The sequence below is a fragment of the Thermobia domestica genome, chromosome 3, assembly GCF_964235325.1.
Source record: "Thermobia domestica chromosome 3, izTheDome1.hap1.1, whole genome shotgun sequence".
Taxonomy (NCBI): Eukaryota; Metazoa; Arthropoda; class Insecta; order Zygentoma; family Lepismatidae; genus Thermobia; species Thermobia domestica.
The window spans coordinates 273,947,483-274,091,661 of record NC_137456.1 but is presented as its reverse complement, the minus strand read 5'-3'; the positions used below and the strand labels follow the sequence as shown (position 1 = coordinate 274,091,661).

The following is a 144,179-nucleotide window of genomic DNA, read 5'->3' as shown; positions in this document are numbered from 1 at the left end:
GAGAGAGAGAGAGAGAGAGATAGAGAGAAAGAGAGAAACACTGTATATTTTTATTTCCCAACTTGAAATATTACAAAATTTTCTGGTTTCGGAAAGCTAATTGGAAAAATGATAATTTGTTGCTATCTATCTTCCCTTTACAAGAATTGAATTTTATAGCTGAATGTGCAGTTAAATATAGTGGAAAATTTTCCACCTAACATCACTATACATAATATCCAAAATTGTCCGGATTATGCAAAGTTTTTTCACTTGTTTCTGCATCGTGATGAAAATTTTCCGTTTCATGAAAATTCCTTTCACTTGCATCTACAGAGAAATAAAACTTTCCGATTCACAAAAAGTTGTTTTACTTTTTGCTTCAAAATGAAAATTTTCCGACAAAAAGTTCTTCAATTTTTCCATACAAGACAGAAAATACTTCGATTCATGAAAAATTGTTTCACTTGTTCCTACATAGTACTGAAAATTGTCTGAGCCATGATAAATTTCAGATTCTTTAAACGATTTTTCACTTTTTAACATTTCTATACATGATTTTAATAATTTTTTTGAATACTGAGGAACTGTTACTTGATCACTGATATTTGTTAAGAACGGAATTTTTTCCGGAAAAATATAGAAGAAAATTTTCCACCTCACATCACAGCTAAAGAACGATGTAGGAATAAGTAGAGTACTTTTTTATGAATCGGAAAATTTTCCGGAAAATTTTCATCACTGGTACCAAGAGACGACATGACTTGCTCGGTTAAAATTGCTCTGGCTCTTGTTATTGTTGCGATAACCATATAAATCTTACAGTATGAAACTAAAATATAAAGTTTTCAGGAACACATTTTTTTTCTCTTTAGCATTGCATAAATATACTCATTTTTCAATCCAAAATATAAAAAGTGTTCCTGGGGTGCATGACTTCCGCTACTTGGAAATTATTTATCGTTTACTCGGTTGCAGAATAACGTCGTGTCTGTGTCTGTGTCTTGCAATACTGTACCTCTCCCAACTTTCGACACCCTGCACAAAAATTTCTTAACGCGCGCCTGGTTTATACCTTAAGAATGTAACCACAAACTTCAGTTCATAAATAATAATAATAATAATAATAATAATAATAATAATAATAATAATAATAATAATAAGGAAAAGCAACAAACGATATTTAATAGTAACTTTTGAATGGTTATTACATATACGTATGTAGAAGACACCAATCGCTTGAGTTTAGCAGTTCCAAAATTCTGTTTCTTTCTTTCTTTTCTGTTGTTTTTTAGTGTATCTTAATTTGGTAACTATTCAAACATTACTCTGCTGTAAATAACAAAATAACAATGAGACTGGTTTATCACACATATATAAACAAGAAAAACTTACTACGTCAATAATGTTAATTACTTGAAACAATACAAAAATAATTTACATTAATAAGTATAAAATAAAAAAGTGCATATTGTGCAAGTTGAGAGGTCGCTATACTGCCCACTATCACATTGGTACAGGAATTTTATTACATCCAGACACCAGACCGTATTTTTTTCAAAAAAAAAAAAAAAAAAAAAATCGATGGGTGGACGAGTACAGACACTGTTAAATATGTCTAGAATGGAAGCATCACTAAAATTGAGATAAGTTAATAACATTATTTTCGTCCAGTGGAAAAATTCTGGGGAGGGCCAGCTTTGCTTCTGGGGGATCCGGCCCACCCTAGCCCCCCTCTAGTGCCGCCTATGGCCCCAAGAACTATCAATCTTAAATCCAGGAACTCAGGAGCCACGAATCGCCAATGCGCCTTTAATTATGGTTCTACTCTCACGTAGATTAAATTTATTTTACTTTTCTGTTTCCATTTCTAGTGCTCACTTGCTTCCTTACTTCTCTCTTTCTCAAAAAAAAGAGAGAGAGAGAAAGAAAAAAGAAATGAAATTTTTAAATTTTACGTTCCAAGATTATGCCGGCTAGACTAAAGGAGATGGTGATGATGAGAAATGAACGAAATAGTGGAATGAAGAAAGTGTGAGAAAACGGGAATATCCAAAGAAAACACGCACACGATGTTTGTCCACCATAAGTTCCACTTGGCGCAAACTCGGATCGAACCAGGGACCCCATGCACAAGGGGTGAACGCTCTACCACTGAGCTACCGCGGTTCCTTCTCTTTTTGTAATGTCCCATTCATCACGCAAGAGACCACGGCATGAGATGAAGATTATTGCCCTTTCGTTCTTAAAACAAAAGCGTACAGCTTGCACTGTTGGCACTTGCACGATAGTTTTAGCATTTACTTTAAAAAAAAGTTTAAAATGGTCTTTGTCAATGATCGTATCAAAGAAAACAAAAGAAACTAAATGTTAGCGCCATTTAAGTTTCTTGGAATAAGATACTTGACTTGAAAGAGAGGTCCTTACACTTTTGATGTGTAAAGTTTAGAATTCTATAGAAGAAGTGAGAGTAAAGCTGTCCTACTTTTTCAGTTCTAATGTACTTCACATGCTATAAGATAACTGACTTCAACTTTAAGCTTTTGGTTTGCAGTGTTCTTAAACTAATACAAGTTCCATAATGCTATTCATGAAGGATTACACTGCTCAGATATCATCACTATTTGCGTATAAGGGTAAAAATTTATCACTAATCTTTCAGTAATATATTTTTCTTCAATTTTCGACAGACTGTAATACATGTTTTCAATAACAAATATTTGGTACTACGTATTTTACTGTAATTGGTCCAAGTAAAAGTTTTCTAACATTAACTAGTGGACAAGATATGATGCATATAATAGCGCTCATAAGTAATAATTTATATTTCTATACGATTATACAAAAGAGGAGAAATGGGTGACTTTTCACCACCCAGGGCATACAACTATAGGTATTACTGTGAAATGTTGCGAAAATGTTCCTTTTGTCTCGAAAGTAAGGGATAAGGATAGAGTTTTGGAAATACCTTTCTTAACGGGGTAAAGGGGCTTCAGAATTTTATCCAAGAAGAGTCTATTTCACGAATCCCTAGCGTTTAAGAGATAAAATTCGGCATATGAACTCTTCATTAATAATAAAGGAATACTAGTTTCAGCGTTTTCAAAATTTCCACTGCAAAGAGAAGGAAAGGGGATCATAAACTTTGGTATCTATACTCTTGAATAAAAATAAGGGAATAGTTCTTTCAGCGTTTTCCAAAGAATATTCCTCTTGTAAGGAGGACAAGTTGGGTCATTTCTGTAATATTTAATTACCTTTCTTTACTGAGAAAGTGTTCAATATGAGGATTCACTTAAGTTCAGGACGTGAAATTCGATATATAAACTCTTAAATAATAGCCTAGTAAGAGAATATGTGTTTCAGCATTATCTAAAATTCCGTCCCTAAGGAGAAAGGGAAGATTACTCTGTAAATATTGAAATTTTCCTTTATTTATTCACAAGAAAACATATATGGAGATTAGCTTAAGTAAGAGAATGATATTTGGTACACACACTCATAATTTAAAATTAGGGAAACACATATTTAACTGTTTTCTAAAATTCCGCTTCTAGAAGAGGAAGGATGGCAATATATATATGATTATGTGCAAGAGTGAAAGTCATTCACGGAAAATTCAGGCTATATTAAGATACTATCTATTAACGTCAGATTTGGACACAAAACTCATTTCCCTTTGGCGCGGCAGACTCGGGTTCGATTCCCGGCGGGAGCTCATGTGGTTCGGATTCCACGTTAATCAGTAGCTCCACGTCTCATATAGCCTCGCTGCTGAACGGGACGTAAAACTCAAAATCAATCAATCAATCAACAAAACTCATTTTGTTAAAAAAATAGCAATTATCGAAGAAAGGTATTAAAAAATACGTATGCTGAAAGAGGTAAAAGGGATTCAAAAGTTTTGCCCAGAATAGAGTACCACATAGAGCCTTGCGAAATGGGTAAATTCCAGGGACGTGAATAACTCTATCAAGTTGCTGGAATGAGAACTCATTCGTATTATGTTTTGAGCAGAAAATAATTCCATTCAAACATTCGATTCCAGTGAAATTTTGGACCTCTCAGATTCATCAGAAGAAGTGAATGGATTTTGTGTTCGTTTTTAGTACGAAACAGGATCTATTATAGCTATCTTGCTTCCAAATCTAAAGAACTATCTTCTCCTAGAACTTATATCCTAGAACGAGGGCATTATCCACTGTAGATCTGTGTGTCATGTATGTAGACTGTGGATATTGTGTTGTCGTGTCTGGTTTAGGAAACAGTATATCTTTCTTCAACTTGTCCTGGATTTACTGACCTACATTGAGTTAATCAAGTCCCGGAAAAGCTGCCATGGAAGAGAATCACTAGAATAACATTTGTTATTTAGAACACCTACATAAACCTTAGTCAAGTTTTAATTTTGAGGCGGATTTGCTTTTCTCTCTTCTTTTTTCTTTCTTTTTTTTTTTTTTGCAAATAAAAAACAAAACAATTTATTTCACACAAATTAATTTTCCCACCTGTTTCACAAAACGCAAATATTGTTACGATCTAGTTACACTGACCAGCTAAGAGTTAATCATTAGTTCTTCTCACGTCTTCTCGGGACTGTTTTATTTGTTGGCCACCTGAATAACAACAGCACGATTCACACAGTTTGTGGGTAAAATGTTTCCTCGTAAAGCAACTTTTCTCGTTGTTTCCTTCTACAATGAAATTCTGATTCAAACATATTGAGATAGTGTGAAAGGAAAATAACTAATAAGTGATTTAACGTATAAATTTATATAACTAACTAGCTCTATGGCCTATGCAACCCAGGGGTTCAATACCACGTTCATAAAATCTCATTGATTTTTGTCCTTAGCCAACTGGATCCGGCTTCTACTTTGCATTTCTATTTCTGCGAGATCAATCTTAATATTGTTCTCCCATCTGCGTCTAGGTCTTCGTAATGGTCGTTTTCCGATTGGATTCCCAGTAAAAACTTTGAACATGTTTTTACTTCCTCCATTCTGGCTACATGACTTGACCACCCTGAACCTCCTTGACTTTATGATCCTAATAATGCTTGGTAGATGGTATAAATTGTGTAGTTCCTTGTTATGAAGTTGCCGTCTTTCCTTATTCCAGGTCCTCTTGGGTCTGAATATTTGTCTTAGGATCTTGTTCTCAAATACTTTCAGTCTACGTTCTTTCCTCAAAGTAAGCGACAATGTTTCACAACCATATAGGTCAACAGCCATCATTATCGTTTTGTATATTTTAAGCTTCAAATTCCTCAACAGAATTCGCGACGAAGATAACTGACTTAACATGAGCCTTACTTTAAACTATATAAATTACTCAATAATATATCTATGTTGAAGTTCATACATGGGGCCGCTGAAAGCAAACCAATAATTTTGAATACTTATGGCTATTCTGAATGTCAGTTTCAGTTCTAGCCTCTACCGTAAAACCTACCAGTGATACGTCGGGCCCTGTTGTCTTTTTAGTTAAATTTCTGGAACTAGGCAGAAAACATACGTCTGTGTTACCCCGTCCATTTGCTTCTGAACATCATTCCAATGATTATCCTTTTACAAATTCTTTGAAATTATGCAGTTTCTTTGAATTATCATATGACGCTTGTTTCCAGAAATTGGTTCGGAGTTGCTGCTAGGCAATTGTAATTGACCAATGTTCATGGAATGTACGCCTGCTCATTGCAATTGATTAGCAGTTTAGAGCACTACTATTCAGGCGGTGAAATGTATGATTACTGCGAATTCTGCATAGCGAAAGAAAACTATGAGTTTCTTGATCCCTTGGTTCAAATATATACACAGAGAAAAATCGTTTTTCCGGAAAGCGGTATATTGTACAAATATACGGTATCCTCTTGCTTACTATAGAAATCAGTACGGAGCATACGTTATCCCTATGCTACATAGGCATTGCCCTTAATGTTACATCATGCCGTTGCAGGATATCTGACATCTAACAGTTTTCCGTATATCACATGCATATACTTATGTTACCTCCGTCAGCTATATGTTATATACACCCATTTGTATGTGAGATACTGACCGCCTACATGTTTCATACAGAAAGTACGTATAGATGGAACACTTATACAGAAAGTATTATAAAACATGCGTTTTCAGTTATACGTCTGCTGTACGTTAAGTCCAAAAACTACAGGAATTATGCATGTAACATATCTTTTTAAGTACGCCACCTAGAATTTTTTTTCTCAGAGTACACCGAACCTCAAGTCCACAGGTCTTGTGTATGAGAGACCGCTGAAACTCTGACAATGATTTTGAAATAGTTTTGTATATCCAATAGACTTATTGGTTTCAGGAAAGGCTAAAAGCATTCAATTGCGACATACAATAGTACCGTAAATGTAATTTTACCAAGGGGAAGAAGTTGGTTCAAGCTTCTAGGTTCGTATCGTTTCAGGACTTTTGCATATGTAGCTTAATACTTTTATTTTTTCATATCTTGTTCAAGGAGTGGTTAAACCCGGAATACTCCTTTGCGTACGCCATTGCTCACATAGACAAAAGAGAGTCTAGAGCGTTGTGTCCGGATTGCCTATCACCTATCTTCAAATTCTAGAATTGCTGTAACTGCTTTTCTTTCTTTCATAATGAAAAGTTCGGTTCAGGGACGGAACGGTGGAAATTGCGTCAAATCAATAGAAAGATTGTTGACCCGAAGAGAAGATGTATTTGTAAGACAAACTGACGTTACACATGACAATGAAGAAAAAACTACGGATAGCGAACAGCATCTCTAATTAAAAGGGATTACGCTGAGGTATGATTAGGTATTAGAGACAGAAGAATGTCTCTTTCTATTCTAACATAAATAAAATGAACCGTGCCTCTTTCTGTGATGGTACATGCCTCGAAAAGACTTTCATCGATTCCCGTTGCCGTGAAAATCATCCTACCTGTGAAAGACCTTATCCAAAATAACTGATGCTATACCGTTACAGTGCTAGCAGACATTGTTGATAAATCACATAACAACAACGATTCCATTTTAACAGGACATTTGTGTCAGAGAGGTGAGCTACTGTAGAGTAGCGATCGTGTTATCAGAGGAATGTTAAGCAATTTAAACGGATGTTAATTTGTCTCATTTCCAACAGACTCGTACAGCATTCTTATTCAGGATTCTAGACTGCGCGGGAGAAATAGTAGAAGTCAGAAATTGAAAAAAAATAGATAAGTCATAATTGGAGATCTATGTGCCATGCTCCCCCTCCGGTTAACTTGGTATAACTCAATTCTAAACGTGAGTTGAATAATCACGTCTTGGTAGTGTTAGTATAAGTGATTCATACTTACGTTTGGTAAAATAAAACATCGCCTCCAGAAAACCTTTTTTTTTTTTTTTTTTTTTTTTACTTATACTGTTTCTCCCGCGCAATCTAGAATTGTTACAATGGAAGAAAGCTGAGTTCATTATTTTGAGCTTGATACGCGAGAATAGAACATGACGTGGAAGCATTCTCACCAATATCCAGAATGACTTGTGCCAAGGATGCAAATAACCACTCGCCCACTCGTCCGGGACTAGTGGTTCATTGACGCGGGCGAGTACTTAATATCATACTGAAGGTAACAAAATGATTTCTATTGTGGGATGTGGGCTTAGTAGCTTTTTTCTTGGGCTATTAAAATTTTGTTGCTTATTTACATCCCTTTCTTATGCATAGATCACCACCGGGAAAATGAAGACTTAAGTTTCTGGCGTGTTGAAGATAGTTTGGTAATTATCTACACGTGGTTGTACAGTGATAGACCATATAGTCTTGTTCAAAAATACGTAAACTACAGTATCAAAGAAAATTGAAAACTTTGGAGCAAAACTCCGTTAAGTCCAAAAAGTGAAAGTGTAAAGGAGATAGCTTCACAAGGGTTTCTCTTCATCCAATTTTCTTCAAATTTGGCACATATACATACTAGACCGAAAATAAATCGACATGTATTTTTTGTTTCTTTCAGAATATAAGTTAAAGGGACAAAGAGCCCCTTTTCCAAAATAGGGTCCCCTTGATTAAAAGGGCCACATTAAAGAAACGAAACTCTGCCGATGCAAAGATGACTTCAAATTAGGAAATACGAGTTTTGCCGTTTTTCCGCACAATTCTCATGGAAACTGGAATTCGCTGGAATTGCTTCAAACTGTGATATGTTGTAGATATGGTGTTCTTAAGAAAGAGTCTCAATGAACACAACCACAAATCACTGACCGTTTGGCCACTACACGGCCACTTTTTTGAAAGCAGCTGAAGATAACGGCATTCTGGATTTCGGTGACTGAAACCGTGATATGTTGTAGATATTGTGATCCTGAGAAAAAGTCTTAATGGGCATAACTAGCACTCACTGACCGTTTGGCCACTACAACACCACTTTTTTGAAAGCAACTGAAGATAGTGATGTTTTAGATTTCGCTGAAAATGACTGAAACTATGATGTGTTGTAGATATTGTGATCCTGAGAAAATGGGCACAACACCAATCATTGACTGTTTGGCCACTACGAGGCCATTTTTTTTTTTTGAAACCCGAACCGAAGATAGTGATATGGATTTCGGTGAAAATGACAGAAACCGTAACATGTTGTAGATATTGTCATCCTGAGCAAACGGACTCAATGGACACAAGCACGAATCACTAATCATTTGTTCACTACAGGGCTACTTTCTTGAAAACAGTTGAGTATAACGATGTTCTGTATTTCGGTAAGATTTAGTAAAACTAAGATATGTTGAAGATCTTCTCATCATGGGAAAAAGTCGTAATGGACACAACCATAGAATTATGACCGTTTGGCCACTCCAGGTCCAGTTTTTTTTTTTTTTTTTTTTTTTTTTTTTTAATAAAAGAGCCAAGTTTAACGATATTTTTGATTTCGGTGTAAATGAATGAAACTGTAATATGTTGTACATGTCGTGATCCTGAGAAGAATTGTCTAGGGCTTTGCATAGTTTTCCTTTGTCCCATTAGATGAACATCTGAATGTTCTCTGTGCTTAAATGATGATGGCCGCTACTCTCCCCATTCCTTTTTCCGGGTTGTGGGATAGGGCGTTTCAGGATTTCATACAATTCAACCCAAATTCCAGAGTATCCTTACCTTCTGCTGCTTTCAAAAAAGTGGCCTTGTAGTGGCCAAATGGTCAATGATTGGTGGTTCTTCCAATTAAGACTTTTTCTCAGGACCACGATATCTACAACATATTACGATTTCAGTCATTTTTTCCGATTTTCAGTCATGTCGTTATCTTCGGCTGTTTTCAAAATGCGGGTCTGTAGTGGTCAAATGGTGAGTGATTCGTGGTTATTCCCATTAAGACTTTTTCTCAGGTACACAATATCTACAACATATCACCGTTTTCAATTTCACTGAAGTCCAATTTTCATAAGGATTGTGCGGGGTCCTTTGTCATTTCGAAGGAGGTCATTGCCCCCTCAACCATTTTCTCGCAAAAACGACAAAACCCGTATTTCCTAATTTGAAGTCATCTTTGCATCGGCCTCGTTTCTTTAATGTGGCCCTTTTAATCAAGGGGCCCTTGTTTTGAAAAGGAACCTTTTGCCCCCCTTAACCTATTTTCGGAAAGAATAAAATTACGTGCCGATTTGTTTTCGGTCTAGTATATATGTGCCAAGTTTGAAGAAAATTTGATGAAGAGAAATCTTTGTGAAGGTATCTCCTTTACACTTTCACTTTTTGGACTTAACGGGTTTCTGCCCCAAAGTCTTCAAATGAAAAAAATGACAGGATGTTTTTCTTCTTCCAGCACAACGTCCAAATACACGTTATTATGTAGAGCAAACCTAGGCTGAGTAAATTGAGAAAATAAAGGGACATTCGGTAAACTGGCATAATTTAAGTCCACCTAGGTACAGCTATTGTTATGTGCCAATGAGGAAGAAGTCCCTAACGTTCCAAAATAACCAGCTTTTGTTTATTTAAGCTTATTTCAATTTTAATTTTTATATCATCCCTTATCATTCAACATGAATTGGAATTATGACAGAAACGTGCATTCCTCCCAAGTAAATTGAATAAATTTCATTACTTATTTTATGATTTTAGGAACCACGATTATGAATTCTTGCTTAAATATTCAGTTTATTTAACAAGGAAATCCTGAAATATTTCTAAATCTGCTTTGTATCACACGATCGGTGAGAATGCACTTCATAGCTTTCCTTTGCCTTGAAGGAAGGAACACTAATCTCCACCGTATACATACACTCAAATCGGAGATTCTGAGACCAAATACCAGTGAGATAGGAAACTAGTTCTCTACTTCAACGAAGATGTAGTCAGTAGAATAGGTAGAACGCTAAACTTACAGAACTGTGCGTGTGTGATTTGTAGATAATGTTAAGTTATATAGTGTTATTCAACATCAACGCCGATTTTGTTACATCAAATTGTGAACTTTATTTTCTCAAAACACGCTAAGAAAATTCAAAAACATATTCATCAGACATTCCGATTTCAAGTATGGTGAATGACGTCGGGCATATGACCTCCTCTACTGCGCTGGCATGCCATAACTTTGTTCGTGAAATTCGCTATGGCTGCCTGACAAGTTTCCACTTGGATTTCTCAGACGACTCATCGAATTTCCTCCTTTAATTCAAGGATGGAACGGGGTTTGTTGACATACACCAATGATTTAAGAGCAGCAGCGCAAATCTCTCTTCAACATAGGGGGGGGGGGAACAAATAAGACCGTGTAATTTTTTGTTAGTTTGTTAAGTGATGCTCAAAATATTTGTAAAGTTGAAAAACAATCATGCGGAGAATCAGGAAGCAGATTTGTCTTCAACATTGGGAAGCGGATAGATTTGAGGCTTATTCTGGGGTGACATGAATTTCATCTCACTTTCCTTTGTGGCAATCAGAATAAATCATCACATTTTCCCCCCAAAAACACATTTCAAATCAGATTATTGGGGAGACAGTCCCCCCAGTTCCAAGATTGGAAACGACATGTCCCCCTCATCCCCCGAGATTTGCACCAGTGTTTAAGAGTACCTCAGAGAAAAAGGTCACAAGGAGTTAAATCGCAAGACTTCGGGGGGGGGGGCATTGTTGGTCAGCATTACGTGAAATGAGGCGATCTCTTCTGATAAGTTTTCACAATTAACACAGGTTGCGCTACAGTAAACTGCTTCATGGCTAGACACAGGCTGAACAAATGCGGGAATTCGAACTAAGACAACAATCGGAATGTTTGTGGGTAGAGCAACAATACAAAACAATGTCGAAAACCGAGAAACAAAAGTTTGTCAGACGATTCAAAACTGGTGCGCTCTTTGAATAACCCTTTAGTAAACATGGGAATAATACCCAACAATCAAGTTATAGAGTGTGCAGAAGGTAGATGACTTGACAAACAGGGATTATGTGAAGGGGTAAGGTTTACAAGGATTATCCAAAAAAAAGTACCGTTTTGAAATTTAATGGTTCAGGCCTTTGAACCCCTTGTTGTGTGGCTGAAATAAACTTTGTTTTTCTTCTGTAAATAACATGTTGTCACATATTTCTTTTACTTAGTAATTTGTTTAAAATTATGAAGTGACTATTTCTAGACCTACTAAAACCTAATGACCCATTTGAACTCATAATCCTTCGATATGAACACCTAGTAAAGATGATATAAAAATAAACTAATAAGGACATTACTTATTGAGAGCACATAGTTTCATTAGGATGCAATACTAGGCACAGGAGAAGGTAAAAGAGGAAGCGCAATTGGTAGATAATTAAAAAAATAATGAAATTAATTTTCTAGTTTTAATTATGTCCCAAATTTATGCCCTTTACACTAAGGGAGACAGATTATTAATTAAATTGAATGATTATGAAATAACAGAAGAAATAAGCACGTGAAAGGAAACGGGTGAAACTCAGAGGAAACCCACAGACAAGATGTTTTCCACCAGAAAATCGTGTAGCCGGAACCTTAGCTGCCGTGTCGTGACAAAACGCTGTAACTTTGGCGAAGAAATTTTGCGAAAATGAGCCTTAAAGTTTTCATCCGAAAATGTGATCTGTATCGTGTAGAACCAGTGTAACTAGGCAATAATGGTCAACCAATCAATTTTCACCAAATTTAATCACACAACATGCATTTACGTAACATTACATGTAACCACGTGTTTCCAAAGTCAAGATACACTATTTCTACACGATACAGATCACATTTTCGGATGAAAACTTTAAGGCTCATTTTCGCAAAACTTCTTCGCCAAAGTTACAGCGTTTTGTCACGACACGGCAGTTAGGAGCCCTAGCACCAAAGATACAACTGAGCTATTATGACTCCAAGTAAAAGAAGACAATAATTTTGTCACAATTAAGATATTAGTGTTACTATCTCCTCAACTATGAAGTACACATAAAGGAAAAATAAAATCTTTAAGTTTTACGTCCCATGATTATGTAGGCCAGGCTAAAGGAAGCGGAGATGATGAGAAATGAATGAAATGGTGGAATTAAGTAAGTGGGAGGAAACGAAATAATTCCGAGAAAACCCACGGACACGGTGTTTGTCCACCACAAAGCTCACTCGGAGCGAGTTGGGATCGAACCAAGGATTCCATGCAGCAGAGATGAACGCTCGACCACTGAGCCACCGTGACCCCTAAAGTACACAAAACGAATGGAATCAAATGTTTATCGGAGTAATGAAATACATCCCCACTTTCACCTATTCTTATCATTCTGTCGTATTTTTAAGGGCTACATCTAAGCAATAATAATAGTAATATTCATATAGAATTATGGCAAGTCTATTTATAATGAGTTAGTCGAAGTCAAACCAAATTTATTTGATGCTGATCACGAACGTAAAAGTATTGAGCAACAACACCCATTCAGTATTCCGTTCAACGATAGTTTGTCGTCACAGGAGGAAAACCAATCGAACCTTTTAATTGCCAACACTTCTGCCAGGGGGTCAATAATCGGCGAAAACAACAGCTTTTATTCAATTAAATCGTTCTTAGGTCGTGACAATTTAAATCATGTTCGTTTCGTCAGGAGATGAATACAAAACACAGCAAATTGAACAACTTTCTTTAACAAAGAACTCTGTAGGTTGGTTCGAGAATATTCTAAGGCTAAATGACTTGTTAAACTTTCTTGTTTAATAAATACTTTTTTTTTTTTTTTTTTTTTTTTTTTTTTTTTACAAAGTCCCTACTCTTCTCTGAAGCCATATATAATAAACAAACCATTTCAATCAAATCTCATATTGATATTGGGTTGGCACAATTGAAATACCCATTTTTCAGGGGTGGGAAATCATCTCTCTTCATAACGAATGGCTTCACCGAGCTCATGCGTACGGTTCACAAACTCTATAGATGTTTAGAAAACAGATTTCGGCCTCTGTGCCAAGGTAGTCAAGCTAGTCATCATTGAAGATACTCGTCTGAAAGTGCATAAAGGAGAAGACAATTGCAAATGAATTGTCTTTACGAGTGCAAACTGGACATTATACACATTCAACCCCCAATAAATATCAAAAGAAGTTATTCAAGTCTACGTAGATTAGGAGTGGTGATTAAATAGCACCATAACATCGTTAGTTTACTGGTAACACAACATCGAGAAATGACTCCTGGGGCTACCGACCAACAGCATACTTTGATAAACTCCTCAGGAACACCGTGGAAGTGAACCATCTAAAAGGGTTCCTGCAATTGGAAATGTACCTACACCATACCATTGTCGGTCTGCTGCTCCGTACGATCAGTAAGATGAGAAAGTTGGGTGACACATGACTTGACGTCGACCTACAAAGATCGTTGTGTGGAGATATAAAGTTCAGTGAAAGCACAGAATAACTGGGAAAGTTTTCTACATTGGGTTGTCACTTCTATTTGAAGGTGTTGACTATGATAATCGATAAATGATCAGCACAGTGGCTGAATCGTGATCAACATTCAAAATAGTTTCCCAAACCATCTCTCCATCGACAGAAGGTGTTGCTGATATGATGGTGAGTGATTAATCGTGTCTTTCTCCGACGAGGGAAAGCACAACTGCGGATGGATACACGGCTAAAATCAATGAAGTAGACCGCATGCCCACATGTTGATCGAAGATCAGTGTAGCTTCTCGGCGTTTCTGCTACCGACTACTACCTTTCTTTGATATCTTGATCACTTCTTCGCAAGAAACAATTTTCCCTATGACCGAACGATGCAATATACAGTTGGCCGCTTCTTAACATCGTAAATACATATTTCTTTCGTAATGGAATGCAATCCTTAGCTGAGCTACTTCGGATAAACTACCTTGAATGCTAAACCAGCCTTCAGCATATAGGGAGCTGCGTCATTCAGAAATAGAGCAAAGATTCATATTTCATATCCTCCCTTCAGATCATAGAATAGGAATCGCATAATTGAACTCTTTGGCAATTGTCTTGCTATTACACTTCTTAATTACCTTGCATGCTGAAAGAACAAGTTTACAAGTTCACAATTCATTACATATTAGATCAAGTGGTTTACTTCTACACTGTGCACGCTGTACAGACGTACTGCTGTTGTTCTGCTCAACTTTTGGACCGACACCGCTAGATGCATCCGGGCCGTAGTTCCTCTATCATGGACAATTTGTCCTCGTGTACACAATGTACTGTCAAGATGTGGTCATTTACCTTGATTCAAAAATTTCGAAGTAACCTCTATTCTCTAAGGGAGTGGGACACACTCATTGGACGGCCAGACCGAAGTCCAGAGTACCTACCAGCTAACCAACTGATTGAAGCAACAGTCCTACTAGAGAATCAGATCCCCCATGCTCTTCAGGCATTGTGTTCATTGAATACCACTTTTTCAGTATGGGTACCACTCACACGTCGAGATACTTCCGTATCTTATCCCGGATTCAATTGTATTTGTTAAGTGACCATTTGAGTGCAATGCCAATCTCTATACCAGTCACCGTTCAGTTCCCCTATGGGCAGTAAGCTGACATCCTCCTTCTGGTAGGAAGGTCCAAGTAATACGATACTTCCTCTAATTACGGTAGGCGTACACCGTACAATACGAAAGCAGATGACTGATGAAGATAGTCTGCAAGCAGACAGGTTCATTTACAAGTCGAAGCGCCTTCCCTGGTAGGCTTGTCCAAGCAACACGGGTTACTTATCTTTAACTTGTTTATGTACCACGTACATGCTGCAGCTAAGCTACCTTCCGAACCCAAGGATAAGTGCAGGGTACCATTAGGAGGGACTACCACACTCTCCCTTGATAGGGTCGTTCAAGCAATACGGAAGTTCCTCTATTTACAGAAGAGGTACATCATACATTACCAAACCCTATGGCGAATGTAGGCTGTCTACCTTGGCTTGAAAGATGATGATCATTTGGAAGTGGCAGCTCCAATGGTAGGACCGTGGATCTTCAATGGGAGACTGAAAGACTCTGGGACGAAGGGTTCCTTCCATTATCTCAATTACTCTTGAGGTACGTGTGCGCGCTAAGATAGGAGTATTTCGTTCCGAAACCAAGATTACGCACAATATGCTCTTTGAGGGCTGGATCTACATAAGGGCATTGGGAGGGCATTGGATACGCACCCCTGGCACAGCAACTAGAACTCTTTTATACCTGTTGTTGTATTCTGTAGTCTTATCTCCTGAACCCAAAAGCACTATTTGTTGCCCATTTTGGAGGATAGCCGAAGACTCATCTCCGCCGGTAGGGGTTGCAGTTTTCACTACATATCACGATGAGGCCGTGACGAGATCGCACGTACTCTCCCAGATTCATTTGCACGAGTTAGTTGCCCATTTCGGAAAATACCCGAAGCCTCACATCCACTGGTAGGATGCTGTCCTGGTATGCTCTGGAAACTACAATGCTATGTAGTGCCATTGCGGAGTCAGGAGAACGAGAATAGCGTACACGCGTTCCCGCGTTGTAATCTCCACCTCCATCTCTGAGCTCCTAGAATGCATGCCTCCAGTGGAGAGCGAGGGGGAGTCCTTTACACTTTCTCAGCACGGGCTTGGGACTGGCCATGGCGGGGTTGAACCTATAACGACATTCACTAGTATCCTCATCTCCATAGTTGTACTTTTATCAACTAAAACCCATGTCGACTTTTCTTTGATTTCCTTCCTTATATTAGCCAGCATTTCTTAGTACAGATGTAATGCGTTATTTTTACTTAATGTTGACTGGTCTGGTATACTCTGTGCTGCGTACTGCTCCAAAAACTATTCCAAACGCGGGTTATTCAACTTGTAGAGTAGTATGTATGCACTTATGAGGGCTCGGCATCAGTAACAATACTAGGAGGAGGGAAGGGGACGGGTGCCTTCCGACTGCTCTCAGATGTATTGTAATATAGGTCAAGTAATATATAAGAATTATATCCGGTACACAAAGACTAGTTGCTCCTCAAAAATGTTTCTGCACTTCCGGTGGCCTCCCTTCATAAGAAATTAAAGCTGACGTTATCATTGCTCGTTATAGGTCTAAGACCTTGTTAAATTCATCTCTTTTATTTGGATATATATATACGAGAGGAAAAACTACTTTTTCTTTCTTGTTTTCTTTCTAACTTGCTGATTTGCTGTCTATGTTCCTGCACTAGAAATCAATGAGAACTTGATGCTGTTATCTGATAAACATATTAAAGAAAAAAGTTAGGATTATATATTTGTGCTCAAGGAATATTTATATGTTTGTGGCCAGTTCTTTTGCAATGATATCTCGGAAACCACAAGCTCTAGAAAGATGTCGTTTTCACTGATCGATTGCAAATTTTGTGAAGATTGTTCAGTTCTAATTGAATATTATAAAATGTCCGTTATTTCTTTATTAACTATTTTAGGAGCACATTGGAAGTACTGAAGGTTTAAAATAAAGCATCATATCCTACGAGTTATACAGTTCAACACCACACCTTTGTATATAGGGTTAGTATATCTCTCCGGCGTTTATTTCATGGAGAAATGATAATGAAAACTGAAGGATAACCATTTCTACGGTCTAAGATGAATCATTATTGTTTGGAGTGTCTTGCACAATGAACGCCATATACCACTGACATTATAATTAGCAGTGTGTGTAATGTATTTGATTATTACATACTGCATGCAAGAAGAATGAAAACTGATCATACATGAATTAAACATTCCAATCAGAAATAATCTCAAATCTTGCAAACGGCACTACGTATTGAAACAAATAATGCCAAAAATCTCCTCTTTATAGTACGCCTTCCCGATTTTTATCATGACGTCCTTCACTTGTGTCTGTAAAGGAACATGTACAGATGTTGTGAAGAATGAGGAGATTTATGCTCATATGTGAATGATGTACTATACAGAGAGCGTAGGTTCAGCTGGTATTACCCCCCCCCAAATACAAGTATTTCTACTTTTCCATCTATTGGTCGAATACTCTTATTCGAAAAATCTGTAATAAAAATCTTAATGTCACAAATGTTGATTTACTATATGATGGCATTTTAGCCGTTTTCTTTTCAATAACATCGTCCGAATTAAACTAAAACTGAAATTACAAGCAGTATTCGACTGACATTATCAGTGATTTAATGAAAAATAAAAGAGAAAAAAAAGGAGCCTTTGAACGCTTTATGCCTTGACATTTTTGAGAAACCTCTGTGAAGGGGAGAGTCAACTGCCTTTACCGTTACGTCATGCAATAATAACAACAGCCGCCAGACGATACGATGTGGTGTTTGGTTTCCCTTTGCTATGACCTGCCGCCTATCAGAGTGTCAAAATTTTAACGAAGAAAACAATGTAAATGGAATTACGCGGCAAAGAAGAAAGCACATTTCTTTTATTCGTAATGCTTAAGAACACGTGCCGAGTTCGAGAATTGAAGTGCTCATGGTGTTACATATTTTTTTTCTGAAGAATTTTAAAGCAATAAAATGTGAAAAATGTGTGAGACAGTCTTGTTGATATAAGTAAAATTTTCTTTAAATATGTAAAAATCTGCATTAAAGGTTGAAATATGGAAAATATTGTATAGACAAACAAATGTGTCTTAAATCATTGCAAACATTATTGTCTGTGAAAATATAACAACATTTTTGTGGGAATTTGCTGAACAAAAAATATGTATTTACATATAAATCCAAGGTCTGATAATAACTTTCAAAAATGTGTTTTGATGTACTACCATGAGCAAAATAAATGACGCGTCTCTTTATTTCGAAGTTTTTTGAAAATATCTCCGTTTTCTTTATATGTTCGAAATTTCGGAAGGTTTCCCCAGCAGGACAGGTTAATAACAAACCCGTTTTTAATATTTGTGTTAGATATTAGCTTAAAATAAAGAAATTAGAAGCAAAAAACATTAAATCGACAGAAATCTCGAGAATTACCAACTCTGCTAAAGTGGGAAATTTTCAAGAACACGAGGGAATTCTGCATTTCAACACGAAGCAGCGACATCTATGTCATTGAGAGAAATGTGGATTAAATCTACAAACTAAACTTTTAACGAATATTTCTAGTATGTCTTATTATATGCATTATCTGCAAACTCCAAATATATGAATATATGCTAAGTATTAACATAAAGATAGAGCAAATAGTGGAAATTATCTATGGAAAAGGACGAATTTGGTAGGACGATCGTAATGAAATATCGTCTTTACCGGAACAGGCTCAGTTCACGTAAAAAAACAAATAGCTCAGTTAGTTAAAGCAATGAGTCTGTATGCTGAAGGTAGCGGGTTCGATCCCACGGAAGTGCCGTTGTCATTTTTATCTCTACACTACGGTTATTTTATTTATCTTTTTATGTGGGAAAGAATTAAATTGTAACGTATGTGTAAAACTCATGACGATACCAAAAAAAGAAAAAAATGCCGTTGTCGCACTTGCATTAGCGTCCCTAATTTTGTTTGCAAACAGTTTCGTAATTATTTCCCCTGTGCTCACTGCTCACCATATGCTCGCTGGCGCATAACGAATGTTTCCCAGTAAATGTTAATTCTAATTTGGAGAATTTTATAAAGTTTCACAATATTTCTCACTAGATACTCTTCTATCTACGTGTTTGGATATTTTGATAACAGATGTCCCTATTAAATGTTTAATTTTCCCTAGATGTTTAATTACGGAAAAGTTTTACAATGTATTTGTATTGAATTGAAATTGTTTTGAATTTACTACATAAGGTAAGTAGACCGAAGGAGGAGAACTCAAGTAATTGATATTCTACGTAAAAGCAACCTATTGTAGAATGATGATGCTTCTTACCTTCAACACATAATCTTTACGTTAGAGAGTCAGACAGAGAAAAATCCTGGTTTTTCCTCCTCTATGACCACCTCTACATATCACTGTTCGTCTCACAAAATTTCGGTGCTCCAAAAACATTCAAATAATAATAATAATAATAATAATAATAATAATAATAATAATAATAATAATAATAATAATAATAATAATAATAATAATAATAATAATAATAATAATCCTGAATATGCCATCCTTACATAATGTAAGGATATCTTAGTTTCCTAGTTTAAATCATTCCCGGCGGGAGCTCATGTGGTTCGGATTCCACGTTAATCAGTAGGTCCACGTCTCATATAGCCTCGCTGCTGAAAGGGACGCTAAACTAAAATCAATCAATCCTAGTTTAAATCTTAAATATCTTAGTTTAAAATGCTTTCTTTAGTACTTATTTGAGCAACCATGTAGGAGGGGGTACGACTTTTTATTTTGCCCCTCTCATTTCAGTACCCTTCCAACAGAAAGTAATTTTTGATAAGCAGGACAGACAAAATGAATAAGAAATATATTTACAACATCCTCTCCCCTTTCATGATTGGAATATCACGTAATATTTTTTATTCTACGAAAGATGGCCCTGTGCGGTTAGGGGTAGGTAACTAAAAAAATACCTAATATATAGCGCCCCTTGATTGTAATATTACCGCTTCTTTATTTGTACGAGGGAGCCCCTACACACAAGGGTGACAAAAAGAATAGGAAGAGTGTCTATTGATTCCAGTGGTGGATCCAGCACGAACTCCTGGGGGAGGGGAGTTGAAGTGAAACATTCTTTTGATGATGTGAAGCTGTCACAAATTACCACTTAACTAAACTAAACAATAGTGGGGGGAACCGGAACCCAGTCAGTTTAAATTGATGTAAAAGTTTAATTTTTGGCTTCATATTAAAAGTTATGGTTTCAAATGAGAATTTCAGTCCAAGTGGTCAATCATCAAATCTCGTGGGGCTCTTCAGTGTAGGCTAATACGGCCCCCTTATGAGAAAAGGCAAAATTATTAAAATGTTTATAACTTTCGAATTTTTCGTCTATTTTAAAGAAATATTTTGCTTCGTATTAAAGTGTTGGTTTGAAATGACAAATTCAGTCCGAGTGGACAATGATCAAATCTCCGGGGGGGGGCTCTTCAGTATAGGGGGCTACGGCTCCCTTATAAGAAAAGGCAAAAATATGAAAATGCTTATAACTTCCGAATTTTCCGTCTATTTTAAAGAAATTATTGGCTTCATATTAAAGCCTTGGCTTCAAATGACAATTTCAGTCCGTGTGGACAATGATCAAATCTCGGAGGGCTCTTCGGTGTAGGGGTTTCGGCTTCTTTATGGGACAAGATTCACGTAGTTGATATTGCAAAATTGTTTTGTATATATAAGTGGAAACTTGCACCATTTGGTTAATTTTACCTCGTATGTTTTGCAGATTCATATTCCAAGCAATAGTTACTTCGCAGAGCTAAAAGAAGGCACTTACTAGTTTCATTAAAATGAAATGTCTTTTATGAGAAGTTCTCATGGAGCCGACGAACGAATAGGCACCCAAACGTTGGTTAAGTCGAACGGTTGAAACCCGTTGAGCTCGCTACAATTATTATTATTATTATTATTATTATTATTATTATTATTATTATTATTATTACTATTATTATTATTATTAATAATAATAATAATAATAATAATAATAATAATAATAATAGAGCATTCACCTTTGGTGCATGGGGTCCGTGGCTCGATTCCACTTCGCGCCAAGTGAAATTTGAGGTGGACAAATACCGTGTGCATGGGTATGTGTTTTCTTGAGATTTTCCATTTTCCTCCCACTTTCTTCATTTCACCATTTCATTCATCATCATTCTCCCTTAGCGTAGGTGCATAATCGACCAACGTTAAACTAGATATTGCAATTTCAATAATAATAATAATAAAAATTAATTCAACTGAAAGGACTGTAATTTATGTGGACAGCAATTATCATAAATATGCAACCATTATAAAAACAATGCTTTGAGTAGAAAGATAATCCTTTCCAAGTGTTAACGAATGCGCACGAGATAAGACATGTCTCGAGAAAGAGACAAGACGCGCTTTGTGACATCCAAGATAATACGAGGCAAATGTTTTGGATACGAGATAGCTTGTAAAATGTCTCGTCTTGTCTGGAATGTCTCGAAAACAAAAGTCGAAGTTTTAAAATTATTTTTCAAGATCTATTCTCTCAGAAGTAGTTCTCTGCCTTAAAATTAATAACAACATTTGTGATTTAAAAAAAGATAAACAATGCCTAAAGTTAATACTTAACTTTTCGAAAAGAAGCTTCATTAAGGGTGAACCTGAAATATGTCCACAAACTTCGGGAGGTGATTCGTGACATCAAAAGGAGACAAATGGTCCTCTTGCAGTTTTCGAATTCAGCTTCGTTGTCGAGATACAGGGTTGCTAACTGGTCGTGTTTGAGAAACTCACTGAGAATAAATTCAAGTCCAAGAATAAACTACTACTCATATATTTTTCAGGTCAATTGACTTATACCATGTTGTAAGGTCAAATATTTATTTATGAAGTGTGTACAAAATTCGCCAGGGTCTTTTCTGAGAAAATCGTCGAGAAAAAGTCACCTCCAAGAATAAACTACCCCTTGTAAATTTTTCTAAGAGAAATATCTGATACTGCAATATAGGGTTGTTAATTAAATATTGATTAATGAAAAATAAACAAAATTGTTAAAACCATTTTTGAGAAAATAGCGTTTTTCGATTTTCGGCTGTTTGTAAACCACACTTATTTTAGGTGGTAGGAAAAAATGGAAAAGCTCCTGTAAGAATACTAAGTAAACCCTACGTTTAAAATTTGGTGTAGATAAGTTGAACGGTATGGCCTCTAGGCGAGTGCATATAAAAGTGTGCCGAACGGACGGACCGGAAGGACGGGTGTCAAAAAGTCACATTTTCGGTATGTAGACGCCATGAAACATGTAAATCCGTTGAAATCTGAATTTGATATTATTTTCATAATCACTATATTTTCTTCTCTCTTTTGTCGCTCGAAAAAGAAAAGCCTAAGTTTACCACAAAAAGCTAGGGAGTTTCTCAAAAAATATTCAATTACAGGGCCACCGCACTAAACTTTTTCAATTCAATTTCTTAACTGTGTTAGGCCGCTGTGTTAGCTGTGTTGTTACTGAAGTGTGTATTTGGATAATACGAATAAAATTATCGTATTATTCAAATACATCGAATGTCAGATTATCGAATAAAAAACTTCGATTGAAGAAAATCCACACTACAAAACTAACTCACACTTTGAGCACATTTTCATTAGACATATAATAGACCAATTAATGCAATCATTGTTTATGAAATATGAAAAAAATCAAATGAGTCACTTTGGGAAAGTCGTTCAAAAAGAACACGTGAAGAGTAACCTACCTCTTGTGAATTGTTTCGAACAATGAGTTAAGATATACTTTTGGTTATTAATGAAATATTTATTTGCGAAATTTGAACAAAATCGCCTGTCGTTCGAGAAAATTGTCGGGAAAATAACCTTGACCCCAAAAATAAACTATCCGTTGTAATTGTTTTTCATAGAAATGACTTATACTAAAATATAGGGTTATTAATGAAATACTTATTTATGAATCATCAATAAAATTGTCCGAGTAATTTTTGAGAAAATCGTGAGGGAAAAATAACTCCCCGAATAAACTATCTCTTGAGGATTCTTTCAGGGTAAGCGAGTTATTCCATATTACTAGGTTTTTAATGAAATATTTATTTCTGAGTACGAACAAAATTGCTTGACTCATTTTTGAGAAAACCGTGGAGGAAAAACACCCCCAAGAGTAAACTACCCCTCGCATATTTTTTCAGGACAAACGAGTTTTGCCATATTGTTCGGTTATTAACGAAATATTTATTTTTGAAATATGAATAAACTCTTTTGAGTCGTTTTTGAGAAAATCGCCCAGACAACACTCCACCAAGAATAAACTACCCCTCGCATTTTTTTTTTAGGACAAACGAGTTATGCCATATTGATAAGTTATTAATGAAATCTTTATTTATGAAATATGAACGAAAACATTTGAGTCCATTTTGAGAAAATCACTGAGAAAAAACTCACCCCCTTAGTATAAACTACCCCTTGTAGATTTTTCTCAGATAAATGCCTTATACCACAAAATAGGGTTGCTAATTAAATATTGATTTATAAAAAAAGAAAGAAAACAAGATCGTTAGAGCCAGTTATGAGAAAATATCTTTTTTCTATTTTCATCGTACAGGAAACTACCCTTGTTTTGGGAGTAGGAGGGAAATAAAAAAAAAACTATAGGAAATACTATGAAAATCTTAAACTAAAATTTGGTGCAGATAAGTTGAACGGTATGGTCTCTAGGCGAGTGCACAGAAAAGTGTAGCGAACGGACGGACGAACAGATAGACATGTATCGAAAAATAACTTTTTCGGTGTTAGGGGCTATAATACGTATAAATTCGTTGAAATCTCAAATTTGATTTTTTTTCGAACACCATACTTTCTTCTCTCATTTGTCACTTCTAAGTAAAAGGAACTCAGAACTACAGATAAAAGACACCTACTTTTACACATAGACATTATTTATTGATTTAAAACTGTTTTAGTTTGTGTCATTTCACTTCCAATTGAAAGGTTTTACAATGATTAACGGCATACCAATGACGAGACGGCAGTTTTCAGGAAGTAAATGCATTCAGAAGTCTAGATTGCATTACAGCTATCAGCCTGTTTTTATTTCTGCAATTGTTAACAGCTGTAATTTCGTCCAAACGCTGCATGAAATAATTTTTGGTTGACGTCATTGTGTTACTATTTTAGTATTGTTCTCTTCAAACTTGGTTGAAGTTTTGACTTAACGGTTATACATTTTTTTCTTATTTCATCGTTACACATAAGAATAAAATGTTGTGGTGACTGGATAGATTCGAACCTACGAACATTGAGTTTTTATTCTTCAAACAATTTACCAATGGACCAAGCTTTGTCCTCACGTTAACGTACGGTTACAGGGTTTATTACGATTTAAATAAAATGGCTGGCTGTTAGAGTTTCCTGCCCAAATATTTCGATAAAAAATTTTCATTGCTTCGTACATTGTTTAGATACACATTTTAGGAGAGTGAATTTTGGTGTATATAATAATTTCATCCCAGATAAAAGCTGGATAAGTTTTAATAACATGTTTCATATGTAGTTCTCAATAATAGACTTGTTGTTCGGGATGACGTTCCAAGGTTTAGCATTGACTAGCAGTTTTTGCTATTAATATCCCTTCTAGCAATATTGGCAGTAGACAAAAGTTAGCCCGTGTTAAAGCTTTTTGCTCCTAATTTAGTTATTTTACTTTATTATTTAACGAATATATTGAAAATTGTCAGAGACACGTATGCAGTAATTTATTTCGGGAGGGGTCCGACTTCAATATTAGGATAAATTATAATAAAATTTTAAAAGATAATCCCCAAAATTAGGCTAAATTTACAGAAAAGTTGGGGTTTCAGAGGGGGTCCGGACCCCCTAGACCCACCCATAAATGCGTTCTTGTTTGTCAGTAACATTTCCTCATTTTGAAACCCTCAAAAACTTCGGATAGACTATATAAAGGAAAACGAGTTATTTTCGATGAAATATCACTTCAAGGAGACGCGTCAGTTTTATTGCACAGTGTGGTATCCCACGTTCACAATGGCAAGAGTTTCTTTCCTCTGATTCTCTGTCATTGTGCTCTATCGAAAGGTTAGGTTTGTAACATATTACTCCTACGAACAAGCATGACTGGCAGATAGGAATACTGAACACAACTCCAGAGAAATGCATGCTGGAACTTACGTTTATAGCTACGCTTTGGTGATTTGCCCTCAAGGTCAATCGAGTGGTAATTCAGTTCCGTCTCTGTTCTTAAGCCATGTTCGTATTACTTCGAACAGTTTTGATAATGAAAACCATGCCTCTTAATATAACAGACTTCTCTCACGTAAGAAATCGAAACTCAGTTGGTCAGAGCAACTAGTCTGTACGAATTAGGTTGTTAGTTAGTTAGGAGCCCAGTACGAGTGAGGGTTTTTATTACTATTGTTTTTATCTTTTTTATGTGAGGAAAAATCAAATTGTGACATCGCGATATCAAATGTATTTGGTTAGGTAGCTTTGTCTTAGCTAAACTTTAAACATCAGTAACCGTCGAAATTATTTCACTAACCGATCACTTACTGAACATTTCAAACACGTCAAACCAGTGGCATAACATGAAGGTTAACCTCTCCTCCGCAGTCCTTAGTTATGCGTCCGTACTTTCAAGGGCGGACTAAGGGCCGGGCGACTGCCCGGGGTGCCAGAGAAAGAGGGGCACCAAAACGAGCCTCAAAAAGTAAATTTTACAATGTGCTTTCTACTGACGTTTTTGGTTTATATTCTTGTAAAGTAGTGGCAATTATATGATCTTTTTACATTTCACTATGGAAGAAGAGAGTTTCATAGTACTAAGGGGGCTGTATCGAAAAATTGAGAGATGGCATGTAGAATAAAGAGTGCCAGGAATTAAGTATTGTTTGTTTGTTTGCTTGAGTTTAGCGTTCCACGGTTATGCCTTAATGGGCAAGGGAGATGTGGATACTAATTATAGTGGAATCCGAACCACTTTTATCGTTCAACAGTAATCCACCGGGAATTGGACCCGGTACCACAGAGGGCAGGCGTGCTAGCCACTAGACCAGAGGGGGTGGAGTTGGTATTGTTTATAGCGGGCCATATTCTTTGTGAAGTTTTCCTAGGTAATGGATTTCTTTTTGAAAATGGGTTTAAAACAGGGGCGTCATTTAGGGGGGGCAGGGAGGGGCATTTGCCCCCCCTGAGTTTGAGATGTATATAGATTTTATCATTAGAATAGTAGTAAATCAGTGTAAAACGCGAAATTTTACTTATATCAAGAGGTCTTGCCCCCCCCCCCCAAAGCAAAATCTGAAATGACGCTCCTGGTTTAAACTATTAAAAACACTATGATAAAATGTAAAATATAGGCTACTACTAGGGGAAGGGCGCCAAAAAGTCACTTTGCCCGTGTGAAAATTTGGCCTGCTCCGCCCCGGCGTACTTTCTGTATATTTTTTGGCCTTGCAGCTTGTGCGGTCCCCACGCCACATTGTTGCGGGGGCGCTATTTACGCCTACCTTTCGAACGTAATTCAATAACTGTTTAAGAAATTCTACCATCAGCGTGGAAACGGGAATATATTTTTCTAATAATCCCATAGAACTTTCACTCAGAACGCCAGATGCAATTTTTCAGAGTGGGCTCTGGCTCATATTCAGGAATAATAATAATAATAATAATAATAATAATAATAATAATAATAATAATAATAATAATAATAATAATAATAATAATAATAATAATAAATATGAATGTCTTTGGAGAGCCGAAATTATGTAACACGAATCATTATAGATAGAGCTTTAAGATGAGTGGTCATAGGGGAGGAAAAACAGGATTTTTCTCTCTCTGACTCTCTAACGTTAAGATTATGTGCTGAAGGTAAGAAGCATCATCATTCTACAATAGGTTGCTTTTACATAGAATATCAATTACTTGAGTTCTCCTCCTTCGGGCAAATTTCCTTATGTAGTAAATTCAGAACAATTTCAATTTAAGACAAATATTTATAGAGAAAATTAAACATTTAATAGGGAAATCTGTTATCAAAATATCCAAACTTTTTTTTTTTTGGTATCGTCATGAGTTTTACACATATGTTACATTTTGATTCTTTCCCAAATAAAAAATAAATAAAATAACCTTAGTGATAAAAATGACAACAGTACTTCCACGGGATTCGAACCGTCTACCTTCGGTATACAAAACTCGTTGCTTTATCTAACTGAGCTATTTGCTTTGTTACGTAAGCTGAACCTGTTCTACAGTAAAGACGATTTTTCATTACGATTGGGCTAACAGTTCGTCTTTTTCCATAGGCAATTTCCACTATTTGCACTATCTATACGTTAATACTTAGCATAGATTCATATATTTGGAGTTCGCTGATAATGCATATAATAAGACATACTAGAAATATTTCGTTAAAATTTTCGTTTGTAGATCTAATTCACGCTTCTCTCAATGACATAGATGTCGCTGCTTCGTGTTGAACTGCAGAATTCCCTCGCGTTCTTGAAAATTTCCCACTTTAGCAGAGTTGGTAATTCTCGAGATTTCTGTCGATTTAATGTTTTTTGCTTCTAATTTCTTTATTTTAAGCTAATATCTAACACAAATATTAAAAACGGGTTTGTTATTAACCTGTCCTGCTGGGGAAACCTTCCGAAATTTCGAACATATAAAGAAAACGGAGATACTTTCAAAAAACTTCAAAATAAAGAGACGCGTCATTTATTTTGCTCATAGTAGTACTTCATTTTTTTTCCTTGTAAATGCAGAAGTGACTATAACATTTTAAATTTGTTACATCAACCTTCTGACACTTGAAATTCTCCAGAAGAATGTTCAGTGGTAGGTTCTTGGAAATGTGTGTAAAGATTTTAAGCTTTTTAACGAATCATTATACCACATAAATACTCCCTCTTGTGATTACGGTCTTCAGTCTATATGCGGTTTCCATTTTTTCAATTGCTGAAACACGTTCGGTTTTTGATGATAACGAAATCGAAGCTATAGGATCACTTGTTTTTATCCCGAGGTTTTTTAATACTTCGTACACACACACACACACACACACACACACACACACACATACACATATATATATATATATATATATATATATATATATATTAGGGTGGTCCTTAATTTTTGATTTCCTAATTTCTTTGGACTCACCCCCTAAAATGGTTCCATATGGGACTAAATTAAGGAAGGAGAAAAATTAACTTTATTGAATAATATTAAATGGTGCCCCAAGCGACCTAAAATTTTGAATCCGATTACAGTACATAATATATGGGGAAAATCTGGGATAAAATCTTGTAATTTAGAAACGGCTTAAGAGAACGCAAAAATACCCTGGATAATGGAACTAGAGGAAGAAACACACCTAATGTTGTATAGTATTGTCACAGCGGCCATCTTGAAGTCCGCCATCTAGGATTCAGATCAAAATTTTCAAACAGGAAGAGGGTCATGTGACATATCGTTTTGAGGTGGCGTTTCACCAAAAACACAAATCTGGCACTATTTCAAAGATAGCTTTAGTCGTCTAAGAATTATTACCTGTGAAAATATTTCTCTTTTTCACAAGTAATAACTCTTACACAACTAAATGTAAAGACATGAGTTTGGCTCGAAAAGAACAAGAGGGATATGCGCGGCTTCATTAGAAAGAGGAACGCAAAACAAAAATGCACTTCTGAAAATGATTTGTATGAATTTTACACCAAAATACACGGAGGTAAGCATTTCAAGAAATGAAGAGGAAAACCCAGTTCAGTATGTAAGATAAAATGTAAATATGTGCCTGTGTGCGCCCGGACCCTGCAAGAGATGTAAAAGGGAAAAAAACTAATTTTAAAACTCCAAGACAGGTTGCTGCTCTTGATCGATACAAGTCCACTGATAGAACGAGAATACATATTCTGACAGCGACGGCAGAAACATTAGGCCGTAATGTAAAGGAACTAGTAATAAATATGCATCGATGCTGAGAGAAAATCCGTAGCGAAGTTGCATAAGACCACAAAAACAATTTCGGAGTGCATCAAGTGCATAAGTTGTGCAATGAGACGGAAAACTACTGCCGAATTTTACTGGTAGAGAGACTATCGACGGGTTATCAATATTTACTACAGGAGATGCTCATGAGAGGCTAATTGGTGTTCTCAGTTTGTCATGAAGAGGAGAACGAACATATTATTTCTACTACAGTTCATTAGCTTGAAGAATGGAACTTGGTAAAGTTCGTGCAGGCAGTTTGTTGTCACACTATTCCCTGCAATATGTGTCATGGGAACGGTGCTTTCATTCTGCTAGAGCATATGCTCCAAAATGATCTTCTATACCTTCCTTGTACACACTACATTTATGAATTGGTTTTAAAATGTGTATTTGACAAGTGTTGTGTTTCGTTTGCATCTGGACCGGACGTTCCCCTATTTAAGCATTTTCAGAACGATTGGTCTAAAATAGATTGTACTAACTTTATTCCAGAATTGATTATGATAACGACGTAAGGAACAACATTTCAGATGTAAGAAATGAAGTATTGAATTTTGTTATCAAACTTGTAGAAGCAGGACACCGCAGAGAAGATACAGTAAATTTTTAGAACTAACATTCTTGGATGGCATACCTCCTCGAAGAGTTTTCTTTCGTTTGCCTGGAGCAATTCACCATGCTAGGTAGATGGGAAAAGCAATATACTGTTTAAAAATATTTCTCTTTCGCCAACATTTTCGTTTAACGAAGCAAATAGAAACGGGTCTTCGGAATGCATGAATTTTTCTGATACGACTATATGTCCAAGCTTGATTTAAATGTGATAAAGTATCCCATTCACCATTACAAGACTTGCCAATTTTTGAAAGCTTTGTACAGTTATAGGCAAATAGATAATGAATTATCTGAAGTGGCTCTTTCTAAATTTTCTCGGCATCTCTAATACTTGAAGAAGGAATACGTAGCATTGGAGTTTTTTGATGATGAAGTTAACATAGTGGAAAAACAAAAATTGGTTGAAAGAATTCAAACTGTAAGGAGAGACCGTGAAGCAGCAAAGAGGCTTGACGCAAGGATAATATCATAAAAATTCTTGCGAAAAGAGAAATCAGTGATTTTGATAGCACAAACAAATTTTTCTCGTGAGATTTAAAATACCCAAAGGGTTTCTTGAGTGTGATCCGATTTCATGGTCAGATAACAATGACTATCTCCAAGGAAAGACAATAGTTAAATTCATCTCCGTAATAAACGATGCAGCAGAAAGGGGAGTGAAACTAACAGAAAATTACAACATCGTTTTTACGAAAAATGAATATCAGAAAAAGTTTATTTTGCACACAGTGAATTCTCATAGATAATCTTTTCCTAGATGTGACAAAAGTGAACTGTGTAGTATATAAGATTGAAAACCTATTGAAAACCTACCCCAAAGCTACAGTACTACATAAATAAGGGATATTTCAATTTCTTCCATGTTATATTTTTTTCTTTTTCCTCATAATGGTCTGTGAATCATCTTGATGGAAAAACTTATTGGTACTTCATGGGGAAACCAAGATTTAACTTTCTCTAGCAGTTTGTTTCCAGTTTATGTAAAATACTTCCAAAATTCTTACAAATCTGTGGTCCATAACTACAATAATATAACATTATATCGAAGCATTTCGTTTTCCACACATAATAACTCTTACAAGATTATTGGTAGCTTGAAAATAATACGAGATTTGTGCTTCTGGGAAAACGCCACCTCAAAATGATATGTAACATGACCCTCTTCCTATTTGAAAATTTTGACCTGAATTCAAGATGGCGGACTTCAAGATGGCCGCCATAATAATGCTATACAAAATTAGGTTGATCATTTCCTCTAGTTCCATTATCCAAGATATCTTTCCATTCCCTTAAGCCGTTTCTAAATTACAAGAGTTTATTCCAGCTTTTTCCCATATACTATTTACTAGCAGCGTTCACCCCGCTTCGCTGCGGTCACCCCGGAACGCAATAAACTTTGTTACTTAGATAATTTTTACTTTTTCGCTTTCAAGTGATATGATAAAAACCATAGAAGATTGCAGTAAATCTTAACATTATATCGCCTGTCATTTATGTTAACCCGCCCCGCTTCGCTGCGGTCATCCCGGTGCTGGCATATTGTAAAAGTGTCTGTAAAAATAAGCAAATCAATTAAAAAATTTTAAACAGAAGATTCAAGCTATTTTCCGCTGTATATCGCCTGTCATTTATGTTAACCCGCCGAGTGACACGGTCATGCGGGTTGCATATAAATACGTTTATTTTTACCTATGATGAACTAATAACAAAGGATTTGTGGACACCTGAATGGTCAATTATCTCAAGACACTGGTAATTAAAAATTAAAGTGATATGATAAAAACCATCTAGGGTCCAAATCCTAATAACCCCCCAAAAATGAAAGAAATTGGTTCAGCCGTATTAGCGTGATGAGCGGACAAAGGATTTTGTACGTTCTCTTTTATATACTACTAGCAGCGTTCACCCCGCTTCGCTGCGGTCACCCCGGAACGCAATAAACTTTGTTACTTAGATAATTTTTACTTTTTCGCTTTCAAGTAATTTATAGCGCCTGTCAGTTATGTTAACCCGCCGAGTCACAGGGTCATGCGGGTTGCATATAAATACGTTTATTTTTATACCTATGATGAACTAATAACAAAGGATTTGTACGTATGGACACCTGAATGGTCAATTATCTCAAGACACTGGTAATTGAAAATTAAAGTGATATGATAAAAACCATCGAGGGTCCACATCCTAACAACCCCCCAAAAATGAAAGAAATCGGTTCAGCCGTATTAGCGTGATGAGCGGACAAAGGATTTTTTTTACGTATGGACACCTGATTGGTCAATTATCTCAAGACACTGGTAATTGAAAATTAAAGTGATATGATAAAAACCATCTAGGGTCCAAATCCTAACAACCCCCCCAAAATGAAAGAAATCGGTTCATCCGTATTAGCGTGATGAGCGGACAAAGGATTTTGTGCGTTCTCTTTTATATATATAGATTTATTGTAAACGCATTCAAAATTTTAGGTCGTTTGGGGCACCATTTAAAATTATTCAATGGATCTAATTTTTCTCCTGGCTTAATTTTGTCCCATATGGAACCATTTTACGGGGTGAGTCCAAGGAAATTCATATATATATATATAAGGCGATATGAATGCAAACGCCTCTGTATAACGTAATGACAATCAATTTTACTGACATTTTCCACGCTTCATATTTCACTTTTTTCCCTTCACTTTCATTCAATACTATAATATTCACACTTTATAAGCTGTGAAAGAAAGCTTGGAAAATATGTGCTAATCCTTCAAAGTATTGTGACAACCAGTGGCGTATTTAGAATTTTGTTTCGAGAGGGGCTATGTATAAGACGTGAATAAGCACTTATATTTTTCCTTTGTATGCCGACAAATTTTAATGAAGTTGAACACACAACTAATTGATTTCGGGGGAGGGGGATTGAGCCCGATAGACACCCCCTAAATACGCCACTGGTGACAACTATATTATTTTCGAAAATATAATAAAAGCGAGTATTTATCAAAGAACAAATTGAAAGACAGTTAAGTCAAAGGACAATTCAGTCTTAATCAAGTAGTACATCGTAAGTAGATCAGAAACAGCCGTTTTGTATTTATTTATCCAGAAAATATGTTACTATGTATCGACCGTTAGTGCGTTTGAGCTAATTGTGATCAACGAGTAATCTTTGTGAGTGCAGAAATTGGTCGCATTTATTTTTCCCGCGAGTCGCGAAACTACGAATCGGGAGCTTTGACTGTATTCTACCTACTGAGACAATGGCAATTAAGTCTAGATAAGGTGTGAACAGTTCGATAATTGACTTACACTAATTATGAAATTAACTATGAAATTATTCAGTACGTGACCTAATTAACATACACTTTAAAAAAGGATCATAAAGAAATTTGATATACTTTAATCAACATTTTCCTGAAAGTTGCTATTATCGTAAGAAAAAATTTAATCGCTTTGTACTCATGAAACTAAATGTTTACAAAATTTACTATTATTTTAAAAATGCTCAATATGCTTGGCCTTTTAGTCAAAATTAAATTTAAAAATAATACGTTACGATATAAGGATAAAAATACTAATGTTTTTCGAGTAAATGATGTTCTAATAGACTTAAAAAAAAGCATTTATCCTCAGTTGGAATGTTTATTTCTCAGATATTATTTATCATCATTTGCAAATCGCCAAGTTAATATCAGAAAATTAAAAAAAATGAAAAAAAATAAAAAAAAAATAAAATGGGGTACGGCGGGTCAGTGGTAGAGCGGTTACTTCTAGTGCGTGGGGTCCCTGGTTCGATCTCCGGCCATATAAGTTTGTGGTGGACAACATCATGCTCATAGATTTTCTTGAGGTTCTCCCGTTTCCTCCCACTTTCTCATTCCACCAATTCTTCCATTATCATTCACTTGCTTTAATCGTCGTCTCCTTTAACCTAACACCCATAATCGTGGGACGTTAAACTCAAAAAGATTTCATTTCATTTCATTTAGAACATAAAAATTGGTCAACAAAATGTTACTAGTTACAGAAGAAGCTTCACCTAAAGGTTTTTTTTTTTTTAAAAAAAAAGTGAAGTGGAAACAAACTTTCGAAACTTACATCAGTAAGATAAATAATCATTCGATTGAATTGGGATTAACATAGCAGAAACATAGCACATTATTGATTCAAGAAAACATAGCACATTATTTATTTTCAGCAGCCAGATATTTACTAGAATAATCTCTAGTTTTTAGTTTCTATTTCCAATGTCCGATGGCACCTGTATACGGCTGATAACTGCGCTCTCTATACGCAAAATTTTGAACTTTCTGGGTATTCTGTTTGATTTCCACTCTCTTCTCCTGTAGCATCGCTCTTTTCTAAAAATATAGCAGATGAGTTTTCCAGAGAATCTGTTGACCACACTTTTTACAAAGAAAATTCTCCATGCACTCAAAAAAAAAAAAAAAAAAAAAGAAGGTTTGATAATAATAGTAATAGGGAGTGATGTAATGCTAGAATGCAGTAGTGTTCCGTTGTCAGCAGAAGCAGCAGTTGCAATATCAATGGAATGTTCTCTCCCCCGGTGCTCTTGAATCTTACCCAAACACTATTTAGGAAATACTGTATGAACAGGAAAGTCCTTTCAAGCTCCATTTTTATATTTATTGATGTAAGCACATTCATTCATATAGATATTTTAAAAAAAGAAAATGAACGATCACTTTCAATGTACATTTATATGTTATTTCTACATTTGTAACCTCGTCGCCAAAAGTGCCTTTACATCGCCGTGACGGGTATGTGACACCGCAGTACTCTAAGGAAGGGATGGTTGCATAAGAAATTTTGATTAATTTTGAAGAGTTTTTATTTTGACTAGGGAAATAACGTAGGTATAGGGAGTAAGGGCATAGATTTAAAGCATCAGTGCCCTGTCATCTCTGAAAAGATTTGTATTCTCAGTTTTTCAAATTATTGTCTTATATGTTAAGTTAAAAACTGCTAACAACTGCTACTAGCGCTTTTCACTCTTCAGGAATTTACTACGACATGTTCGGGCTTGAATTATTTCATTCGCCTCACTGTAATTATTTGTGAATGGAAACTGATTACGCTGAACATGAATATGTTTCGTTGTCGTAAAGCAAGGGCCGTAATAAATGTAGATCAGGTTGTTATTATTGTATAAAACACATAAGTATTAATTCTGTGTATAGAATAATATAATACAGTAACTAAGCAACATCATAATCACTAACGCCCGCAGGATTTTTTCTAACGGGGGGGGGAGACCGATATAGAGTTTTTCGTTTTATTCCCTATATATATTACGTTAACAGTCATAACACTGATAACGTATATCGTCTTTCGCCGCTTTAGGCTATTAGTCAGAACACTGATCTCCAGATATGTCGAAAGAAAAAATAAATTGATATGAACAGTGATATGATTAATTTTACTGCGCCCTGGATCGATCTACCTTCGATTTACTCATACTCCCCCAGGCCCCCTGCCCCAGGTATTTCAGCTGCTGCGTTATATATACGGTTCCATGTCAAAAGGGCCTGACAAAAGGGAAAAGACCGAAAGGCCAGAGTCAATATGGCCCGCAACAAAAGGATCCGAGTCAAAACGGCCCTGCTTCAAACGGACCCGGGTTGAAAGAGGCCCCGCTACAAAGGGGCCCGAGTCAAAATGGCCCATGTGAAAAGGACCCAGGTCGAAACGTCTCCGCAACAAAAGGGCCCAAGTCAAAAGGGCCCGAGTCAAAATGGACCATGTTTTAAAAAAGCCAGACCATAATGACTCCGCAACAAAAGTGCTCGAGTCAAAAGGTTTCCGAAACAAAAGGGCAGGAGTCAAAATTGCCCGAATCAAAACGACCCTCATCAAAAGGGTCCATGACAAAAGGGCCCGAGTAAAAAGGGACTTGCTTCAAACGAGCCCGGCTGAAAAAGAGCCCTGCTACAAAAGAACCCGAGTCAAACGGCCCAGGCTAAAAGGCCTCCGCAACAAAAGGGCCCGAGTCAAAAGGGGCCGAATCAAAACGGCCCTCATGAAAAGAGCCCGGGTCAAAAGAGACCCACGACAAAATAACCCGAGTCAAAAGGCCCCTGGTCAAAAAGGGGCATCGCTGCAAAATGGCCCGAGTCAAACGGCTCGGCGTCAAAAGGGCCCTGTTCAAAAGGTCTCCGCAAAAATGGGCACGAGTCAAAACGCCTTTCATTAAAAGGACCCGAGTCAAAAGGGTCCCACGACAAAAGGGCTTGCCGGGTCAAAAGATCTCCACAAGAAAAGAGCAGAAGTCAAAAGTGGCCCCTCTACAAAGGGCACGAGTCGAAAGGGACCCGCGAAAAAAGGGCTTGGGACAAACTTCTCCGCAAGAAAACGGTAGGAGACAAAAGGGCAAGAATCAAAAGCTCCGCGTCAAAAGAGTCCCACGACAAAAGAGCCCGAGTCAAAAGAGACCTGCCTCAAATGAACCCGTGTCAAAAGGTGCCGCGTACAAGAGGGCCCGAGTCAAAATGGCCCGAGTCAAAATTGAACGGGTCAAAACTTCTCCGCAATAAAAGGGTTTGAGTCAAAAAGACCCGAATCAAAACGCCCTTCATTTAAAGAGCCCGTGTCAAAAGGGTCCCACGACAAAATGACCCGAGTCAGAATGCCCCGCGTCAAACGGACCCGAATCAAAACACCCCTCATCAATAGGGCCCGAGTCAAAGGTTCCCAATACAAAGGGGCTCGAGTCGCAAGGGCTCTGCGTCGAACGGGCCCGAGTGAAAAAAGCCCCGCTACAAAAGGACCCGAGTCAAATGGCCCCCTATCAAAAGGGCCTGGGTCAAAAGATCTACGCAACAAAAGGACCCGAGTCAAAAGGGGCCAAATCAAAACGCTCCTCATGAAAAGGGCCTGGGTCAAAAGAGTACCACGACAAAAGGATCCGAGTCAAAAGGGCCCTGCGTCAAACGGGTCCGAGTCAAAATGGGGCCCGCTACAAAATGCCAGAGTCAAAAGAGCCCCGCGTCGAAAGGGCCTAGGTAAAAAGGTCTCCGCGACAAAATGGCTCTGCGTTAAAAGGGCCCGGGTTAAAAAGAATCTGCAACAAAAGGAGCCGAGTTATAAGGACGCTGCGTCAAAAGGGTCCGGATACAAAGGGTTCTGCGACAAAAGGGAAAGAGTCAACAAGAAACTTCGTCAAACGGGCCCTGATCAAAAGGAGCACCATTACAATAGGGTACGGGTCAAAACGGCCAGGCGTCAACTGGGTGCGAGTCAAAAGGGCCCTGCGTCAAAAAGGCACAAGTCAGAAAGACCCCGCGTCCAAAGGGCCCGGTAAATACGGTTCCACGTGTAAAAAGCTTGAGATCAAAGCAAGAGTGGAGATCAATCATGCAAAAGAGGATTGTGTCCCCTTAGTAAGTTGAAGTGTTTATGCAAATGAAGGAAATATATCTGTGGTTATTAATAACAAATAGGAAATTTGAATGATAATATTAGTTTTGTTTGCTTGTTGATTGTTTTGGAACAATCGCTATCGCTTAAGTCGTTCTTCATGAAAGGTTGCTTGCACTCCCGTCATAGGCGGACTGGGTGTATTAGGGCCTAGGCCGCGGTTACTGTGGAGGGAGCTCAGACTATAACACCAATTTCTAAAATAACGTACTATCAGTGGCGCAACGAGCTATGAACTCGGGGGCCCATGCCCTCTCCGAAGCAAACCTGATCTATCTTATACAGCAGCGTTGCAGACAAATTTTGGTGAAATTTCTAAATAGATCAAAGCATAAATGAATATTGAATTAAGTCAAAGCACTGTACGAAAGGAGAAATACCCAGTGAAAACCCCTACATTAATTTCTTAGAGTAATAAACGTTAGTAAAGAGTGCGTCATTTTATGCAAAAATAAAGATGTTCAAAATATTTATTATAGCGCAAATTTTAAAACTTGTAACCGTTAATAATAGGGAATTTGTGAATTGGAATTTTCATTTTAAGGTTTTTTAGCATGTTAATAATAAGGATAACTAAATTGCTTGTAATAAGGAGAATTCAGAATTTCAATTTTGTCCACATGAAATGGTGCAGCACGTCGTTTGCAGACTACTGTACTGGATATTCTTGGCCCCTCCCAAAATAAAATGCGGGTTGCGCCACTGCGTACAATTAACATCTGCGATGAGCCATCGCGTTGTGCAGTTGTAAATTCGTTGTTACTTGATAGTTTTTGCAAGCTATAATTTATCATTGGTCGGTGAAAATTTGATGACACAGCAAGCACAGAATTTCCAGAAACAAACTTTCAAGAGAATATTTTATAATTATTATTGCATTGCCACACGGGGTGTCTAAAAAGTCCCCTGACATGGATAACTCTGTTGTTATCAGAGTTACAACAAAATGTAAGAGAGGAAACCGCCTACAAATATAATGTTTTTAATAGACAGTAACTTCATTCATTTATGTTGTGGGTCCGGGTAAATGGTAACGTTGCATTTTCATGTAACATTGGGCGCATATAGAGTGTGCAGCCCAAACGGCTTGTCCGATTTGAAAAATTCTTTCACTTTAGATTGAAAACATCATATTTGGAGACCGTTTCCCCGCCTATATTTTGTTGTAACTCTGATAATAAGAGAGTTACCGTATGTCACGGGACTTTTGAGACACTCTGTATAGTAGCTGAAACACTAAAAAATAATAGCGAATAACTTTTACTATGGAATGAACAGGGCAGCTTACTAAAAATTGTAACACTAAACAACTAATAATAACTTTTGACTGTGGAATGAACACGACAGTTTTACTGAAAATGATAAACACTGCTGAACCACGAAACAACTAATAATTTTAAAAAGTTAAGATTCTTTGCAGTTCAGCTTATGAATCGCGGAGTTTCTGAATAACTTCGTTCACAGACACTAAATTTAACATGTCTCTTTCCATATTCATTAGCAAAAATGTGTCCAAATGTCTTCACACAAACTAGCTCTGAGATTTGTTTACTCTAACTTTGAGAAGCACCTTCCACATGTCACTTGTGTGCATGGTAGAGACAACGCATGTTTGTATACAATGTATAAATTATTAAAGCAACTAGACTGACGGAAATTGGTGCAAAATTTTCCCTGCACATGACAAACAATTTTTATACAAGGTGTTTGCAGCATCATTATCACTCTTACCGTGAATCCCGTCCAAAGATGTTCCATCTTCCATAGCATGCTCAGATGCATAATCATCATCATCTTCTACGGATTCAGGGGCATCATTCTCTTCAGGATCATCAAAAACGAGAACGTTTTGTGACAGGGAAATACACGACAGAGAACTGCTGGAGCTCTTTGTATATTTTCTCCTGTTTTATATTTAGTTTTTTTTTCGGAAGAACTCTGAAAGCTCTTGCAGATACACCATTCTTCTTGATTTCTGAAAAGTCCTTAGGTTCCAGTATTTGGAATTCTTTCGGCTGCTGAAATCTATCACTGACACATGTAACAGCTGTATTCAGAATTTTCGTTGAAGTTTTTTTTATTCTGAATAAATCATTTTCACTTATATTTAAGTTCTTTTCCAGTTCATCTGCACTCCTGGCATTTTCTTTTTCTTTAAGATTCTTCTGTGCAAAAAGTATTTTTCCATTGCTATCTCTACACCAGATTGCGCAAGCTGTTGATTTATTTTCACACAAAATATTTTTGTGTTTTCGTAAAGCATTAAACAGACATCTTTTGCCTCTATTTTCTTCTGAAGCTGCTGCTGCAAATTGTCTAGAAATCTCCAGGTAGTAAGATAGTCTAATCCGTGAGACTGCAGGTATTTTGAAACAGGCTCCGTTTCCGTAAATAAGTCCTGAAACATAGAAGTCCTCATTACAGTGTTAAATTCTGCCCATTTATTCAGCAAAGTTTAGCTTAAAATTTTCATTTCGCATTAAAACCCCTGTTCTGTACATCATCACTGAGGAACAATAAAAATGAAAGAAATCTTGATGATAGACAGTCATCCTCGTCTTGGTTTCATGTTTCGTAGCGAAACTCATTAGTGTCCACTACTGCATTCAGTGCCTTGTTTCTGCTCCATCATCGTGTTGTACCAACTTGTTGAACTTTTCGTAGTCTGTCATGTCCCTCGTGGCTTGTATCAATCATTTTCTTACAAACATCCTTTCTTTTGTAGTATTCAGACAGAACATGGCACTGGTTTCAAATAAATTTGCAGCTTCAGGTATCTACTCAGTCGAATTTGTCATAACGAAATTAAGAGCATAAGCCATGCATTGGGTGTAAATGATTTCAGGATTATCCTTCTCCAGTAATGCTTTAACTCCTTAATAGCATCCTCTGAAGTTAGCAGCTCCATCAAAAAAGCAACTTACAATATCATCACAAGCATCAAAACATTTTTGTCACAAAGTACTCTTTTGATTTCATTATAAGTTACTTGTCTTGTAGTGTCATTGTTTACCACTGGCGTCTCTGGCATATACAATTTGGGGAGGACATCAAAGAAAGTTATTTAAATGGTACTATCTAGCCCAACCTGTTTATTATCTTTAATTCCATTTGTTACGTTTCTGCTTACCTTCACGGACCCCGTGAGGCATATGAAGAACTCTGTTACACAGCCTGAATATTATATGACAAATAAATATAATTATTATCATTTATATGTTATTCTGCCGTTAGTAAATAAATTAAATAAAACAAAATATTGAATAATTTGTACTTCAAAATATTGGAGGGACGCGTCCCCATCGTCCCCCTGCCAGAGACGCCCAAGCTGTTTACGACAACTACTAACAGCCGCTCAAATACTTGACCGTTTATAACGCAGAAAATTACTATAGCCAGCTGATTAAGCCCTGAAACATCTTGGATAGAATCAACCATTATGTTGAAATGCCCGCTTTCTTGGCGTCTTCCACTGTTTTCTCCTGTTATTTTGTAAACTTTTTGATAGAAAATAAATTTTTAAAAATGCGTTGTTTTCCCATTTTTGAATTATCAAATATAGACCTACAAGGTGTATTAACATCCATAAAGAACCAACCAGCCTGTGGTTAAATATGAACCCAGCTACAAACCAGGCACCAGTCTTCAACCTTGAATGGGATGCAACTACCCTACATTATGAAAAAAGGTTCCAGGTCCCAACAGCTCAACATGATGAAAAACATGCCTAGGACCGCAACTGCTCAATGAAATGAAAGAAGGGCCCCAACTGCCCAATATAATGAATAAAGGGCCCAGGGCTCCAACTTCTCAATGTAATGAAAGAAGGACCCAACTGTCCAATATATTGAAAGAAGGGCCCAAGGTCCCAGGTACAAACTAAATCACAGTTTCTGATAATAAAAGACCATAGTGAAAGATGGACCTAGCCACAAATCTAGTAACGAAAGGACCCTATTAAAAAAGATAACTTACTGATTGATGGAAGGGTGGAAGAGGAGTGTGTGTTGGTAGCATAATAACACTGAGCTACCGAATTATTTAGCTCTCTTTTGTTTTAGCTTTCCTTTCTCTTTCTTTCTTTATTCTTTCATTGTTTTCTTAGAGGGCCTAGGCCGCGATTGCGACCTAAGGGCCCTGGCCAGTCCGCCCCTAACTACCGTCTTTCTGAGTTTGTATTCTCGTGACATAGCTCAATCAAACTTTATCTATTGCTGACTTTTCCCTTACTTCTAGAATTCCATTTCTACTCCTGGATCAAAGTATAAAAATACATATTAGTATGAAAAATATTCTGTGGAAAACATTAGATTAATTTTGCTGTGAAAAGACATGTGGATCTGTATACAGGGTTACTGAAAAGTATTGGGACAGAACAATAATAACGACATAATTGATTTAGTGCACATCATGGCAGCCATCTTGAATTCCGAATATTGTATACCACACAATATTTTTAAATAGAAAGAGGTATGTGTTGAGTTTTGATTTAGAGTTTAACATCCCGTTCAACAGCGATGTTATATGAAAAGAGGTATGTGTGTCACGTAAATTGATGCTAGAATCTTCGTACAAACTACATTCATCGTCCGTTTCAAAAGCATCGGAGTCTACATTATTTATTATTTCCATAATTTCTCCGGACGAAAATACGCCACTATCATAAGAACCACGACTTGTCGCGGTGGTATTCATTAGGGATGGCCTTTTTAAAAAATCTGATTTTCGGAAATTTCATTTCTCGTTTTTTCGTTCGTTTTTCGAAAAAAAATGTCTTTCGTTTTTCGGAAATTTTTTCGTCTTTCATTTTTCGAAAAAATTTGTTTTCCGTTTTTTCGAAAGATTTTTCGTTTTTCGAAAAAAATCGTTTTTCGTTTTTTCGAAAAGATTTTTTTCGAAAAATTCGTTTTCCCTTTTTTGATGATTTTTCGTTTCTCGAAAAGTTTTCGGAATTCGTGGAATGATAATGTGGGAGGAAATGGGAGTACCCCGGGAAAATACACGGACACGATGTTGTCTGCCACGAACTTACTTGGTCTGGGATCAAATGCACAAGAGGTAAGCGTTCTAACACTGAGCTACCGTGCTGCTTGTGTTTGGATCTAATGAAAGGTTGAATTGATTTTGAGTTTAACGTCCCGTTCAGCAGCGAGGCTATATGAGACATGGACCTACTGATTAACGTGGAAGTTCACCTCTGGTGCTTGGGGTCCCGGGTTCGATCCCAGCCTCCGCCAAGTGAACTTTGTGGTGGACAAACACCGTGCTCGTGGGTTTTCTCGGGGTTCTCCCGTTTTCTCCCACTTTCTTCATTCCACCATTTTCATTCACCTCTCATGATCACCGTCTCCTTTAGCCTAACCGGCATAACCGTGGGACGTAAAACTCAAAGATTTCATTTCATTTCATTGATTAACGTGGAATCCGAACCACATGAGCTCCCGCCGGGAATCGAACGCGGGTCTAACACGGCAAAGGCGCGTACGCTAACCGCTAAGCCACGGAGGAGCTCGATCTAATGAAAGGATAGTGTGTAGTGCTACTATTGACGAAACTCATCCAATCACGACCAAAATTAGTATGGTTATGGACTGCAATGTATTTAGTACACATGTTAAATATTATGGTGTTTGGGACTTTGGTTCCAGAGTTATTGCTAATCAAATTTGTGTTTTAAGTTAGTGATATCAAGAAATTTCACCAAGTCGCATTTGATTAAACTCAAATGATCTTGACTAAAGTTGGTAGGATCGTAAATATTGACAAGCTTGGTATGCATGGAAGCTCATATAAAATATTATGATGTGCAGACTTTTTGTTCCTGAGTTATTAGCTATCAATGTTAGGTTTGGAATCAGTGAAATCAAGAAATTTCATTAAAGCGCGAAAGATGGAACTCATCCATTTTTTACCAAACTTGGTAAGGTGGTAGATCTTGACGAGCTTAGTAACTATAAAGGTAACCAAGAAAGATCTGTCGCTTTTTCACCCAACACCTTCAAACATCGATATTTAACCTAAGACATACCTGGAAGATCAAAAATAGTCTCCTTCTGCCAACGTTTTGGAAGGCCATGTATTCCATCGCGGTAGAACTTGGTGGGCCGTGAATCGAAAAAGGTATCAAGTGCATTTTGCACCTCTACTAGGGATTTCAACTAGTGTCCTCTAAGCTGATTGTCCAAGGAATGGAACAGGTGGTAATCGGACGGTGCAATGTCCGGGGAGTATGGCGGATGCAATAGTGTTTCCCATCCAAAGTGTAGAATGGTGTCCCGGGTTATCCTAGCCACGTGGGGCTTAGCTTTGTCCTGTAAGAGGATGACCCCTTTGCGATTCAGAAGTGCTGGCTCCAGAGTCTTTTTTTTTTTGAACACGGCTCAACTGTTGACAGTACAGAGTTGCATTGATGCTCTGACTAGCCTGTAGCAGTATTTTTTCTCAAAATACTGTTCAGAAAATTTGGACTTGAACTTAGTTAAATGAATAAATTTCATTAAAACGCGTTAATCTCATCCGATATTGGCCAAAGTTGATATGGTCATAGACTTTAACAAGTCTAGTACGTGTGCGAGCTCAGCATGAAATATTGTGATCCACAGACCCTTGGTTCTCGGTTCTTGAGGGATATAAATTAGAAATAATAATTCACAAAGGTAAACAGTGTAAAATTTATATTTTACAGAATATTAAAAAATAATTATTTACTAGTGATTATTAATGTGTCATCGACAATATGGCATTACTGCTGAATCGCCGGATCAATTTGAAAATCGAAAAACTGGAACAAAATATACTGCATTCGGTTATATTTGGTTGGATTACATTAAGTTACGTTAGATTATGTTATTAGGTGCGTAGGTTTACTATACGGATCCATAGTATAAGTAGGAGTAGCAGTAGTAGTAGGAGGAGGAGTAGGAGTAGGGGTAGTGATAGTAGTAGGAACGGATTAGAAGCCCCACAGGGGTTTGTTGGTTTCTGTTCTCGACATGAAATGGGAAAATTAAAGATTTGCTCAAATTTATCTATACATTTTACAATCTATGGATTCGTATAGTAAAACAAGTGTACCTCTCCGCGAAATAGTCCATTCGTCTCCACATACAGTGCCGCTTACAACATCAAAAACAACCAGCAAATGCAATCACTATCTGAGCTTTTGCTATTCCCCTTACCTGACTTTCAATCACTCTTCCTCATAAACTTAAATAAATTCTCCAATTGACCCGGTAAATTTCCTAAAATTAGTCCGGCGATACAGCAATTAGCCCGATATTTTATAATGTAAAAAAAGACTAATAAATTACCAAATAGAAGGATGCTGTATAAACTGATCGTGATAGTATCAGGCAACTCTGTAATAAATTGACTTTTAACAATTGATTTTAACAAAATATGAAACATGAAGTGATTATATGTACTGATACTAAAGACTTCTCACTAAGATCCCCCATTCATTTATCTTATTTTCTATAACTAATTAAGTCAGTATCAAAAACAATTTGATTGCTTTCAAAAATAGGCAATTTAATACTAACAAAATACTATTGAATGGTTTATTTGTTCTAAAGATGTTTTATATACGGTAAGACAAAGAACTAAGTATCTGACTATAATAATCTCATCAAACGAGAATTCAAATTTTAAATAGGTGGGTCAGTTTTGGTATTAGTTTTTACTGCTACTAACTTCAGTAGAAGAATACTACTAAGATGAAATATTTTTTATTTGGTTGTTTGTTGAAGTTCAGCGTCCCTTTTCAGAATCGAGCAAGACTATACAAGACTTGGACCTACATTATAAAGTGGAATCCGAACCACCATAACACGTTCAATGTTTTCCCACTCGGGACCCTGTGCATCAAAGGAATACGCGCTAGCCACTAGACCAGTTGCAGGGCTTGAAATCTTTTCTTGGAATTATAAAATTATATATTGAAAAGAAACGTTTGTCGCTTCCTAGTACTTCTCTCGTTCTATGAGAAAGAAAGATTGTAACCAGAGATATAGTAAGTATTTATCACTTTCTGTTGCATTAAACTTAGAGATGGAAACTACCATTGTGGCATAGAATCCATATCAAAAACTGCTTCCGGTTATCGCCTTTTCTTTACTATGATATCGGAAATGGTAGTTTCTCACTATTTCCGGTTTACATAGAGGGATAGCGATCGATATGACAATCTTCGAATCCTGGATTCATATATATAAACATATCTCATTATCTCTTATTAGTTTTGCTCTATGGTGATCACTATTGAAATTAGAAGTAGTAGTAAATTTCTACCACAGGATAAAACTTGGACATAGTCTATTGCGAAGGTACTGAATTCATGCTTCTCGCTTGCTCTATGATGATCAATACTGAAACCGGGAGTTGTGATCAGGGGCGGATCCAGGACGGACTTCTGGGGGGGGGGGGGTTGTAATACTGCTACTTAGAGCTATTTTTACGAGCTCCAACTCTGGGATGGGTTTTATTTATATATAAAATAGGAGTGTTCTCTTCTGGGGGGCAATCGACCCCTGGATCCCCCCTGATTGTGATACATTTTTTCCTGTTTTTGTAGAGAAACAAATGAGATTCGTTTCACAGTGTAAAACTGAGGCAGACTTGCAATCCATGCGAATTGAATATTCAAAACTTCAGTACAACAAGTAGCACAACTAAAACTCTTGGTTGGAATAGGTTAATAAAATCAAAGATAGAATCTGTTCCTCGGATGCTGAATCCATATCAAAAAGCCATTATTAGCTATCACTTATCGTTTTTGTTCTATGGCGATAAAGATTGAAAGCAGGAATGGCTAATTTGAACCACTTCCGGCTTGAATAGAGGGTTAAGGGAGGAGACAGAATCTATTTTTAGGACGCTGAATCGATTTCAGAGAACTTCTCGATATCTTTTATAGTTATTGTTCTATGCATATAAGTATTGGAACCGAAAGTAGTAGTAAATATCAAGCATTTCCGTTTCAGAAGAGTGGTGCAGGTTATGAAGATATGTTCTCTTAAAACCCTGAATTGATTCCAGAAAATTGCTTGTCGCTATCTATTACAATTTTGTTTTATCGCGACAAGTGTTAACACCGGAGATGGTTAATTTGAACACTTTCGGTTCAAATAAAGTGTTAACGAAGAAGGTGGAATCTATTCTTGGGATGCTGGATTAATTTTAAAAAATGCATCTCGATATCTCTGACCGATTTTGCTCTATGGAAATTAGTATTACCTATAAAATCAAAAATAGTAATAACCAACCATTTCTGCCTTTGTGGAGTGTTGTGGATTGTAATTGTATTTCCTCTTGAGAACCTGAATCGATTGTAGATGAACCACTTGTCGCTATTTATTACCAATTTTCTTCTGTGGCGATTAATGTTGAAACTTGTAATCGTTAATTTGAACCACTTCTGGTGTGAATAGAGATCAATGGAGAAGGTAGAGTCTATTCTTAGAACGCTTAGTCGATCGCGAAAAACCGCATCACTATTTCTTCAATCTTTTGCTTTATAAAAATCCGTATTGAATCCCTATTGAATATACTAGTAAATTCAGCCACTTTCAATTTCGATAGTATTGTGCGTTGAGATGATATATAGCTCTTGAGACGCTGTATAGATTCGTTTTTTTTAAAAAAAAAAACACTTGTGGCTATCTATTACCATTTTTGTTCTATATCGATCAATGTTAAACCGAAAATAATTATTTTAAACAACTTCCGATCTGAATAGAGGATTAATGGAAAAGGTACAGCTAGTTCTAGGTAGTTGAATCGATTGCCAAAATCTACATCTCGATATCTCGTAATTCAGTATTAAAACCGGAAATAATAGTAAATATAAACAATTTCTGGTTTTGATTAAATGTTGTGGATAGTTGTATGTTGTCTACGACGCTAAATTGTTTGCAACAAATCGCTTCTCGCTATCTATTACGATTTTCGTTCTATAGCGATACAAATTGAAACCAAAATTGGTATTAGAACCACTTACGGTTTTAAATGGAGGTTTAATTTAGGACATCGAACCTATTTTAGGGGCTCTAAATCGACCGCAAGAAACGACTTCTCAATATTTGTTACTGTTTTGCTCTGACACCTCTCGACAGACAGACGGACAAAGCCATTCTCAAGATTTTCGACACTTATGCATAGCTTAAGCTGCAAGTGTAATAAGGGCGAACATTGAATATATTCTTGGGACACTGAATTGGTTCTGGAAAATCGCGTCTTTCTATATGTTACCGTTTGTGTTCTGTGTTGATCAACAATGTAGCAGAAAGCGATAGATCTCTACCACTTCTGGATTATTAAATAAAAGTCAAATGCATTAGATGAATCTATTCGTGTTTCAAACTTACATGTATGCTTCTCGCTATTTCTTGCCGCTCTTGCTCTGATACCAGCTGACAGACGAACGGATGGATAGGCAGACAGATGAACATAGTCCTTCTATAAGACTTCCTATACGTATGCATAGTATACTATAGTTTGGAAGTACTAACAAATGAAATAAACTCAGTTTGTTTTACAAAAATTATCCGTTTTCTGTTTTTCGGTAGTTTTCGTTTTCCGGTTTTCGGAAAAATTTCGTTTTCGTTTTTTCGAAAAAAAAATCGTTTTTCGTTTCTCGAAAAAAATTTCGTATTTTCGAAAAAATTTTCGTTTTTGAAAAATTCATTTTTCGAAAAAGTATTTTTCGAAAAAATGTGGCCATCCCTAGTATTCATAGCCGAAAGCTCAACTAAAAAGATGAAGTGAAAGTGCTAAGCAAGCTACAAGAAGGATGTTGAGTTGAGTTGATTTTGAGTTTAACGTCCCGTTCAGCAACGAGGCTATATGAGACGTGGACCTACTGATTAACGTGGAATCCGAACCACATGAGCTCCCGCAAGAAGGATGTTGAAACAACGCTTCCACGCTAATAGAAAAAGGAAAACAAAAGTAGCTACAGGCTTTTGCCTTTTGAGTACTCATATGTTTTTGGGAATATATACTTGATACAGCATGCCTTTTAAATGTACGCCAGACGTGATCTGTACACATGAAGGTGAAAAATATTCGTGAAAAGTAAACAGATGAGACTAGTTATATGCTTCTGTTTTCTAACAGTCAACTTCGTGTTCAACTGCAGGAACTGACCTTGATACTACCTGACTCAACACCTTGTAACAAGAGGGCAACTATAGTTACCCATAGGTCTCTTGCAGGTACACAGCGAGCTGTGTGTTCTGTGTGTGTCTCTCTCTCTGCCCCTGGCTGTGTTTGCTTTTCATGCTTTGGGGGAAGGGGTAAGACACCCATGCACACCTTCGAACATAAAATGATCGAAAGACGACCTATGTTAATGTAGACTTCATAGTTTCAAACAGTGGCGTATACTGGTTTGAAGGCATGGGCTACCACTGACCTTGCATATTATTATTAATAAAAATGGTAATAATAATAAAAGTAATATAATAATAATAATAATAATAATAATAATAATAATAATAATAATAATAATAATAATAATAATAATAATCACAATATGCATAACAATGAACAAAAAGTGATTGATGTGTTTTGTTTAGTGATGAGCAAATGCAAGGTCTTGGTCTGAGCTCCTCCGTGGCTAAGCGGTTAGCGTACGCGCCTTTGGCGTGGGAGACCCGGGTTTGATTCCCGGCGGGAGCTCATGTGGTTCGGATTCCACGTTAATCAGTAGGTCCACGTCTCATATAGCCTCGCTGCTGAAAGGGACGCTAAACTAAAATCAACTCAACTCAACGCAAGGTCTTGGTCTTGGTCTTGCACATCGAGCCTTGGTCTTGGTCTTGCACATCGAGTCTTGGTCTTGGTCTTGCATTGGAACCCTTGGTCTTGGTCTTGGTCTTGCATGCAAGAGTCTTGCAAGTCTTGCATTTAAGAGTTGAGTTGAGTTGATTTTAGTTTAGCGTCCCTTTTAGCAGCGAGGCTATATGAGACGTGGACCTACTGATTAACGTGGAATCCGAACCACATGAGCTCCCGCCGGGAATCGAACCCGGGCCTCCCACGCCAAAGGCGCGTACGCTAACCGCTTAGCCACGGAGGAGCTCTTTGCATTTAAGAAATCTCAAACTTTTCATAGGTAAATTTTACTATGGATATAAGGGATAATAAACTCTACAAAGCACCAGTAGTAACGGAAATACAATGTATGTTTCTAAATGTAATATAATTTAACGTCGTGTAAGTATGATAGCGTACAACATAGGTTATGACCTTTATTTTTTTTAATGGGTGCCCATGCTTCACTACTTATAAGATATGCCTAAATCACAGGGTTTCGTAATCTGTTTATATATATATTTTTTAACAGATCCAACATTCCACTGGTTCCCAAACTGAGGAGGCTACCCCTGTTTCGCATGAAAGAAAATCAGACGGCACAGATTATTGAAATACCATGAATTGCAAAATTATTTTTACACTCTAAAGGCGTCAGATTTTTCTTTCCAATCACGATTAGCTAATTCTTGTATTAAACAAACTTCCAATTAAATATTGAATTTTTGTTTTACTGATTCCAATATGTACTCCATGGGGCAGAGGGGGCCGCGGTGGCTCAGTGGTAGAGCATTCACCTCTGGTGCTTGAGGTGCCGGGTTCGATCCCAGCCCCCCCAAGTGAACTTTGTGGTGGACAAACACCGTGTGCGTGGGTTTTCTCGGGGTTCTCCCGTTTCCTCCCACTTTCTTCATTCCACCATTTCATTCATCACTCATTATCACCGTCTCCTTTAGCCTAACCGGCATAACCGTGGGACGTAAAACTCAAAGATTTCATTTCATTTCCATGGGGCAGAGACATTCACATTACGCAAAAGCGATGAAAAAATTGCAGACTTTCGAAACATGGGCATGGAGAAAAAAGGAGAGAATTAGCCGTGTTGAGCGAAAACGAATGTGTTAGAAATATTAGCAGTAGGAGAAAAAAAGAAGAATTTTAGATATTGTTAAGAGGTGGAAAGGGAACTGTTTAATATATTGGCTGACGAGGAACTGTATTACAAGGGACGTGCTAGAGAGTATTGTGGAAGGAAAAAGAGGGAGGGAGCGAAGCAGACTAGTTGAAGGAAGGTATTGAAACAGAAAATTGCCACGTCAAGACGAAGAGACCAGCTGAGGACCACCGAACGTCAAACCTTGTCTGTTGAAGCAAATAACCTGCCAATAATAGCAGAATAGCTATTATGATGATGATATGTTTAGCAATATTGACAAAAAAAAAAAAAAAAAAAAAAAAAAAAGAAAAAAAAGAAAGAGGGAAAGAAAATTAAAATAATAATTATTATAATCAAACCTCTTAATATTTTAGAATAATTTGAGGGAAAACTGAAAACAACTCAACTGTCTATGTCTTTTGTGTAGACTCAATTTATATAAATACTGTTGACCTGTATTAGAAATACAAAATAAGGGCATCAAACTCCAAGCTATTTGAAGTCTCACTTGTGAATATGGATTACTAGCATCAAGTATCTACTTTGTTGGGTTAAACTAAAATAATAATAATAATAATGATAATATATATATATATATATATATATATATATATATATATATATATATATATATATATATCGTTAGTCAATCACTTTTTTTACTATTAGTAAAGCGCTCTCTAATATCGGTCATCTTCGATTATTTTTATGTTTCCCTCTCTTCCTCCTCCCCAAGTTGCCGGGCTGAATTTGGATTTAAACGGCATCACAAGTGTCACTGTTCGTGTCAGAGACCACGAAACTATGGAATCGGCACTAATATTTGGTCATTTTTAATCATTATTATGCATCTCTCTCTTCCCCAAATTACGAGGCTGAATTTGGTCGTAAATGGTATAGGAAGTCTCAGTATTCAACTCAGCGACCTCGAAAACTATGGATTCGACACTAATATTCACCATTTTCGATCATTTTTATATATCTCCCCTCCCCTCCGCCAAGCTACGGGGCTGAATTTTGATTTAAACAGCACCGGAAGTATCATTGTTTACCTTAGCGGTCCCCAAAACTATAGATTCAATTTCAATGTCGGTCATTTTCCATCATTTTTAAATATCTTTCTTCTCCCTCTCCCCGAAACTTCAAGATCAAAGTGATTTGATAAAAACCATCTCAGGCCCGATCCTCATCTATCTTAAAATAAGATCGAGTTCGGTCAGGTGGTTCAAGAGTTATTAAGTTATATATATATATATATATATATATATATATACCCTTTCGCTCTTCTCCCCCTAGGTTCTACCACCAAAGTGAACTGACATATAACATTCCAGGCTTGAACCTCCTCTATGTTAAAAATTTGATCGAGATTACTCGTTTGGTTGAAGTTGTTAAGTTTTATTTATTATTCTATAACTCCCCCTTCTCCCCTTTCCTAAGCTTACCGTCAAAGTGAAATGATGAAAACACTCCCAGGCTCAAACTCCATCTGTGTTGAAAATTTGATCGAGATCGGTTGGGTGGTTCAAGAGATTAGGAGTCACAAAAATAGTCACTTTCAATTTTATGACATAGATTTATTGTTGTAGGATAATGTTATATCGCTCAACCCTCGATGTGTCGTATACCTAAGGATGCTAAAAGTTATATTGATAAACAATTATTCAACGTATAAGCATCCGCCCATGAAATCAAACTTGCGGTTACATATATTAAGTTTTTTCAATGTCATGAAAATGTTATTTCGATATTAATTTTGTGAGCACACATTAAAAATTCCCAACGGATGCTTGAGTCTGGGAGCCAAGGCCATACCCATGTAGTCGACACCTATGGTGTGCGGTATCACCAATGTTCAATACTACATTTCACTTTAGTTTTGGAAGAAAAACACCACTAATATGTTTTAAAACGAAACGAAATATCTAGTTTAACGTCCCACGATTATGCATTGGGGCTAAGGGAGACGGTATTCATGAGAAATGAATGAAATAGTGGATTGAAGAAAGTAGGAGAGAACATCAAAACACCGAGAAATAGAGACCTGCACGGGCCGAAGTTTTTGGCCCGAGCCCAATCCAGCCCGAATGTATGTAGGCGCGGCCCAGCCCGGACCCGAAACGTTTTGGAGATTTTCGGCCCGAGCCCGGCCCGGCCCTATAAGTTTTTTAAAATTCTTGGCCCAAGCCCGGCCCGGGCCCGATAAATTTTCGAAGTTTCATTTTATAACATTTTTCACGGTCACACTTCTTCAACGTTTGCCTTTATTCCAATTATCGTTTAACGAATGTCAATAATTATTAACCCTCGAGTAGTCGCGCCGCGGTCAAAAGCACCACAGGGAAATTATTTTCGATCGTGTGTCCATTCTGTTTGTCCGACAGACTTCTCCGTCTAGCTAATCTTGCCCCTCACCTTCCCAAACATTCCTGCTCAATCACTCCGTTATCCGTTGTTTAGTTTAAGTACTAGTGATTGTTTAGTGATTCTGCGGTGCTTTCCACCGCGCGCGACTAACCGTGTAATGTTTTTTCTCAGTGTTTCGCTCTGCAAGTGACCTTTGCTTTGGAGGTGTTTAAGCTTTATAAACATAAATATTATTTTAATGGACGGAAGAGAGGTCGACAGAGTTAACAAACTGATACCAAGTATGAGAAAAGAGAAAATTAGAACTGAACAGCTTAAAACAACGGAGGGAAATGTTAGGGATTGACTATTTGGATAAATCAGCCGACATGATCTCGTGGAAGCTTTGTCTGAGGAAGATCATAACGAATATTTATATATGAGTGAACACGAAAGGTCAAGTGAGGAGTCTGCGAGCGAATCTGAAGACCTTAAACCCAGAAATGACTAGCGATTCCCCGAATGTAGTCAGAGCAAGAGGGGACGAAATAAGCGACGACGAAGTGTAGAACAGTGTAAATTTGAAGATAACTTAAAATAATTCAATGTAGTGCTGTATAGGTGAAGTTTCAAAATAACAGGACCTTAAAATAATTCAATGTAAATTTGATTTGATTTCAATTTAGCGCCCTTTTCAGCATCAAGGCTATGTAAGACGTGGACCTACTGCTTAACGAAGGATCCGAACCACATGAGGTCCCACCGGGAATCGAGCCGGCAGTCCCACGCCAAAGGCGTGTATGCTAACCGCTAAGCTACGACTGAGCTCTAATTCAATGTAAAATGCGCTGTGAAGCTTTGTTTTATTGTTATGTTTATATAGTATATTTTTAACTAATTTACTATTGCATTTCTAATTTTAGACGAACCAAAGTTGACAAAAACAAAAGATCATCATCAGGTTTAGAATTTTCAATAAAACCAGTGCGTAGCTATCTATCTAAAGAAATATGTAACGACAAAAACATTTTATTCCAAATGAGAAATAAAAAAATAACATGTCTAGTTGTAGGTTTCTCTAATAGTTATTACTGTAAAACTTATTATAATAATAAAAATGTTATTCCCTCTTAATCAGAAAATATACAAAATTACGTTTCTAATACAAGAAAACTGTTTAAAACGATTTTTGCAACACATTATGTTCGTTCGGTCCATTTGACCGCGCGCGACTACTCGCGTTACTTTTTCAGCGCGACTTCTCGAGGGTTAAAGAATTGCAATTAATCGGCCCAAGCCCGGCCCGACTCAAAGAAATAATAGAATCGGCCCGCCCAAGCCCGGCCCGCGGGTAGGGCCGGGCTTCGGGTCTCGGGCAAGGCCCGGCCCATGCAGGTCTCTACCGAGAAAACCCACGCACACGGTGTTTGCCCACTAAAAAGTTTCCATGGCGCATGCTAGAATCCAACCAGGGACCCGTATAACCACATGTGACTGCTCTACCACCGAAACGGTACTTGTGCAAGACTCTTGCGCAAGAGTCTTGGTCTTGGTCTTGGTCTTGGTCTTGCACCCCTTGGTCTTGGTCTTGGTCTTGCATCGGGATTCCTGGTCTTGGTCTTGCATGCAAGACTCTTGCAAAAACTGCAAGACCAAGACTCTTGCGCTCATCACTAGTTTTGTTTGATCTTTTGTTTTGAGACCGTTAATGTTTTCCACTGTAAATGAAATTCCATCATACATTTGTGCAGTTAACTTCTTGTGGATTGCGTTCGTAAAATGTTAATTTTTACCAATGTCACTTCCCTCAAGAGTCGCCTCTGTTACTGACGTTGGTTGTCATTCCGTACCAGTATACACAAAAATTCTGCAGACATCATTATAATTGTTATGTTTATTATCGCTATCTAAATCTCAAATTTTTGCGTTGTGTTAACAAACGATTCTCAGGCCCTTTTGTTGCGGAGACATTCCGACCCGGGCCCTTTTGATGAGGGGCGTTTTGATTCGGGCCATCTGTCTCGGGCCCGTTTGTTGAGGAAATATTTCGACCGGGCCCTTTCTACGCGGGCCCGTTTGACTCCGGCTTTATTTGACCCGGGTCCATTTGACGCAGGGCCTTTTGACTCGGGTCCCTTTGACGTGGAACACTTTTGACTTGGGTTCTTTTTATGAGGGGCGTTTTGAGTCGGCCCCTTTTGACTCCAGCCCTTTAAACCAGCACCCTTTTGACGCACGGCCGTTTGACTCGGCCACTTTAGTAGGGGGACCCCTTTGGACTCGGCTCCTTTTTATGAGGGGCATTATGATTCGGGCCCTTATGTTGTGGAGACCTTTTGAACAGGTCCCTTTTGATGTGGGGCCGATTTCACTCGGGCCCTTTTGTAGCGGGGCCCATTTCGACGCAGGCGCGTTTAATGCAGGTCCTTTTGACTCGGGTCTTTTGTCGGGAGACTCTTTTGACTATGGCCCTTTTGATGAGGGGCGTTTTGATTCGGGCCTTCTGGCTCGGGCCCTTTTGTTGAGGAGACCTTTCGACCCGGGCCCTTTAGACGCGGGGCCGTTTGACTCCGGCTTTATTTGACCCGGGTCCGTTTGACGCAGGGTCTTTTGACTCAGGTAACTTTGTCGTGGAACCCTTTTGACCCGGGCTCTTTTTGAGGTGCATTTTGATTTGGCCCCTTTTGACTAGGGACTTTTTAATCCGCGACCTTTTGACTTACGGCCGTTTGACTCGGGCCCTTTCGTAGCGGGGCCCCTTTTGACTCTGCTCCTTTTTATGACGGGCGTTTTGATTCGGGCCCTTTTGACTCGGGACTTATGTTGTGGAGACCTGTTGACCCGGGACCTTTTGATGTGGGGTCGTTTTCACACGGACCCTTTTGTGGCAGAGCCCCTTTTGACCCGGGCTCATTTGACGCAGGGCCTTTGACTCGGATCCTTTTCTCGTGGGCTCCTTTTGACTATGACTCTTTTTATGAGGGGCGTTTTGATTCGGCCACTTTTGACTCGGTCCCTTTTGACGCAGGGTCGTTTGACTCTGGCTCTTTTGTAGCGGAGTCCCTTTTGACTCGGGCTTTTTTATGAGGGTCGTTTTGATTCGGGGCCTTTTGACTCGGGCCCTTTTGTTGCGGAGACCTTTCGACCCGGGTCCTTTTTATGAGGGGCGTTTTGATTCGGGCCCTTTTGATCCGAGCCCGTTTGACGCAGAGTCTTTTGACTCGTGCCCTGTTGTTGCGGAGATCTTTTGACTCGGGCCCTTTTGTAGCGAGGGGGCCATCTCGACCCGGGCCCATTTGACGCAGGGCCCTTTTGACTCGGGTCTTTCTGTCTTTGCCCTTTTGTTTGGCCCTTCTAACATGGAACCATATATATAACGCAGCAGCTGAAATACCTGTGGCAGAGGGCCTGGGGGAGTATGAGTAAATCGATGATCGATCGATCCAGGGCGCAGTAAAATTAGTTACACCACTGTTCATATCTATTTCTTTCTATTCTCTCGACATCATGTCTGGAGATGAATGTTCTGACTAATAAGCTACAGTGGCGAAAGACGATATACGCTATCAATGATAAATGTTATGACTGTTAATATATATAGGGAATAAAACGAAACATTCTATATCGGACTTCCCCTCCACCCGTTGAAAAAAATCCTGCGGGCGTTAGTGATTATGATGTTGCTTAGTTACTGTATTATATTGTTCTATACACGGAATAAATACTTATGTGTTTTATATAATAATGAGAACCTTATTTACATTTATTACGGCCCTTGCTTTACGAGAAACATTTTCACGTTCAGCGTAATCAGTTTCCATTCTAAAATAATTACAGTGAGGCGAATGAAATAATTCACGCACAGATTTAGGACTTAGAATAATGTTTTGCGAACATGTAGTAAATCCCTGAAGATTAAAAAGCGCTAGTAGCAGTAATTAGCTTCCTATAGTCCCTTAGTGAATTACATAAATCTTACAGATGTTGTATCTCTTTCTTTCTCCTCTCTATACATCATGTCTGGAGATTAATGTATGGACAAATAGGCTACAGAGGCAATTTTAAAAAGTAAGATGATCTACGCTATCAGTGACAGATGCTGTGGTGTTTAACTTAACATATAAGGCAATAATACGAATCTTTTCAGAGATGACAGTGCACTGATGCTTCAAATCTGTGTCTTACTCCCTATACCTACTTTATTTTCCTAGTCAAAATAAAAACTCTTCAAAATTAATCACAAATTCTTATGCAACCATCCCTTCTTTAATGTACTGCGCTGTCACATACCCGTCACGGCGATGTAAAGGCACTTTTGGCGACGAGGATACATACATATGTGTCCGATACTGATGTTGAATACAAGATAAAAATTGGGATCGCAGTGCCCCAGTGGTGAGTGCACATCTCTAGTGCACGGGTGTTCCTGGTTCCAGCTTCCGCGCAGTGGGGTTTGTAGTTGATAAGTACGTTCGTCATTCTACCGTCTCTTTTAGGTTTGGCACATAATTGTGGGATGTTAAACTAAAAAAAAAAAAAATCATAAGTAGAATATATAGGAAGTGTTGTAGTTTAAATAAGAGCGTTACGGAGAATAAAAATATAATAAAAATTACTTGTACCCATACACGAAACTAAACAAAATTAATTAAAGTAACCTTACCCTATTTAAAAAGTAAGACTATTCCTCGTTGTATTTGAACTTCAAATTTTTCTATTGCTTGCGATTGAAATCTGGAATGCTATTCACCAAGACTCTCTGAATAGAGAGCATCGATACCGTATATACTATTTCCTCTGTTGTAGAGTTCCGAAGGAAGTCTATTTTCTTCAGGGTAGAGAAGCACCTCTCTTCTCTGACGCCATTTTGTTAGCTTTTCTTTTTGAAAAAAAAAAATGAATATAGGGAAGAGAAACTCAATTTTCGGTGACTGTATTTTCGTTTGCTGCTATCTGTAAAGAAATATGAAATCTAAAATGTCTTTTCCTTTGAGACATCATTTAATAAGTATTAATATTCGGAGTAATTTGTCGTTTGCTATCAATGGAAATTACTGTGAACTGGAAAACTATTAATTTTGATGCAGAAATTACTTTGAAAAATTTCTCTTTACTAAGTGGTAGAAGTATATTTCCAGGTAAGAAGGAAAACAAGTTTTTTCTATTAGATATTCCTGGTATTATGTTTATTTTGTTAGATTTGATTTATTATTTATCTGTAGACCATCGTACATATACATTTGTCCATTGAGTCTTTCTAATTTGAGGGGACCGATGTCGATCCTTGGTTTTACCCAGCTCGTGCCAAGTGAACCTTGTGGTAGAAAAACAGTATGCATGGGTTTTCTCGGTTTTCTCCGTTTCCTCCCATGTTTTCATTCAATCATTCCCTTCATTTCTCATCAGCATCGTCTCCTTTAACCAAGCCGGCATAACCGTGGGAAGTGACATTTTATTTACTTTTTTTCTAATTGGAATTCTTAAGTGTAACGATATTTTAAATCAGGGAATTTCAGCAAATCAAAATTCCTACTGATTAAGCATCAAAAGAATATATAGACTTCTGTACATGGTAAGAGTCCCCAGTACCACTCACTGTCACAGATTATTTCCTAGAATAAAAGTTGCTTAGGTCTATGGCTCGATCCTAAAGGTTAATGCCAAGTGGGTTTTGTGGTGGACAAACACCGTAAATGGGTTTTCTCTGGACTTTCCCCGTTCCTCACAGTTTCTTCATTCCGCCATTTAATTCACTCTCATCATCACAGTCTCCTCTAGCTTACACATCATAACCATGGGATGTAAAACTGAAATTTGCCATTTCATAATACTTTCTTGTACGACAATGAAAAATATTGACGACAGATTAATTTTAAAAACTAAACTGGGTGGAATGGGACCGAGTATCTTAAATGTTAAGTCTATTACAATTTTGCGTGTCTTTAAGTGCATTTACATTTTAGCTTTTCATTAGACATACCTCCTGGCTTTTTATGTTGAAATCTCGTGGGATATGACAAAACATATGACAATACTAAAAGAAAAGAAATAAAGAACTATTTCAGAGAGATCCGATATCGGGCAGCTTTTGAGACTGTGAAGATTCTTAAAAACTGCATCGACCTAAGCAAGAAATTAAAATGAGAAATTATTTTATATTTTGATAATTTCTTTTACCCATAATGAATACTTAGGATTATCTTCAAAACCGCCTTGATACATAATTTGGCTTCTCTCAATCAGAAAAGAAATAAATCTGCGGGCCAACAAGCTGTGACGAGATCGCCTGCATTACAGGCACTAACATCCCCCCAAAATTCTTATCCCTCAAAAAAGTATGTCCGGGGAAGGGGGAAATCTAAATGTGAGGAGGTTGTACAGAGACACTATTTTGGTATATTGGCTATAACAATTTAATTTGCCTTAGCCCCGGGGGAACAGGGCTTCATGACATTATGCCTGGAAGGAGCCATCAGACACGTATGTTTGTTCTTTGCGAGTTTGTGTTTTTCGAATCAGCCTCAAAAAACACGAACAGTTGCTGCGACTCACCCAACTTACCAATTGAGTCAAGCGTTGCCAAGCGAAGGAATTCCGAACTATGACAGAAGCAACCTAGCGGTTGCCGAAGTGGCTACGACTGCTAGTGGATAATACGAAAAGATAGTAGCGGTGCGGGCATAAATTCACTTTCCCATATGAATAAAATATGCTCGTACTAGCCATAAGCTAGTTCTGGTTTTGGTGGTAACGGTTGACACAACTGGAAATGACAACCTTTCTCTTGAATTTTTGAGAGGTGTTATTATTATTATCTTATTATTTTCCGCTGAAAAGCAAAGGTTTATTTTTACTGAAAAGCTACTTTAATTTAAAACATTCTTTAAAACATATATATGCGGTTACACCACCATGCAACCTGTAGGACCAGCCGTCGCTGCTAGAATGTTTGATAAGTATACGCTCAACCGGCTTAAAAATGAAAAAAATGTAGTGCATCCCCGTATATGCTCGTTTATTCTGTAAATTTAAGGTGTGTGTACACTAAACTATAAAAATGCTTGTATTATAGATGAGTGTACAGCGGGCCACAGAAATTATTGATGTACAAAATCCGTCAGTTAAGGAACTCAACTAACGCCCGCTCCAAGATTAATTACGCCTGGTAGAGTAGCTAGAACAGCAGCATGAAGTTGTCCCCACCTGTTAGAAGAACAAACCGTGAAGAATGTTTTTGTGCACAAGTGGAGCGAAACGCTGGCTGACGAAATGACAAAAGGGAGTCTTTGGATACTTGTACTCACAATAATTCTTGTTTGTGTAATACACATGTAAAATTATACACAGACACTTGAAAAAAAAATATACCTATACTAGAAACGCCGATGAAATGATAATAGTCGAGGGACTTAGCTATCTTATACAGTAATTAACTCAAATGTGGGATTATATAAACAAGTTTACGTACAAGGAAAGCTATCCAATTCCTCGACGAGTATCGCATTGAAACTTCCATAAGTGGAAGGACATATTGAAAGATGGAAATATGCTTACTCTTGCGATTCGTGTGGCCGCGGTGGCTCAGTGGTAGAGTGTTCACCTCTGGTGCTTGGGGTCCCGGGTTCGATCCCAGCCCCCGCCAAGTGACCTTTGTGGTGGACAAACACCGTGTGCGTGGGTTTTCTCGGGGTTCTCCCGTTTCCTCCCACTTTCTTCATTCCATCATTTCATTCATTACTCATCATCACCGTCTCCTTTAGCCTAACTGGCATAACCGTGGGACGTAAAACTCATTTCATTTCATTTCATTTTTACGATTCGCAACGTCGTCGAACCTGAAATAGAATGATCGTTCCCCCATAGCCCCTGAAAGTTATGTACTCTGGCCATACATGCCAGAATGTGATACACTCGAACCTGTTTTCTCACGAAGACAAATACTGCAAACTCAAGATGATAACAGTCGGTGATGATTGGGATGGAACACGATACACGATCGTAAATTCCAAACGAACACGTTTAACCGGTGGAGAAAAGGGACACGCTGAAACCACAACGCAAAAATGGCCTTCTATTATTATTATTATTATTATTATTATTATTATTATTATTATTAGTAGTAGTAGTAGTAGTAGTAGTGATAATAATAGTAGGGGAGAGGAAGGGAATGGCGATCAGTTGGGAATGGCGACCAGCCCACTTTGCCTTCTTGCGTGACCCGAAGAGAAGTAAAACTAGTACTGCAATCTGCCTCTTGTAGCAAGTTTCTTGTGTGTTGTCGAGGAAGTTGTCAGAGCAGATTGAAGTCTACAGCGTGCTGAAACTTGTTTTTGTTGATTTTCTGACAAGGATCTGCATATTTCAACTCACAATAGTCACAATTTAGGTTGTAAGGTCTCGAAGTTACTAAGATTCATAAAAAGTTATATTTACGTCTAATGCACGACACATAGTTATATATTTTTTAAAAAGAAACTACGTTTTACAGTATAACCAGCACAATTTTCAAAATGGCGCAATGTTGGTAATGCCGATCAACGTGATCGGTTTACTACCATGGTGATCACCATTCCCAAAAAAATTTTGGAATACTTCTCCAGCCAAAAATTATAAAAGAGGCTAGACCTAAGATAGGTAATACGCCTACTTTAGTGAAACACTGAAACTTTGGTATCGGTGTATCCTTTGTGGATCCTGGGTGCATGCTGACTGTACTGCTGTGGACTCACCACGTGGATATATCTGTGACATGTCTTTGGAAAAACGTCAATAAAACATTCAGTTGACGTTTCTCGGTCTTCTTTAGCAAAAAATGGCTATGCAACTATGTGTATTTATTAAGCTTGTACTGTGATCGTCATTACCAACATGTAATGGGAATGGAGACCAAAGTAGTAGTTATTAATATGAGCAGTATGATTAGTAAAATTAATAATAATGAGAAGAAGAAAAGTTTACAAACAAAAATTTCGAACAAAAAATTTTAAAAAATATTGAAACGAAAAAAAAATTGGGAAACGAAAAATTTCAAACAAAAAAATTTCAAACGAAAAAATTCAAACAAAATTTTGAAAAAAAAATTCAAACAAAAATCTTGAAACAAAAAATTTCAAACAAAAATCTTGAAACAAAAAAATTCAACAAAAAATTTGCAAACGAAAAATTTCAAACAAACAAAGTTTCGAACAAAAATTTTAAACGAAAAACTTTCAAACAAAAATTCCAAAAAATTAAAAAAGTTTCAATTAAAATTTTGAAACGAAAAAATTAACAAAAAAAATTTCAAACGAAAAAAATTTTCATAAAAATTTAAGAAAAATATTTCAAACTAAAAATTTTACGTTTGACGATTAACCGTCAAACTTTGTCAGTTTTAACTGTTCGATTTCACGTTTCACGGTTTACCGTCAAACATTATCCGGTTTTTAACTATTCGATTAGCAAATAAACGGTTTTTATCATATTTATCAGTGAGTACAAAATGTTGAACAAAACCATGATTTTTAAATGTTAAACAAAACAATGCAGTAAAAATCATCAGCCAATCAGATTGCACGAAAGATAGTGATCAACCAATCAGATTGCATGAAAGATAATGATCAACCAAGCAAATTGCATCAACAATAACTTTGCCAGTGTCAGATTACATCACTTTGTGATTAAATTTCAAACTAAAAATTTTACATTTGACGGTTAACCGTCAAACTTTATCAGTTTTAACTGTTCGATTTCACGTTTCACGGTTTACCGTCAAACATTATCCGGTTTTTAACTATTCGATTAACAAATAAACGATTTTTTTCATATTTATCAGTGAGTAGAAAATGTTGAATAAAACCATGATTTTTAAATGTTAAACAAAACAATGCAGTAAAAATCATCAGCCAATCAGATTGCACGAAAGATAGTAATCAACCAATCAGATTGCATGAAAGGTAATGATCAACCAATCAAATTGCATCAACAATAACTTTGCCAGTGTCAGATTACATCACTTTGTGATTAAATTTCAAAGTGTTATAGCATGTATTGCCTCTCGTCTATGAGTAAAATTCAATAAGGTTACCTACCAGATTTCGGAAAATTCAAGGTTAATTCAACCACCAGTAATGATCTTAGACTATGAGCTTAACTAAAGTTCAAAGTATTGTTTCAAATTTCGCGCCTCATACTAAAATTTTTTTTTTTATCACAATTCCCAAATTTAAAGAATACTCTCTCGGTATACCTGTCTGAGAATTAATTATATAATTACATGTTGTAGTTAGGTCTCAATTAGGCCAATTGTTTATCTTAGCTGAACCAACTGGTGTCTACAAACGTGTTATTTGATACCTTCCACGAATTTTGAAAAGGAAATGAATACCTGTACACTACCTCATCAAGGTCAATCACATGATACATCATGTTGCTTACGTTTATATTTGGCGGCAATAATCAAAACCAATGACGTAATCTCATTTTGACAATTCTCAAATTATCCTACAAAGTTTCAATGTACCAATGTCCTGGACTCCTAATCTCATTATAGGTCAATAACAGATCACGTGATCATACTAATATTTGACAATGATTTACCCAAAGAATGAGATACCACCCAATTCTAAGAACAATTATTAATTTGACAATAAGAAGTGTACCCCTCCCAAAATTTAAGATTGGTACATAAACACACCTGTGTCTTATAAAAAAAAGTAATAAATCCTGTACTCATTCAATGATAAAACCGTATCAAGAAAGATAAAATAAGTCAATAACCTTTAAAATTTGAATATTTGTCTATAGGAGGGACACCAACTTGTTATTTGATAATTCCCACATTTAAAAGGGAACATAAAAATATAAAGGTAATAAACCTCTGTACACATTCATCCTTATCAAAGGGAATAATCACTTCCGAAATTACATTTTGGACAATTTTTTAACCATGAAAGGAAACGAAATTTATAAGAACCTATATTATTATACCAAATTTGGCAATTTCCAAAATTTAAGGTAGAGGCCAATGTACTACTACCAATTTTTCAACAAATGCACCAATGTATCTATATCTTAAGAAATAAAATAGAACTCTATACATGCCCATATAATCATATAAGGTAATAAGACCTCATCAAATGAAATAAAATGGGGCAATAACCTCCAAAATTTGATTTTTGGTAGTTCTTTACCAGTGAAAGGGAATGAGGTGGACCCTACTAATTTATAGTGGTACATATTGAAGTCCTGTAATATGATACCAAATGCTTATATTAAACAATTTCTAAAATTGAGTGGATGAGCCAAGGTACCCCCTCCCAAATTTTTAAAGGGGTGTATCAATGTACCCATGTCTTATGATAGGAAATTAATCCCCTATACATGACTATATATCTATATAAGGTAATAGGACCTCATCAAAGGGGTTGAATTGTGCCTAAAGCCAAACACATGGTACAACATATTGCTTATGTTTTAATTTTGGCAATTTTTTACCCATGAAAGGAAACTAGGTGGACCACCCAAATTTATCATGATACATATTAAGGTCCTATACTATGATACCAAATGTTTAAAATGGACAATTTTCAAAATTAAAGGGGTGGGCCAAGGTACCCCTCCCAAAAATTTAAAGGAGTGTATCAATGTACCTATGTTCTATAATAGGTAATTGACCTCTATATATGACCATATAACCATATAAGGTAATAGGACCTCATTCAAGGAGATAAAATGGGCAGAAAAACCAAACACGTGGTACAACGTATTGCTTACGTTTATATTTTTGGCAATTTTGTACCCCTAAAAGGGAACGAGGTGGACCACCCAAATTTACCATAATACATATTAGGGTCTATACTATAATACCAAATGTTTAAATTGGGAATTTTCCAAAATTTAAGGGTTGGGCCAATGTACCCCTTTCAAATTTTTAAAGGGGTGTATTAATGTACCCATATCTTGTGAAAGGGAATGGACCCCTGTATACGCCCATATAACTATATAAGGTAATAACACCTCATCAAAGGAGATAAATTAGGTCAAAACCCCCCGAAATTTGATTTTTTGGCAATTTTTTATCCATGAAAGGGAACGACATAGACCCCAATACTGATAAAGGTACATACTATGATCCTAGGCTACCATACCCAATTTTTATATTTGGCAATTTCCAAAATTTAAGGGGGGTGGTCCTCTGTACCCCTGCCAAAATTTAGGGGGTAGGCCAAGGTACCCTCTCCATAATATACATGGGCTGGTCCTATGTACCTCTAGGTCATTGACCCCGGGCCAAGGTCATTGACCTTTGACCTATGATGTCACTGTGAGTCATTCGCGCATAACGGGGGGCCTACTACTAGCTCACACCTCAAAAAACAGAAAAAAAGATTGCCCCATCAACTAACCGTTGTCTTGTCCAAGTCAGTTGCTTCTTGTCATTGTGAAATTTCCTGCAAATTAACCAGAATGTTGAAAATTTCTTACATTTTAAATTTATTTATTATGTACTGATCAGTCAGAACGTTATGACTACCAACCTACTATAGATATAAAACCCGTCCAGGCGATATCTGTGTCACCTGCCGACGAATGCCTGCTAGTCAGTCACACGTACAGTGCATGTAGTATCAGTGAGAGTGCTGGCCGTGTGTAGAATGGGGAAGGCGTGCGATCTATCTGAGTTTGACCGAGGGCAGGTTGTAATGGCCCAGAGACTCGGCACGAGAATTTCGGAAACTGCAGGACTTGTCGGGTGTTCAAGGAGTGCTATGGTGAGTGTCTTCAACAAGTGGCGAAACCAAGGGGAAACGACGTCCAAACGTCGAGGGGTTGGGCGCCTCCACTTCATTACAGATGTCGGACGTCATAGGCTGGGCAGACTGGTAAAACAAGACAGGCAGCGAAGTGTGGCAGAACTAACATCATACTTTATTACTGGGCAAAGTACAAGTGTGTCTGAACACACAGTGTACCGAACACCTCTAACGATGGGCCTCTGAAGCCCATTTAACACCACGACATCGGCAACTACGACTGAAATGAATACATGCCCATCGTCATTAAACCTTGGCACACTGGCAGAGCGTTGCATTGTCTGATTAATCCCGATACCTTCTTCATCATGACGATAGGAGGGTGCGAATCCGTTGTGTTCCAAGGTAACAGCTCCTTGACACTCATACTGCGGGACGGAGACAAGCTGGCGGCGGCTTAATTATGCTCCAGAGAACATTCACGTGAGCATCCATGTGTCTAGTGGAACTCGAGCAAGGTACCATGACGGCCAAGGGGTATCGCACACTGCTTGCAGACTACGTACACCCCTTCATGACGACCATGTTTCGAAACGGTAGTGGCATTTTTCGAAAAGATAATGCATCACATCAGAAGGCCAGGATTGTGATGGAGTGGTTCGAGGAATATAGGGGAAAGTTTCAAGTGATGTGCTGGCCGCCCAACTCGCCGGATCTGAACCTAATCGAACACAGATGGGATATGATTGAACGTGACTACAGAGTGCGTCGCCCCTCCCCAGAATTTACGGGAATAGGTGATCTGTTTGCAAGGGCGCCGATCCTGGGGGACGAGGGGCCCGGCCCCCCAAAGCTCATGTGGGACCCCGCATTGTATTTATGAATATGCAATATTTGGCATAATTTGAATGCAATTTGTCTTAAAATACTCATATATATGCCTTCGGCATCTGAATGCCCCCCCCCCAAATTTACAGGAAAAACGGCGCCCTTGCCTGAGTGTATCAATCAACTCTTTCCAGTGAGCTTTCAAGGATCATTGAGTCCATGCCAAGACGCGTCGCCATTGTTATCAGTACCAAAGGTGGACATATTGACAATAAGGTAGGTAGTCATAATATTCTGGCTGATGTGTGCGTATATTTTAACTCGTATATTTTGTCTCGACTCGAATTTCGAGACGTCTCGTCTCGAATTCAAGTCGAGTCGAGACAGAAACTGTCGAGTCGAGACAGAAACAAATTTTCGAGTCGAGACAACATTTTCTCGAGACAATTTGAGACAGGCTTAAATCTCGACTCGACTCGACTCGTGCGCATCCCTAGCTCAGATAGAAAGAGATTATAGTCAAACAGTGCAACTCCACGCTATACAGTGAATCCGTTAAAAACTCCAAGCTAAGTTTTCTCAAATTTCTGACGCGTCGTTAATGTGTATGCAGTGGTGTTATTCCATTTTTTAAACAACTCGTTCTGTATGTAGACCCACGTATATATAGAGTGGATAATTTAATTTGATCATCCCTATAACGGAGAAACCAGAAGAAGGGAAAAGCGAAACTTTGTATGAAACAACTATACGGAGGGAGACATCTTTGCATGTATTAATCAGAAACACTCAATAAACAGTGTTGCCAACCCAATATAAAGTTATATTGTTTCAAATCACAATACCTCAGATTATTACACATTTCAAATCAACATGTCACCCAAAAACTTAAAATACCACTTATTATTCAGTGTTTCCAACTAAGGATGTTATAGTATCACAAACAATCAAAGTTTGGAAGCCAATAACACACACTCAACACAACGGAGATGGACAGGATAATACACATCGAAAGTACCTTAGGATTGGATACCATGGTCATGGTACAACAACTTGTTTTGAATGAATAGAAATGAAGTTTCAAGAGCTTGAAAATTTGATTTTTTTAAATGATTTATTTCGAAAAAATACTTAGAAAAGAATTATATCTAGCTACTTGTGTGGTTTGCGATCGACGTTATTTTGCTGTTTATAGCACTTCAATATCTCGAACTGTTCCGGAGATATGAGAGATATTGATAAAGTTCGCAACACTGCTGCAAATGGCGTATTTGTGGAAAATATTTTAAATAGTCGTAGTTTTCGTTATCTTTTATAGCATTACAGCAATAACTTTTAGTAGCTGTAATTACAAGTTCTCGCAATTACATGATTCAAGAAGTGTTGCTAATTTCAGCAATGTTCATAATATCTCTGGAACGGTTTGAGATATTGAGGTACTATAAACGGCAAAATAATTTGTACGTCGATCGCAAACCACACAAGTAATTAGACATGATACTTATCAAAGCATTTTTCGAAATAAATCATTTTAAAAATTAAATTTTCAAGCCCTTGAAACTTCGTTAATATTCGTTCGAAACAAGTCATACAACGACCATGATATCCAACGCTAAGGTACTTTAGATGTGCACTATCCTGTGCCTCTTTGTTGTGCTGTATGTGCTTTAGAGGCTTCTAAACTTCGGAACTTTGTGATACAATAACATCCTGAATAATAAAAATGGTATTTTAAGCTTTCATTTGACATGCTAATTTGAAATATGTAATAATCTGAGATAGTGTCATTTGAAAAAACACACTATATATTGGATTGACAATACTGGTTGTTGAGTGTTTCTGTTTAATACTTGCCAACATGTCCCTCTTCTTACAGTTGCTTCATGAAAAGTCTCGCTTTTCTCTCTCTTTTGGTTTCTCCAATATAGGGGATGATCAAGATAAATTGTCCACCCTATATCTATCTATCTATCTATCTATCTATATATATATATATATATAAAGGTAACTAGGAAAGTTCTGTCGCTTTTTCATCCACCACATACGAACATCGATATGTCACCTAAGACGTACCTGGAAGATCAAAAATAGTCCCCATCAGCATCGACGACCTTCTGCCAACATTCTGGAAGACCATGGATTACATCACGGCAAAATTGGTGTGCCGTGTATCAAAGAAGATATCAAGTGTATTTTGCACCTCTACTAGGGACTTGAACTGGCGTCCTCTAAGGTAATTGTCCAAGGAATGGAATAGGTGATAATCGGACGGTGCTATGACCGGGGAATATGACGGATGCAATAGTATTTCCCATCCAAGGCGTAGAGCGGTGTCTCGGGTTATCCTAGGCGTGCCCTGTAACAGGGGGATCTTTTTGCGATTCAGAACTGCTGGTTCAAGAGTTTAAGTTTTAGTTGAATACGGCTCAACTGCTGACAGTACACAGTAACATTGCTGCTCTGACTAGCTGGTAGCCGTTCCCGATGCACAATGCCGCGAGAAGTCTACACACAGGAGGAACTTCTTCTGGTTTCGGCTGTTTTGGAACCGGTTCATGGGATGCTAACTAATGATGAGGGCGCCGTGGAGCTTCGTACAGGACCCACTTCTCATAACATGTCTACGCCTTGTTCAGAAATGGTTCCTTCCTCAGGCAAAAAATCGAAAATAAACACAGGTGTCTGCTCACGTTGCATTCTGGCCCGGAGTGAAATCATGTGGGACCCATCGACCTAACTTGTAGTGCTTCCCAAATTGATGGAGGTAATACCGAATGGTTTTTCCACTTATACTGAATTGTAGTCCCAGTTTCTCAAATGTCTGGCCATTGTTCGCATCAATTGTTGCCTGAAGATCTTCATTTTGTACATGAGTTAGTCTTCTGTCACGTGGAGTCCTCGAGTATTTCTTCACAGTCCTTAAACTTGTTAAACCACCGCTGCACTGTCTGTGTAGTCACGACACTCTAACCAAGGGCCTGGAATATCTTCCGCCCCGCTGCAGCAGCGTGAGACTCAGCTTGAACTCGTACAGCATACACGCCCTTATGACTCTGTGCAGGTTCAATGTTCATTCTGTCCTCACGCAAGTTCACGGCGTAACTAAACTGCCAAAACCTATTAGTATGTTGGATATACCCACACCAAGAACTGGCCTTCGCCTTATCTCCATTCCCATTCAACTCATGGTGTGAGGAGCAATTGAACATAGACCTCCACAAAAAGCGACAGTACTTTCTTGGTTACCTACAACTGATCGACAATTGTTGATAGTAATGTATGTTTTAAATATGAATAATTCTCACCACTTCACTCATATGATCCCAGTATTCATTCTTGATATCTGATCATTTGAGATTAAGGAATAAACGGTTTCATCTTGCTCTGATGGCTCACATGTTTATCCCGGTACCTATAAGAATTTCTAAAAACAAAGACACTTCAAATAAAATTTTCCGTTTCCCCACCCAGCCATTAATATTTTGGTATGTACACAATATTGCAAGGTTCTTTATGTAGGTCAATTGTTTTTGGCTGTTAAAAATTTAACCGTAAACTAGGTATACTTTGGCCCTTTAAAGGCAACTTTGGCCCAAAGGAAGAGAAATATTTGATTTATTTCTACATGGTGATTATGGTTTCTATCAGTAAGAAAAGTTGTGGATCGAAGTATTACAACATTGAGAACACATGAGTATTGGCAGTAGTGATTTGTTTCCAGAACGTAGGAAGAAAAATGCTAGCAATTGTTAGCAAGTAAAAATTTACAATATTTCAAGTTCCACAATCTTTGTTCATTAAATTAAAGTGACATATCGTGAATGCATAAGTAAGTAACATATAAAAACATGTTCATTAGCGAATATTAATAAGCTAACGCCTTAAATATTTGTTCAATTACGCACAAACTATTAAGACTTTAATTGTGTGGGGTAACATTGGCCCCATTTTTGGGGTAACATTGGCCCCATTTTTGGGGTAACATTGGCCAATATATTGTGTTGGTAATGGCCCAATATTAAAGACGAAATGGTGTACAAATGGTGCGATAAGGAAGATTAACCCCCTAGTAGTTTCTAACGGATGATATTATACAGTGCCTGACTTGCAAGAATTTTCTTCCTAAAACTAAACAGTAGGTTACCGGTAAAGTACTCTACCGCAATGAAGAATATGGTGCTCTTATTTTCAGATATTAAGTATTCATACACTTAGAGAGATTTTCATTGAACGATATTTTTCTTTGCCTCAATTGAACAAAGCGATTTCACCCATATGTTTGTAATATCGGCATTTTAAGTTAAGTATTCAGAAATTTGTAGTGTTTTATATTTATCCAAGTAGAATACAATTATTTTCATGAGATGATATCTCTCATTCGATTGAAATTGAATAAAAGCATTGATAATTTCACCAATATGTTTATAATATCTTGTGCTTCTCTTCTGCTTCTTAAATACAGTGCTACAATAATAATTTCGAGTATGAATTAGTCATTTTGACAAGTGAGCTAAAGTTACCCCAATCATGAAAAATCTTGCATGGCATCAAAAACTTGGAACTATAGTTATCATTTTTAGTCACACTGAGTGTTCACTGCTTTCAAAAGAGAGCCAAAGGATTGCATTTTAGCAAGGAGAAATGTCATTAAAGTACCACTCTAATCTTATGATATGTTAGAATGGGAATTTTGAAAATTAAAGAAAATGGGCCAAAGTATACCCAGTTTATTGTATTCAATAAGATCTCCCTTCCATCTGCGTGTGTATGTGTGAGAGAGAGTTTGACTAGGTATAACAAACGATTCTGCGAACTCTAAATATTTTAACAACCGGCTCTACCGAACTGGTGCGAACCGGCTCAATAGCACCACTGTGCGTATATGTTCTAATGTTGTCAGCTTGGTATGCGACACTCGTTTTGTTAAGCAGTTCCGGATGTTTCTTTTGTATTGTTAGGTGCACTCACGCTAATTGTCGACAGACTAGGGCGGGCGGAATTTGTCGTTCTATTTGGCGCCACCACGTCGTGATGTACATTAATCTTTCAGTGCTACTAAACATACAGCACAACTTTCTTGAGCGTCATTGTAAGCTTTCCTGCAGCTTATGGAACTTCTTGTCACTTGAACCATGACTTTATTAGCACATTGTTGTCATAGATATCTACTTTCTATCACTTGTAACCAACTGCATCAGAAATGGCTCGAGTTAGATACGGTTTAGTACAAATTCCCAAATGGAAATTCAATAGTGAAAATATTGTTGAATCAAATCGTGTGGCACCCAATCGTTGAGCTTACTCTTCTAACCAGCTTCTCCCAAATGGTTGAACACTTTCTGCAGATTGACGTCCTGCGACGCAATTAGGCTATTTCTTGCCCGGGGGCAAGAACTCACATTAGCGCTCCCTTCCCAGCTGTCCAACCAAACCAAAACGCTCAACGACTACATCTGATATTGGTATCACACAGTAATTCTTCTATTCCAATTTTTCTTCAAGTGGCAACGCTTGATTTCAAAATTGCAGTATATATTTAATATTTACTATAAGATTAAACATGAAACTAATTAGTATTTGATTGCCAAATAATCTGAGAGTAGCATGCTTGACATATGTTTACAGTCTTATCATAATACCAGCAAATCACAATGTTTTTTTGGAATTATATCGGGATGTGAATATTTGTAGAATAAATTATCCCGCTTCAACACACAGTTTTTGCTTTAGAATAGAATATTAAATTATGGAAAAACATCAAGCTGTTGTCTCGAGTATTATGCTCGGACAGTTTGCAAATCTTTTAAATCGATGTAAGTTAAACGAAAACACAGAAAGCTGGAACTAAAATTTAACTTTGCGGGCTCTTTTGGCTGCAAAGGTTTTTACTCAAAAGATAGCTTTGAAGCTAACTTATGCTCTACGAATACGGTCCTACGTTTGGTGAGTCCTTGTAGTCCTGTTGTTTCTGAGGTATTTTTTTTATAATGATCCTTAGTTTTAACAAAATAAACTCATTTCCTTATAATGAAAATACATATTTGCCCCCTCCTATTCCGCTCCCGGAGCACAAGCCCCGTTTGCTCCCCCTAGTTACGTCACTGTTGACGTCTAAGTCATTGGCCATATAATGACTATTTACATGCTGCTCCTGCTTGCTTTTGGAAGAATATCATGCAGTTTTGTGGTTATCGTGCGCGCAATAAAAAATACTTGGACATCAAACATTTTAGACGAAATCGGTTTAACCAATTTTTGGCTGTTGTTTTTGGTAACATATTTTGGCCATAAACAGCTCAAATTTCTTCATGGGATTGCGGAGTAATCGCGCTTTTAAGAAATATAAAGTTGTGAAATGTAGCGTTTTGTGAAAAGTTTACTTATGTTTAGGGACAGCCGACTCGATGTATGTCACTTCGCTCTTAGCGGCCTCGACAATCGCGGTAGTAAGCTGAAATTGGACTCCTTCCAACTTTCACCGCATAGCGCTATACACAAAAGAATGACTGAAATCCCGATTCAGTCTCCCTTCGCTCTGAGGAAACACCTCAATAAACGTAATTCGCTTAATTTATATCAGTTTAAAAAATATTTTCTACAGTACAGAGTACACTGAATTTCGATCATATGCACAAAATTTGTCGCCTCGTAATTTTACAACATATTGAAATGAAGAAAGAAGAAATATATAGTCTGCATTTCACTAGAAAAACACTTGCTAATATTAAACTAAAATAGGTGTAGGATTCACCTTGCACTAATCTTGTAATTTCAAGTTCATATTCCAGTTAAAATCCACCTTTTTTATTTTATAGTTTCAAGATTTTCCGGCTTGTCTGGAGAAGAGATGTTTACCCAGAGCTAGTTTCTCACTTTGTGTTGTTGCAAATGTTATCCAGTAGCGGTCTATCGCTTTTTTTCTGTGATTATGCGAGAAAGTTTATTATGGTCTACTTTATCACAAATCACGCAATGCAGGAGAGGGCATTTTGAAACAATAATACTATTTGTGAACACAAAAGGTGAAGTACATTTTTGTTTGGGAAATACGGTACTGGTTTCTCACGAAAAGTAATAATAATTAACAGTATTTTCACGAAAGATGGTCTCGGGTAGTAGCAAAGAGTCCCCAAAGTCTCGAATTGAATGTAAATTCATTAGTGGATAACTACACATGTTCTCAGATATACTCTACAATCTCAACATGCGCTGCAGACGACTTTGTCAGTCACTGTTTGCATTATATATCCACCAACGCTTGACAGAGTACCATTTTTTAGTGTAGGACGTGGTGTAGCTAGAAAGGAAAATGCAATAATTATAAATATAGACCATTTTCAAATTTTATTCCACTTTCAGTACATGGACAAGACATTTGAAAAAGAACATTTAAAAATTTGCAATCAAAGCTCCGGGATAGATACTTTATTATTAAGGGGTATGCATTTTATATACTCCACTGTCTGCCCCGAAGTAGCCTAATTCATACACTCGGAGTACTCCAGGCACCCGAGTTATTTAAATAGTGCACACTGCACAAGATGAAATTATAATTTGATCATTATATTTGAAATTTCGAAATAATACCCAAATGTTCCAAGACCAAGGCCATACAAAATAAAGTCTTGGAATAAAGTTTGCTGTTATTCAGAAATGGCAAATATAAGGATCAAAATCTTGTGTAGCATTATGGTCTTGATCTTAGTCTTGGATATTCGGTCTTGATCATGCAAAAGGAAGTGGTAAAACCTAAACTAAGACATCTAATGCAAGACTAAAACCAAGACTAATATGCTAATCACTATCCATCCAAGTAAAGTTCAGAAATGTCGGTCATCAAATGATTAATCAAGTGATTAATCTCTTTCTCTTATTACAAAGTCTATAATCGGAGAGTAAAATGTTGATAAACTATATATGACAAAAATTAATATTGTTCAATGAATAAATCTATCTGAATATCTATTACAAAAATATTTATGCGCTCTAAGACTCACTTAGCTTACCTGCTTCCTGTAACAGTAATTCTTGCAAGATGTTCAAAGCTGAATCAGATAGTATCGATGTTTTAAGTTTTTGAACGGGAGCATGTGTGATGCTGTAATGATAGTTCTCAATATTGCTGAACTTAAAGATCGATAAAATCCCGTACTTAATGTTTTCTGCATGCTGAAGTTCAGTGTCCTTGCACATTCATTTCATTTGAACATACGGCGCAAAACACTGATCAGCGAATCAACATGATCACTAGCAAATGCTCGCGTAACAGCATATTGATAACCATTTTTCAGTAGATACTTTATGCAGAGAACAATTGATTTAGTTTTAAGGTGATTACTCCTACGTCTCATTGTTTAGGAATTGTTTTCGAAGCATCATGCTTGCAGATTTTATAGTACCTAAGTACGGTAGAAAATAATTTTCCAACCAATCAAGGTGACTATCATTTAAAGAGAGAACGATGTTTATCATGACTTCTGTTTTCCACATGGTGATGTATAATGCTTACATCATGCATAGAGAACCATTTGTTGATATTAGTCATGAAAAGAAATGTAGATTCAGAATCTTTGAATTTCTATGTCTGGGAATTAGTGGATGCATTGTCCTACAGTGTTCGAACAACACCAATTACTGACGGTGAGAATACTTCCTTCGCTTTTTTGATATTCATTTTCTCGAATGAACTAGATTCGATGTGCTTTTTGGTCAGATACCGAACAGGTTTAATAACCTCTACTTTCTGAATTTGTATAAGGGTTGCAAAAAGCTTTACTGAAATTACTCAGTACAGTCAGTAATTTCTCGTTCAAGAAATTTGGTCCTGAAGTTTTCCAGAATTCGACACTAATCGAAGCTTAGAAACAATTCCGTTTTCATCTAACGGATGTATAATCTCCGGTTGTTATGAACCCTCGTCGAAATATCTCATCGTTGTTTTTTCATAGTTGTCAGAAACAATTCTACTTACAACAAAACGCGTTCCTTTACTTCAGGAATCATATGCGGTGATCGGACATAATCCCTCTAAGGTTTTTCCTTCAGATGGGACAAAAGCGCTCCTACAGAAAATTCTTGTACGACATAATCCCCGGAACAGGATTTTTCTTTTATTTTAGATACATAATTTTTGTTGTCAGAATATATTGAACGAAATCTACTTTTATTTTTACTTTTAGAAGCTAGTTGTACGCAAAGTGAAAGGTGTGTAGGGGGAAATTAAGTTTATTTGTAGAAACAGTAAGGTGTTTGGGAACAATTAAATGTTTATTTCAGTTGCTCAGCTCCTGATTGGCTATTTAGAACCTATGAGAGATGGTAGGGTCGTAGTCTTACTATTTTGAAGAATTTAAAAATCTGTTGTCAAAGTGTTTTCACCTCATGTAAAGATTTTTTGAACACAATGTTTCGCTGTAATTTGTGGTTTCTAAAACGTGGGTGCAAGCTAATAGTTTATTATTAAAGGAGAGTGGAGAAAAAGAATCAGGAGAGATATCGCGAATTATTTAGTGAATTTTGAATTACTGTTCTCGACAAAGCCTGGAGGTGTTTCCTTCGTTACATGTTATGGACTTTGAAATTGCTGCAATAAACGCTGTTGTTGAAGTGTTTGGCGAAAGCATACGGATTCGGAGGTGTTTTCCTCTTTACGACAATCTACTTAGCGCATGTGCAAGAGTTAGGATTGGTGACTCATAAAAAGGATCCGGAATTTAGGATGTTTGTTGGGAAATTCGATGCCCTTGGATTTCTGCCAGAGGATGATGTTGGAATTTGAATGTAACACCTAATCGAAACTTTCGCAGAAGAGGGACAAGAGCTTTTACAATATTTTGATGTAACGTAGATAACTGGATCATTCTGCCACATCCCAGCAGATAATACTATCTTACTGCAGAGGATACCTTCAAAGTTCTCTACATATATATGAAATGTGTACGATGCCTCTCCAATGATAAAAATCCGAAGTAGATCTCAACCTAACTGCAATTTTTATCCTCCAATGAAAAATAATTTCTACCGAAACGAAATGGTCAATGGAGTTGTTCTTGACTAAAATAACTCAATTTTATTGACAAAAAGTTTAAAATAAGAACGTTACATACAATTTCATTAGACCACTTCTCATATTTAACATCTGCCAAAATATTAAGCTAGTACAGTCAATCCTAAAGATTTAGCAATAACTTTTTTTAAAAAAAAGTTCTTGCAATTTTTTATTCTAAACTTATCTTAATATATATATATATATATATATATATATATATATATATATATATATATATATATATATATACGGGTGGTCCGAAAGTCCCGAATTATACTAATGTGTATTGTAACAAACGTATATGGGTGTCAATAGACATGAAGACCGTAATGATATTTACGCCAATTTGGTATCTGAAACCAACCGAGATATGAACAATAGTAAAATTTGATATACTTCTTGAAATGTCTTATTTTTTATTTAGTTTGATTCAATAACATTACAACAGCACTATCTGGTAAGTGCAATTAGAGAGAGTTCTCGGAAACAGATAATTTTAAGAAGTGTTTTTTACAAATATCCTACTGGTTCTTTAAATGTAAGTTGCTATAAACACCATTGCGATCTCCACATTCATTAGAAACTATCTATAGAATTGAACAAGGTAGTTATATAAGCCACTTTTAAAGTAAATGCTTTTGAAGAGTCTAATTTTCAATCTTCTGTAACTATGTTCACATTCATTCAAAATTCGTTATATCGTGCTTATAGGATTAGCTACTAAATTACTTTAGATATTCATTCTCCCGTCTGTTTTATTTTCATTATTACTGCAGTACAAATCACCAGAATTTCGATGTTTGTGATCCAATAGTGTCCTTAATTTGAGAGAATGTAACGTATGGTATTATATTTTCCTCCCCAATGTAATTTGAAATTTACAAGAAGTTGACGTAGTGCTATTTGCAAAAAATTGAGTTGGCAACACCTACTTTTTGATATCACATGATATGCCAAACAATGTACCCTGGTGATATTTGCATGGTACAAAATTGACACGTCTCTTATTTATTAGTTTAAAAGTTAGATAAATACGAGTGACTTGGATGAATATAATGCCAAGCATCACTTGGGTGAAATTGAGTTATTAGGTAGATTAGCTTGAAGTTGACCCAAATAACGAGTAATTAGTTTTACTTTTTGAATGTACCTCCACGTGGGAAAGGAAGCTTATTTCGTATATGTCATATCACAAAATTGAATGGGAAAGTTGAGTGCTGTTTTATATTTATACGTATTTGTTGTTTTAGTTGTTGAGCACAGAATTTCTCGAAGGGGGATATTCTTTTTATATTATATATATATATATATATTATTGCGTTGTTGAATAAAATGCTATGGTGATCTTGATCTGTAAAACATAGGAACCGTGGCGTTTGTTTGCTGCAGAAATATCTGAACGTAAATAAACACGTAAAGAATTAGTTTAGTTGATTTGAAGCAGAAATATCTGAACGTAAATAAACACGTAAAGAATGAGTTTAGTTGATTTGAAGTTTAACGTTCGTTTTAGCAGCGAGGCTATTTGAAACGGGATCTACTGATTAATGTGGAATCCGAACCACACGAGCTCCCGCCGGGAATTGAACCTGGGCCTCCTACGCCAAAGGTGCGCACGCTACCCGCTTCGCCATGAAGATCACGTAAGGAATGGTAGATACAATTATCGTAATGAGGTCTCTAATAATTGGAATAACAAAATTATTGTTAGCGTTCCTGTCATGTTTTAGTGCTTTTTTGTTTGCATTGTAAAATGTCTGTATCACTTTGGAAAGAACTAATGCGTATTTGTTTTTTCAATGGAAGTTGAAGTCGTCTTAAGTTGGATATTATTAATTGGTCATAAGATTTTTTTCATTAAATAGTTTACATTTCTCATTCTATGACAAACTGTTTACAAAAATCTGCATTTATTTAGCATCACAAATGTGAATTTTATACCTGGGATAGTTGTTTTAGGCTTTATGTTAAATATAACAGAACAAAAAAGGTGTACTAGATTGTGGATCTAACGTTCTGTCAGTAGTATGGCTTTATGAAGCCTACTACCGTAATAATGCAAATAAAAACATGCTATCACCAAATGAGTTGAGATATTAATTTGGAGAATATAACACACATTGTTATGGGTAAATGGATTACTGGCAGTAGGAGTGAGTATATTACAGATCCTACGACGGCATTGCCTCTCATCTAACGTAATTTAGGCATTAAAATAAATTTGTACCTCCCGAAATATTGAAGTTCAGTGGCCACCGCGCGTTTGTGATCCTTTGAGCTTTATGTTAAGGTCCAGGTTATGGTTCCTTGTGTTTCGATTAACCCTCTATTTATTTCTGAATTATTAAACTTTAACATCCCTGTGAGTGTGGATATGACTATTTAAATTTCCTTTATGACGAAACTTGGCGCCACAAACCTGACAACTATGAGGCTTTTCTCCAGTATGTATTAAAAAATGTACCTGCAGAGATCGTTTTGTAGAGAAGTGTTTACCACATTCGTGACAGCGAAGGGATTTTTCGTTTGTGTGGCTTAAACTATGGATCTTTATTTGTGACTTTTGAGTGAACCCCTTACCACACACTTCGCAAAAATGATACTTTTTATCAGCGTGAGTAAGCAGATGCGTTTCTAAGTGATGTCTCCGAATGAATCCTTTGCCACATTTGTGACAAAAATGAGTCTTTTTCCGTGTATGAGTTAGCATATGAATGTTCAAACTTGACTTTTGAGTGAAGCTATTCCCGCACACTTCGCATTTATGAGGCTTTTCACCTGTATGAGAAATCATGTGGAAATCCAAACTTACCTTTTGACTATAACCCTTACCGCACATTTCACAAGAATATGGTTTCTCAGCCATATGTGTGTACAAGTGCTTTCCCAATTCAGATTTGCTACCGAATCCCTTACCACAATTTTCACAGTGATGAGATTTCACTTTTTTATGTCTTCGCAAGTGAGTTAGTAATTCAGATCGTCGTCTAAACTTTTTGCTACATTGTGCACATTTGTGAGGCTTTTCTTCAGTATGAGTTAAGACGTGTATTTTCAAACCTGATTTAGATGTGTACCCTTTTCCGCAATGACTGCAATAATGGAGCAATTCCTTTTTCTGCACTTTCAGGTTTGGTTTATGACTTAACTCTTTACCACAGTTAAAACAGTATTGATAGTTGTTACTAGAATGAAGAAAGTTATGAGCTTTCAAACTTGGGTTAGATTTGAAAATTTCGCAGCAGTTTTGGCAGTAATATTTCTCATCCTTATGAATGGCAGTGTGATTATTCAAATATAATTTCTTACTGAAACTTCTGTTACACTCCTTGCATACGTAACGTTTCTGCTCTGTATGTGTAAAGGAATGTGATATCATTCGTTCTTTTACAGCGAATCTTTTTCCACACTTGTCGCAAGAATAATGCTTTTCGTCACTATGTGTAAACATGTGCACTCGCAAACTTGAAGTCTGAGTGAAACCTCTCTCACACACTTTACATTTATATGGCTTTTCACCTGTATGCGTCACCATGTGTTGTTTCAAATCTGATTTAAAATTGAAGCCCTTTTTACATTCATTACAGCGATACGACCTTTCGTTGAAATGCCTGAGTAAGTGGTTTCTCAAATTTCCCTTATGACTGAACCATTTACCACAGATCTGACAATGAGTTTTCTTATATGTATGCGTGAATAAATGAGATATAAATTGAGATTTGTCACTGAAGTTTTGGCTACATTCTTTGCAGTAATGAGGCGGTATATCCGAATGAACTGAAGTACTACTTCCATGTGAGAAGAAATTAGTCGTTCTGAAAGATCAAGAAAAAACAGTTCATATTATCTTATTATATGAAGTATCTTCCGTGATTATCTCATCTAGTTTCCTTTAATGTCTACACACCTTTTTCTATATATTTTGCCGAACAATCGCGAGTTGGATATTTTGTTTAGAGAAATGCAATTTATCTCGCTATCTAAAAATATTTTTGTTAAAATAGTTAAACTTTGAAAATCTGATTATCGAAAATTCATAAATTTATATTAAATATTAGTCGTTTTGCCGCTTTCCACATGCAGAAATTGGAATGCTTTAAACACGTTCTATCATTAATTGCGCACGAAAACTACTGGCTCGCGAGAGAATGTATTAGGGCAATTGTTGGGGCTTTGTCAAAATTAAAAAATGAAATGAAATCTTTAAGTTTTACGTCCCACGCCTCTGCGGGTCAGTCTAAAGGAGACGGTGATGAGTTAAATGGTGGAATGAAGAAAGTGGGAGGAAACAAGAGAACTCCGAGAAAGCCATGAGCACGGTGTTTGTCCACCACAAAGTCCACACTGCGTGACATAGGATCGGACGATAGACCCCAAGCACCGGAGGTGAACGCTCTACCACTGAGCCACCGCCCCGATAAAAATAATAGTACTTTGTATCTAAAATCAAACTATCAATATTGGTTAAGCTGTTTCATATTTATAGTTATGGGTCTAACTTCATAAACAATCAGGGTCTAAATGATGAACCTTGAAAGACAATCATGTAAATAATTTTGATGTAATACATTACATATAGCATCGCAATTAAGTGAGATACTATACCCTACATTGCACCAAGGTCCTTAGAGAACCTCGAGTTAAGAGTACCGAACTATCATCTAAAAAGTAGATTTAATTTTCGAAGCCAACGAGTTAGTGACTGAAATTTATATACGGCGGGCATTGTTTTTCGTATCTTGCGGCAATGAATACAGTAAGAAGTGACAGATGATGAATAAATCAACAAGAGATTAACACTTGATAATCAGAAACAAAATAATCAATACCTAATAAATGCATAATTGTGTACCTTTTTCACATTACTCTATCACGATTTATTGAATTTTACAAGTTCTGCATCACAAAGTCTCACAGTGTATAAGTGCACTGCAATATAAGGCAAAAATCTATAGCGGAACCTTTTGGAGCGTATTACTACTCAGCGTAAATTAGTAGCACATATGTGGATAAGAATAGAACCATTTCCGGAAACAAAAGCCGTGGAGAAGAAACTTTAATGCTGGTGTACACAGAAGGAAGCTAAGTATATTTAGAGCTGAAGCATGGAATAAGGGAGTGCTTAACTCTGGAAGAGTGGTCTACTTTAGAGAAAAGTAAAATTGAAATTTGAGAAATAACACAATGACAAAAATTTACCGGATCATATGAAAATACATCTAATTACTATGAATCGCGTATACAGTACATGTTACACAATCTTTTATATTAGGAATATTACAGACTGACTAATAAGTAACGATAACAATCTTTATGGTTCTTTGAAATACAATGTAGCTAATATTATATGCCAATGTGTCTTCAAAGCACAAAAGAATGTACTGGAAAATAAGGTGCGATTTTCATTTTCCAATGAAAACCCAACAGCTGTATAGAAAATTGACATCGAATAATCAATGTAGCTGTTCATTCTGAAGAAAAAAATACCATAATTATCAGGCTGAGTGAACGCGTTCGAAAATTATTCCAAGTTGAATTTAACATTAGATTATATGACCAGAAGTACTTCTTTTTCGATTTTAAAAGAACGGCAAGAGATAGAAACGAAGTTCTTAGAAAGTTTCCAAGAGATGAAATTAAGGCACCCCCAATGGCACTAGAGCAGGTTTTCGGAAAGTTCCAGAACATTGCTTAAATCGGTTCATAATTTGCTCCAAAACCAATTCCAACATTAATGGGAAAGTCAGGTAAGACCTTTGATGAAGCATTTGCTTAAAACGTACAGCTGAAAAAATATTGTAAAGTAAAAACAATTTAGGAGGGAAAGTAAACAATTAAGTTAACAAATATTTAGGGAGGTACTGAGTCCGAGACTGATCTCGATCTCGTCTCGGACTCGGCACCATACTTAATTATAGGCCTTATATTTGGAGAATTACATATAGTGTAGACAGACTCAAACTATCGCTTAATATGATGTCCTTATTCCGTAAAAAATACGAAAATTCGATTTAGGGTCCGTTCAAGAATTTTTTGTGCTCTAATCCAAAAACTAATTATTTGCCAAGATCGCAATCTTTCGGTCTAAATTTTTTTTTGGAAGGGGGGACATTGCTAATACACTTGGTCAAGATCACATTTTTTGTTTTTTATCATTCCTAAAATTATTTTTTCTTTCAAACTAGTTCAGCAAATTCGATCCCGATTTAAGCAATGTTCTGCAACTTCCGCAAAGCAGCTCTAGTTTCATTAAATGTTCCTTGATTATGTCTTCTGAAAACCTCCCAAGAACTGCGCTTTTATCTCTTACCGTTCTTTTAAAATCGAAAAAAATACTTCTGGCCGTATACTCTAATGTTAAATACAACATGGAATAATTTTCGAAAGCGTTGCCTCAACTTGATAATTAAGGTATGTTTTTCTTCAGTACAAAAACTACTGTCGTGGCTAAAATTTCGATCCACCTTTTTGCGGTGTTTTTGCAAACACCCTGTACATCTACAAGTTCTCAACTACGTCGTACTTATGCCTCTGGCGAGACTTGTACTTGTAATGATTTGTTTGTTAATTCCTGGATCTCTTTGGCCTTGTTTAGTTAATTACGTGAACTGTGATATGTTTTGGCGAACTCTGTGTGATGCTGCAGCTACCATGTCCATATCCTACAAGTGGACTTCTATTTCCGTTTGGCCTGTAAGTACTGAATCCCCTCTGGTCCACTCACAGAGCCGTTTTCCTTTGTCAACTGTCCCCCTAAGCATTATTGAATTATTTCGCAAATTTAGAGATTTATCTCCGCACCGATCCTTTGTGTGCATTTAACAATCTTCACTATGTCGAATTTGATTTCTACAAGAATGTCACACCTACATCTACATTAATCGGTCTTTGGAAACCTGTGAACTTTGATCTTATTTTGGGACTTACAAGTAGTTCTTGGACACTTCTGTAATTACGGTCTGTAAAATAACTGAACTCTTTAATAAACCTTTATGCAACACATTCGCTCTGTTATTATTATGTTCATTGCTCAGTCAGACCGGTATTTAAATCCCAAACCTCACCGTAAGTACGTAGTAGGTAACGCCTTTACCTTGTATTACACGCTGCGAATTAAGTGTTAAGCCACCTTCTGGTGGGCTGCCATGAGAGTTGCTTCTGCCAGCTGTCTATTGTTTTAGAGTCCTCTTGACTTCCGGGGATATCTTTCATTATCGAGAGACATTACCTGCGTAAGTTACGCCGTTATTCTGTCTCGACTAAGATGCATGCAGTTAACGTCTCCTCCGCATCCACTTACAGGTTATAACTAAACATCCTTTTAGCAAATCCGCTCGAGCTACTAATAATCACTGCCAGTCTTCTTTAAGAACCGACTGCAAGTGTATGAGTAAATTCCCTCTACGATAATGAAATGTGTGGTATCAGTGAATAGTTTAGGAGGGCTTTGGTAGAAAAGTGCCTTTTAACGTAGATCATGTGTTTTCTAATAGTGACTTCCATCTTAACGCTATCGTCACCCTATACTTGCGTTTATCAATCTTGTTGTGATCAAAATTTATGTAAATGATTAAGGGGAGTCGCTTCTTCAATTGGCCTATTATTTCATGTGTAACTGAATAATTGTTTAGCTCGGTACGGTAAGAGAATGGTACGGTTTAGCTCGGTACGGTAATAAAAGAACGGTAAGAGATAAAAGCGCGGTTCTTAGGAGGTTTTCAGAAGACAATATCAAGGAACATTTAATGGTACTAGAGCTGCTTTGCGGAAGTTGCAGAATATTGCTTAGTTCGGGATCGAATTTGCTGAACTAGTTTGAAAGAAATATAATTTTAGGAATGATAAAAAATAAAAGATTGTGATCTTGACCAAGTGTGTTAGCAATGTTCCCCCCAAAAAAATTTAGACCAAAAGATTGCGATCTTGGCAAATAATTAGTTTTTGGATTAGGGCACAGAAAATTATTCAGCTTTCAGCTAAAAATTTAATTAATTACATTGATAATGTTCTTTTGTAAAATTGTTTTATCGTTTAATTACCGTACATTCTCAATTGCTCATTTGCTAGAATCCTCTCTTATGGTGACGGCGCACTCATACATTGTTGTTTCATCCACCCCTTTTGATGTAACTAGTAATAGCAAGATGTGTTTGAAATCCCTTTGTTGTACGAGAGCTGTGTGGTGTCTCCTATTCCCATCCAAGTGGCCCACTTATTTCTATTAATTTATTATGTGTTTAATTTACTATAAATGTGTAGAATGTGATAATATGGCGGGCAAGTAATTCCTAATTGTTCATTTTCGTCATCTCGTATTATGACTTCCGCCTGGGTTCGATGCTTTATTGCGCCACTCTCAGATTGATTGATTGAACTATTGTTTAGTCCTTAGCCTCTACCCTTAGAATCATAAATCACACCGTTCTTTGTTCAGGTCCAATGTTATTGGTGTGACAGCTAGATAAATCACCTAAATCATTTTTATTCTGTTGGCCATATTTGTATTGCCTATGAATCTCGTAGGCAATTGTGAGATTGAGGAAGCGACTATTCGACGAGCTTTTACCTTCAACGCAAGAGATAGAAGTAGTGCTCTTAATATCAAACATTAAAAATTCCTACCGGTGTCTTCGCGTCGGGCCCAGCCACCTGAGGGCCTGGGCGTACGCTACACTACGTTGCTTAGTCGATGTTATTTTTCTGTATAGCTGTGGGGATTTCAATGGTAAATGGAAATGGCTTTTTTGTTAAGAAGAAAATACATAAAAGTTTTCTAACTTGGCTAACCAACTTCTTGATACCAAACTGTTATTGAATGATAGTTCTAACTGTAATTATTAGAACTGGACAGTAGAAATGTTTTGGCAGTTACGAAATATTTACACCAATGCACTCATCATTTTCTGTTATCACCTCATCCTGTTCCGCCTAATTTTCAATTGTAAAAGGATTGTTAAAAGAATGTGATATATACATTCGAGATTTTAGAATATTAATTCAATGACCGATAAGCATTTTATTAATGATTAGGTAAATTGTCTTCTGGAAGAAAATAACGATGGATATTGCGTACCGAAATATCTACACGAAATGCTGAAGTTTCAAGTTTCGGCGCTATAAAGGTAACCAAGAAAGTTATGTCGTTTTTCACCCACTACCTTCGAACATCGACATGTCACCTAAGACGTACCTCAAAGATGAAAAATGATCACCATCGGCATCGACCACCTTCTGCAACGATCTAAAAGGCAACGGATTCCATCGCAGTTGAACTTGGTGGACCGTGAAGCAAAGAATTTATCAAGTGCATTTTGCACCTCTACTTGGGATTTCAATTGGCGTCCTCTAAGGTAATTGTACAAGAAATGGAACAGCTGATAATCGAACGGTACAATGTACGGGAGTATGGCGGATGCAATAATGCTTCCGATCCATGGCGTAGGATGATGTCCCGGGTCATCCTAGCCACGTGGGATTTAGCCTTGTTCTGTATCAGAAGGATCCCTTTGAGGTTCAGAATTTCATAGCTCCAGAGTTTTGAGTTTTCCTGAACACGGTTCAACTGCTGACAGCACACAACTACATTGATGCTCAGACCAGCTGGTAGCCGTTCTTGATGCACGATGCCGTGACCAGTCCACTAAATACACAGGAGAACGTTCTTTTGGTGCAGTCTGGTTTTGGTTGTTTTGGAACCGGTTCATAGGATGCTAACCAATGATTACGGCGCCATGGAGTTTCGCAAAGGACCCACTTATCATCACATGTCTACACCCTGTCCAGAAATGGCTACTTCCTCAGACCAAACAGCAAAGAAAGACAGGTATCACCTTGTTTTGCCTTCTGGCCTAGAGTGAAATTATGTAGGACCCACCCACCCAACTTATAGTACTTCCCAAGTTGATGGAGGTGCTGCCGAATAGTTCCTCCACTCACACTGAGCTGCAGTCCCAGTTCCTCACGTCTGATTACTATTCGCCTTAATTGCTGCCTAAAGATCTTCTGTTGTACATGTGTTGGTCTTCCGACAAGTGGTGCGTCTTCAAGTGTTTCTTCACCGTCCTTAACTCGTTGAACCGCTGCTCCATTGTCCGCGGGTCACCACATCCCACTGCAGCGCGTTTGATGCTAGTTTGAATCGTACATCATACAGGAACTTATGACGCTCTGTGGATGTCCCATATTCACTCTGTCCTTACGCAAGTTCAGGGTGTAACTTAACTGCCCGGTAGTGTGTTGAATATACCTACAGCAACAACTGACCTTCGCCTTACCTTCATTCGCACTGAAGTCACGATGTGAGGGCCAATTGAACAGACCTGCACAAAAAGCGATACAACTTTCTTGGGTACCTTTATATAACGATTTGAAGAACGTTAAGTAAAATGTAGCCATCAGATATTAAACATAATATCCTACACTAAAATACGCAAGCACCAAGGTTAACAATAGACTAGTGCAGTTCAATAGTAAGGTAAATCTTTAAACTTATAAGCATTTGCGTATCATGGTAAATGCTGGACCTCCAAACAGTATGGTTTGATTTACTTCCTCAGGGAAAATAATATCGGAATGAAAGCGCAAAATGTGCAATTAAATGGCGCTTCGATTTTCACATTTGCTTTCCTCAAAAGTGGAAACCTACTAAGCTATTGATATCTATATCTATCTATATAATATGGTTTACTTCAGTTTGAAAGAACTATTATAGTGTTAGTGTTACCCCAAATTTTAATCAGTAAAGTTTAAAATAGTCTAAAAGATAATTAGTAGAATAACGTATATGCATATAATGTGGCTAGTAGAAAAACTAGACTACATTGCTTTCGTTGCCTTTTGTATTTCAGATTTGCTGAAATCATCTAATGACAATCACTCTAAAGATATGAATTTGAAGTTTGTGCTGGAGTTTATATTCGATTACTATTTAGTGAATAACATCATTTTCCATCCAAAGTTGGATTTGAAGTATATGAGTGGTCCTTACTTTACAATTTCCGAGCATTTTTGTATCTCAAGCACTAAAATAATTTCATATTAAACTAAAGTAACCCATCAGAAAAATTAGTTCAGTTGAATATTATTAAATGGTATCCCAAACTTCAAGTTTCCAATGTATTTTCAAATATAATACAAGGCAAGGTTACTTTATAAGTTTTACGGATGTGAGCATTATATTTTGGATCGGGATAATCAAGATGAACTGTTTCAATTCCTGTAGAGCACCATTACGGTCGCATCTTCAAGTTCACCATCTTATATTCAGAACCAAATATTTAACAGCAAAAGGCCATGATATATATTGTTGTGGGGTAGCTAGGTACCATAAATATACATCTGACGTTATTTCTAAGTTGCATATAATTATTAAATAATTATTAACTTATTAAAATATGTTTATTAACTCAATTGTATTTCCAAACTTACAAGATACTTTTGTCTCAAAAATTCCTCATTCATTATACTTTAAACGCATAGAAAACTTCAGGTTGCTTGTGGCAAAATTTATTATTATTAAATTCAGGTAATATTTCTCATGTGTTAATTTGATCTAATACGAAATTATTTTAGGAAGCAAGACTCAAAAAACACTCGAAAATTGCAAAATCAGGGTCACCGAAAAAAATATATTTACAAACTATTTAACTTTGTTTTAATTTCAGATTCTGATTCTAGATATCTAACACTTCCGTGAGTTTTAAACGTACTAGATATGTATAATTATTTATTAAGAATTTGTATCGTGTAATTTCTCTGCCGCCTTTGTCTTTACTGACACAAAATAGGTAAAATGAATTTTGAATCGTATTTGAAGTTACAATTTAAAAAGGAAATAAATGTAATATGGGCAATTTATTTATTTGTAATATCCAACCTCTCCGGTTTCACGGATGTTTTTAGATAAGAATTTTCATTTTTGACGATTTGAATGTAAAATCATTCCATGTAGCATTGATTTATTGTATGGGAAATGGAAATTCAACACATATTCGAAGAACATAAAAATTTATTTCCCTCTTTTTGTATACATTTGATTTGATTTCTTTCCAAATTTTGCGTCCCTTTTCAGCAGCAAGAGTGTGGAGCTACAGCTGTGAGACGTAGATCTACAGCTTAAATTGGGATCTGAAACAGATAAGCTCCGCCGGGTATCGAACCGGTCTTCTACGCTTTCTTCACATCAAATAATATTTACCCTGAAAAGCACAAGCGCTTTAACGAAGAGCACAAATGTGTTTGTTGGAAAAATTTATTTTCGTATGTAAGCATGCTGTTAAAAATAGATGTGAAGTTCTTACTTGAATTTCAAATTGGAGCTGCAAGACGGACCAGAAGACCACACTTAAAATAATTTTAAAAATAGGACATGTAGTTACTTAATAATATTTTCCATAAAACAGATTGCCACACTTTTGCGATTTCTGTGAAAAAGTAACAAAGTTTTGAACATAAAGTGTCTCCTGCTTTTAGATTTTCTTTCATCCATACGCATCTGAGATTTGCCGTTTTTTCTTGAGTACTAAATGAAAACGACATGGTGAACTCTATTCCTGCTTGTGAAATTACAGAATAGAGACTACAAAATACTCCTTCAATAGTATACGTTTAATATGAGAAATTATTCAGAACTTCACTATATTTTCGTTGGTGATTGATGGGAAAAACAAACAGCGACAACGGCATTAATATTGCGCAAAAGAACTTCCGAGTGTGCTGCTTTATCTATGAAATTCGTTTTCTACAATAACACTGTTTTTCGCAGAGAATTTGCATTTCATCCCCCAGGAGGATCATACATGGATTAATCACATTTTATTATCTTTTCCAGGACGAAGTGGAAGCGTGCGAATATATTTGGCTACATAAACGTGAAAATCAGAATAGCACTAAATATTAATAGATCTCATTTAGTCTTTTACTATTGGAAGTGCCTAATAACTATGCTTTTGTGTGAGTACAAAATGCTGAATTTTCATCGACGTTTCTGGAAAATGAGGCCGTTCAGGGATACAGCTGTCTTTAGTTACTGAACATACATTATGGATGTGTGTTCAGTAAATGTTCAGTTTACCTCTTTTTATGCGTATATATTGATATCCGGAGTTCAGTTTTCTATGTTTATTGTTAATTAACTATTAGTGGTGGGCACAAAAACTGGTCTTTCGGTTTTTACAAAAACCGAAACCGGCATTTCAAAATTTTCAGAAAACATTTTCAAAACCGGTTCGGTTTGCACCGAAACTGGTTTCGGTTTTCTCCAAAACCGGTTCAGTTTATCCACGGATTGTTTGGGTTTTCTCAAAAACAGGTTCCGTTTTTCTCCAAAATCGGTTCTATTTCTCACAAGAATAGTGTTTCGTTGTTCTCCGGAAATTGATTCCGTTTCTACAGAAATAGTTTTGTGTCTCTCAAAAGTTTTCACCGAAAAGATTTTCCGTGAAAAACGAACCGGTTTTGAAAAAAAACGAAATGTCGGTTTGTTCGGATTTCGGCTTTCCTAGGAACTTCTTTCCAGTTTTTATAAAAAGCGGTTTTGCCGATCCCTATTAATTATTCTGTTATACAGATTTTTCTTCTCTGAACATCTCGGCAACCAAAGAGTATCTTACCTTATATCGGTGTTTCTTACGAGATAACGTATCAAGTGTCAAAGCGGGTTTGGACCCGAGACTATCTTAATTGTGCCCTATAGGAAACACATTTTAGGACTGTCAATGAAGTCAGTACTTTTCTTACGTAAAAATTTTATTTCAAAAGTACATTTTTTATGACACAAAGATTTAAGTTTATAATCTTGTAAAGGAAGCTGGTGATTTTAAACTGTGCATTAAAATAAAACAGTCGTGAGAAAATACGATTACAAATTAAACAATAAGGTTAGCTGACTCGGACTTCCAATGCTACTTTCCTCGAAGACTCTCGGCAAAGGACTTCATGAACTGAAAACTATACACTCACAAAAGTAATGTGGCGCATATTACATGCTCTAAGTTGATCTTTAACAAACTGAGGTAGCAAAGGGTTAAAGAAACTTCAATTACCGTTCTGCTACCAACATCCTAGAAATGGAATTTTAAACATCCAAACAAAACATATACTATGTCAAAACAGTACTAGCAACTCTCCCTAATTTCGTTAATTTGATAGCGACTATTTGCATAACAGAAAATACATTGCAGATATATTGCATGTGGATTACGGGCCACCTCACTCAGTCCAATGAACGCGATAGTGCAAGCAAAATTTAAATAATAATATACAATGTAAAATATTGCCTCGTGATTTGCTGAATAAGTTATTAGCTTATTCGATATGAAGTGTGTTAAGATAAACAGTCTCTATCCGATGATATTAGACAAGAAATTAAGCATAATGTGGGTAATGAACATGGGTAGAAAGTAGTACAGTTTTCACGTCATAGGCGTTGTAAAACGCACGAAAGCGCTTTTAAGAAAGCAATAAATCTCACGAAAGCGGAAAGCAAACATTATGGGAACAAAAAGTTTTATAGAAAGTAGACCCCATAAATGCAAGGCGTACAGATAGTAGGGAACATTTCTGCGCAAAGGAAACTCCTACTTACAGACGGAAAATGAATAGATATTGCCCATCTGTGTCTATCTCCGTTTAGCCTCCAGGGCTCCCTCCTCATATTTTCGTCACTGCAGTGTTTGGGTGCAACTTCCCGTCAAAATGGCTTTGAACCGACTGCGATAAATTGCAAATTTTGACTTGACTACGATACATCTCAGTATTTAGCGCCTTCATTTTTTGAATGCCTATCTCATTAAAATTATACCGCTTTTGATTATGCTTCATTTGATATGTTCGGCTTAATTTCATGTTTATTATCACCTACATTCGTCGTTTCATTATCATACTATCCTATGTAATTTCCTCATAGTACAGTTCTAAGAATAATCAAGTCCAAGGTAAATGAAAATTATAAGTCTCTTGATACTGAAGATCTATACAGAAAAGTTTAAGTCTACACAAAAGCATCTCGGTTTACAAGTATATTTCCTCTATATCTTAGCAGGATTATCGTTAATATCAGTAACCCAACACGAAATGGACGCTAAAAATGTATGCTAATAAATATTATATAAACGAGCCATATACACCAACGAAGAAAAATAATACAATCTTACGATATAACAAATTGCTACAATTAGTAAAACTCCAGTAAAATTATTTGTAACATTGGAGAAAATATAACTGATGATTTCTACATAGTTTGGCTATTTAATTAAATCAGCATATCACCTAATGTAGTTAAAGCTCATTCTCTTCATTACATATCAAAAATTTACTCAACATACATTATGAATGTAATCACAAGTGACCAAAGAATGAAAATACATGGTGGAAGGAAAGAAGATCAAGACCTCTGGAGGTGATTCTACACCTAAAAATAAGGAAAAAGTTGTAGTGAATATAGGTCCAACGCGGTGGCGTTTTCAAGCAGCAGTCGTGCGACGTTTCGCTGCCTCCTTCTTCTAAGTCCAATATCTACCGAACAAACAGAGATAATGACATTGGGTCAAAGGAAAGTAAAGAAAGTCACCCGACTAAAATGATGACGCAAACGAAAGGAGCTTAGCGAAATGCACAAGGGAACTCTCAAAATGAAGAATAGAATTCACCAAATGAGATGCAGTAGTGGACGTGAAAATGAATATGTACAAAAGTAAAATGACCTGGTTATTTTTAGCGTGCGTTCTGGATGATCGATTGGAAACGTTCAAATGGGGATTCCCCACCGCAGCGTCGGAGAGCAATGTATACGACAGAATACACCACGAATACGGTGCTTTGTTGGAACGATGGTACCACTTGCAAATTATTGTTTCCGACAGCGCTCAAAAGAGATAGTGACGGGATCTGGGCGGGTGTTGATTATTGCACAACTACTAACAACGTACATTCGCGAAGTGTCCCCTCAGGATTCATCTAAAATTGATTTAAATACCGCGGCGAAAAGTGTATTGTACTAATTTTAGCGGCCCATATGAGTAATTTGCATATTTATGGGTCTTCATATATACGGATTTCATACACAACTCAAACGCTTGGTCACAAAATTGCTTTTACTTTCTTTAGATGTAACTGAAAATGAATGTAGGCATATGCAAAACAAATTAGATCAAGTACTGCTCCTCAGACACGTGTTATCCACACCAGCCGCCATATTGGACTCAACTTTCGTTTCTTTCGAGCAGCAGTTTCTTACATGACATGTTCAGTAATTCTAATGACACATGTCACAAACGAATCTCATGAAACATTCTTTCCCTTTATCATGAAACCAATTTTCGCTGTTTCTAGCAAAATACGCACTGCTCCTCTTTAAATATGATGTTTGCTACACACTGTCATGCAGCAGTACGCTTTAAATATGGTAAATTATCCACAATGAGTGTACAATTTTCCGCCAGACATGATTTAGCAGACTAACACAGCAAACGTGGTAATTTTGTAAAACTTTGGAAGTCTGAACGATACACTGTGTTTGTGTCGTATCTGTAGGAATACTCTCTTGCCGCAGTTCTTTGATCTGAAAGCTTTATAGAAGCTTTTTTCGATGAAATTTCTCGTTCTCATGTCAGTTTTGTTTATGCGTAGTCTATCTCACAGATTTTTCGAAATTTTAAAACAGTAATCCCTTTTCTTGTTGCAATTGTAGTCTGTCTGACTGGTTTCTTTGTTTGCACCTCTTAATCAGAATAAATGGAACACGTGGATTTCAGGGCGAATGTGCTATTATTATTAGTAATTTAGAGACAGACAAGAAGAGAAAGAAAATAACAAAATGTTTAGTACTACGGGAACTAAAAAAACTACATATTAAATACTACGTTAAGTGCGATTATCTATGTGCACATGCAACAAGAATACATGTACTATGCAACAGCTTCGAGAGTCTTTTTGATAACTTCACATAACCAGCAGCCATGTTTGGAACTTGTATTCATTGTAGAACACCAAAACAAGTATTTGAAAAAAAAAAAAAAAAAGAAAACACATTGTAACCTCACAACAGTAAAATTATTCCTTTAAAATATTTTCTATTATAACATGAACCAACAAACGATAAAAGCTTCCAGGGGGACTTCTCGGGAACCTGTCATAATATAACGAATGAGAAAATCAACTAGAATAATTTGTTTCACTTGTTTTCGATAGAAAAATAAAACAGAACATCGACACAAAACCATAATCGTACTTCCAAGAAAATCAATTATGAACCCTGTGAAGACTATAAAATACATTTTTCCTCTGTCGCTACTTGATAGGTCAAGACGAAATTTTCAGTTTAAGTTGGACGTAAAATAGGAAATATAAATACATTTTATTGATCACCTAGTTTATAGTGTTGCCACGTAATAACTAAAAGAATTGTGAGAAGGGACTCTTTTCTAGGGAAATTTTCTTAAATATCCCTCAATTATTTTTCCATTAGACGCAGAAATGTGCTTTTCATTACGTAAACTGAAAGCCTACACTCTTACTATTCAATCGACGTATAACATATTCGAGTGTTGCACTGACGGTCGGAACATGTACACAAAGTCACACTCGTACTTCCATGAAAATCGATTATTATGAACTCTGTGAAAACTATATAATAAAAAAAAAAACATATTTCTTCTGCTACTATTCGACAGATGAAGATGAAATTTCTAGTTTAAGTGGGACATAAAATTGGGCACATAAATACATTTTATTATTTATCTACTTTGCAGTCCCGCCACGTAATAACTAAAAGAATCGTGAAACGAAATTTTCTTAAATATCCCTCAATTATTTTTCCTTTGTACGCAGAAATGTCCTGTTAATTACGTAAACTGAAAGCCTACACTTTTACAAATCGATCGACGTATAACTTGTTTCAGTGTCGCACTGACGGTCGGAACATGGTCACAAAGTCATACTCATACCTCCATGAAAATCGATTATCATCAACTATGTGAAAGCTATAAAAAAACATTTCTTCTGCTGCTGTTTGATGGATCAAGATGAAATTTCAGTTTAAGTTGGTGTTGCCATGTAATAACTAAAAGAACCGCGAGAAGGGACTTCCTTTAGGGAAATTTTCTTAAATATCCCTCAATTATTTTCCTTTGTATGCAGAAATATCCCGTTCATAACGCAAGCTGAAAGGCTACACTCTTACATATCGATCAAGGTATAACTTAATTCAGTCTTAAACTGACGGTTTGATCTACGGTCATTTAATGAGATCCCATCGATATCTGTAGATACACATGCGTGAAGAAAGGGTTAAGGGACCCAGTACCCTGGTGTTGCACTTATATGTTGACCAACCACTATTATTTGATTCTGAAGACCCTAAGAAACGTTACTAATACAGTGACGAAAATTCTCCAAAAGGGGAATTGACCCTTGACTCTTGCTCTAAAGATGACAAATCTACAAACACATTTGTTTATATGAACTGAAAACAAACTAGCATTACAAAGGTATAGAAAACAAACTACCATTACTTTTAACAAAGCTGAAACACGTAATGGAGAAATGTGCATATATCAATAAGAACAATGTCGAAGCTAATGTCACATCAGTAAAGACTGAGGTAAGTAACAAAAGTATTGCGTCAGCATGATTTGTATGTGTTACATGCCAAACATTGAAATAAATATTAATTAACATGATATTAAAAGTAGAAGGAAGACAGTTCTAAAAAAATACATTAAATTTACTCAGCAATATAAAAATATCGAAGAAACACCACTACTGGAATATAATCCTTGTCCATGCAATCCGAATTTTACTTAAGCAAATAATAACATAATTCCTTAAGGAAGAGGAAACATTCTTGCAACTTGCGTGGAAAGTGTATTTAATAAAAGGATAAAAAATGTGACCTAAACTGAAAGTGTTTCCTAGTAAGGTAATATTTTCCATATACATATACAGAGGTAGAGATACTTCACTAAATATTATTTCTATTCATACCATCTCGAAAAAATAAGTTGTTCTATACGACCATTTCTGTTTGAAACGTGCATTTACTAGCAAGTGCTGATTCGTATAGCACGCATAAAAATATTTGATTTTATTATTGTATGCTTCTTGTCATATAAACCTAAACAGTCTTTAAGTGTAAATGCCACACAACTGTGCATAGCTTTACTTCCAAAGATCTGCATAAAAAATGAATTTTTACTAGATTTTTTTCAAAAGAATAACATGCACAGTATATACAGAAGACGATTATCTAGATACTGCTACGAAATGGATATATGATCGACACTTAAAGAATATAATACACGTAATTAAAAACGAGAAACATGGTAATTCAAGACCTAACAAATTTCATTTGACAACCCAATTCGATGAATGTCGAGTAATCAAGAAACTATATTCTGTACAGGCATAGACTTCATGTACTGACATATTTTTCAGTATGGGTTCAAATGCAATCTATCCGAAATTATTTAGTTTTGCGTTAAGAATCTGCATTTGACAAACAAGTTGTACAAATGGAAAAGAAAAGAATGACAAAATGAGTGCCAAATACAGAGTGAGGCAAAAGTCTGGATACATCTCTATAAAAGTCGAATGGTGTGAGGAATCATACCTTCGTCTAGTATGGGGTGTCTATAGGTGGGAGCGCAACTTCTAGGAGCTATGGCGACAGCGACAGCAATCTTGGACTTGGGTCGCGTTTATCAAATGGGAACGGGGTTGTGGTGAAATATCATTTTGCATTGTCTTTTGCCGAAGAATACACCTGTGCAATCCGTTTTGCGATATCTTTATTCGTGTAGAAGTTATGACCTGTGGAAATTAGAGACAATTGTCAGAGTCGGCATTACAACATATGCTCAATAAGACCTCCACTGTGCTGTATACACAATTGGAGTCTTTTTTGCCAGTCCTGCTGCACACATTGCAGGGTCTGTGGGTCAACAGAGGCACACGCCTCCTCAATGCGCTGGCAGACATATGCTACATTGTTGATTTTTACCTCATGTACAATTGATTTCAAATGGCCCGATATAAAGGAGGTGTGATATCAGGGGAACGTTGTGGACTTTCCACAGGACACCTACCTATCCGGAGACCTGGAAACTGTTACAAGAATGTTGGGAAATCACCCTGCGGATTCAGCAACTTTGGAAACATAATCACGGAGCATGTTAAGATTCCTCTGTTCATCTGTTCATTCAAGGTTTCATCAATAAACACCGGACCTACGATTCTTGTGTCCCGAATCCCACACCAAAGCATCACCAAATTTGTCCGATAACTTGGAAACTGTTATATGTGAAATGTCATTTCTATCAGGATGCCGGGCACTGAAGTCAGCAGCAATCAATCTGGTACTTTGTCCACCACTCGTCAACACAATTTCAATGTGTTCCTCTGTGTAAGTTCCAATGTGGATCACCTGCAAGATACAAAAAATTGACCACCTCATTGCAATTTTAAATTTTAACAGGTTATAGTTCCTACACAAATAAAGATACCACGAAACGGATTGCACAGCTGTATTTCTCAGGGAAAGGCATTGTAAAATGATATGCGACATGACCTAATTCCCATTTGAAAAACGTAACCCAAATCCAAGAAGGCGGATATCAAGACGGGTGTCGTCATAGCACTGTAAGGTCCGCCCCCACCTATAAATATCTCATACCAAACGACATTATGATTTCTCACACCCTTTGACTTTTATAGGGATATATTTAGACTTTTGCCTCACCCTGTATATTTAACGTATTCTATTAGGAAACAGTATATAACTAAAGTAAAGTTTCTCTTGTTTCTAGTCTGCGCTACTAAACGCTGAAATACACCAGGATGTACGTCTTTTTTATCTAGAATTCCACTTTCATGCAACCAAAGAATTCCCCTAGCTATGTTTATAATCACACACCAAAAAAGTGAATAATTTCGAGATTCTTACAATTATTAAGTTAATAAACGGTCCATGACAGGTAGATATATCGTACTTTTAACCTACTTCGGGATACAATTTACGAATTAACATTTATAATAAAATTTCTTATTCAACCCTTGCCTCGTGTATCATTGTTATATGTTGTATGCATATAAACACAAGAGAACATAGCATTAAAATACATTCTATTCTTGATTCAAATTCCCTATTATTACAATACTACAAATTTACCTAAAGTAAGAAAATCTAATTAACGTAGTATTGCAAGTGTTGACGCCTATGGATACAGCTCACGATTAATCCTAAATGGAATAAATTTAACTGTACCTGAATTCTTCAGAATTCTCTTCCAGTTCCTGACAATGATCATCTTGAACGTCTTCTCCGCTCTTATCTCTACTACGGGTAGACCATTGATTATTTAAATCTTCATCCCTACGACAAAAACTCACAATATTGTAGTAAGGAAACTTATTTTACTGCGAAATGGTTAACACTTTACAATGAATTATATATAGACAAACGACTCATTAGATATGGCTATTGAACTCTCTTGACAAGTTGTTACTATATCATTTTTATTACCTTTTAAAGGATTTTAAAAATGAAATGAAATGAAATCTTTGAGTTTTACGTCCCACGGTTATGCCGGTTAGGCTAAAGGAGACGGTGATGATGAGTAATGAATGAAATGGTGGAATGAAGAAAGTGGGAGGAAACGGGAGAACCCCGAGAAAACCCACGCACACGTAAAGGATTTTAAATTTAGAATAGTCTAAAAATCTTTACACAAAAAAGTCAATACTATACTCACCTGTTAATTTTTTGCTGATCTAAATAATTCAAAATATCGATGAGTGTATCTAAAAGTGATTCTTATGCTCAAGGTCTTAGTATTAATATGGCATAGTTTGGAATTTCAAAATCAATTAGCTTTGTTCATCATTTCCCTTTGCGGAAGTGGCGTAATGAAATGACATAAAATGCTGAAATTTGTAATGTTGTAAATGACTTTCCGGAAAGAGAAATGAAATCATTGAGAATTAAACGATCACATAGAAGAGCACCAACATTTCGGACAGAAAAGTTCATCTGATTCAAGCTATATCTGTCAAAGGGTCAACGATACAAAATGGAACGCATTGGAGCTAATAGTAAAACCAGAAATTAAGTAACAAAATTTTTCACCTATAATTTATAATCATATAACCCCTTCTTACTGTGAATTATTTGTATAAAGCTTTCGAAATGACAAGTTACATGGTCTCGAGCCGGCTTTCTCCTCTGTCTAAAGTCCGGTGTTTTCAATCTGCAGCCGGCGATAGTATTAAGTTACTATTTCCACTACTATCAATATCACATGTGCTAACTGGAAATATTATATTACTATAATAATTCCCGTGTTTAGCGAGCAGATAAATGCATTATGCATATGGACGTGCAATCCGGATGTTTCTATATATATTAGTTGTGTTGATTCAGGCATTTATGCTTCCATATGGAACAATTGAGAAAATCTTTAAAATAAGTTTTTCCGCATGTAAATTTTGACTCAACCTTCTGCTTAATATTTCTTATTATAACAGTTGAGTTGACTTGATGTTAAGTTTAATGTCCCGTTCAGAAGCGAGGCTATATGAGACGTGAACCTACTGATTAATGTGGAATCCGAACCACATGAGCTCCCACCGGGAATCGAACCCGGATCTCCCACGCCACTTCTTATATGAAATCCAACTTGTACCCTATCACAGAATATTTAACTATGTAACTTATTAACTGTACTTCGGTTCTTTCTCCTGCTAGATGTATTTAAAATCTAAGTTTGTTTTTAAATTTCTATAGTACAATACGAGACAGAAAACAATAACATTACATTTCTTGTGTAAAACATTTTTAAAACTAACATCTTTATAAGGCACATATTGTTAACATTTTTAAAACTAACATATCTTTATAAGGCACAGATTATTTCATTATTTTTGCTCCGTGTTTACGATTGACTACTCATTAATACATTTTCCTTTCCCTCTTCCATTCTACTTATCTATCTATTTAAAAAATGCTGAACAAACGTGTAGGGATTAAAATAATACAATCAATTGTCACACGCGAAAGAAACTACACTGTTTCGAGCTAAGTAGGAATCCTGGTGATCTTACATAATAGGGCCGCGGCGTACTCTGAAGCTTGTTAATAAGGGGACTGAAGCTCTAAAATTTATAGGTGTTAATATACATACTTTAATATGGTAAATGTTCATTTGTTCATAATATCTTGCATAAGGAAGAAGTTAAAACAATTAACTCTTTTTAACATGCGACTGCAATCGGGCGGGAACATAACCTCTTGCCTTTACTCGTACAGCTCGAATTATTCTTTCTCAGTAAAAAAAGTTCGAATTTGTAAGTCGTAGAAAATGTTGTTAAAAAAATAATTATTACGGGTTTCAGAACTCAATTCATTTATATCAAGCGTTAATGCTGAAACAAGGAGTCCTCAGAGAGGATGCCTCTCTCATGCAAGGATAAGCTAACCACGTAAAAAAAGTACAGTGGGTGACTCTTTGGAGGCACGCATGCAGAAACTTACTTCGGTAGAGTTCAAATTTTCTAAATTTAATATAAGGTTTAATTATATTAGAATTTGTAACGTAAGAATAAAGTGACAGTCGACTTTAAGGAGAGTTGAACCCTCGACAAATACTTTTGCTTATATCGCTCATCTTTGAACGCAATGTAGAAAACTTACAAGAGAAAGATTTAAAGAAATAATTAACAACATTTATAATTAATGTTATAATTAATAAAGGCTCAGGTTGGCAGCGACAAAATACAAACTATACGGTGGTCATAGCAGGATGAAACCGACGACCCGGCTTCTAGCAGTTCTAGTGGAATAAATTGAAAAGTAATTACTACAGCTATTACTTACATTTCTAGCATGCACAATGAATATGTTAAATTTATTGGAACACCAATTTTGACATCACTAATCCTTCAATTTTATTTGCAATAACGCTAGATGAAGAGACAACAAGGGGGCTTGTTTTCGGCAACTACTCTAAATATTGCGTACCATTAGCTACTGCTCATTAGAGTGGAGCGAAAATATCGAATTTTCGGTTATCAAATTCTAATAGGGCTCAAAAGTTGCGTAATCGCATGGGAATGAATAGAAAAATAACAAAAAGATTCACACTCTGGATCTTTAGTTCGCGCAAACAGCTTAAAACTTAAAAAATAGAAAAAGCACCAAAATGCACCTTTATACAAGAAATATACAGATTACTTTTTTCATTCCAAGTACTTTATTCTAGTTGTGTGAGGTCATGTCTGTTAACAATTCGTACGTAAGTGGTTTTATACATTTTCATAATTATTTTGCAGCTCTTCGCCCATTTCTCAACTTTTTGTCTTGAAATGTCCCAGAACTCATCACGAGGAAGTGGCTGCAATTAGAGTTCCACCAACACCCTATATAGCTCTCCTATCAATTAGGGTGTGGTAAATTATGCTGATTTAGTCAAGGATGTTGTCTTAAATTCATATTTCTTTTTGAATCAAATTTTGGCATTGTGAGTCTTGAGAGCAGAGTTGCTTTAGTATAACCATCTGTTTTCTTGTTCGCACACTTTTCCTGCAGACTCTGTGACAAGTTCAATACAACTTTTAACTTCCTGAGTATGGCATGGAAAGTTTAAGAAGTCAGTCTCGAGCAGATTTGTTATGCATAGGTCATAAGATAGTTTGTGTTATCAAGCTTTCGAGCACTGAAGGGGGCGCAGCTTATATTTTCTCCAATCTACCAGCTCATTGTCGTCCGTGACATTACAATTTATTGATGGTGCCATAAAAGTTCTAACATATTTCTTGTTCGGATCTTGACTTCTTGACTCTCACACTCTCCTGTAACCCAATTCTCGTACGTGTTGTCTTTTATCCACTCTAAGCCAACAGTATGTTCTCTGGATCACAGAAGAACGCGTATCTCTCAATCACAGGATCGATGATTCTTTTAATGTTGTTTGGCGGATATCTAATTGTTTGAACTACCTTCAAAATATATTTATGTTCATATTTCGCGGACTGATATTTTTCTATGTCGAACCAGCTACAAGCATATCTCTTCATAATGTAATTTACAAGCACTTTGAGTTCGTTTGTAGGATTTGTCGGAGAAACTACAACCGGTTTGCACATGTCTGCCAACAAAAGTAACTGAGAGGTCTAGGATCACTTGTAGCCACATCTAGAGCACACTGGCATGTCTGAATTGCTCTGTTAGAACTTTTGTGAGACCTTCAATCAAAATGTTGATACTACGGACTACAGTGACCTGATAGATTGGAGAAAATGTAAGCTGTTGCCCGTCCAGTGTTCGAAAGCTTATCACTTATGCATGGCAAATCTGCTCATGAGTTTGACTTCTTAAGTTTTCCATGCCTTACTCAGGAAGTTGAAAGATGTGTTAAACTTGTTCCAGAGTCTACAGTAAAAGTGTGCGGACAAGGAAAAAGAGATGGCTACATTAGAGCAGCTTTGCTCTCAAGACTCACAATGCCGAAATTTGATTTTAAAAAATCTGAATTTAAAACAACGTTCTTGACTAAATCAAGATAATTTAGCACATCCTAATCGATAGAATCGTTGGATAGGGTATGGCTGGAACTCGAATTGCAGCCATCTCCTTGTGAGTTCTGGGCCGTTTTAGGAAAGAAGAAAAAGTTGAGAAATGGGCAAAGAGCTATAAATCACTATCACAAAAATGTATAAAATCACTCACATTAAGGAATTAATAAACACATTACCTTCAGGAAGTAGCCAAGGGGGGGTACGGACCCCCCCTTTGAGACCAGAAATGAAAAAAATTAAGGGAGGATGGAACAAAATGAAATGAGAAAAAGAAGGATCAGCGTTAAAAATAAACTACAGGAAGCTTTTGGTTACTCTTTCTTATGAGGAAATTTGTATTACTTGCAATACATGGCTGCAAGGTGAGCGATATCCTGGAAGAGTCAGGGAATTTGAAATTTCTAGAAAAGTTGCGGAATTTTCAGAATTTCTGCTACTAGTCAGGGAATTTTAAGTTTCCGAAAGCATAGTGCCGTGTGTAACAGCGTGGACATTGTTATCATAATTTTTCGTCATCGCATCATTGCAATATCAAACATGTTATTTCAAAAACAATTTTCTACTGCTCCTTTAACCTGTCATTTGAAACAGACTGTAGTTGACGGAATAATAAAAACAAAAATATATGTGGAAGGAAAGTTCTGTTAACATTTGATTCAACAGAAAAAGGAACGCAGATATTGTAAAATATTTTACAAGACATTATTGAGTATGTACTTTTTATAATAGTGAATATGATCATTTTATAACATTTGAGGTAATAATGAAAGGAAAATTGTTACATTTAAATAAACAGAGGAAGGACATAAATATTCTATAATCTTTTTCAATACGTTTTTTTTTTTAATTTTATTCAAGATTTCTACATAGTTTGTTAAAATACTTACCAACATATCCTCACAAACCAATATAGGTTGATAGTAAAGTAGTTTAGATTGATCGAGGTCCTGGGCCTTCAGAATTTCATGTCACCGCCCCCCCCCCCCGTTACGAAATCCTGACTAAACGAACCAATGTATGTTTCAGTAACATTGTTTAGAATTATCGAGCCCTTTGTGTAATGATCACAGTATTTCATATCAGGGACTCCCCCCCTTCACGAAATCCTGGCTACGTGCCTGTTACACATTTAAAAAAAATACTTGGACGTTTAGAAATGAAAAAAGCAATATATTTGTTGCACAAAGATAAATTTTGGTGTTATTGTTTTTTCAAATTCTAGGTCGTTTAAGCGAATTGAAGATTCAAAGCGTGATTTTTTTTCGTTATTTTTCAATTGATTAGCATGCGAATACGCAACTATTGAGCTTTATTAGAATTCGGCACTAGAAAATTTGATTTTTTCGCACCACCCTACTGCTCATGTCCCTTCTGATGTGAATAAGAAGTATAGGGCCCTACAATTAACTATTTAATAAAATAACCATAATAGGCGTAGGGAAATATCGTATTTTTTGCCCATCTCAAGGAAAAATTTACAAATAAGTTATTTTAAAGTTTCTAGTTGAATATTTTGCCACGAATCAATAATAAAATTGGTATGTAAAATACCACACGAAAATATTATTAGAAAGGTACTATCGTTTATTCATATTCCTTGCAGTTACATTAGTTTCTTTTCAGACTAAAACTAGAAAAAGCGATTAATAAGTATGACACGGTATTAAGCATCCAAATATTAGTATCATGCATGATTCGGAGAAATATCGTAAATATAGGTATACCTGAATTTCTCAGATTTGTTCTTCAATTCAGAACAATCACCGCCAGGAATGTCTTTTTCGCTTTCATTCAAATCTGTTCAGGTGAGTGAACACTGTACTCTTCAGCGCTACGACTAAAGTCTAAATATATCAATAAAACCTACTTCACTGTGAAATGGCTCACAGATAAGAATAAACTACGAATTGATAAGTACTTTAGTAATAGCTCTTGAACTTAGTTTTAAAGCTGCCATTAAGTCATTTTGTTATCACCTAATATGATTCTAGATTGAAGATAAAAAAATCTTCTTAACACAGAAACTTTAACGCAATTATATTGAACATTACTTTTTTTTTTTTTTTTGCTGATTGCTTATATTTCAAAATTGTAATGAACATGTTAAAAAATGATCTTTATATTCCATTCAGTTACTATTAGTATGGCATAGCTCGTAAGTGGAGTAATCTGTAATTTCGTTTATTGTTTTCCTTTAATCGAAGAAATTTAAACAGTATCGAAGGCATATTATTTAACTCCAGTGTTGCTTAAGCTCCAGAATCAGGTATACTCCAGAATGTGGCGTAGCGAACTCTCTATATTCAATGCTGCAATTTTAAACTCCTATATACGATGCAAGAAAATAAAAATGCAATTTCCCCATACAGTATGAACCGAGAGTCTATAGTATCAAATACATGAAATCCAATGTCTGAGAGAATAGCGCAACCAATTTAAGGTATATTTTTTTGAAGTGACAAGAAATAAAAGTATACCTATACACAAAGTAGTATACCTATACACAGTGGACATTCAATCGGTATACTTAAAGATACATTTTGTAATTTCAATGCACTGTAATTAAATGCTGCGTCTGAGAGCATAAAGCCATATTTTCTGTGTCCGCTTTCCCTAAAACAGTAATCTGATAAATTGAAAATGGTTCTCCCGTTTATGCATTTTGTTTAGAAGCTTAAAAAATGAAGTATTTTATGATTATATTCGACGATTTAGGGTGTTAGTTTCAACGCCAAAGGTGTAATTTGTAAACTCCAATGTTTCCTAAACGGAAATTTGTACCAGTGTAGTAGTAATACAGTCGTTTATTAACAATGGAGGCTCCTGAAGCAGAAGTGTCTGAATGCAGAAAGAGAGACTCATTAAAAACATCAGGCAAGAATGCATTACGAACGAAAAGTTAAGGGTTTTTCTTTTTGATCTGAGTGTTCTACTCCATGCATAAAATAAAGATCAATCGACACTTTCTGGCAGTTTGTTTTTTCTAAACAAAGAAGACGAATATAACCAATAATAGAAAAAAACATCATTGAAACTCGGCTTGTAAAACATAATCATTATCTATGTACTCCGTGTTTTAATTAAAAAAAAGAAACGTTCATAAGGTGATTTCACAACACACAGGAAGGGTTTTTGCAACTAACGGAAGAGTGTTATACACGAGGAACGAGAAGAATGAAAGAGCCAAAAGCAATTGAAGCAGCTGCAGTTGCATTCACCCAAATATTTTACTTTAAATTTTGATTAAAAAAAAAGAGAGAAAAGTGGTTTTGAAGGTTTTTCTTGTTTAGGAACTTGGACTAATAGCAAATTGTTGATTCATACGAGAAAAAGAAAAGATGTTCGTTATTGGTCTTGCACGTTCCCCATCACGAAACTCAGAACGTTATCAACAGTATGAGTCACACAAATGGGCACAGCTCAATCTCTATTTCTAGACTCGTATAAAAGTAAACGAACTTTTACCAGACTTTTCCCTAAAGAAAAGCATACACGTTATATAGAGAAGATAATTATCTGGACGTTGCTATCAAACCAATATAAGACCGGTAGTTGAAGAATATTCCCTCTAACGACAAGAATCATGAACAGCCTAATACTAAATAAAATTCAATACACACTACACAATTCAAAAAATGTTATGTAATCGAGAAAGGAAAATGTGGTAATGACTAAGTATACACTGTATTGTCACTATATTGCAGTACACACTATATAATAACAAATTTCTCGATAGTAATGCAATCTCCGAAAAATTATTTTTTGCTTAAGGAATTTGAATTTAGCAAAGACACTCTTGTACAAATGTAAAAAAGAAAATAAAACGTCCATCATGGGCGTTTAACGTACTGCAATAGAACACAGTATTTTGACTAAATTCAAATTTTTCTCTTGTCTCTAAGCTCAACTTGTGAATACCAAAAGTGTAAGAGGATCTTCGTCTTGGAAATTTGAATACGGAAGCTTCAGACAACATGAGAAAAAAAGGGAAAATAACTCACCTATATGTTTTATAATCATCTCTTGCCCACTGTAAGATATAATTTGCAAAATAGTATTTACGAAAACTTTAAGGGACAAAATCACTTTATATCGTCGAAAGCAGAGTGGAAAATACACTTCGCTATAACGATATACTCCTTGGACATAAGACCAACAAAACATATCACTTCTTGTCAAGCACACAGTTTCTACGGAATAAGAGTTGATGATATATATATATATGCGTCACACAGTATTTAAGCCAAATGTGATGATAAAGTGTTTTCTTTAATTTCTCACTTCCGTTTTGAGGTATTATCCTAGTATTTACCTGACATTTTTTGAGCAATATTGAAAGAATCTTCAGTCATAACGGCTGGCTGTTGAATCCTGAGTATAAAGAGGGAAAAGAATTTTAATTCTAGTTTATAATATAAACAACTACTCATCTCCCTGTTACTCTACAAAATTCTGTATTTCCTTCATTTTGTAAATCAAAATATAAATGGACTGGAGTTCAAAGTGAGCCCGACGAAACGCGATGAATCTTGATAAATTTCCTTTGTACGAGAAGAGATTCCTAAAATTTTACTTATATGTGTACAATAACACATGGATTCTTAGTGAGTAAGTAATTAGGAAAAAAAACTCAGTTTTTCACAATCCTGGATAATACAAATATAAACATACCTGAATTCCAGTAGTTTTCGATATTCACTTTCTTGAGTCTTCTTTTTTTTATTTCTGCGAACATTAGATTTGGAATTCTTTGATTCTCCAGCACTAAGAGTACAGTCAACAAGTTTTTTATCGAGAACTTCCAAGTTATAGTGAAGTGATTCGCTACTTGTAAGTAAAGTAGATAAAGGCTGTACTAAACATATAGCTTTTGAACTTAATTTCCAATCTGATATTATATCGTTTTTATTATTTTCAAAAATTGTTTTGACTTTAGGCATCGCAGAAACTTCAGTATTATTACATCCATTTGTTCCACTTTCTGTTGATTCCTCAGTTTTCAAAAATTTCACAGAACATGTTGAAATACAATTTTCAGCAGTTTCACTTTCGATTTTTATTTTAAGTGTTGTCGATGGGATGTTCATTCTACCAGAAGCCATCTTTTGCTACAAGAACTATTTTGTAGGTACTTCATTTGACAAAAAAAACTCCCTCAGTTGAAGAAATCACTCGTTCTAGAATGGGATAAAAAAAAAAAGTTGTTACTATAACACACATGTATCTGTTAATATGTAAATAAACCAACATACACACACGCACACGTGAATTACCTAAAACCTGCCTTCTGAATAAGTCGAAACTGTAAGATACTTTTGATGCAATGTTTTTACAGGCCCCAAGTAGATACAGAGGGTGTTATATGTAGTCTATTAAAACAAATGAACAAGCAAATGGAATGACGTTTAGTAAGAAACTTGCATTATGATGTGGTTTTTATTATCTGATAACACTGTTCAACAAATTTTGATGGAAAGTGTGTAAATTTTTGAAATTGCGATTTTCACATTCATTTAAGCATAATATGAAAGGAAATGATAATAGAAAAATTTTCTTAGCTCAGTTTGTGAAAAAAACGCCCTTGTACAACAGTAGCTGTATATATACAAATGTATTTTTATAGAAAATTTAAGCAAAATCCTTGTAAAAACCTACATTTCACTTTTCTATCTATTTCACTGTGATGTGATAAGCTGGGGAGTTAAGAAGTACCCTAACCTATAGCTTTCTATACCCTTGTACTTCCTTTTTCAAAATTGCGCAAATACCAGTTTCACAGCGATACAGAAAATAAAGTATTCGTGGTCAAGTTAAACATTAACAATTCCGTAATAAAAATCAGTATTAACATCAAAACATGAAAAATATGTACAAATACCTTTTTGTGCAAAGACTACACTGCAATGTAGACAAAAGTTTCAAGTGATCCCTTGTGCAGGATTATGTTTATTTTATTTTGAGCGTCTTCGCTTGGCTTGCCTTTTGTAGGTTACATCTGGAGCATCCGTTGCAATAATCCAACAGTAGTCGGCCAATATGTTAGAACTCAACTTTCCCTCATATCTCTTCTACATGGCTGCAATATCTTGATGGAAACGCTCACCATGTTCGTCACTTACTGCTCCACAATCTTCGGGAAAGAAGTCTAGATGCGAATGAAGAAAGTGGAGTTTCAGAGACATATTGCAACCAAGATTTTCGTAGCATAATAACAACTTTACTACCAGTTGTTCGTAATTTGTTGCTCGGTGTCTTCCCAAGAACTGTGAACAAACACTCTTCAAGCTTTCCCACGCAGCTTTCTCCTCACCTTGGAGAATTTCGTCGAACTTGTGATCTTTGAATAGTTGCCTAATCTGTGGCGCTATGAAACATCCTCTTTAACTTTGGCATCACTTAATCGAGGGAATTGTTCTCTTAGGTACTTATAGGCCTCATCCACTTGGTTCATGCTCTCAACAAAACTTTTCATAAGACCTAATTTAATATGTAGAGGGGGAAGCAAAATTCGGTTACGATCTACCAGTGGTTCATGCTGCACATTTTTCACTCCCGGCTGAAGAGTTTCTCTGGTACTCCAATCACTTTTGCGGTAATGAGATCCACGATCTCTACTGTCCCATTCACATATAAAACAACAATACTTTGTATACCCTACCTGCATACCTAGCAACAGTGCTATTACTTTAAGGTCACCACAAATGAGCCACTGAAAATCGTAATATTTATAGGCTTGAAGTAAACGTTTCAAGTTTTCATAAGATTCCTTCATATGAACTGCGTAACCTACAGGAATTGAAGGAAGTTCATTTCCAATATGTAAAAGCACTGCCTTTAAACTCAACTTGGACGAATCTATAAAGAGCCTCCACTCCGTAGGTTCGTAATTAATTTTAAGTGCACTCATGAGATCATTTACATCTGTACATGCACAAGTGTGTCTTCCATAGTAAAAAATGAAGTGAACATCATCTCCCTATTCCGATACACAGAAATATTTACTTTTTCCTGCAATAAATTCCATTGCTTTAAGCGTGACGCTAAAATTTCGGCTTTGCTTTTCGAGAGGTCCAAGTCTCTGATTAGATCACTTAGTTCCTCTTGAGTAAGTCTATGTGGTTCACATGGAGGTTCTTCTACAACAAACGTAGGGTCCTTCGAAGTACTTGATTCAGGGGCTTCAACTTCTTGATCATCATCAGAAAAAAGATCGTATTCTTTAGGTGGGTCAGAAACAGGTAGTCCTTCTCCATGTGGAACAGGTCGCATTGCAGAAGGAATGTTAGGATAGATCAAGGCCCGCTTCTTCTTCGTGGAAATTCCCTTCTTGACGAAAGGAACCATACAAAAATAATAGTCTCTGATGTGGTCGCTTGGCTCCCTCCAAATCATGGGCACTGCAAAAGGCATTGAGCGCCCCTTCCCATTAATCCAATTTCTTAGATTGCTGGCACAAGTGTTACACACAATGTGGGGTGCCCAAGATTTATCTTGGTCTCCAATTTTACAACCAAAGTAATATTGATAGGCTTTTCTTATTAGTGGTGTTATAGTCTGCTTTTGTGAGGAAAATGTCACTTCCGCACACACGTAGCAGAAGCTATCCGCACTGTTTACACAATTTTGCGGCATTTTTGTTTCTTGAAATACTCAAAATGTCATTTGAAATAGTTCCGACAACTGTCTAAAAATATACATTCGAAATACCAGTATTTTTGCGTACTCGTAGTTGTATTTTTATGTCCTGCATTACACAAACGTCACACCCAAAACGCTGATAACTACACTAAACCTGACTTTTCTAAGAATAGCAGAACACTACTGAGATAAGGAACACAATGAAACCAAGCGTTCATATTGTTTCTCCAGTGTTGCCAGATCAGTGTAACATTTTACCCCAAACGAAGCGAATATATTTATTTTTAAAGCGTTATTATTAGACATGCCTGTAAAACGAAAAGTAGAGCTAATATTCGAAAATAACTTTCAAATTGGTGATCAGCACCACAAAATCAATAAGAATTAGCTGATTTTGTTCAATTTACATTTTCGTTGTTGAACAGTGTAATTTATAGATTGCAATTCCAAGCAACAGATTGGGGAAACTGATATATACTAAATTTCAAGACAATTGCATAATTTATGGGATATGTTGAAGAAAAACAGACAGCCTGAGAGACGGACATACGACTACCGGTTGTGTTGTATGACAGAAGTTTACTACGTAGCTTAAAAAAAAAACTGAAATAGACTTGAGTTTACGAACAGTACTCACAAGACGGCTAACCGCTATTCTAGCAAGATTTACGAAAATCACAAAATTACTTGAAAATATTTAGAGTATCTTTCAATAGGACACAGAAATATGCCTGAAAAATCCCTTTTTTGTATATACAACCCTGTTAGTAAAACACATTGAATACAGTCTTGGGAAGTATCGCGCTGCTTCTTAAGTAACTTTTCCTAAAGTAACTACGATGGTAACGCGTTACAAATTTTTAAGTAACGTACCGAGTTTGCGCTATTTTTTGTGCATTACATTTCGGATGAGTAACTACAACACAAGTATATTATTTTTCGGAAAAATATGTTTTTTGCCTGTAAGTGAATTTCCCAAAATGGAGTGTTGGAACAAGAACTATGTCAGTGACCAACAATTAGTCACCGACACACATAGAAGCAGATAAGATCTTAGTGCCACATGCTGTTTCTGGAAGATGAGTAAAGCGTAAGGCAAATCACGGGTACTAAATGGAAACACTGGAAGATTTTGTCATAGATTTTGACAGCTCAAATCAATACATTCAGAGAATGAAATACGAATGTAATGGTCGTATAGTTTACGTTAATTGGTGTTGTTTTTATAAAGATGCAGAACGAAAATATTTTACTGTTCGCATGTTTAAAAAAAATACGTTTTCTTAAAAACTGAGGACGATGGTGGACAAAATTTAGAAGTAAGATGTCTGAAGTGCCCCGGCGGGAAATATTTGTCAACAGCCAGGCTTTGGTCCGTTTTTTTATAGGTATCTTTCTAGTGTAGGCCGAAACAGCACACACACACACACACACAAACATTAGGGATCAAGCTATTGTCCAAATGTTATCCGTGCATTTAATAATATTTTGTCAGTGCTTTCTACAATACGAGGCCTAAGATCTACTTGTCAGGAGAGTTAGACAGGGATGGGAAGATATACTTGTATCTAACCTTTGGCATACTATCTTGGAATAGCGCATTGTTTGTAGTTGCTATATACTTATTACTGTGGATATGTTTGACGGGTGCAATAATTATGATATACAGTAAGGGGTTAATATGAACTGATGAGAAGACGCATCTTATTACTAGAAAACAGTTTATCGATTTTAGAGCTACTGGTAAGTTTTGATTCACCTTCAGTTCAAATGTTCCCATTTTATTAGTTACAGTGTAATACTTTTTCATATTCTGTACTTTCAGTTTTACATAGCAATATTATTCTTCTTTTTATTATTATTATTATTGTACAATTAGTTTATTAGAAGAATAATAAGCAGACGTTCGATTTTCACACGAAGTATGGCATTTTAATCAGTATTACATTGTAAAAATATGTTCATACAGCTGTCAGATAAGAATTTATTCTTGAATCTACATAAAACGATTTAGAACGTGCAATATTGCGTTATAAAATCAGCAAACCACATCAAATTTCCTATAAATTATCTGTATAAAGTAAACAAGAAAGGATATGGGAACGCTACTATTATCAACCTACGGTTCTAAACATTTACGTTGATTTGGCACAAGTAGAATGTGCAATAATAATAATAATAATAATAATAATAACAGTGGTAGCAGTAGTACGGAAATTTGAAATAATATATATATATATATATATATATATATATATATTCAACGTTTAGGACCTAAAAGTTACGCGTTACACAACGCTACTTTCGAAGTAGGGTAACAGTTACTTTTCTTTGGAAAGTATCGAGTTACATTTGAAGAGAAAGTGAAGTAAGCTGTAACAAGTTACATTTTTACAAGTAACTTACCCAACATTGATTGAATAGTTACACCTGTATGAAATATTTCATATCGTTTTGTTTATTCGAATATTACCTGTGGATTTAAAAATTAAACTTCATTATTACATAAATGGATATATTTCAATCCGATGTCTAATACATAATTATGTGAAAATGGCCACTGGTTATATAAATCGGTGTATGATACAAAAAATTTAGTCTTGCATAAATAGATATACCCTCAACTTTATTACCTCAAAAATTAGATTAAAAATAATTAGGTCAAGACCACAGAGTTCCGATTTTGGTGACTGGGATGGAAGGTTAAGTTTCCGATGGGACTACCTAATATTTATGAAGTTATTGTGCTGTTTTGAATTCCATTTAAGAACTTCAACTACAGATATAGGCTCACTGCTGAAAAGGATGGAAAATTCAGTAAACGATAACAATGATCCAAATCACTCCAGGAAGTTTTGAAGAAGCATACAAATACGTGTTCATCAACGTCTTCAAGTATTTTGAATGATGATTTTAAAGCACGGTTCGTACAAAGGAAAGAACAAAATAGATGAGGTAGATTTCCTGAGTTGAGGTGATTTTGAGTTTAACGTCCCGTTGCGCAACGAGGCAAGGAGGCAAATGAGAAGAGGACCTATTGATTACCATGGGATCGGAACCACATGAGCTCCCGCCGAGAATCGAACCCGGGTCTTCACGCCAGTGGGCAATTTCTGTATTAGATGATGACATTATTGGCAATAATAATAACGATGCCTTAATAACTATACCGAAGACAACTCCACGTAGACAACTCCATATATATCACCATTTACTTTGGAAATACGGCCGAACGCGGTAGATTTGAATTATCAAGCACTTTGAAAAGATCTCTTATCATAGATTTATAGAATATAACATACATTTATTTAAAGAAAACTACATACAGTATTAGTATACCTAAGATTGCAGAGAATGAAACAGGAAATACGTGTGGGGTTTCCGCATCATTTAATAAAATTTCGAAAAAAACAATCACTGAATATTAAAACGAGTTTAGGTGGCAATTTAAACTAAAAGTAAATATATGTCTTCACTAATTACAGAGTGTGTCGGTTTCGTATGGTTCGCTTTTAAATATTTGAAAAAAAAAAAAACCTTATCATATACTACTAATGAACGTTATAGATTTTCACTGAAAATGCCAAGTCGATAACAATCATACTTAATATTATAAGTTGAAATAAATAGTAATATGGAAGATAGAACGGTTTCCTAATTACATGGTATACTATTTACAAAGACTGATAAATACACGGTAATTTTACGATTGCGAAAATTATTGTGAAGGTAGTCGATATCCAAATATCATATTCTCCGAGTTATATATTGTTAGTAATTCTTTTCTGATAATAGAATATCCAATTAATTTATGCGTCGAAATATAGATTCACGATTTTCAAACCTAAAAGAAATCGTAAAGTGCCACATGGCCTTCCTCGATTTGTACATAAAGTTGCTTTGAAACGTATGTTACATTTTTACCGGACACGTAAAGTTCTAACAGCTAATTTACAATTTAGAACGTTTTATACTAAATACACAAGTGTAAAAAGAAGAACGAAACGCTTGTATGTCGTGAAATTTTTCAATTGCACGGAAATTTTAATGTTATTTTCTAAATAGTGGTGGTTGAAGTCTCACTATTATCCTCTCTCCATTCCGCTTGTGTTTTTTTCTCGCAGAAAAAATAAATGAAAATACCGAAATATTATTTCAAATATATTAATCCAAACTGTACATATACGAGTTTATAGTATAAAGTGCACTAAATTGTCAACTCTAAAAGTGTGACTTGTTCTTTTGTCAGTCAGAAGTCTCGCTTATCTAAAATTTTACTGATATTTTTTTAATTGGTCATTAATTGATCAGAAAACTACGGAAAATTCCTTTCCTTCATGGGTTCATTCTAGTGATGGGCCATGGGAATATTCCTGGTGGGAAGGAAAATAAAAAAATGGGAGTATTCCCGGGAAGGGATTTATTTCTATTTTTTTACTTTTATCTTCCAAATTATAAGAATCATACGATTAATTACTTTATTTTCAATTATTATGATTTACTTCTAGGTTTTAAATAATTTGGAGGTTAAAAAATTTAAAATACGATGACTGTATTTTATATAACCAATAATATGATTTTTTAAGCTCCATTTTCATTTGCACTAAAAGGTAGTAAAGTACTAATTTGCAAATGATGAAAAGGAACCATTTTTTAAAGTAATGAAGAAATTACGTAGAAATAGATATGAAGTACTATTAATAAACCCCGAGCTACCGTTAGTAATAGACGTCGGGCTGTCTCCTCTCTCTGACTAGAATTTCTGAAGAGGTACTCGGACTTCTCTTACATGTGAATTAACGCATGGGAATTTCGAGAAATGGGTAGGAAAAAAAGTCCTGTGTAGCAATGTTACGTGCAAAATTTAAAAGCTAAGTCAAATATGTTGCAAATAAGTTATGTTGCAAATATTGTTAACATAAATATTTATGCGCAAATTTTGATAAAATGGTAAGACATGTGTCTTGTGGCAGTTTACCAACCTAATTTGTTTATAACATTTAACAATTTAGTATGTTTATAATGTCAATAGTAGAGTCAAGTTCAGAAAATCCACCTACATATAAACTTAAACTGTTTAGCGGTTTAAAAAAGTATGTGGACTTACTATTTTTTCTATCTATTTACTTGCATGGAACATATTGTAAATAAATATACATTTATGTGTATTATCTAAATATAATAAAATATTAATAAAATAATATAATACCGTTCAGAAAATACACTTTTTAAAAACTCATCTGGGGACAACAATAATAATATACTGTGATATAGAAAGGAATTTAACTTTCAAGTAGGAATATAGTAATAGAATGCAATTTTCTATGTGATTGTACATAAATTCCCGGAAAATTACCATCTTTGAGAGTTTCCTGAAAAATATGTTCCCGGGAATTTACCATCACTAGCTGATTCTAACTAGTCGAGATTTGCGATTGAATTTCGGTCTGTTACTCATGTACTCAAAACAATGACCACCTGTTCCTACGTCATCTGTTGGTTCAGGGAGAACTATTTGCGCTACTCAGTGGAGAAACGACTTAGATCATAATACGATGCATATTTATGAAGTGCCTACCCCGTTGGTATTAAAACGAAGAATAAAAAAGAAACAAAAATCACGTTTCTTCAGAAGTTAAATATTCATCTATTCGTTTATAAACAATTATTTCAATATATTCTATTATTTAAGAACAAGGTTAAAGAGTACTACTTTGCAAGATTATAAAACGAAAGTCAATCTATTGCATTTAGTAAACCACTTAAATATGTAACGTGTTATGTTCCTTAACAGTACAACACAATCAGTGCCCATGAACACATGTACTCAATAATTTTTGCAGTTCTTTTAAAAGCTGTTATCTATGCTACGCGTATAAGCATACGAAGGATGTTGTGACATTAATTTTTCTGTCACCGAACGATATTATGAAATGAACCTTATACATACTTAAGAACAAGCCTACGATATAAAGGCCCAATGATTTGGTAAATTGTAAATTTCTGGCATTAAGTTTGCCAAAGATTCGGTAGCGAACGTATTTAAAGTGATACTCGATGAAATTTATCCAGAAAAGACTTTTCCAAGTAAAAAGAAACGAAATTATCTATTGAATTCAAGACTAGAAAGAAGGAACATAATGGTAATGAAGTCGATGAGTATTTTGCAAATTCTTCAGAATTATTATTGATTTACTTTAATTTATCACATAACTTAACCGTCGTGTTTTTAGCCAATGTAATATATTCCTAAATTCTCTATATTAGTTCATAAAATGTATGTAACTGATATAATTTGTAGGGAGTGATACGTAGTGGTCGATGTGGAAAATTCCAGTTCAACTGAAATGGATTGAATAACCAAGTTAATGCTGTGATTACCGAGTGAAATTATTTATGTAATTGTCAATACGAATCAAATGAAGGAAATTTCGTTTGTTCGATAACTGATATTCATTGCCAAAAATCCCGAATTTTTACATATCCTTCGACCGTCCCTCTTCCAAACTCTACCGTGACTATTCACATATTTCATTTACTTAATCTTTTTTTTTTTTTTTCAAAAATTAAGGGGTTAACTGACTCAGATAGAGGCCTCGAAATAGAAAATTTGCGGAGAAATAAACACAATCAGACGAATTTTATAATGAGAGTAACAAATATTAAAAAGTTCAAAACTGTGGAGTGACTAATAAGGGAGGAAACGAAAGTTAAAGTGTGGACAGTATATGTTCGTGAATTGGTGCTCCGAGGTGAGAAAGCAGTAAAGCATAATCTGACAGTGTTTCAAATCCATTGTGTTATTAACTAACTTAGGATATGTATGCTGGTGTAATGGAGGGAAATATATAAATGTAGAGAAAAAGTTAATAAGAGGAGAGTTACGGCATATGAAATACAGTGAATTGAGGCAAATGTTTGGATAGTATTCAATGCTACAGTGGCATAAATTTGTGAAATCGAATTAAAAAGCTTTATATTTTATTTTATGGGTTGTATAATAAGATAGAATTACGAAATAGAAGGCGTGCTTTGTAAAACTGCGACACACAATGTATATGTTTTATGCATGAAGTGTTTTTTCATTATCTACATTTATACTAACCGTCGCTGACGTGCCTGCTCCCTATAGACACACTCTATAACTACTGTTCGGGACCTTTTGCTGCGCTCCTGCCTTGAGACGGTTGGAGAGCATTCATGCTTTTCAGTGGTCACCTAGCACAAGTTGGTTATTGCTTAATGCACTGTAGATTTTAGGCCACATATCGACACAGTGTATTTATAATCAGCCGTCGTGAAGACAATCTGCACCTATTAATGGAGTTCCTTTCTTAAGAACTTCTTTCTAAGGCAGTAAGAGTATATGTGATCTTGATAAGAAAGTTTTTTTTTTCCATGAATGTAGGTATTCCTCCACTGAAACAAGTATTTTCGTAAGCGTGTTGTACCTTTCTATGTCCTATGGGCATCCCAAAAATGAAGAATGACATTCACGAACTTCTAGTGCAGTTTCGCGCTGAGTTGATTTTCAGTTTAACGTGTCGTTTAGCACCGAGGCTATATTAGAAGTGGTCCTGCTGATTAACGTGGAATCCGAACCACACGAGCTCTCACCAATTTTTGAAGCTGTAGTCTCCATCACAGTGTAAAGTCAATTGTTCTAGTCATTAATGAGTACTCTGTAGTTTGTAATACTTAACAGTTCCCAGGTACTAAGTTTGCGCAGTAATAATATATTGATGGATACGGATGTAGGAAAGATCAAAGGAAGCTTCAAATAAAGAAATATTTGTGATTACCAGTGAATAACGAAGGCTATAAATGAAACAGCGATAATTATACTAAGGTATATGAAAGTAAGAACGCATATGTTGTACATTTCGCGCGGAAAATATTGACGCCTAACGCTTAGCGTCAATATTTTTCGCGTTTTTACACATCACCCTTGTATGTCCATAATGACGCTGCGTACACAGTTGTCACTCGCTGGCAAGAAACTCTCACTTCTTATGTTGCTTACTGTGGACTAACAAGTTTCAACTTGCTTTGGTCGGTCGACAGCAATACTTGGCGTGTGCACGTACTCTTGGTATTTCGTGTAATTTCTTTGTTACTGTGTTTTTTTTATCTAATTTCTTTGTGACAAAATGTCTTATTACATCCTGAAACCTGGTAAAACAGAGGCGGTGTTAAAGCTGGTAAAAATCCAAAGATATCTCCAAGTAAACGGGTCTTGTAGCTGAGAACAGTACAACGCTTTAAGGACGAAGGAGAAATCATAATGCCCCGTCCAAAACCAAGCCTGTTAGGCCTAGTAAATTATCTCAAAGGACGCTAAAGATCATAGAAAGGCAGCTCCAGAACCAACATTCTTTATCAGCTAGGGAATTAAAAGAAAACAATCCTTGCTTGGTAAGTGTCCCTTCGAACGGTGCAGGAGAAAATTCATCACGACTTGGGACTAGGAAGTTACAGAGCTCGCCGGAAACCCCTTCTTACGAAGAATCATCGTAAAAAAAAGACTGCTTTTTTGTATTAAAAAAAAGTATTTGAAATGTTAATAACTGGAGTGTTGTGGACTGATGAAGCCACGTTTTTTGTCAGTGGCAATGGTTGCCAGCGTATGTACTGTCCTTCTGTTGATGATCCCAACCTTCCTCAGTACACCTGCTCATCTGCAAAACACCCTGCGAGCATCATGCTTTGGGGTTCCTTTAGTTATGGTGGTGTAACGAAGAAGTTAGTTATTCTTCCTCGAAACCAGACCATAAATCAGTTTGTCTATTTCGAGCTATTAAACATGTATTGGAATCGTCATTTGCAAAAAGTGGAGCATTTCTTTTTTAAGCAAGATGGAGCTCCTTGTCATACAGCGAAAAGTGTGGTATCTTGGCTTAAAGATGCTGCTGTCCCATTTTTTGTAGATTGGCTTGGGCGAAGTCCAGACTTAAAACTCATAGAAAACCTATGGTCTGTCATGAAGAGACTTTTACAGGGTAGGGACATCTCTATATTGCCTCTGCTTAAAGCTGCTATCAGGCAGGTTTGGGATAATTTGCCACTCGTTACCCTCCAAAATCTCGCCTTGAGTGTTCCACAACGACTGAAAGTATGCAAGGAGAGGAAATGAGGTTCAACAAAATACTGACTATGAGATAAATATTCTAACTTTTATTTTGTAGTATGTTCGGTTTCTCTTTCTTTGTGGTTGTAGCTTTCACTTCTATCGCGTCAATCCGCGCAACGTGTAATACAACGGTGAAAACAATTGGTATGAGTCATCTCCGAGGCCGCCATCTGCGGCACTTAAGGTTACTGTGCACACCCCCTTGTCCGAGCATTTCGCCTTTTCGCCACCAGATGCTCACTTTTTCATTTAGCAATCACTGCTGGCACCTCTACTGGGAAGAATTGAAAGATCGTACCGCTCAGTTTAAATGTCCAGGATATCCACAATTGAAGTGGGCGGGGAGAGGAATCCAAAAGTTTTTTTTTTCCTTCCTGCACCTGCAGTCAGTCAGAGTCTATTTTTACAAGCCGTGTTGTTCAGCCGCAGGGCAAAATCTCAACCATTGACGGGTAACAGAAATCTTTTCTTTTTGCAGGTAGGAATAGAGTTTGTGTACGAAAAACGTGAATTAGGTTGCAGAGAAAATCATTCGCATCGCGTTGACAAATTTTCTTTCGTCCGTTTATCACATGAAGCTCTTTTCTTTTTTTTTTCGATTACCAGAATATGAGATAAAAAAACCTAAATGGTTCTTTGTATACAGAAAACAAACAATACCAATATTTTCTTACATATCAGTATTATATGATTTTTTTTTCCCTGAAGTGTATGATGCTTGAAAAATGGACAGAATGAATTTTGACTTTTCTATTTGTCCCTATCCTTCTGAGTAGAGAGAATGCTGTGGCGCAACTAAAGGGCCTGCAGGGCCCGCAACATTGAGAGGCCCAGAACAGAAAGAGGCCCATTTCAGTTTCGAAGTTAAACTTTATAATGTTAGGATGTTAAAAATGATGTGATGTTCCAACTATATCTCATTTTTACCTGTGAAGACGGTAACACCTGAGCGATTATTTAGTAAATTAAATGCCAACAAAACTTATACTGACCAGCGAAAACATTATGACCACTCGCTACTTTTTGAACGAAATCATTGTGCAGAGATAAGAGCTACAAGGCATAACACAACCGCCTCCAAACGTGACAAAAATCTCACTCGATTAGTCAGTGTGGTGCTTGTGCCTTGAATGGGGAAGGACGACGATATATCAGGGTGAGTAAATGGCTGGGAGCTTCATTTCGGAAACAGCGCGACTTGTCGAGTTTTCGCGATCTGCCGTGCTTATGTATTTCAAAGGTGGGAAAAGGAGAGTGAAACCAGCATCGAACCAAACAACAAAAAGTGGGACGACCACACCTCATTAAAAATGTCGGATGTCGTAGACTCTCGAATTTGGTACAGCAGAATAGACGAAAACTATAGCACAATATAATAATAATAATAATAATAATAATAATAATAATAATAATAATAATAATAATAATAATATAATATAATATAATATTTTGCATATGAGCAAGTTGTGACTCACTAGATAGAACATAGAAAGTCAAAACTGTTCTCTATAAATTTTACGTGACTCATGGATGTGGATAGAGGGGGGTCCGTTTAACATTTTTGCGGGGAGGCCCTTTCGTCCTTACTTACGCTACTGAGAGGTAAGGTAAAATAATAACACCAATATATATAAACTCCTGGTGCAACAGTCCCTTGTGATCTGAGTCTGCAGCGGGCTTATGTTAGTGGTCAGCACAACTACACCCAACGTAGCCGACTGTCTAGATTGAAGTCCGCTATCTCTTAGTTTCTCAACTTTTCTCTCGATGTTTGGTCAACACAGCAATGTTTGAGTGCCACACCGGGAATTAAACCCTGGACGACGCACACCGTATCACTTTCGCTAATCTTTTGGTAAAATTCAGGTTAGGGTTGTACTGAATTATTTTTGGAATATGCCATTTCTCATAAGGTAAAGTTCAAAAGTATTGTGACATAATTAAAAAGCTCATTATCAACCACGTATTCTTGCCTCTAATATCACTAAAAGTTTTCGAGATACGTGTCAGAAATGGTTGAAACTCTTGAAGTTAGTTTAGTAACTTGAAGAAGATAGTGGCCTTATACATACATAATTGCTCCAATTTTTATTTTTATTCTTCTTTCTCGTAAAGAAATACAAAATCATAATTTCAACCATTTTGGTACATTTTTCATAATTTGAAGGGCGAACAGCCGGTTTCTTTCCTTACGTTTTGAACTTGGGATTTATATTCTTCTTGTCACTTATCGTGAAAGTCATATAATGACATGGGTCCCAAAGCTAGAATATATTATGCGACAGAGGTAATGACAATTTCATCTCTCAAGATCTATTAAATTTGACATTTATTGAACGATAGCGGTTTTATAATACGAATAAATTTTTCGCAATAAGGTGCATATAGTGGTCGTAAGAAATGACAAAAGCTACCATTGACCTTTATAGTTTGACTGATGCTTTTTCGACCATGGTCTTCCCCTTAAATTTTGTAAAGGACAGTATCATTTTAATTATCTTGGCCTAATTTCCTAAAGCCTCTCATTCTTACGCTAAAAGAAAGATTTATATTTTTTATGTATAAGAATTCAGGGAATGCAAATTTATTCAAAATTCGTTTACAATTAAAGTCGGCTAAACAGATATTCCTTCGAGATTTCTGTATTTTGAAAACAAATTCACGATTTCAGTTCTTTGTCTTTACTTGTTTCCATGTTTTTTTTGTTTTTTTTGTTCTTTTTTTATCAATACTGTATGATCAATTCCAAGAATTATTTTAGTTCCCCGGTAAATCCATTTATAACAAGCTCCAAATACTGCTACAATTCTAATATGGTTTCAGGAGAATCTGCATATCTCATCCTTTTGTTACTCTCTATATATTCATCTACTATGTAAACAAACATCAGTGAAAGAAAGAGGCTGAGAACTAACACGTGCTCCGTGAGGAACGTTGTCATTCCTTTTACTAATATATCTAGAGAGTCTAGTGTTGCCACGAGACAAGACGAGACTTCTGGCTGTGTCGTCTCGTCTAGAAAAGATGTGCCCGTCTCGTCTCGTATCGAATGATTCTGTCTCGTCTCGTGGCAACACCAGAAAGGCTGAGGCCCACAAAAAGAGCTGTTATACCAAGTGGTTAAAATTACAACTTTTAAACAAGTTTTGTTTGGTAGCACAACACACAACACGACTGCAATCTTCCAGCAACAACTGCTTAGATTCGACTGAACCAGTAATTACTTCGATAGGAACATTTGTCAATACCGTCAGTACAGTCGAAAGGCAAGACTTCCCCATTTATTCTGATATCTTTTTTTCAGAACCCCTGACGCCACTTCAACAAAAAGGAGGCCTATGTAACTTTCCCATTTAAAAAAAAGGTTTAGCTTCGAATAACATCATAAAACAATAAAAAAGATAAATTTTGTTGTCATATCAGCATCTTTTCAAAACTCAGTATCGAGAAAGGCTGACACGTTTCTGTCTTGGTTCGGAACGAGAAAGACCATGAAACAATAGTTAGTTACTGATAAAATTGCGATTTCTACTTGTACTTCTATAACAGGATTTTTATACGTAGATATCTCCACCAGCCCCCGGAATAAAATCTTCTGAAACACTGATCTCAATGAACGCTTTACATTTGTATTTGAATCTGGAGCACTATCACAAAATAATTGAACTTGAATCGATTGAAAAATGGAAGTGAAAGCTGTTTGTAAGAATAATTTTTAAAAAATTCTTTAGGTATTCCCTGTTCTTTGTAGGATTTGAAACATTGAATCATTTCGATCATTTGAAATAATAAAAGATGGTATACATTTCGAAGGCAAATAATTTATTCCGAGTTAATAAATTTTTAAGAAAATTCAGAAACTGTGTTTGTATTTTTCGAGACACGAGACGAGACATTTCACAAAACGTTTCGTATTGTATCTTGTCTCGCTTCAAAGAGTCCTGTCTCGTCTCGTTGGAACACTAAGAGAGTCTTACGCATTCTCTTTCCAAGAAAGTGAAACTTGAAAAGCACATTCAGTCAATTGTTATCATAGAATATACCATATGCATAGCCACTGATGTGTAGAAGGTGACACAGGCGGAATTTGTTCTTATGGAGCCCTTGGCGAGTTGGAGCCGTAGGGCTCTATTATTTGGATTGGAAACATTGGTTCAAAAATATTTTACATTTAGCATACATATATACACACATATATATATATATACATACACACACACACACGTACATGTGTGTTACATATACTTTAATTAATGTGTGGACCTGCGGACAAGGTATAGTTCGCCCGCCCAAAAAACCGCTTTTGGGGGGTGGGTTCGAAGCGCACTCCTGAAACATAGAATTATGCTAATCGTAATCTTCTGAGATAGACTACCCCCCGAGGAATAAGTAAATAAATAAATAAAAATAGTTTCGTAACGTTTATCTTCCGTATACGAGTAATTGAAAAATTTTAGTGTCTCAACAATGAGAGCTGTATACAGGTGATCATGCGTTCCTGGCGGAACTTCCCTAGTTCCGGCCCAAAATTTCACACTATACCCTCTTTCGGCTCTCTCCCCCACGGTAGTTTTAAGATTTTTTATCTATTATCTACTCCCTTGGAGTAACTGTTGTTCTGTATTTTCACGGGCTTGCAACCGTCAGAATGAATATCCTGGCTGCTTTCCCAGCTACCTATTCAGCATGCAATAACAATCAAATCCCACACAAACTACTCTACCCATCAAATATTTTAGCATGGAAAGTTCTTTTACGCAACGTATTTCGTTTGTTTAAAATGGAACAGACCTAAATACAACTTTTTTTTAATGTTCTGGAAATTCGATAGCGAGATCGCTCACATCAAAAAATGAGAGAATTAGTGCTCTGATAACCTGGTAGAAATACAACATGCCATATATACACATTACTGTGATTACATTGCTATTTATTCAATGATTATTTTGCTTAGAGCTTTCTTCCTCTCCAGGGTACTCTTCAAGGGTATATAATTACTCTTCACTTATGTCGCGAAAAAATATTCAGCTTGCAAATTTATTTCGAGAACTTCTCATTCCCTAATACATGTTTATTCTCTGAGTTTGTACGTACAGCCGACAAACTTACATAGAATCTCAACAGAGTTCAAATGTGAGGTGTCTGCTGGGAAGCACAGGTCAGTTGTATGGGAGGGGCTTTTAGAGTGCAATTCTAGGAACACTGTGGGCTTTCAGAGTGTAATTCTACGAACGCTGTAGGGGGCCATCCCGTCCACCTGAGACAAAAAAAAAAAAAAAAAAAAAAAAAATCTGGAGGCACACAACTAGTTCACACTGGTTATAAAACAGGTGCAACAAAGTTCTGAATGAAATATGTTTATTTATTTATTTTTTTTTTCACTATTCCATTTTCCGAACAATAACATTTACCGATGACCTGTTAGCCCCTCCACCACAGCCACCATGAAAACAAATTCAATCGGAATTTGTCCAGCTCGTTTGATCACGAATAATTATCGTTTGATCCCAACGCATACTGATGTATTACACACAATTTGGCTAGGGCTTGTTAGCCCTTGATAATCGACATGTATCATTCCATAGATATTTCAATCGTAAATAGGTAAACAAATTTGCTTAGTTTCTGGTAGCAAGTATGGAAAATAGTTTACTGTTTATTTAAAAATTTAGGCCTCCAACAATGAAACTAACAACAATATGAGAAATCGACATGTACCATTCTCTAGATATCTGAATCGTAAATATGTCAAGTTTGGTCAGCTTCTGGTAAAAAGTATGGAAAATAAAGTGAATCGTTTATTTAACAATGGTAGTCTCCAACAACGTAACTAAAACAATATGTTAAATCGACATGAACCATAGGATAGATATTTCAATCTTACATAGGTACGCAAAGTTTGGTCAGTTTCTGGTAGAAAGTATGAGAGATAAAGTTTATTGTTTATTTAAGAATAGTGGCCTTCAACAATGAAACTAACAACAATATGTGGAATCCACACGTACCATTCCCTAGATACTGCAATCTTAGTTGGGTGTGCAAAGTTTCTTCATTTTCTCGTAGAAAGTACGAAAGATAAAGTTGATTGTTTACTTAACAACGGTGGCTTCTAACAATGAAACTAACAACAATATGTGAAATCGGCACGAACCATTCCATTGATATCTCAATCGTAAATGAGTGTGCCACGTTTGGTTAGTTGGTGGTAGAAAATATGGCAGACACAAGTTGACTGTATACTTAACACTGGAGAAATCCAACGATTCTGTATTTAACAATGGTGGCCATCAATAATGAAACTAACAACAACATGTGAAATCGACACATAGCATTCCGCAGATATTTCATCTTTTAAGGGGTATGCAAAATTTGGTCAGTTTCTGGTAGAAAGTATGGCACATATAGTTAATTGTTCATTTAAAAATGGTGGTCTCTAACAATAAAACTAACAACAATAAATGAAATCGACACGTACCACTCCATAGATATCTCAGTCGTAAATAAGTATGCCACGTTTGGTTAGTTTGTAGTATAAAGTATGGCAGATAAAGTTGATTGTTTATTTAATAATGGAGAAATCCAACGATTCTTTTAAAATGGTGGCCTCGAACAGTGAAACTAACAACATGTGAAATCGATTGGTACCATTCAGTAGATATCTCTGTGGTAATCCGATGGGTGTGCCAAGTTTGATCAGTTTGTGTTAGAAAGTGTGTTAGATAAAGTTGACTGTTTACTTAACAATGTAGGCCTTCAGTAATGAAACTAACAAGAATATGTGGAATCGACACGTACCATTCTTTAGATATCTCAATCTTAAATGGATGTATAAAGTTTGGTCAGTTTGTGGTAGAAAGTACGGCAGAAAAAGTTGATTCTTTACTTAGAATGGTGTCCTCTAACAATGAAACTAACAACAATATGTGAAATCGGCATGTACCATTCCATAGATATCTCAATCGTAAATGATTGTGCAAGTTTGGATAGTTTGTGGTAGAAAGTGTGGCAGAAAAACTTGATTGTTTATTTAACAATGGTGGCATCTAACAATGAAAGAACAATATGTGAAATCGACACGTACCATTCCCTAAATATTTCAATCTTAAATGCGTGTGCAATGTTTGGTCAGTTTCTGGTAGAACGTGTGATAGACAAAGTTGATTGTTTTTTTAACAATGGTGGCCTCTAAGAATGAAAGTAACAACAATAAGTGAAATCGGCACGTACCGTTCCATTGACATCTCAATCGTAAATGATTGTGCAAGTTTGGTCAGTATGTGGTAGAAAGTATGGCAGATAAAGTTGATTGTTGTTTAATAATGATGAAATCCAACGATTATGTATTTAACAATGGTGTCTTACAACAATGAAACTAACAACAATATGTGAGATCGACACATAGCATTCCGTAGATATTTCAACTTTAAGTGGGTGTGCAAAGTTTGGTCAGTTTCTAGTAGAACGTATGGCCATTAATGTTGATTGTTTGTTTAACAATGGTGGCCTCTTAACAATGAAACTAACAACAATATGTGAAATCGATCCATACCATTCCATAGATATCTTAATCTTAAATTATTCTGCAAATGTTGGTTAGTTTGTTGTAGAAAGTGTGGCAGAAAAACTTGATTGTTTATTTAACAATGGTGGCATCTAACAATGAAAGAACAACAATATGTGAAATCGACACGTACCGTTCCATCGACATCTCAATCGTAAATGATTGTGCATGTGCAATGTTTGGTCAGTTTCTGGTAAAACGTGTGATAGACAAAGTTGATTGTTTTTTTAACAATGGTGGCCTCTAAGAATGAAAGTAACAACAATAAGTGAAATCGGCACGTACCGTTCCATCGACATCTCAATCGTAAATGATTGTGCAAGTTTGGTCAGTATGTGGTACAAAGTATAGCAGATCAAGTTGATTGTTTATTTAATAATGGAGAAATCCAATGATTGTTTAACAATGGTGGCCTCGAAGAATGAAGCTAACAACAATATGAGAAATTGATTGGTACCATTCAGTAGATATCTCTGTGGTAATCCGATGGGTGCGCCAAGTTTGGTCAGTTTGTGTTAGAAAGTATGGCAGATGAAGATGATCGTTTATTTAACAATGTAGAAATCCAACGCTTGTGTATTTAACAATGATGGTCTTGAACAATGAAACTAACAACAATATGAGAAATCGACACATATCTTTCCCGAGATATTTCAATCTTAAATGAGTGTGCAAGGTTTTGTCAGTTTCTGGTAGAAAGTATGGTAGATAAAGTTGATTCTTTATTTAACAATGATGTCCTCTAACAATGAAACTAACACCAATAAGTGAAATCGACACGTACGGTTCCATAGATGTCTCAATTGTAAATGAGTATGCCAAATTTGGTTAGTTTGTAGTATTAAGTATGGCAGATAAAGTTGATTGTTTATTTAACAATGGAAAAATCCAGCGATTGTTTAACAATGGTTTCCTCGAACAATGAAACTAACTACAATATGTGAAATCGACACGTACCATTCGCTAGATGTCTCTGTGCTAATCGGATGGGTGTGCCAAGTTTGGTCAGTTTGTTTTAGAAAGTGTGGCACATAAAGTTGATTGTTTATTTAACAATGGTGGTCTTCAACAATGAAACTAACAACAATATGTGAATTCGACACGTACCATTCCCTAGATATTTCAATCTTAAATGGGTGTGTAAAGTTTGGTCAGTTTCTGGCAGAAAGTACGGAGATAAAGTTGATTGTTTACTTAACAATGGTGTCCTCTAACAATGAAACTAATAACAATAAGTGAAATCGACACGTACCATTCCCTAGATTTTGTAACGTCCATTAACCAGATTATATCCGTTTTTGCTTAATTTTTGAATTGTTCATTTTATTTTTGATTGTTTTAATTTTATTAGTTGTATATGTTAACATTGGTGACGGTGGCGCCATCTACCGTTTTAGACACAAACTATTTGGACGTAATGAATAACCTTAAGCCAAATTAAAATTCAGAAAGAATTACTCTCACTGTGGTTATTCCGTACAAATAGATTTAAGCAGCCTTCCAGTTCGTTCTATTTATTGATCGTTTACAATCTCTCTCGCTGGGCCGTTTACTTTGGAAATTTGTGAGAGGTGGCTACAGATGTAACCTGATAAACACATCACATTATGTTAATATTTTAAGAAAGAAATGGCAAGAACTAATGTTTAAGCAAACTTTCTTTACAGAAAATTGTCACCGTTAAGTATTAATTTCTTTTTAAGAAGACACAAAATACGTAGACAGATTCCAGAGTAGATATCTGTGCATAAACCGATATCCACATCTTTAAGAATAAACTGCAAGCTAGTGAAACTGGTGTAGTAAATTAAGTTAAATTAATTAGGATTAGTTTCAAAGTTGGTCGCCCGTTTCTAGTAAAATGTTCAATATTTACTGGGAGGTGATGGATAATTTGCCGTTTGTGTGCTTGGTAATACAAAGAGCGGAAGTAATGTTTATATACCTATATACCTATCTATCTATCTATTTATCTATCTATCTATCTATCTATCTATATATATATATATATATATATATATATATATATATATATATATATAAGCTGTTATAAGCATGGAACTATTTGGCAACCAGAAGGAACTACTTCGTGCAAAGTTACCGCACGGTTGGATTGTGGGAAAGTAACGGGCATTTGTATTCTGAACATAGCTCCAGCTGTAGAGATGCTCTAACGGAGAGACGAAAAATTACACTCTATTAACTTTTAAAAAAAAGGTCAAAACTTCCTAACCCTAAGCTGACCCGACACTACCCTATCCTATTTAACCATACTTCAATCTACTCTACACTACCCTACTCTCTTATACCTTTTTAAAGCGATCCGAAAAATTATTTTTAAATTTTCGTAGTTGTTATTCTGCTTTATGTCGAAAACCAGGATGGTGACCAACTTCGGAACAAATGCCAATTAAACATTTGAAAGTAATACTAACTGTACGGGTAGTAAACTTAAAACAACTAAAAATTTTCGCAGAAACGAAAAATTATACAAGTTTATAATTTAAACCTGAGCTGCTTATAAGTGATTGAAATATGTTGAATTCTTTTTTCATCTAATTATTACCATTTCATTCCGTGAAAATACATTTCTCATTGTAGTATATTGGATTGCACGTCAAAAATAAAACAAGCATTCAATTTTCCGTGGTGGTATACTTTGGCGCATCACTCGAAATACTTGTTAAAATTTCTTTCACTAATTTTCTTTTTATTGTTTCCTAAATGATTTGCGCTGAGCGAATGAAAATATTTCACATGGCACAGATAAAATTCAATGGGACCAGCATACGGAATCCTTGAAAAATTGCAATTTCCTTAATATTTTCGTATAAATACGGCATCTGTATGTACGCATAAAACACAGTGCGAGAAATATAAAACAATATGCTAGGTAGCCACTACAAACCACGAATGCTAAGTAACCACGCCAGAAGGCCCAAGCGTTAGCAAGTGGGTGGGTGCGTCCGTACGGACCAGGCACGTCAGCGAAGGAGGGTATATGCGTAAGCGAGAATAGAGAAATCTTCTGGGTTTTGGGAATGATACGAGTTCCAATAGCACTTGTCATTGTTTCATACTAGTAGCGCTCCACTTGAAAACATAACATACAGCTTTTGTACACTGTGTAGAATTACACCGTTACTGCAAAATAGTTTCTAATATATCTTTCATTTGCACTTACTTACTTCATCCGTCGCAATGCACTTGTAGTGATTTTACACTAGTAAAACTACACTTGTATATATAAAATATATGTATTAGTTTGTATGTAATTCTATCGCTTACAGAAATTTGTTCTTTATAATTATGTCTTTTCATGCAAACTATTGAATTTTACATGTAAACTTTCCAAAATGTCGTGCACCAAAAGTAAACCAGGACCCACTTCTCATCAATTAACAATTATTAAGAGGAAAATAAATCCAATAATGAAGCTTGGCTATTTGATCCAACGAAAAAGAAATATGAATCTCTCAATATGTCTCCTTCGTCTTCTTCAGTCAGTGATGCCAATTCCTTCAGAGCCGTTTTCCCTTCACAAGCTTCAGAATTTCCCTTTTCCGGGCAAAATTTCCCTTTTCCGGGCAAAATTTCCCTTCATCCAAACCGTTCAAGTACTGTATTTAGTAACCGTATTTTTAATCGTTTTCGCTTCCACCCCCTAACCCCAATCTTATAACCACATACAAGCAGATACCTGACAGCCTTCCTTTGAGCTTACGCAGAATTTGAAGTTGATTTGTTGTTTAGGTATCTAAAGCGTCGCGATAGAGGAGGGGGAAGAATATGGAAAGGTGTAGGCTAGGACCTATGTTAAAGGTGCAATCTCTGCATTTGCCTGATGTGACTGAGGAAAACCCTATAAATAACTCGGTCAGGACGGACAACCTAAATAAATCATAAAGAATATAAAATAAATATGTAAATTTAATTTTTATCCTAGATGTCATGATAGATTTTAATATTAATGTAACCTAAGGTACAAAGGAAATATTAAATATATATTTGGTATGCACTTACTTAAGAACAGCACTCTCATATTTATTTGAAACGAATACGAACAGTTACAAAGAAAACTCGAGCTGCTACTGTCTTTGGCTGTACACGAGGAATGTTCGTAACCACAATACAAACTAAATCAAAGTTTAGAGATGCCTAATTCTTAAGAATTTATAATTCTGTGCGCACAGTTACCAGAAAAGTTGTAAACTTACACAAACACACACACACTAATGATCCAGTATTCGCCCATGTATACATATTTACATTCACGACATGCAGATTTTCTTCTCTTACATCGATTAATTCTCTTCACAATCAATTTTCTGGTTGGGAAAACCAAACTGTTATAATAGTTGGAGTGATAATTTAATTGAGAAATATTTCATCTTATTGTATTGCATTTAATTCAGCAATGGGAAGATTAATTTTGATAAAAGATTTTAAATAAGCATTCTTGTAATGTTTCGAATTTAACTGAATATGTTGATCGATGTGTAATGTTGATAATTATTAACGAATGCAAAGCAAGATGACTTGCGAGAATTTATATGAAATATGTGCAACTGACTATGTTTGGAATAAATATGACGTTGAATTTTAATGAGATTATCAGATACGTAAATACATTCAACCTATAAATGATTGAAGAGAGGTTCAAATTTCCCTGCAATATTGAGAGATTACAAGCAATTTCCCTTTTTCCCTTTTCTCCAAAATTTACTCAAAATTTCCCTGCGCCAAGGGAAATTTCCCTTCAATTGGCATCACTGTCTGCAGTTGCTACTTACCTTCGCTGTCCCGGCAATTAACTTGTTTTATCTTGAGACCATTATCGGTCAGATAGGTACGTGCACATGCATTAAAGTCATGTGAACTAAATTTGTGAAATTGGCTTATGTGACCTCAAACGAACGATTTGTGATTCAGGAACAAAAGTAAATAAAATACAGGACACAATCGAAAAAAAAAGATAAAGTCTGGAAGAGGTCAAAATCGGGAAAGAAGTTCAGACAGTGAAAGAGAATACAAAGCAAATTTGAACAGGGCAAAAAGTTAGAGCAAAGTGGGAAGTTTAAAATGAAAAAAGGAGAAAGAGTATAAAAAAGAATGGGATATATGTATTTGGTCTAGGAATTAATTCGTGCGGGTGGACAAGAGATGGCGCAACGAACGGAGCGTCCCACAGTTCCGTGTATCCACACATGTGTTGCAAACCCCTGTCATCGCGTATCGTTCGTAGTATAGGGCAGTGGATTAAAGCGTCAACAACACCAGTTTGTAGTTAAGTGAACATGGCGCAATTTCTGCCTGATAAAGTGTTTTTGCGGGGTGTCCTGCTGCATTACTTTAACATGCAGAATAGTGCGACTGAAAGTCATCGTATTTTGGTGGAAGTGTATGGTGACCATGCTCTAGCTGAGCGAACGTGTCAGAAGTGGTTTGCACGGTTTAGAAATGGTGATTTCGGCTTGGCAGACCAAGAGCGAGCTGGGCAGCCAAAAAAAATTCAAGACGAAGAATTGACAGCATTGCTCGAGCACGATTCGTGACAAACGCAGGAACAACTTGCAGCAGCATTAGGCGTTGATCAAACAACAGTCTCCAAACGCTTGAAAGCCATGGGAATGATTCAAAAGATGTCACATTGGGTTCCACATGAATTGAAAGACAGAGACGTTGAAAGACGAAAAACCATTTGCGAATTGCTGCTTCAACGACAGAGCAGAAAGGGGTTTCTGCATCGAATTATTACGGGTGATGAGAAGTGGATCCATTACGAGAACCCTAAACGAAAAAAGGTCTGGGTGAAACCAGGTGAACCAGGTCCATCACAACCAAAACGAGATATTCACTGTGCAAAGGTTATGCTGTGCATATGGTGGGATATGAAAGGTGTGGTGTACTATGAGCTGCTGCAACCGGGTGAAACTATGAATGGAGAACGTTATCGACGACAATTAATGCGTTTGAAGCAAGCTCTGGCCAGAACACGACCAGAATGGGAGAACAGACATGATAAACTTATTGTTCAACATGATAACGCTCGCCCACATGTCGCAAAACCGGTCAAAACCTATTTTGAAAATGTCGGATGGGAAGTTTTACCCCACCCGCCGTATTCACCAGACGTTGCTCCTTCGGACTACTACTTGTTCGATTGCATGAACAACGATTTGATTGGACAGCGGTTTACTTCTTCGGAAGATATCGAAACATGGGTCTCTGACTGGATCGCTTCCAAGGATGAGGACTTCTTTCGCCACGGAATCCGTACATTGCCTGACAGATGGGCGAAAGTGGTGGCTAGCGATGGACAATATTTTTCTTAAGGTATTTATGTATTTTGTGTTTGTACTACAGCTTCAATGTGTGCGTACCAACCGCACGAATTAATTCCTAAACCAAATATGTGTAAATGTAAAAGAAAATGTAAGTGTAGTGTAGGTGTATAGGATATCACACACCACTCTCTTCCTCACAGAATCACCTTAACACACGAGGCACTCGACGTAACGGCCATTGTCAAACCTCCCGGCAATTATAGACGGTGTTTCAAAAGAAACAGATAATGAAATGAGATGAGTCTTTAGAGAAGCTTTTAAGATGCGAAATAACGTAGATCTTTGTAAATAAAAATAATAGGCACTAAGAACAGGTGGGGATAAGGTGAAAATTAACGAATCTACATTAAATGGACCAGAACCGTGAAATTTAAGAAGAATAGAGAGAAATGGCTGGTGATATTGTTGGTATAGAGGACAAGAGAAAATGAGATGGTTTATGAAGCCCGTATCGAGACCACAGATACAAACTGGAGATGTTCGTTTTCGGAGTAGATATAAACGTTAGGGAGTATACAGAATGTGGAATCTGTTACGGAGCAAAGTATGTTGAATGAATCATGATGGAGAGCGGAGAGAACAAGGAAGGTGCCAGTAACAACGTGTCTTTTTACATGGGGCATTATAAGAAGTCCAGCGTTGATAATGAAGTGTAGTAAGCCGTGGAAAAAGGTCAATAAGCGAGACTAAAAGATGTACGAGAGCGCTGTGCAGGGCACCGAAACACGCTGCGGCATCAGTTACAGAATTCCCGAGGATGCCTACATGACATTTGGAGCAAATTAACAAAATAGTTGAGGGAAGTCCGACGGTATAGAAAAAGACGAATTTCATAAATAATCCAGGTGGATTTCGAAGTCCAGTGGAAAGATTGTAGAAAATATTTAGAATCATTGGCGATACAGATAGGTAGATACTGATGCTGAAGAGAATGAAGAAGAGTCGAATAAGGCATAAGCTTCAGTGAGAAATGTGGTGACATAATGGGCAGTTTAAAGCTAAAACATTGCTGAAGAGAGGAATCGTAAAAGGCTGATCCCAAATGCAAGCCCTTGCCAGAACCTTCGCAGTAGAAATGCATAGTGTGCTGAGGAAGAAGAGGAATGGATGAAGTGAAACAATGTTGGTAAGAGACAGGAATGAAAAGGTGGGCGGGAGGGCATTGGGGAAAAATGATAGAAAAGATTGGAAAAAACTGGATAGTCATGCAAGTAGCAAGGGAGTGTATACGTGCGCTGGATGTGTAACAGATGTGGTGCAAGGTATAGGTAACTGGTGTATATGAAAGGGAGAGATGCGAGATGTGGAGAACATTTCCGGCCTGTATGAAGGTGTTGGAGCAGAGTGAGTTTAGGGAAGAGAGAGGATCGGGTAAATTGGAAACGTTGAAGATAGAGTTTGTCTGAGAGCTGTTTCAACTGAATTGCTAAGGGCGGAACTCGGGTCTCAGAATAAAGCACAGTAGCAGCAGTGGTGGAAGGAAGGCTAGGAGTACGGCAGAGAGTAGTATATTGAAGGGATTGGAATTTTTGAAAGGCCCTAGAAGGAGAAGGAGATATAAAACAACATACGTTGAAATAGGTAAGTAAATCTGTTTATATAACAGGAGGAGGAAACGGAAATCTTTAGAACAAGTAGAAGTGGAAATAGAGCGAATTAAACGTAAGAAGAATGATGTTTTTTGATGTAGAAGTCGATAATGGGGATCCAAAGTAAGAAGAGTCTAGGACGATTCCGAGGTATTTAACACAGGGACGGGGAGGAAGGGTACTACCGGTAAATGTAAGGGAAGGTGGGGCGGGAGTGCGTTTGCGGGTAAAAAGGAGAAAGGAAGTTTTGTTCCAGTTTATTATTAAGCCATGTTTGGAACACCACGTGGAGGATGTAGTGAGAGCTGCAATGAGTTTGGGTATAGCAAGTTGAGGGGCGGTAGAATATAGAAGGCTAAATCATCACAATAGGAAACAACCCATACAGTGTTAGTGGTTTGGCGAAGAATAGGGGCCATAAAGAAATTGAACAAGGAGGAGATAATACAGAACCTTGAGGAAGACCTTGAGAAGTGGTGCGACCTTCAGAGAGTTGGGAACCGAGGCGAAGATACAAGGTACGTTGGACCAGAAGGTTGTAGATAATACGGAGATAATAGGAAGGGATGCCTTGTTGCCAAAGTATATCTATGAGGTCATAAAGGGGGAAAGAGTCATAAGCCTGAGAAAGGCCAATGAATACAGCAAAAACAAACTGGGTACCGGAAAATTCAAGCCAAATATCGGAGATAAGCCCGGGCAGACAGTCGGAAACGCTGAAATCAAGTCAATAACCGTATTTTTGTTTGTAAAAAAAAAGAAAAAAAAAACAGGTGGTTTTCTGAGAACCTATGGAGGCGTTGTTTCAAGAGATGTTCGAAAACCTTTAACAGACATGAGGAGAGGGCAATAGGGCGTTAACGTTCAGCGATACCAGGTTGTTTTGTGAGTTCAGGATGGGAATAATAAGGTAGTCTTTCCACAGACGGTGAATTTGTTCAGAAGACCATACAGTGTTATATAAGGTGAGTAAGAATTGCTACTATAGTGGAGGAAAATGTTGTAGGTGTCGGTAATGTTTACCGTCTTTGCTAGATGAAAAGTTGGGTAGACGTGATAAGATGAGAGTTCAGACATGGTGAAAGGAAGATGGATAGGGGTGGATGGTTCTGGAGAATAAAGAGGGGAGAGCCAGAGAGGAGGAAAGAGGCGCGTGGATGCGGCTAATTGGGAATGGAATTGATGGAGCCAGGGAGAGGAAATAGACTCACCAGAAGGAGGACGACACGTCTTGTTACGAAGGGACTGGTAAAATTTCCAATTGGATTATAAAGAGGATCCATAACTTAGGGTTGAGCAAAATTTTCGCCAGGGATTACGACGGGTTGTTGAAGAACACGGGTCGTGGTGGCTTGGGTTCGTTGATATACCAGGAAATTGGAATAGGAGCGAGTGACGAGGTATGTTTTAAGGGTTCTACGCGGTCGGGAAATCCATTGCTGACATTCCCTAGTCCACCATTTAGGGTAAGGAGAATGCACAATGGAGGAACGAATTGAGTGAGAGGGATCAGGGTGGAAGTACAATACTGCCTGGGAAAAGCGAGAACATAAAGCAGTGTGAAGATGTAAAGGATCACAGGACGAGGGAGGGGAGAGAAATGATCAAAGCGAGAAAAATAAAGGGACCAATCGAGGTTAGTAGAATATGGGCGACCTGTAGGGAATAAGGAAGTAAAGGGAAGAGAAGTAGTTATGTAAAATGATGAGGAAGTGATCGCTGCCGTAGGGGTCGGCAGAAACATAGTAGTATTGGCGTGACTTGAGGACACTTTTTGGCCCCTGGGTCCCTGCCTCAGGACCCATGGTCCCTGGCCGGGGTCAATGACCTAGGGGTACATAGGACCACCCCTTCTAAATTTTGGCAGGGGTACCATGGCCCACCCCCTAAATTTTGGCAGGGGTACATAGGACCACCACCCTTAAATTTTGGAAATTGCCAAATCTAAAAATTTGGTATGGTAGCCTAGGACCATAGTATGTACCTCTATCAGTATTGGGTGTCTATGTCGTTCCCTTTCATGGGTAAAAAATTGCCAAAAAGTCAAATTTCGGGGTTTTTTGACCTAATTTATCCCCTTTGATGAGGTGTTATTACCCTATATAGTTATATGGGCGTATACAGGGGTCCATTACCTTTCATAACATATGGATATATTAATGCACCCCTTGAAAAATTTGGGAGGGGTACCTTGGCCCACCCCTTAAATTTTGGAAATTGCCCAATTTCAACATTGGGTATTATAGTATAGGACCCTAATATGTATTATGATAAATTTGGGTGGTCCACCTTGTTCCCTTTTAGGGGTACAAAATTGCCAAAATATAAACGTAAGCAATACGTAGTACCACGTGTTTGGTTTTTGGTCGATTTTATCCCCTTTGATGAGGTGTTATTATCCTATATAGTTATATGGTCATGTATAGGGGTCCATTACCTTTCATAACATATGTGTATATTGGTGCAATCCTTTAAAAATTTGGGAGGGGTACTTTGGCCCACCCCTTAAATTTTGGAAATTGCTCATTTTATATATTTGGTATTATAGTATTGGACCCTAACATGTATTATAATAAATTTGGGTGGTCCACCTCGTTCCCTTCTAGGGCTACAAAATTGCCAAAATATAAACGTAAGCAATACGTTGTACCACGTGTTTGTTCTTTTGGCCCAATTTATCCTCTTGGCCGGGGTCAATGACCTAGGGGTACTTAGGACCAACCCTCTAAATTTTGGCAGGGGTACCATGGCCCACCCCCTAAATTTTGGCAAGGGTACATAGGACCACCCCCCTTAAATTTTGGAAATTGCCAAATCTAAAAATTTGGTATGGTAGCCCAGGACCATAGTATGTACCTCTATCAGTATTGGGTGTCTATGTCGTTCCCTTTTATGGATAAAAAATTGCCAAAAATTCAAATTTCGGGGGTTTTTGACCTAATTTATCCCCTTGGATGAGGTGTTATTACCTTATATAGTTATATGGGCGTATACAGGGGTTCATTACCTTTCATAAGACATGGGTATATTAATTCACCCCTTGAAAAATTTGGGAGGGGTACCTTGGCCCACCCCTTAGATTTTGGAAATTGCCCAATTTCAACATTGGGTATTATAGTATAGGACCCTAATATGTATTATGATAAATTTGGGTGGTCCACCTCATTCCCTTTTAGGGGTATCAAATTGCCAAAAATATAAACGTAAGCAATACGTTGTACCACGTGTTTGGTTTTCGACCTAATTTATCCCCTTGGATGAGGCCCTATTACCTTATATGTTTATATGAGCGTATACAGGGGTCCATTACTTTTCATAAGACATGGGTATATTAATGCACCCATTGAAACTTTGGGAATGGTACCTTGGCCCACCCCTAAGTTTTAAAAATTGCCCAATTTAAACATTGGGTATTATAGTATAGGACCCTAATATGTATTATGATAAATTTGGGTGGTCCACCTCGTTCCCTTTTAGGGGTACAAAATTGCCAAATTTTAGTACAACCACGTGTTTGGTCTTTTGACCCAATTTATCGCCTTGGATGAGGTCCTATTACCTTATATGGTTATTTGGTTATGTATAGGGGTCTATTACCTATCATAAGACATAGGTACATTTGTGCACCCCGGGAGGGGTACCTTGGCCCACCCCCTAAATCTTGGAAATTGCCCAATTTAAACATTTGGTATTATAGTATAGGACCCTAATATATATATTACTATAACCTCGTTCCCTTTTAGGGGTACAAAATTGCCAAAAATATAAACGTAAGCAATACGTTGTACCACGTGTTTGGTTTTTGACCTAATTTATTCCATTGGATGAGGTCCTATTACCTTATATCGTTATATGGTCGTGTATAGGGGTCCATTACCTATCATAAGACATAGGTACATTTGTGCACTCCTTTAAATTTTTGGTAGGGGTACATTGGACCACCCCTTCAATTTTGGAAATTGCTCAATTTAAACATTTGGTATTATAGTATAGGACCCTAATATGTATTATGATAAATTTGGGTGGTCCACCTCGTTCCCTTTAAGGGGTACAAATTCGCCAAATTTTAGTACAACCACGTGATTGGTTTTTTGGCACAATTTATCCCCTTGGATGAGGTCCTATTACCTTATATGGTTATATGGTCATGTATATTGGTCCATTCCCTATCATAAGACATGGGTATAATGATGCACCCCGGGAGGGGTACTTTGGCCCACCCCTTTAATTTTGGAAATTGCCCCTTTTACATGTTTGGTATTATAGCATAGAACCCTAATATATATTACTATAAATTTGGGTGGTTCACCACGTTTCCTTTGATGGGTACGAAATTGCCAAATTTTAGTACAACCACGTGTTTGGTTTTGGCTCAATTTATCCCCTTGGATGAGGTCCTATTACCTTATATGGTTATATGATCATGTATAGGGGTCCATTCCATATCCCCTTAAATTTTGGAAATTTTCCAATTTAAGCATTCGGTATCATAGTACATGACCTCAACATGTATCATGATAAATTTGGGTGGTCCATCTTGTTCCCTTTCATGGGTAAAAATTACTAAAATATAAACATAAGCAATATGTTGTTCCATGCGTTTGGTTTTTGGCCCAATTTCTTCCCTTTGATGGGGTTCTATTACCTTATATGGTTATATGGTCATGTATATGGGTTCATTTCCTATCATAAGACATGGGTACATTGACGCACCCTTTAAAATTTTGGGAGGGGGTACCTTGGCTCATCCACTCGGTTTTAGAAATTGTTTAATATAAGCATTTGGTATCATAGTACAGGACTTCAATATGTACCACTATAAATTTGGATGGTCCACATCGTTCCCTTTCATGGGTAAAGAACTACCAAAAATCGAATTTCGGAGGTTATTGACCCCTTTGATAAGGATTTAGCACGTTATATGGTTTATTACCTTTATATGTTTATGTTCCCTTTTAAATTTGGGAATTATCAAATAACAAAATTCGGTAAACGTTTTCTAGGACCCATTGGTGTTCCTCTTATGGCCAAATATTCAAAATTTAAATGTTATTGACCGGCTTTATTATTGAATAAGTACAGGATTTATTACTTTTTTCATAAGACACAGGTGTATTTGTGTACCAATCTTAAATTTTGGGAGGGGGTACAGTTCTTATTGTCGTATCAATAATTGGTAATTGTTCTTAAAATTGGATAGTATCTCATTCATTGGGTAAATCATTGTCAAATATGAGTATGATCACGTGATCTGTTATTAACCTATGATGGGATTAGGAGTCCAGGACATTGGTACATTAAAACTTTGTAGTATAATTTGAGAATTGTCAAATGAAATTACGTCATTGGTTTTGATTATTCACACCAAATATAAACGTAAGCAAGACGTTGTACCACGTGATTGTCCTTGATGAGGTAGTGTACAGGGATTCATTTCCTTTGTTGTGGTACTTCTTAAGTTTGAGTACACACTTTCAGTTTTTAAGTTTTGTTTTACATTTAAAAACCTTGGTTTCGTTCAACATTTTGCACTCACTGATAAATATGATCAAAACCGTTTATTTGTTAATCGAATAGTTAAAAACCGGATAAAGTTTGACGGTGAACCGAGAAACGTAAAAATTTTTAGTTTGAAATTTTTTTTTGCTTGAAACATTTTGTTTGAAAATTCTTGCTTTCAAATTTTTTGCTTGAATTTTTTGTTTCAGAATTTTGTTTGAAATTTTTTTTGACAACTTTTGTTTCAAAATTTTTTTGTTTGAAATTTTTTCGTTTCCAAATTTTGTTTAAAATTTTTGTTTGAAATTTTTTTTCGTTTCAAAATTTTGTTTGAATTTCTTTCGTTTGAAATTTTTTTCGTTTCAAAATTTTGTTTCAAAGATTTTTGTTTGAAATTTTGGTTTGACATTTTTAAAATTTGTGCACTCATTAGTAAAGAACCGGAGCTGTTTAGAACTAAAACCTCTGGCAACATTGTGGTGCAATAGTACACGTCAGAACATGGGTTGTACTTGAAATGAAAAAAAAACACAATTCATTGAAATGGATCATTTTATTACACTCCACATACATCCATACCAGATAGTGGTTCTGGATATTGTCGATACAGTGTATTTTGAACTTCTTGCACTAGTTTGTCTTTAGCATATAATTTTAATTCCAATTGAAGTCTTTTAAGGTCTAATGCAATATCAATTGGTGGAAACTCAATGTCCATTTGATCACAAATAAACTGTTTATCAATACATGTATGCACCCACGAACGATGTTGACAACCATCACAATATCTAGATACATGTTGTACAATATGCATAACACATTTTCAAAATAGTACTTTTTCAGGAATATACTAGTTTTGTTGCACACTTCCACTGCATGTTTCACACACTGGAATACGTTTATAAATTTGTTCCATTCTGTTTCCGTTAGATACACCATGTTGCGAGGGACATGGAATGTACTCTTCTTACGTAACAGCACCATCTTCTCTTCGAGGACTGTACGCAGCACCACTTCATGATTTGAGCCTAATGATTTGACTATGGTCACATTTAGCTCATCATGAAAATAATCGTTCATTTGGTCGATTCGTGAACATAATATTTGCCATTCTTCACAGGTCAGTTGTACACCAAATTGTTCTGCTTTGCCCAATCGAATCACTGGTTCAAATGTTCTAGCACTGATACCAATCATCACATGTTTTGTTTGAAATATATTTATTGGATAATAGCTTGCGAAGATGAACTCTTTATCGTTAGAAGTACACATCTTTCCTTCTGAAACGCACTTGCTCAAATTATTTCATGGGCTGACACTGTATTGGTTGATTTATAGAACTACGGCTGACGTCATTGAAAAGGAATGTGCTGACGCTTGAATACATGGTTTCATCACAGTTGCTGACGTCATGCTGACCAACCACATTCATACAACTGTGTCTGACGTCAAAGGAATGTGCTGATGTTTGAATTCATGATTTCATCACAATTGCTGACGATTCTGGCTGTGTACTAAATTCAAATTGATGACTTCGACCCAAGAGTCTTTTATAGCATAAAGATACAGATCCAGTATTTAAGAAACGTAACAGTTCTTCTTGTTTTGATGCTTCCATGGGTAAATATCTTGCTGGTAAAATTATATACTTATCATTTTCAAGCTTCACTACGATTCTTAATCCAAACTTTGAAGGGATCATTTGGCTAGCTAAGATTCTATAAGGTACATTCTGTTGTAAATCAGTAATCTTGGTAAATGATCACATCACGTGTGTTTAGAAACTGCAGACAAGTACCCATGATGACGTTATCATGAATACTAACTCGAACGATACTTATATATGATGACGTTGCGTTATCATGTTCTGACGTGTACTATTGCACCACAATGTTGCCAGAGGTTTTAGTTCTAAACAGTTCCGGTTCTTTACTAATGAGTGCACAAATTTTAAAAATGTCAAACCAAAATTTCAAACAAAAATCTTTGAAACAAAATTTTGAAACGAAAAAAATTTCAAACGAAAGAAATTCAAACGAAATTTTGAAACGAAAAAAAATTTCAAACAAAACTTTGAAACAAAAAATTTCAAACAAAAAATTTGGAAACGAAAAATTTCAAACAAAAATTTTAAACAAAATTTGGAAACGAAAAAATTTCAAACAAAAAAATTTTGAAACAAAAGTTGTCAAAAAAAATTTCAAACAAAATTCTGAAACAAAAAATTCAAGCAAAAAATTTGAAAGCAAGAATTTTCAAACAAAATGTTTGAAGCAAAAAAAAATTCAAACTAAAAATTTTTACGTTTCTCGGTTCACCGTCAAACTTTATCCGGTTTTTAACTATTCGATTAACAAATAAACGGTTTTGATCATATTTATCAGTGAGTGCAAAATGTTGAACGAAACCAAGGTTTTTAAATGTAAAACAAAACTTAAAAACTGAAAGTGTGTACTCAAACTTAAGAAGTACCACAACAAAGGAAATGAATCCCTGTACACTACCTCATCAAGGACAATCACGTGGTACAACGTCTTGCTTACGTTTATATTTGGTGTGAATAATCAAAACCAATGACGTAATTTCATTTGACAATTCTCAAATTATACTACAAAGTTTTAATGTACCAATGTCCTGGACTCCTAATCCCATCATAGGTTAATAACAGATCACGTGATCATACTCATATTTGACAATGATTTACCCAATGAATGAGATACTATCCAATTTTAAGAACAATTACCAATTATTGATACGACAATAAGAACTGTACCCCCTCCCAAAATTTAAGATTGGTACACAAATACACCTGTGTCTTATGAAAAAAGTAATAAATCCTGTACTTATTCAATAATAAAGCCGGTCAATAACATTTAAATTTTGAATATTTGGCCATAAGAGGAACACCAATGGGTCCTAGAAAACGTTTACCGAATTTTGTTATTTGATAATTCCCAAATTTAAAAGGGAACATAAACATATAAAGGTAATAAACCATATAACGTGCTAAATCCTTATCAAAGGGGTCAATAACCTCCGAAATTCGATTTTTGGTAGTTCTTTACCCATAAAAGGGAACGATGTGGACCATCCAAATTTATAGTGGTACATATTGAAGTCCTGTACTATGATACCAAATGCTTATATTAAACAATTTCTAAAACCGAGTGGATGAGCCAAGATACCCCCTCCCAAAATTTTAAAAGGTGCGTCAATGTACCCATGTCTTATGATAGGAAATGAACCCATATACATGACCATATAACCATATAAGGTAATAGAACCCCATCAAAGGGAAGAAATTGGGCCAAAAACCAAACGCATGGTACAACATATTGCTTATGTTTATATTTTAGTAATTTTTACCCATGAAAGGGAACAAGATGGACCACCCAAATTTATCATGATACATGTTGAGGTCATGTACTATGATACCGAATGCTTAAATTGGAAAATTTCCAAAATTTAAGGGGATATGGAATGGACCCCTATACATGATCATATAACCATATAAGGTAATAGGACCTCATCCAAGGGGATAAATTGAGCCAAAACCAAACACGTGGTTGTACTAAAATTTGGCAATTTCGTACCCATCAAAGGAAACGTGGTGAACCACCCAAATTTATAGTAATATATATTAGGGTTCTATACTATAATACCAAACATGTAAAAGGGGCAATTTCCAAAATTAAAGGGGTGGGCCAAAGTACCCCTCCCGGGGTGCATCATTATACCCATGTCTTATGATAGGGAATGGACCAATATACATGACCATATAACCATATAAGGTAATAGGACCTCATCCAAGGGGATAAATTGTGCCAAAAAACCAATCACGTGGTTGTACTAAAATTTGGCGAATTTGTACCCCTTAAAGGGAACGAGGTGGACCACCCAAATTTATCATAATACATATTAGGGTCCTATACTATAATACCAAATGTTTAAATTGAGCAATTTCCAAAATTGAAGGGGTGGTCCAATGTACCCCTACCAAAAATTTAAAGGAGTGCACAAATGTACCTATGTCTTATGATAGGTAATGGACCCCTATACACGACCATATAACGATATAAGGTAATAGGACCTCATCCAATGGAATAAATTAGGTCAAAAACCAAACACGTGGTACAACGTATTGCTTACGTTTATATTTTTGGCAATTTTGTACCCCTAAAAGGGAACGAGGTTATAGTAATATATATATTAGGGTCCTATACTATAATACCAAATGTTTAAATTGGGCAATTTCCAAGATTTAGGGGGTGGGCCAAGGTACCCCTCCCGGGGTGCACAAATGTACCTATGTCTTATGATAGGTAATAGACCCCTATACATAACCAAATAACCATATAAGGTAATAGGACCTCATCCAAGGCGATAAATTGGGTCAAAAGACCAAACACGTGGTTGTACTAAAATTTGGCAATTTTGTACCCCTAAAAGGGAACGAGGTGGACCACCCAAATTTATCATAATACATATTAGGGTCCTATACTATAATACCCAATGTTTAAATTGGGCAATTTTTAAAACTTAGGGGTGGGCCAAGGTACCATTCCCAAAGTTTCAATGGGTGCATTAATATACCCATGTCTTATGAAAGGTAATGAACCCCTGTATACGCCCATATAACTATATAAGGTAATAACACCTCATCCAAGGGGATAAATTAGGTCAAAAACCCCCGAAATTTGAATTTTTGGCAATTTTTTATCCATAAAAGGGAACGACATAGACACCCAATACTGATAGAGGTACATACTATGGTCCTGGGCTACCATACCAAATTTTTAGATTTGGCAATTTCCAAAATTTAAGGGGGGTGGTCCTATGTACCCCTGCCAAAATTTAGGGGGTGGGCCATGGTACCCCTGCCAAAATTTA

The 144,179-nt window shown here is 36.4% G+C and overlaps 1 protein-coding gene across 4 annotated transcripts; it reads right to left on the bottom strand.

Annotated features, from left to right (window-relative positions):
* Positions 1–76,185: 76,185 nt before the first annotated feature.
* On the bottom strand, positions 76,186–129,347 carry LOC145681057 (uncharacterized). Of its 4 annotated transcripts, none has more exons than XM_081752404.1 (4): positions 129,039–129,347; positions 106,197–106,702; positions 97,219–97,326; positions 76,186–79,774 (listed from the first exon to the last, which is right to left on the bottom strand). In XM_081752404.1, the coding sequence occupies exons 2-4, from the start codon at positions 106,625–106,627 to the stop codon at positions 78,304–78,306; spliced, it is 2,010 nt and encodes a 669-aa protein (XP_081608530.1). In that variant the 5' UTR covers positions 106,628–106,702; positions 129,039–129,347; the 3' UTR covers positions 76,186–78,303. The 4 variants fall into 4 exon arrangements, with proteins under 4 accessions (XP_081608530.1, XP_081608531.1, XP_081608532.1 ...); XM_081752405.1 differs by having other exon boundaries at positions 129,043–129,347; XM_081752406.1 differs by having other exon boundaries at positions 129,143–129,347.
* Between the last annotated feature and the right edge of the window lie 14,832 nt (positions 129,348–144,179).

Excerpts from the sequence above, each read along its gene's own strand:
- LOC145681057 (XM_081752404.1), bottom strand. The coding sequence starts at position 106,627 with ATGGCTTCTGGTAGAATGAACATCCCATCGACAACACTTAAAATAAAA. Across the intron at positions 97,327-106,196 it reads CGAAAACTACTGGAATTCAG|GGATGAAGATTTAAATAATC; the intron begins GTATGTTTATAT and ends TTTTTGTCGTAG. Across the intron at positions 79,775-97,218 it reads GAGAATTCTGAAGAATTCAG|AACGACTAATTTCTTCTCAC; the intron begins GTACAGTTAAAT and ends TTGATCTTTCAG.